This window comes from Bombina bombina, chromosome 3, assembly GCF_027579735.1.
Source record: "Bombina bombina isolate aBomBom1 chromosome 3, aBomBom1.pri, whole genome shotgun sequence".
Classification (NCBI taxonomy): domain Eukaryota; kingdom Metazoa; phylum Chordata; class Amphibia; order Anura; family Bombinatoridae; genus Bombina; species Bombina bombina.
Genome location: NC_069501.1, coordinates 115,938,845 through 116,083,023, shown reverse-complemented (window position 1 = coordinate 116,083,023; position 144,179 = coordinate 115,938,845). Strand labels below are relative to the sequence as shown.

At 39.0% G+C, this 144,179-nt stretch overlaps 1 protein-coding gene across 1 annotated transcript; it reads right to left on the bottom strand.

Annotated features, from left to right (window-relative positions):
• Positions 1-40,016: 40,016 nt before the first annotated feature.
• Positions 40,017-100,404, bottom strand: LOC128652957 (PAX3- and PAX7-binding protein 1). The gene is made up of 15 exons (XM_053705968.1): positions 100,091-100,404; positions 90,902-91,030; positions 84,938-85,111; positions 83,609-83,830; positions 82,016-82,119; positions 77,534-77,751; positions 75,817-76,006; positions 69,997-70,120; positions 67,119-67,221; positions 66,211-66,326; positions 65,829-66,028; positions 64,539-64,683; positions 63,663-63,784; positions 40,535-40,611; positions 40,017-40,163 (listed from the first exon to the last, which is right to left on the bottom strand). The coding sequence occupies exons 1-15, from the start codon at positions 100,344-100,346 to the stop codon at positions 40,070-40,072; spliced, it is 2,274 nt and encodes a 757-aa protein (XP_053561943.1). The 5' UTR covers positions 100,347-100,404; the 3' UTR covers positions 40,017-40,069.
• Positions 100,405-144,179: the final 43,775 nt, after the last annotated feature.

Sequence of the window (144,179 nt, the reverse complement as noted above, 5' to 3'; positions counted from 1 at the left end):
CTATTTTAAAATAACAAACTCTTGATTGAATAATAAAAACTACAGTTAAACACTAAAAAACTCTAAGCCATCTCCGTGGAGATGTTGCCTGTACAACGGCAAAGAGAATGACTGGGGTAGGCGGAGCCTAGGAGGGATCATGTGACCAGCTTTGCTGGGCTCTTTGCCATTTCCTGTTGGGGAAGAGAATATCCCACAAGTAAGGATGACGCCATGGACCGGACACACCTATGTTGGAGAAATTCTTCTAGGATTTTGTACAGATTGGGTAGGGAGATTAGTGGTCTAGTCAGTGTGAGCAAGATGTCGTCTGCAAATAGTGTTAGTTTATATTCCTGGTCCCCTATCGTTACTCCCGAGATATCTACTGTCTGTCTAATTTTGGCTGCCAACGGTTCTATGCACAATGCAAAAATGAGGGGCGACAGGGGGCAACCTTGTCTTGTACCATTTAGGATAGGGAAAGATTTTGATTTATAACCTGATATGGATACCTGGGCCGTTGGTGTAGAATAGATCTTTCTCAAAGCTGTAACAAAAGATCCCTGAAATCCCATCCGATGTAGAACTGCCATCATGAATCTCCAACAAAAGATATTTTTAAAGGAATTATTTTGCTAGAAAATATATAATTTTTATTGCAAAAAATAAGCTTCTTTGCAGTAAAAATACAGAAGTTTTGAAAGATGGAGAGCTGTGTAAAGAGTGTTTTACTCCTCTTCCACGCATGCTAAAAGACCGACTATAAAAATAGTTGGCTTTTCTTTTTTTAATAGCATTCCTCTACCATTTATTAATTTAATTTGTAACCACATTATCCAGGTGATCATGGGAATATAAATACAATATCAGTCCGTATTGTAAAAGGGAATGTAAAATTTCTCAGCTTGGCAATTACTGCGGTAACGCTGGTTACCACGGTGATCATTTAGCTATAATTCTTAAACCAATATTTATTTTTCAAAAATTATTTTTATAAAATGTATTTTGGGGGTCCATAGGCAATTTTGATCTTTATGTGCCTTTATATTTAGCACTTCCAATACTTTAAAGGGACAGTAAACATAAAATAATCTTATATAATTCTGCACATAGTGCAGAATTATATAACATCATATTAGTGCTAGAGTTATATAACCTAATATTGCCTGCAAAGTTTTATTAAAAAAATAGTGTTTTCCAGACCCGCTCTCTGTGCTCTTCTGAGCGGGTCTGGTTTTTACACAGAGCGCATCTGGCCAGCTGTCTAGTCACAGCCCGGCCCGACTGCGCCATTACACTCAGTGCAGCTTGCTCCCGCTGTCAGACAGAGCAGGAGCAGTAATGGAGTGTAATGGCGCGGTCGGGCTGTGACTAGACAGCTGGCCAGATGCGCTCTGTGTAAAAACCAGACCCGCTCAGAAGAGCACAGAGAGCGGGTCTGGAAAACACTCCCCTAGATTTAGAGTTCTGCGTTAGCCGTCAAAACCAGCGTTAGGGGGTCCTAACGCTGGTTTTGGCCGCCCGCTGGTATTTAGAGTCAGTCAGGAAAGGGTCTAACGCTCACTTTCCAGCCGCGACTTTTCCATACCGCAGATCCCCCTACGCCAATTGCGTATCCTATCTTTTCAATGGGATCTTTCTAACCCCGGTATTTAGAGTCTTGGCTGAAGTGAGCGTTAGAAATCTAACGATAAGACTCCAGCCGCAGAGAAAAGCCAGCAGTTAAGAGCTTTCTGGGCTAACGCCGGTTCATAAAGCTCTTAACTACTGTGCTCTAAAGTACACTAACACCCATAAAACTACCTATGTACCCCTAAACCGAGGGCCCCCCCCACATCGCCGCCACTCTAATACATTTTTTAACCCCTAATCTGCCGACCGCACACCGCCGCCACCTACATTATCCCCTATGTACCACTAATCTGCTGCCCTTAACACCGCCCGACCCCTACATAATATTTATTAACCCCTAATCTGCCCCCCCCCCCCACGTCGCCGCTACCTTACCTACAATTATTAACCCCTAATCTGCCAACCGGACCTCACCGCTACTCTAATAAATGTATTAACCCCTAAAGCCAAGTCTAACCCTAACACTAACACCCCCCTAAGTTAAATATAATTTTAATCTAACGAAATAAATTATTTATTATTAACTAAAGTTATCCTATTTAAAGCTAAATACTTACCTGTAAAATAAACCCTAATATAGCTACAATATAAATTATAATTATATTGTAGCTATTTTAGGAATAATATTTATTTTAGCGCGGCGGAATCTGTTTGCGCTCTACAAATACCTGTTAATAATAATAATAATAATTTTACAGGCAACTTTGTATTTATTTTAACCAGGTACAATAGCTATTAAATAGTTATTTACCATTTAATAGCTACCTAGTTAAAATAAATACAAAATTACCTGTAAAATAAATCCTAACCTAATTTACAATTAAACCTAACACTACACTATCAATAAATTAATTACATACAAATAAATACAATTAAATAAACTAACTAAAGTACAAAAAATAAAAAAAGAACTGTTACAAAAAATAAAAAAATAATTTACAAACATTATAAAAATATTACAATTTTAAGCTAATTACACCTACTCTAAGCCACCTAATAAAATAACAAAGCCCCCCAAAATAAAAAAATGCCCTACCCTATTCTAAAATAAAAATTGAAAAGCTCTTTTACCTTACCAGCCCTTAAAAGGGCCTTTTGCGGGGCATGCCCCAAAGAATTCTGCTCTTTTGCCTGTAAAAAAAACATACAATACCCCCCCCCCCCCCAACATTACAACCCACCACCCACATACCCCTAATCTAACCCAAACCCCCCTTAAATAAACCTAACACTAAGCCCCTGAAGATATTCCTACCTTGTCTTCACCACGCCGGGTATCACCGATCCGTCCTGAAGAGGATCCGAAGTCTTCCTCCTATCTGGGGCTGAAGAGGTCCATCATCCGGCTGAAGTCTTCCTCCTATCCGGGGCTGAAGAGGTCCATCATCCGGCTGAAGTCTTCATCCAAGCGGGGGCTGAAGAGGTCCATCATCCGGCTGAAGTCTTCTATCAAGCGGCATCTTCAATCTTCTTTCTTCCGGCTCCATCTTCATCCCGCCGACGCGGAACATCCATCCTGGCCGACGACTTCCCGACGAATGACTGTTCCTTTAAGGGACGTCAACCAAGATGGCGTCCCTCGAATTCCGATTGGCTGATAGGATTCTATCAGCCAATCGTAATTAAGGTAGGAAAATTCTGATTGGCTGATGGAATCAGCCACATTCAAGTTCAATCCGATTGGCTGATCCAATCAGATTGAGCTCGCATTCTATTGGCTGTTCCGATCAGCCAATAGAATGCAAGCTCAATCTGATTGGCTGATTGGATCAGCCAATCGGATTAAACTTGAATGTGGCTGATTCCATCAGCCAATCAGAATTTTCCTACCTTAATTCCGATTGGCTGATAGAATCCTATCAGCCAATCGGAATTCGAGGGACGCCATCTTGGATGACGTCCCTTAAAGGAACCGTCATTCGTCGGGAAGTCGTCTGCCAGGATGGATGTTTCGCGTCGGCGGGATGAAGATGGAGCCGGAAGAAAGAAGATTGAAGATGCCGCTTGATAGAAGACTTCAGCTGGATGATGGACCTCTTCAGCCCCCGCTTGGATGAAGACTTCAGCCGGATGATGGACCTCTTCAGCCCCGGATAGGAGGAAGACTTCAGCTGGATGATGGACCTCTTCACCCCCGGATAGCAGGAAGACTTCGGACCCTCTTCTGGACGGATCTGTGATACCCGGCGTGGTGAAGACAAGGTAGGAAGATCTTCAGGGGCTTAGTGTTAGGTTTATTTAAGGGGGGTTTGGGTTAGATTAGGGGTATGTGGGTGGTGGGTTGTAATGTTGGGGGGGGTATTGTATGTTTTTTTTACAGGCAAAAGAGCACAATTCTTTGGGGCATGCCCCGCAAAAGGCCCTTTTAAGGGCTGGTAAGGTAAAAGAGCTTTTCAATTTTTATTTTAGAATAGGGTAGGGCATTTTTTTATTTTGGGGGGCTTTTTTATTTTATTAGGGGGCTTAGAGTAGGTGTAATTAGCTTAAAACTTGTATTATTTTTATAATGTTTGTAAATTATTTTTTTATTTTTTGTAAGAGTTCTTTTTTTATTTTTTGTAACTTAGTTCTTTTTTTATTTTTTGTACTTTAGTTAGTGTATTTATTTGTAGGTATTTGTATTTAATTTATTTATTGATAGTGTAGTGTTAGGTTTAATTGTAGATAATTGTAGATAGTTTATTTAATTAATTTATTTATTGATAGTGTAGTGTTAGGTTTAATTGTAACTTATTTTACAGGTACTTTTGTAATTATTTTAACTAGGTAGCTATAAATAGTTATTAACTATTTAATAGCTATTGTACATGGTTAAAATAAATACAAAGTTGCCTGTAAAATAAATATTAATCCTAAAATAGCTACAATATAATTATTATTTATATTGTAGCTATATTAGGGTTTATTTTACAGGTAAGTATTTAGCTTTAAATAGGATTAATTTATTTAATAAGATTTATTTTATTTCGTTAGATAAAAATTATATTTAACTTAGGGGGGTGTTACAGTTAGACTTCGCTTTAGGGGTTAATACATTTATTAGAGTAACTGTGAGGTCCGGTCGGCAGATTAGGGGTTAATAATTGTAGGCAGGTAGCGGCGACGTGGGGGGGGCAGCAGATTAGGGGTTCATAGGGATAACGTAGGTTGCGGCGTGTACGGAGCGGCAAATTAGGGGTTAATAGTATAATGCAGGGGTCAGCGATAGCGGGGGCGGCAGATTAGGGGTTAATAAATGTAAGGTTAGGGGTGTTTAGACTCGGCGTTCATGTTAGGGTGTTAGGTGCAGACATAGGAAGTGTTTCCCCATCGGAAACAATGGGGCTGCGTTAGGAGCTGAACGCTGCTTTTTTGCAGGTGTTGGTTTTTTTTTCAGCTCAAACGGCCCCATTGTTTCCTATGGGGGAATCGTGCACGAGCACGTTTTTGAAGCTGGCCGCGTCCGTAAGCACCGCTGGTATTGAGAGTTGCAGTGGCGGTAAATATGCCTGTACGCTCCCTTTTTGGAGCCTAACGCAGCCCTTCTGTGAACTCTAAATACCAGTGGTATTTAAAAGGAGCGGGGGGAAAAAAAAAGCACGCGTAGCTAACGCACCCCTTTGGCCGCAGAACTCTAAATCTAGGCAACTATTTTTTAATAAAACTTTGCATGCAATATTAGGTTATATAACTCTAGCACTAATATAATGTTATATAATTCTGCACTATGTGCAGAATTCGATAACATTATTTTCTATGTTTACTGTCCTATAACACCAAAACATTGTGACACTTTCTTTCATGTCTAATCTAACCTTAAAAACAGAATTTTGCTGAAGAGGTGCAATGTTTGGTGTGGAGAAGAATCACACTTAAATTGATTAAACTTGGGACATTTATCTTTATGAACGGTTATGTAGATTCCTATGGGAATATAGGCTGAACCAATACCTGTACAGTCACCCATTTGGTTCTACTGTAGAGCACTTCCAGCATATTCCATGTTTTCAACATTCTCATATGAAAAGAAAGTGAAGAACTAAAATTTTCCTCTGAGTTTTTTTTCTTTAATTTTTTGTTTTAAACTAAAAGGGACATTCCAGACAAAATGGAAATTCACATGGATGCATTTCAGTTTTGAATGGAAGCATTTTGTATTATACAAATATTAGCAAAAATGCTTGAAAATAAAAGCTATTTCTGTTTCAAAAGTGTATTTAAGTATGCACCGTGCACCAGCATTTTAAACACAGCACTTGCTCAGAGTGTAAGGTGCTTGTACCATCTGGTAATTACTCAATTTGTTATTTGCGGACATAATACAAGCCTCACTAGCGCTCTGGGCAGCTGCAGTTTTTAAAATGCTGGTGCACTGAGAATATCTAGCTTCACACACACGTGCAGAGAAAAATGTTAACACTAAAACAGTGATAACTTTCACAAATACATAAATACACACACACACTTTAACATGTATATGTATGTATCTATGTTAATGTCCTTTGTCTTCCTTTTTTCTACTCTTTACTACAAGCATTTCTGCCAATACACACATATTGCAGATATGTTTCTATCTAAAGATGTTATTCATCTACGTGCATTTCAATTTTGACCAGAATCTCCCTGGTGCTGTAAAACTTGCTTTTCCTTAAAAGGGACAGTATACACCAGAATTTTTATTGTTTTAAAAAGATATATAATCCCTTTATTACCCATTCCCCAGTTTTGCATAACCAACACAGTTATATTTATATACTTTTTACCTCTGATTATCTTGTATCTAAGCCTCTGCAAACTGCCCCTTTATTTCAGTTCTTTTGATAGACTTGCAGTTTAGCCAATCAGTGCTAGCTCCCAGATAACACTGTGCTCATGCACGTGAAGTTATCTATAGGAAAAACATGAACTAAACCCTCTAGTGGTGAAAAACTGTTAAAATGCATTCTGAAAAGAGGTGGCCTTAAAGGTCTAATAAATTAGCATATGAACCTCCTAGGTTAAGCTTTCAACTAAGAATACCAAGAGAACAAAGCAAAATTGGTGATAAAAGTAAATTGGAAAATTGTTTAAAATTACATGCCCTATCTGAATCATGAAAGTGTATTTTCGACTAGACTGTCCCTTTAATGTTTTCAATTATTTGTTATACCAGCTGCAGAGTATAAAATGTATGATAAATTGCTCCTTTAGGTATATTTTTGTATATGAAATAGCTTTCTACTAACTGAAACCTCAACCGAATACAGTGGGCTGATCTTTTAGGGAGATGATACCTCATTATGTTATCTGTCATTATTTACACAAAGTCTTCATTATCTTTATTACGGTTTACTCAAAGGCCAGTACTAACAGAGAACATTGGAAAATTAACATTTTAGTACATCTCGTTACATCCCCCCCCCGTGGGAGCATTATTTTATCCCACCTTCTTATTTACAAGTTTTTTTGTAACCAGAACTTAAGTTCAGGATTGTTTAGTATAGGTAGGGATACAATAGGCAAAATCAGCTATTTAAAGTACGAAAATTAAAAAAAAGTTATTTCTAAAATATTTACAATTTACACTCAGTTGGTGAAATGGATAATTATTTACACATTTTAAAGTAGAAAATAAAGTACACTGTCCCTTTAAGTGGTAGTTCTATCAAAACCCTGCTTAAGATATATAGGACTTACTGTATATCGATTTAATCAGTACAAGAACATCTCTCTCTCATACATACCACACTTTCATGAATTGAACATTGCGTTTACCTTGCATTTCTTTTCTCCACGTCGGAACATCCAACGTTGTTTCTATAAATTGTACCAGCCAGATGAGTGAGATACCGAGCAAAGTTTTCTAATTGTGGAATTGTTTTGCCTTCTTTGAGATTTAAAAACCACTGCTTTGGAAAACATGCAATAACCTGGAACAGCAAACAAAAAAAAAAAAAGAGAAAATATTTAGTTCGCATTATGGAAAAAACAACTGATATACTGTTACCATGTTTGTACTTCCTATGTATCCTGTCATGCACTTCCTATTAATGCTCACTGGGTTATAGGTAAATTTTTTTATTTTTTTTTTACTAATGATCAGTTAACCTTAACAAGAAAGTACTCATCAACCAATGATATTAACAGGAAAAACATATCAACCAATGAGCATTAACAGAAGTACCTATGAGTATTAGTGGGAAGTGCCTGTAAGTCAATTAGATGGCAGTTAGTACACAACTGATACAGCTGTATTAGGTCCAAGTTAAATTTAAACTTTTACTTAATGTTTTCATGAAAAACATATTTGTTACCGGTTCATATATGCGAAAAGACATTTGAGGAGAGTGTCCCTTTAAGATGCAAGAGATGGAGTTAAAAGGACAGTCAATTGCAAAATTTGTTTTGTATAAAAAGATAGATAATCCCTTTATTACCCATTCTCCAGTTTTGCATAAACACTGTTGTATTAATATACTAAACTCTGATTTCCTTGTATCTAAGCCTCTTTTGACAGCCCCCCTAGTCATATGGCTATTTATTATCTATTGCCTTGCATTTTAGCCAATTACTGCAGTGTCATCCACAACTCCAGGGAAGTGAGCACAATAGTATCTATATGGCCCACATGAACTAGCAGTCTCCTGTTAAAAGCTAATAAAAAAAGCATATAATTAAGAAGCCGTCTGTAGTGGCTTGGAAACAGGAGGACATTTTCTAATTTCTACTATATCAATATAATGTTGGTTGTGCAAAGCTGGGGAATGGGTAGTAAAGGCGTTTATCTTTTTAAACAAAAGTTTATGGTGTTGACTGTCCCTTTAAACATGTCTGCACACACAATCTTTATTCCAGCCACATTATTAAGTGACTTGGAAGCCATCGATGAACAAAAATGTATCACTCTTGGGAACCTTCTAAATGTAGCTTTTATTTACTGTTTTGGAGTTACATTAGAAATACCTTTATAGTAACAGATTATATAGTAGCAGAGGTAGAATCCGAATTCCTTACTGCCCATGACTTTCTCTGTATGTCAGTAAAAATACAGTATTCTGCTGTGAGGTAAACCATACTGAACTAGGAAATCAGCTAAATATGTGGGCTAAAAAGGATAATGTCCTATGAAGTGGGAACGGATTTCACAATTTAATATATAACCATATATGTGCAACACTAGTCTGTCCTACAATTAAGTTGACTTACACTTTGGGCTTTTCTAATGCTGTCTTCTCCATTCTCATTGTTCTGAAATGCAATAAGGATATATCTGTTGAGAAGCCCATCTACTGCCAACTCCTGTAGTGTCTTGCTGGAAAGGATTCCATGCCACTTCAGAAAGTTTCCCAGTAACTAAACCAATCCAAAGAAGAGTTAGCATTAACAAAAGCAATGGTACGTATGACGTAAGACAGGTACATATATCAAACAGAAATTAAAGGATTAGCAAATCAATTAACTAATATGAAGACATTTGAATACAGATGAGCTGTATGGCTCAAGCAGTGAGCCATTTGAAAACAGATGAGCTGTATGGCTCAAGCCGTAAGACATTTGAAAACAGATTAGCTGTATGGCTCAAGCCGTAAGACATTTGAAAACAGATGAGCTGTATGGCTCAAGCCGTAAGACATTTGAATACAGATGAGCTGTATGGCACAAGCCGTAAGACATTTGAATACAGATGAGCTGTATGGCTCAAGCAGTGAGCCATTTGAATACAGATGAGCTGTATGGCTCAAGCAGTGAGACATTTGAATAATTTCTGTATAGTTCGGGAAAAGGTGCGACATGCTCTTTATATCTTCCCTGTTCTGTTTAAATAATTAAAATATTTGTGATTTAATACATTTCCTCTCACCCATATTTATGTAAAGAACCAGCCTCAATATGAATGGACAGAAAGTCAAGTCCAATACCCTGAACATTTATCTTGACCTGGCCTGCAGCTTTCCCTTTTTGTATTGCCATCAGATCCCATAAGTTTGTAAAAATAACTAGACATCCAAGAATGTGTGATGTATGCAAAGAGTTGTCTTTTTTTGTTTCTGTAACAAATAGATGTCTTAGCTTACCCAGTGACGCTGGTGATCTCAATGTTTAATAAGCTAAAATACATTAAAGCACTGGTTTCCAAATCTGTCCTCAGGCCTCCCTAACAGGCCAGATTTTGAGGATATCTGAACTAGAGCACAGGTGAAATCAGCCGATTAGTAAACATGGTTATTTTACCTGCTCTCACCCAAGGTAATCCTAAAAATCTGACCTCTTTAGGGCGCCTGAGGACAGGTTTAAAAAAACAGTATTAAAGTAACCCGTGACCTACAATCTTAAAGAGACATTAAACACAAAGTGTAAACTACATAATTATGAACCTTCATATATAAGAATAATTTTGCAATGAAAACTGAAGCTTCATTTTTTTGTTATAAGATGAGGAGAGTCCAAAGGTGTCCATAACATGTGAAATATATTTCTTGCCACTAGGAGGTGGTCAAGAACCCTCAGAAGAGCTTTAATCCCTCCCATGTTTGTTGATGGCCTCTGAAGACAGAGGTTGAGAGAAGGGCACAACAAGCAAGATTTTATTATTTTCTATTTAATTTATTGGGAGCTCAGACCTGACTTGAGCCCCAGTACCCTTCTTCCATATTTACACAGGGAATACTTTAGGATAATTTCTCCAAGATACTGAGTGAAGCAGGGGTAAAGGAATAACTAAATTATGGCATGTCAGTAATCTCACGGGTAAATCTCTCATCCATAATTGCCCCAGGCGTTGCGGGAACCATGTCTCAGCCTCACCCTGAGGGGTTGCTGGTATATACGCAAGTATCCTTTGCAGTATATTTACTTGCACTGGATGGGCTCTCTACTGGATCAACATTCTGTTAGGGAGAAAAGCCTCAGCAAGCTGATAAGATACAATGGAGAGGCACTGCAGTCCAGGTGACTCAGACACTAAACACAGCCCAGGAATTAACCCTAGTACTTTTCTTGTATAGGTACTACATGTTTGATGGTTCTCGGGCTTTACACATAGCACCTTACCTATGTGTTTAACACGAAAAATTACGGAATTCAGAGTTAGTTAAAATCCCTCCTTTTTCATTGCCTTATTACTTATATATATATATATATACTCACAGAAAGAAAGAAAAAAAACAGAATTTATGTTTACCTGATAAATTACTTTCTCCAACGGTGTGTCCGGTCCACGGCGTCATCCTTACTTGTGGGATATTCTCTTCCCCAACAGGAAATGGCAAAGAGCCCAGCAAAGCTGGTCACATGATCCCTCCTAGGCTCCGCCTACCCCAGTCATTCGACCGACGTTAAGGAGGAATATTTGCATAGGAGAAACCATATGATACCGTGGTGACTGTAGTTAAAGAAAATAAATTATCAGACCTGATTAAAAAACCAGGGCGGGCCGTGGACCGGACACACCGTTGGAGAAAGTAATTTATCAGGTAAACATAAATTCTGTTTTCTCCAACATAGGTGTGTCCGGTCCACGGCGTCATCCTTACTTGTGGGAACCAATACCAAAGCTTTAGGACACGGATGAAGGGAGGGAGCAAATCAGGTCACCTAAATGGAAGGCACCACGGCTTGCAAAACCTTTCTCCCAAAAATAGCCTCAGAAGAAGCAAAAGTATCAAACTTGTAAAATTTGGTAAAAGTGTGCAGTGAAGACCAAGTCGCTGCCCTACATATCTGATCAACAGAAGCCTCGTTCTTGAAGGCCCATGTGGAAGCCACAGCCCTAGTGGAATGAGCTGTGATTCTTTCGGGAGGCTGCCGTCCGGCAGTCTCGTAAGCCAATCTGATGATGCTTTTAATCCAAAAAGAGAGAGAGGTAGAAGTTGCTTTTTGACCTCTCCTTTTACCGGAATAAACAACAAACAAGGAAGATGTTTGTCTAAAATCCTTTGTAGCATCTAAATAGAATTTTAGAGCGCGAACAACATCCAAATTGTGCAACAAACGTTCCTTCTTTGAAACTGGTTTCGGACACAGAGAAGGTACGATAATCTCCTGGTTAATGTTTTTGTTAGAAACAACTTTTGGAAGAAAACCAGGTTTAGTACGTAAAACCACCTTATCTGCATGGAACACCAGATAAGGAGGAGAACACTGCAGAGCAGATAATTCTGAAACTCTTCTAGCAGAAGAAATTGCAACCAAAAACAAAACTTTCCAAGATAATAACTTAATATCAACGGAATGTAAGGGTTCAAACGGAACCCCCTGAAGAACTGAAAGAACTAAGTTGAGACTCCAAGGAGGAGTCAAAGGTTTGTAAACAGGCTTGATTCTAACCAGAGCCTGAACAAAGGCTTGAACATCTGGCACAGCTGCCAGCTTTTTGTGAAGTAACACAGACAAGGCAGAAATCTGTCCCTTCAGGGAACTTGCAGATAATCCTTTTTCCAATCCTTCTTGAAGGAAGGATAGAATCTTAGGAATCTTAACCTTGTCCCAAGGGAATCCTTTAGATTCACACCAACAGATATATTTTTTCCAAATTTTGTGGTAAATCTTTCTAGCCTGAACAAGAGTATCGATAACAGAATCTGAGAACCCTCGCTTCGATAAGATCAAGCGTTCAATCTCCAAGCAGTCAGCTGGAGTGAGACCAGATTCGGATGTTCGAACGGACCTTGAACAAGAAGGTCTCGTCTCAAAGGTAGCTTCCATGGTGGAGCCGATGACATATTCACCAGATCTGCATACCAAGTCCTGCGTGGCCACGCAGGAGCTATCAAGATCACCGACGCCCTTTCCTGATTGATCCTGGCTACCAGCCTGGGGATGAGAGGAAACGGCGGGAATACATAAGCTAGTTTGAAGGTCCAAGGTGCTACTAGTGCATCCACTAGAGCCGCCTTGGGATCCCTGGATCTGGACCCGTAGCAAGGAACTTTGAAGTTCTGACGAGAGGCCATCAGATCCATGTCTGGAATGCCCCACAGTTGAGTGACTTGGGCAAAGATTTCCGGATGGAGTTCCCACTCCCCCGGATGCAATGTCTGACGACTCAGAAAATCCGCTTCCCAATTTTCCACTCCTGGGATGTGGATAGCAGACAGGTGGCAGGAGTGAGACTCCGCCCATAGAATGATTTTGGTCACTTCTTCCATCGCCAGGGAACTCCTTGTTCCCCCCTGATGGTTGATGTACGCAACAGTTGTCATGTTGTCTGATTGAAACCGTATGAACTTGGCCCTCGCTAGCTGAGGCCAAGCCTTGAGAGCATTGAATATCGCTCTCAGTTCCAGAATATTTATCGGTAGAAGAGATTCTTCCCGAGACCAAAGACCCTGAGCTTTCAGGGATCCCCAGACCGCGCCCCAGCCCATCAGACTGGCGTCGGTCGTGACAATGACCCACTCTGGTCTGCGGAAGGTCATCCCTTGTGACAGGTTGTCCAGGGACAGCCACCAACGGAGTGAGTCTCTGGTCCTCTGATTTACTTGTATCCTCGGAGACAAGTTTGTATAGTCCCCATTCCACTGACTGAGCATGCACAGTTGTAATGGTCTTAGATGAATGCGCGCAAAAGGAACTATGTCCATTGCCGCTACCATCAAACCTATCACTTCCATGCACTGCGCTATGGAAGGAAGAGGAACGGAATGAAGTATCCGACAAGAGTCTAGAAGTTTTGTTTTTCTGGCCTCTGTCAGAAAAATCCTCATTTCTAAAGAGTCTATTATTGTTCCCAAGAAGGGAACCCTTGTTGACGGAGATAGAGAACTCTTTTCCACGTTCACTTTCCATCCGTGAGATCTGAGAAAGGCCAGGACGATGTCCGTGTGAGCCTTTGCTTGAGGAAGGGACGACGCTTGAATCAGAATGTCGTCCAAGTAAGGTACTACAGCAATGCCCCTTGGTCTTAGCACAGCTAGAAGGGACCCTAGTACCTTTGTGAAAATCCTTGGAGCAGTGGCTAATCCGAAAGGAAGCGCCACGAACTGGTAATGCTTGTCCAGGAATGCGAACCTTAGGAACCGATGATGTTCCTTGTGGATAGGAATATGTAGATACGCATCCTTTAAATCCACCGTGGTCATGAATTGACCTTCCTGGATGGAAGGAAGAATTGTTCGAATGGTTTCCATCTTGAACGATGGAACCTTGAGAAACTTGTTTAAGATCTTGAGATCTAAGATTGGTCTGAACGTTCCCTCTTTTTTGGGAACTATGAACAGATTGGAGTAGAACCCCATCCCTTGTTCTCCTAATGGAACAGGATGAATCACTCCCATTTTTAACAGGTCTTCTACACAACGTAAGAATGCCTGTCTTTTTATGTGGTCTGAAGACAACTGAGACCTGTGGAACCTCCCCCTTGGGGGAAGCCCCTTGAATTCCAGAAGATAACCTTGGGAGACTATTTCTAGCGCCCAAGGATCCAGAACATCTCTTGCCCAAGCCTGAGCGAAGAGAGAGAGTCTGCCCCCCACCAGATCCGATCCCGGATCGGGGGCCAACATTTCATGCTGTCTTGGTAGCAGTGGCAGGTTTATTGGCCTGCTTTCCCTTGTTCCAGCCTTGCATTGGTCTCCAAGCTGGCTTGGCTTGAGAAGTATTACCCTCTTGCTTAGAGGACGTAGCACTTTGGGCTGGTCCGTTTCTACGAAAGGGTCGAAAATTAGGTTTATTTTTGGCCTTGAAAGGCCGATCCTGAGGAAGGGCGTGGCCCTTACCCCCAGTGATATCAGAGATAATCTCTTTCAAGTCAGGGCCAAACAGCGTTTTCCCCTTGAAAGGAATGTTAAGTAGCTTGTTCTTGGAAGACGCATCAGCTGACCAAGATTTCAACCAAAGCGCTCTGCGCGCCACAATAGCAAACCCAGAATTCTTAGCCGCTAACCTAGCCAATTGCAAAGTGGCGTCTAGGGTGAAAGAATTAGCCAATTTGAGAGCATTGATTCTGTCCATAATCTCCTCATAAGGAGGAGAATCACTATCGACCGCCTTTACCAGCTCATCGAACCAGAAACACGCGGCTGTAGCGACAGGGACAATGCATGAAATTGGTTGTAGAAGGTAACCCTGCTGAACAAACATCTTTTTAAGTAAACCTTCTAATTTTTTATCCATAGGATCTTTGAAAGCACAACTATCTTCTATGGGTATAGTGGTGCGTTTGTTTAAAGTGGAAACCGCTCCCTCGACCTTGGGGACTGTCTGCCATAAGTCCTTTCTGGGGTCGACCATAGGAAACAATTTTTTAAATATGGGGGGAGGGACGAAAGGAATACCGGGCCTTTCCCATTCTTTATTTACAATGTCCGCCACCCGCTTGGGTATAGGAAAAGCTTCTGGGAGCCCCGGGACCTCTAGGAACTTGTCCATTTTACATAGTTTCTCTGGGATGACCAACTTGTCACAATCATCCAGAGTGGATAATACCTCCTTAAGCAGAATGCGGAGATGTTCCAACTTAAATATAAACATAATCACATCAGGTTCAGCTTGTTGAGAAATGTTCCCTGAATCAGTAATTTCTCCCTCAGACAAAACCTCCCTGGCCCCATCAGACTGGTTTAGGGGCCCTTCAGAACCATTATTATCAGCGTCGTCATGCTCTTCAGTATCTAAAACAGAGCAGTTGCGCTTACGCTGATAAGTGTGCATTTTGGCTAAAATGTTTTTGACAGAATTATCCATTACAGCCGTTAATTGTTGCATAGTAAGGAGTATTGGCGCGCTAGATGTACTAGGGGCCTCCTGAGTGGGCAAGACTCGTGTAGACGAAGGAGGGAATGATGCAGTACCATGCTTACTCCCCTCACTTGAGGAATCATCTTGGGCATCATTGTCATTGTCACATAAATCACATTTATTTAAATGAGAAGGAACTCTGGCTTCCCCACATTCAGAACACAGTCTATCTGGTAGTTCAGACATGTTAAACAGGCATAAACTTGATAACAAAGTACAAAAAACGTTTTAAAATAAAACCGTTACTGTCACTTTAAATTTTAAACTGAACACACTTTATTACTGCAATTGCGAAAAAATATGAAGGAATTGTTCAAAATTCACCAAAATTTCACCACAGTGTCTTAAAGCCTTAAAAGTATTGCACACCAAATTTGGAAGCTTTAACCCTTAAAATAACGGAACCGGAGCCGTTTTTAACTTTAACCCCTTTACAGTCCCTGGTATCTGCTTTGCTGAGACCCAACCAAGCCCAAAGGGGAATACGATACCAAATGACGCCTTCAGAAAGTCTTTTCTATGTATCAGAGCTCCTCACACATGCGACTGCATGTCATGCCTCTCAAAAACAAGTGCGCAACACCGGCGCGAAAATGAGGCTCTGCCTATGATTTGGGAAAGCCCCTAAAGAATAAGGTGTCTAAAACAGTGCCTGCCGATATAATCTTATCAAAATACCCAGATTAAATGATTCCTCAAGGCTAAATATGTGTTAATAATGAATCGATTTAGCCCAGAAAAAGTCTACAGTCTTAATAAGCCCTTGTGAAGCCCTTATTTACTATCTTAATAAACATGGCTTACCGGATCCCATAGGGAAAATGACAGCTTCCAGCATTACATCGTCTTGTTAGAATGTGTCATACCTCAAGCAGCAAGAGACTGCTCACTGTTCCCCCAACTGAAGTTAATTCCTCTCAACAGTCCTGTGTGGAACAGCCATGGATTTTAGTAACGGTTGCTAAAATCATTTTCCTCATACAAACAGAAATCTTCATCTCTTTTCTGTTTCTGAGTAAATAGTACATACCAGCACTATTTTAAAATAACAAACTCTTGATTGAATAATAAAAACTACAGTTAAACACTAAAAAACTCTAAGCCATCTCCGTGGAGATGTTGCCTGTACAACGGCAAAGAGAATGACTGGGGTAGGCGGAGCCTAGGAGGGATCATGTGACCAGCTTTGCTGGGCTCTTTGCCATTTCCTGTTGGGGAAGAGAATATCCCACAAGTAAGGATGACGCCGTGGACCGGACACACCTATGTTGGAGAAACAAGCTACATTGTCTCTTTAAGAAAACCACTATTTGCCTTATGCAGTTAGTGGTTCAGCTCATTATGGATGAGGTTAGGGTTGGGGACACAAAGGGATACAATATAATGTGTATGGTTTGTTTTAGTGTTTTTTTCCTCACAGGCCTTAGCCTGCAAATCTTTCCAGACTTAGGCTCTGCCCCTCCTTTAGCAGTCTCTCTCACAGGGGCCCTGATATTCAAAACCGCTCAGGTAATGTCCATATACAGTGGATATAAAAAGTCTACACACTCTGTTAAAATGGCAGGTTTCTGTGATGTAAAAAAATGAGACAAAGAAATCCTTTCAGAACTTTTTCCACCTCTAATGTGACCTATAAACTGTACAACTCAATTGAAAAATAAACTGAAATCTTTTAGGTAGAGGGAAGAAAAAATATAAAAATAAAATATGGTTGCATAAGTTTTGATTTTATTACAGCACTCAGTCTTTTTGGAGTATCAGCATGGCACATTTTGACTTGGCAAGATTTGCCCACTCTTCTTTGCAAAAACACTTCAAATCTGTCAGATTGCAAGGGCATCTCCTGTGCACAGCCCTCTTCAGATCACCCCACAGATTTTCAATCGGATTCAGGTCTAGGCTCTGGCTGGGCCATTCCAAAACTTCTTCTTCTGGTAAAGCCATTCCTTTGTTGATTTGGATGTATGCTTTGGGTCGTTGTCATGCTGAAAGATGAAGTTCCTCTTCATGTTCAGCTTTCTAGCAGAAGCCTGAAGGTTTTGTGCCAATATTGACTAGAATTTGGAACTGTTCATAATTCCCTCTAGCTTAACTAAGGCCCCAGTTCCAGCTGAAGAAAAACAGCCCCAAAGCATGATGCTGCTACCACCATATGCTTCACTGTGGGTATGGTGTTCTTTTGGTGATGTGCAGTGTTGTTTTTGCGCCAAACATATCTTTTGGAATTATGGCCAAAAAATTCAACCTTGGTTTCATCAGACCATAACACCTTTTCCCACTTGCTTTTGGGAGTCTTCAGATGTGTTTTTGCAAAATGTAGCCTGGCTTGGATGTTTTTCTTTGTAAGAAAAGGCTTCCGTCTTGCCACTCTACCCCATAGCCCAGACTTATGAAGAATACGGGAGATTGTTGTCACATGTACCACACAGCCAGTACTTGCCAGATATTCATGCAGCTCCTTTAATGTTGCTATAACCCTCTTGGTAGCCTCCCAGACCAGTTTTCTTCTCGTCTCCATCAATTTTGGAGGGACGTCCAGTTCTTGGTAATGTCACTGTTGTGCCATATTTTCTCCATGTGATGATGACTGTCACTGTGTTCCATGGTATATCTAATGCCTTGGAAATTCTTTTGTACCCTTCTCCTGACCGATATCTTTTAACAACGAGATCCCTCTGATGCTTTGGAAGTTCTCTGTGGACCATGACTTTTTCTGTGGGATGCGACTAAGAAAATTTCAGGAAAGACCAACTAGAGCAGCTGAACTTTATTTGGGGTTAATCAGAGGCACTTTAAATGATGGCAGGTGTATGCTGACTCCTATTTAACATGATTTTGAATGCGATTGCTTAATTCTGAACACAGCTACATCCCCAGTTATAACCATGTTATTTTAGTTTTTTTGTTTTCTTCCCTCCACCTAAAAGATTTCAGTTTGTTTTTCAATTGAGTTGTACAGTTTATGGGTCACATTAAAGGTGGAAAAAGTTCTGAAATGATTTATCTTTATAATTAAAAAGAGAGAAGTGCTCAACCTGGGAACGAACAATAGCATAATAGCTTGTTCTATGGCTAGTTACCACCCAAGAAGCAGCCTCTTTTTGCTCAACATGTGCCTTTCACAGAGAAGAACTTTCCTGAAGCATATCAGTCTGATCGTGACTTCACAGTACAGTCCAGCCCCGAAATACCAGGCAATCCCTCTCTAAATGGGAGAAAGAGCAAAACCCCAGACGTACGTTTCGGCCTATTGTGGGCCTCGTCAGTGAGGTGCAGCCATATCCCTCTAGGCACACTGAGCAACGGGTCCACGTCTGGATTCCCGCATCACACATAGGGAGACTTCCCTAAGTGTCATAATTTGCATAATTAAAAAGAGAGAAGCGCTCAACCTGGGAACGAACAATAGCATAATACGTACGTCTGGGGTTTTGCTGTTTCTCTTGTTCGGAGAGGGATTGCCTGGTATTTCGGGGCTGTACAGTACTGTGAAGTTAGGATCAGACTGATATGCTACAGGAAAGTTCTTCTCTGTGAAAGGCAAATATTGAGCAAAAAGAGGCTGCTTCTAGGGTGGCAACTAGCCATAGAACAAGCTATTATGCTGTTGTTTGTTCCCAGGTTGAGCGCTTCTCTCTTTTTATTTATGCAAATTATGACACTTAGGGAAGTCTCCCTATGTGTGATGCGGGAATCCAGACGTGGACCCGTTGCTCAGTGTGCCTAGAGGGATATGGCTGCACCTCACAGACGAGGCCCACAATAGGCCGAAACGTACGTCTGGGGTTTTGCTGTTTCTCTTGTTCGGAGAGGGATTGCCTGGTATTTCGGGGCTGGACTGTACTGTGAAGTCAGGATCAGACTGATATGCTACAGGAAAGTTCTTCTCTGTGAAACGCACATATTGAGCAAAAAGAGGCTGCTTCTAGGGTGGCAACTAGCCATAGAACAAGCTTTTATGCTGTTCGTTCCCAAGTTGAGCGCTTCTCTCTTTTTATTTATGATTTATCTTTATCTCATTTTTTTACATCACAGAAACCTGACATTTTAACAGGGGTGTGTAGACCTTTTATATTATATATATATATATAATTTAGAAAAGGGGGGTTAAAAGTGCTAGGCAGTCACTATCTTAGTTATACAATAATTAAACAGGTGGTATTTCCCCACAGCAGCTCTTACCTAGAAAGTATGATGTGTACATGCCCCCTATAGTACAATCAATACTGAAATTAAATAGTACAGTAAAGTAGTTTGTAGAGCGCTTGTTGGGAAAATCTCAATTCTCTTGTTTCGATAATATATGAATGTGTGATACACAAAACTGTGCAAATATTAATTTTATATCACCGTTAAGTGACACACAACAATATATAAAGTATTAAAAGCCTGTACATAAGTGAAAGTATAAATGTACCAATAAAAGTATTAATATACAAATTTAAGAATAAACAGTAAAATATCTTCACAGTCTTATTCAAATACAAGAGGAAACAAGAGGAGTTTGTTATCTTGATACATCTAATAAGGTTGGTAATAGTAACAGTTCCTCAAATTATTCCAGAGTAAGAGGGATAAGAATGGCCGACCCCGTCGGGGTTCCAACTTACATTCCTTACCCCCAATCTTATGAGGTAAGTGCCGCACAGTTAGGATGATCCGCGACTAGCCTCCAAAAAACCCTCTTCTAGCTACTAACCACCTCTAGCTTGGTTATCTACTTTTCAGGTACCAGAAAGGGTCAAAAGACTACAGCGGTGGCCTTAGCATCATGGCTAAAAAAAAAAAAAAAACATAATTTATGTAAGAACTTACCTGATAAATTCATTTCTTTCATATTAACAAGAGTCCATGAGCTAGTGACGTATGGGATATACATTCCTACCAGGAGGGGCAAAGTTTCCCAAACCTTAAAATGCCTATAAATACACCCCTCACCACACCCACAAATCAGTTTAACGAATAGCCAAGAAGTGGGGTGATAAGAAAAAGTGCGAAGCATATAAAATAAGGAATTGGAATAATTGTGCTTTATACAAAAAAATCATAACCACCACAAAAAAGGGTGGGCCTCATGGACTCTTGTTAATATGAAAGAAATGAATTTATCAGGTAAGTTCTTACATAAATTATGTTTTCTTTCATGTAATTAACAAGAGTCCATGAGCTAGTGACGTATGGGATAATGACTACCCAAGATGTGGATCTTTCCACACAAGAGTTACTAGAGAGGGAGGGATAAAATAAAGACAGCCAATTCCTGCTGAAAATAATCCACACCCAAAATAAAGTTTAACAAAAAACATAAGCAGAAGATTCAAACTGAAACCGCTGCCTGAAGAACTTTTCTACCAAAAACTGCTTCAGAAGAAGAAAATACATCAAAATGGTAGAATTTAGTAAAAGTATGCAAAGAAGACCAAGTTGCTGCTTTGCAGATCTGGTCAACCGAAGCTTCATTCCTAAACGCCCAGGAAGTAGATACTGACCTAGTAGAATGAGCTGTAATTCTCTGAGGCGGAGTTTTACCCGACTCAACATAGGCAAGATGAATTAAAGATTTCAACCAAGATGCCAAAGAAATGGCAGAAGCTTTCTGGCCTTTCCTAGAACCGGAAAAGATAACAAATAGACTAGAAGTCTTACGGAAAGATTTCGTAGCTTCAACATAATATTTCAAAGCTCTAACAACATCCAAAGAATGCAATGATTTCTCCTTAGAATTCTTAGGATTAGGACATAATGAAGGAACCACAATTTCTCTACTAATGTTGTTGGAATTCACAACTTTAGGTAAAAATTCAAAAGAAGTTCGCAACACCGCCTTATCTTGATGAAAAATCAGAAAAGGAGACTCACATGAAAGAGCAGATAATTCAGAAACTCTTCTAGCAGAAGAGATAGCCAAAAGGAACAAAACTTTCCAAGAAAGTAATTTAATGTCCAATGAATGCATAGGTTCAAACGGAGGAGCTTGAAGAGCTCCCAGAACCAAATTCAAACTCCAAGGAGGAGAAATTGACTTAATGACAGGTTTTATACGAACCAAAGCTTGTACAAAACAATGAATATCAGGAAGAATAGCAATCTTTCTGTGAAAAAGAACAGAAAGAGCAGAGATTTGTCCTTTCAAAGAACTTGCGGACAAACCCTTATCCAAACCATCCTGAAGAAATTGTAAAATTCTCGGTATTCTAAAAGAATGCCAAGAAAAATTGATGAGAAAGACACCAAGAAATATAAGTCTTCCAGACTCTATAATATATCTCTCGAGATACAGATTTACGAGCCTGTAACATAGTATTAATCACGGAGTCAGAGAAACCTCTATGACCAAGAATCAAGCGTTCAATCTCCATACCTTTAAATTTAAGGATTTCAGATCCGGATGGAAAAAAGGACCTTGTGACAGAAGGTCTGGTCTTAACGGAAGAGTCCATGGCTGGCAAGATGCCATCCGGACAAGATCCGCATACCAAAACCTGTGAGGCCATGCCGGAGCTATTAGCAGAACAAACGAGCATTCCCTCAGAATCTTGGAGATTACTCTTGGAAGAAGAACTAGAGGCGGAAAGATATAGGCAGGATGATACTTCCAAGGAAGTGATAATGCATCCACTGCCTCCGCCTGAGGATCCCGGGATCTGGACAGATACCTGGGAAGTTTCTTGTTTAGATGAGAGGCCATCAGATCTATCTCTGGGAGCCCCCACAATTGAACAATCTGAAGAAATACCTCTGGGTGAAGAGACCATTCGCCCGGATGCAACGTTTGGCGACTGAGATAATCCGCTTCCCAATTGTCTACACCTGGGATATGAACCGCAGAGATTAGACAGGAGCTGGATTCCGCCCAAACCAAAATTCGAGATACTTCTTTCATAGCCAGAGGACTGTGAGTCCCTCCTTGATGATTGATGTATGCCACAGTTGTGACATTGTCTGTCTGAAAACAAATGAACGATTCTCTCTTCAGAAGAGGCCAAAACTGAAGAGCTCTGAAAATTGCACGGAGTTCCAAAATATTGATCGGTAATCTCACCTCCTGAGATTCCCAAACTCCTTGTGCCGTCAGAGATCCCCACACAGCTCCCCAACCTGTGAGACTTGCATCTGTTGAAATTACAGTCCAGGTCGGAAGAACAAAAGAAGCCCCCTGAATTAAACGATGGTGATCTGTCCACCACGTTAGAGAGTGTCGAACAATCGGTTTTAAAGATATTAATTGAGATATCTTCGTGTAATCCCTGCACCATTGGTTCAGCATACAGAGCTGAAGAGGTCGCATGTGAAAACGAGCAAAGGGGATCGCGTCCGATGCAGCAGTCATAAGACCTAGAATTTCCATGCATAAGGCTACCGAAGGGAATGATTGTGACTGAAGGTTTCGACAAGCTGTAATCAATTTTAGACGTCTCTTGTCTGTTAAAGACAAAGTCATGGACACTGAATCTATCTGGAAACCCAGAAAGGTTACCCTTGTTTGAGGAATCAAAGAACTTTTTAGTAAATTGATCCTCCAACCATGATCTTGAAGAAACAACACAAGTCGATTCGTATGAGACTCTGCTAAATGTAAAGACGGAGCAAGTACCAAGATATCGTCCAAATAAGGAAATACCACAATACCCTGTTCTCTGATTACAGACAGAAGGGCACCGAGAATCTTTGTGAAAATTCTTGGAGCTGTAGCAAGGCCAAACGGTAGAGCCACAAATTGGTAATGCTTGTCTAGAAAAGAGAATCTCAGGAACTGATAATGATCTGGATGAATCGGAATATGCAGATATGCATCCTGTAAATCTATTGTGGACATATAATTCCCTTGCTGAACAAAAGGCAATATAGTCCTTACAGTTACCATCTTGAACGTTGGTATCCTTACATAGCGATTCAATAATTTTAGATCCAGAACTGGTCTGAAGGAATTCTCCTTCTTTGGTACAATGAAGAGATTTGAATAAAACCCCATCCCCTGTTCCGGAACTGGAACTGGCATAATTACTCCAGCCAACTCTAGATCTGAAACACAATTCAGAAATGCTTGAGCTTTCACTGGATTTACTGGGACATGGGAAAGAAAAAATCTCTTTGCAGGAGGTCTCATCTTGAAACCAATTCTGTACCCTTCTGAAACAATGTTCTGAATCCAAAGATTGTGAACAGAATTGATCCAAATTTCTTTGAAAAAACGTAACCTGCCCCCTACCAGCGGAACTGGAATGAGGGCCGTACCTTCATGTGAACTTAGAAGCAGGCTTTGCCTTTCTAGCAGGCTTGGATTTATTCCAGACTGGAGATGGTTTCCAAACTGAAACTGCTCCTGAGGACGAAGGATCAGGCTTTTGTTCTTTGTTGAAACGAAAGGATCGAAAACGATTGTTAGCCCTGTTTTTACCTTTAGACTTTTTATCCTGTGGTAAAAAAGTTCCTTTCCCACCAGTAACAGTTGAAATAATAGAATCCAACTGAGAACCAAATAATTTGTTTCCCTGGAAAGAAATGGAAAGTAGAGTTGATTTAGAAGCCATATCAGCATTCCAAGTCTTAAGCCATAAAGCTCTTCTGGCTAAGATAGCCAGAGACATAAATCTAACATCAACTCTAATAATATCAAAAATGGCATCACAGATGAAATTATTAGCATGCTGGAGAAGAATAATAATATCATGAGAATCACGATTTGTTACTTGTTGCGCTAGAGTTTCCAACCAAAAAGTTGAAGCTGCAGCAACATCAGCCAATGATATAGCAGGTCTAAGAAGATTACCTGAACATAGATAAGCTTTTCTTAGAAAAGATTCAATTTTTCTATCTAAAGGATCCTTAAACGAGGTACCATCTGATGTAGGAATGGTAGTACGTTTAGCAAGGGTAGAAATAGCCCCATCAACTTTAGGGATTTTGTCCCAAAATTCTAACCTGTCAGGCGGAACAGGATATAATTGCTTAAAACGTTTAGAAGGAGTAAATGAATTACCCAATCTATCCCATTCCTTAGCAATTACTGCAGAAATAGCATTAGGAACAGGAAAGACTTCTGGAATAACCGCAGGAGCTTTAAAAACCTTATCTAAACGTATAGAATTAGTATCAAGAGGACTAGAATCCTCTATTTCTAAAGCAATTAGTACTTCTTTAAGTAAAGAGCGAATAAATTCCATCTTAAATAAATATGAAGATTTATCAGCATCAATCTCTGAGACAGAATCCTCTGAACCAGAAGAGTCCAAAGAATCAGAATGATGGTGTTCATTTAAAAATTCATCTGTAGAAAGAGAAGATTTAAAAGACTTTTTACGTTTACTAGAAGGAGAAATAACAGACAAAGCCTTCTTTATGGATTCAGAAACAAAATCTCTTATGTTATCAGGAACATTCTGCACCTTAGATGTTGAGGGAACTGCAACAGGCAATGGTACATCACTAAAGGAAATATTATCTGCATTAACAAGTTTGTCATGACATTTAATACAAACAACAGCTGGAGGAATAGCTACCAAAAGTTTACAGCAGATACACTTAGCTTTGGTAGATCCAGCAGGCAGAGGTTTTCCTGTAGTATCTTCTGGCTCAGATGCAACGTGAGACATCTTGCAATATGTAAGAGAAAAAACAACATATAAAGCAAAATAGATCAAATTCCTTATAAGACAGTTTCAGGAATGGGAAAAAAATGCCAAACATCAAGCTTCTAGCAACCAGAAGCAAATGAAAAATGAGACTGAAATAATGTGGAGACAAAAGCGACGCCCATATTTTTTGGCGCCAAAAAAGACGCCCACATTATTTGGCGCCTAAATGCTTTTTGCGCCAAAAATGACGCAACATCCGGAACGCCGACATTTTTGGCGCAAAATAACGTCAAAAAATGACGCAACTTCCGGCGACACGTATGACGCCGGAAACGGAAATGAATTTTTGCGCCAAAAAAGTCCGCGCCAAAAATGACGCAATAAAATGAAGCATTTTCAGCCCCCGCGAGCCTAACAGCCCACAGGGAAAAAGTCAAATTTTTGAGGTAAGAAAAAAATATGATAATTAAAGCATAATCCCAAATATGAAACTGACTGTCTGGAAATAAGGAAAGTTGAACATTCTGAGTCAAGGCAAATAAATGTTTGAATACATATATTTAGAACTTTATAAATAAAGTGCCCAACCATAGCTTAGAGTGTCACAGAAAATAAGACTTACTTACCCCAGGACACTCATCTACATGTTTGTAGAAAGCCAAACCAGTACTGAAACGAGAATCAGTAGAGGAAATGGTAAATATAAGAGTATATCGTCGATCTGAAAAGGGAGGTAAGAGATGAATCTCTACGACCGATAACAGAGAACCTTATGAAATAGACCCCGTAGAAGGAGATCACTGCATTCAATAGGCAATACTCTCCTCACATCCCTCTGACATTCACTGCACGCTGAGAGGAAAACCGGGCTCCAACTTGCTGCGGAGCGCATATCAACGTAGAATCTAGCACAAACTTACTTCACCACCTCCCTTGGAGGCAAAGTTTGTAAAACTGATTTGTGGGTGTGGTGAGGGGTGTATTTATAGGCATTTTAAGGTTTGGGAAACTTTGCCCCTCCTGGTAGGAATGTATATCCCATACGTCACTAGCTCATGGACTCTTGTTAATTACATGAAAGAAAGACTATTCATAAGGCTTACTTGGTTGCAGGAAAACCACCTACAAAAAGAGTAACTGCTCATTTTACTAGATCTGCATCTACTAATTCGCCCTTCAAAAACGTTGCCTCCTTGGAACAGATTTCCAAGGCGGCAACTTTGTCTTCTCGTCATACAGTACCTTTTCTGAATTTTTTCTTTTTTTATATATTTATGCTTCTTCTGAAGCTGCTTTTGGCAGGAAAGTCCTTCAGGCCGCAGTGTTCAGCAAATAGGAAGTGCCATCATTGTGTCCCACTTGTTCTTAACATGGACTCTCAGCTTGGGTATTGTATCCCACATTTTATGGACACCTATCGACTCTCCTCATCTTACGAAAGAAAAACAAAATGTATGCTTACCTGATAAATTTCTTTCCGAGCATGGAGAGTCCACAACGTCATTCCAATTACTAGTGGGATATTCAACACATGACCAGCAGGAGGCGGCAAAGAGCACCCCAGCAAAGCTGTTAAGAGTAACTTCCCTTACACATAATCCCCAGTCATTCGGCCGATTGAAAATGGAAAAAGAAGAAACACAAGGGTGTAAAGGTGCCTGAGGTTTACTCAAAAAAACTGCAGAATTATAATTAAAAAAAGAGGGCGGGGTCATGGACGCTCCATGTCCAGAAAGGAAGAAATTTATCAGGTAAGCATAAATTTTGTTTTCTTTCCTATGGCATGAAGAGTCCATGTAGTCATTCCAATTACTAGTGGGAACCAATACCCAAGCTAGAGGACACGGAATGAACAGGGAGGGAGAACAAGGCAGGAAGACCTAAACAGAAGACACCACTGCTTGAAGAACCTTTCTCCCAAACGAGGCCTCAGCCGAGGCAAAAAGTATCAAATGTGTAGGACGACAAAAAGAAGGAACTACAATTTCCTGATTAAAGTTTCGATCTGACATCACCTTAGGGAGAAAACCCAATTTAGTACAAAGAACCACCTTATCTGCATGAAAAAATAAGGTATGGGGAATCAACAATAACAATTTTATTTCAACAACATGCATTGTCTCAAATGGAGCCTGCTGCAAAACTTTAAGAACTAGGTTAAGGCTCCAAGGAGGAGCAACAGGTTTAAACACAGACCTGATTCTGACCAGGGCCTGAAAAAAAGCTTGAACAGCTGGTAAATCTGCCAGACATTTGTGCAAAAGGATAGACAATGCAGAAATCTGACCTTTGAGTACTGACCGACAAACCATTCTCCAGGCCATCCTGAAGAAAAGATAAAATTCGGGGAATCCTCACCCGACTCCAGGAAAAACCTTTAGCCTTCACACCAAAAAAGGTATTTACGCCATATCTTATGGTAAATCCTACGAGTAACAGGTTTACGAGCCTGAAGCATAGTATCAATGACCACTTCCGAAAAACCACGTCTAGACAGGACTAGGCGTTCAATCTCCAAGCTGTCAACTTCAGAGAATCTAGATTTGGATGGAGGAATAGGCCCTGAATTAGAAAGTCCTTCCTCAGAGGTAACCTCCAAGGTGGAGGAGATGACATCTTCCCCAGATCCGCAAACCAGATCCTGCGAGGCCAGGCAGGAGCTATTAGAGTCACAGACGCTTTCTCCTGCTTGATACGAGCAATGACTCGTGGAAGGAGAGCAAACTGAGGAAACGGGTATGCTAGCCCGAAATCCCAGAGCATCAGGGCAGCCTGAGAATCTCGACCTTGAGCCGTACTTTGGAAGCTTGGCATTTTGACTAGACGCCATCAGAGCCAACTCCGGAACCCCCCACTTGAGGGTTATCCTGGAGAACACTTCCGGATGGAGAGCCCACTCCCCGGGATGAAAAAAAAGTCTATCTGCTCATAAAATCCGCCTCCCAATTGTCCACTCCTGGAATGTGGATGGCAGATAGTAGACAATCATGAGCTTCCGCCCACTACAGAATGCGATTCACCTCCTTCATGGCCAGAGTTCCTCCATGGTGGTTGATGTAAGCCACTGAGGTGATGTTGTCCAACTGGAATCTAATAAACCAGACTAAAAGATAATTGAGGCCAAGCTGTCAAGGCATTGAAGATTGCTCTCAACTCCAAGATGTTTATGGGAAGAGAAGACTCTTCCCGAGACCACAGGCCCTTAGCTTTCAGAGAACCCCAAACAGCTTCCCAGCCTGACATGCTGGAGTCATAAGTATCACATTCACCCAGGAAGCAATTCCCCCGAGACAGATGTTCCTGTGAAATCCACCACAAGAGAGAGTCTGTTAGGAGGTCCAGATTTATCCTCTGCGATAAATCTGAATGGTCTCCGTTCCATTGACTGAGCATGCAAAGTTGCAGCGGACGCAGATGAAACCGAGCAAAAGGAATGATTTCCATGGAAGCCACCATCAGACCAATCACCTCCATGCATTGGGCCACTTTTGGACGAAAGGCAGACTGGAGAGAAAGACAAGAAGCCTGGATTTTCTGCCGTCCGTCAGAAAAATCTTCATGTCCCTAGGAAACACACTCTTAGTTGGAACTAGAGAACCCTTTTCCAGATTCACTTTCCACCCGTGGGAACGTAAAAAAAAAAGACAACAACAACATCTCTGTATGAGATTTTGGTAGTTGAAAAGATTACGCTTGAACCAAGATGTCGTCTAGATAAGGCGCCACAGGAATTCCCTGGGATCTGATCACTGCCAATAGGGCTCCCAGAAACTTTGTGAATATTCTGGGAGATGTGGCAAGACCAAACGGAAGGGCAATAAACTGGAAATGCTTGTCCAGTAAGGCAAACCTTAGAAACGGGCAATGATCCCTGTGATTCGGAAAGTGTAAATACGCGTCCTTCAGGTATATGGTCGTCATGAACTAACCTTCCTGAACCAATAGAAGAATGGAAGGAATAGTTTCCATCTTGAAGGACGGAACCCTGAGGAATTTGTTGACACTTTAGATCTAGGATGGGACAGAAAGTTACCTCCTCTAGAGGGACTGGTACAACAACTCCCAGGGAGAATAGGTCCTTTACGCAATTTAAGAAGGCCTCCCCCTCTTTACCTGGTTTGAGGATAGTCTTGACAGGAGAAATCTGCCCCTTGGAGGGAAGACTTGAATCCTATTTTGTAACCCTGGGATACTATGTCCACAGCCCATGGATCTGGGACATCGCGTATGCAAGCCTGACGAAAAAGAGAAAGCCTGCCCATCACCTGATCCAAAAATTGGATCGGGGCAGATCCTTCATGCTGATTTAGAGTCAGTGGAAGGCTTTTTTTTTTTTTTTTTTTGTTTATTTCAGTTTATAACATACATAAATCAGAAATGGAATAGACAGTAACATATCTGAAAACATGGTTATTGTTCACATAGAAGATATAAAGTCCATTTACAGCATATAAGTCTGAGTCCATATGAAAATTCAAGAGAATACTGGTTTTAGGGCATCACCCTCCAGTAAGATTGTAAAGTCCCTTACGGTCTGGACCATCCATTTCCAGAAAAGAAAGGATTTCTCCTTTTACAATAAAGAAAACTAATAACAATAAAGAATGAACAAATATATTTTCCATGATTTTTTGGTCAAAAACTGAATATGTACACATAATTTTAGCTAAACAATATGTCTAATGTTCGCAAGGTATTGTCCCTTTTTTCTCTACCATCTTTTCCCTTCCTTTCTGTTCATCTTTCGTCGAAGAACATATAGCTACCAAGAATGCAGAGTACCAGCAATTACTTAGCAAATTTGGTATATTAATTGATTACTTAGAGTCTTCTATACAAACTCAAGTATACATAACATATGTTCCCAAAAAAAAAGTAAATATGTATTTAAAAAAGAAAAAGAGAAACAAAGAGATAAGGAAAAAGGATGGACAGGAAACCGCCACCAGAGAGTTGGTGAATATAGACTAGATAATAAACCTAATCTCCATTGATGCTCTGGCATACATGGAATTTTTCCTTTTCCCTTTCTGCTTATCTTACTATAGCCCCTTGTCTCTTTCTTCTCCAAAAAATTCTATGGTGAGTTCGCTAACTTAGGGGATAGAAAACTTGGAGAAAAAATCCGATCTGATATCTGGGTTGGCGACTTGTGGGAAGCGCGGGGAGGCCGGAGGGAGGAGAAAAAAAAAAAAAAAAAAAAGGAAAAACCGAATAGAAGGAAAAAAGGCAACTCCCCCTATTCGTTCCTAAACCACAATCTAGGAAATATTCCACGGTCTATCTGCTGTTGTACCCAACTGGATGATTGATGTTGGAGGACCGCCTGTCTCTGCATCTCAACGGGGAGAGCAAGAATATAGTTCTTCCATTTGTTATAGAATCTGATAATCTGTTTCGAATTAGTAGCTCTTAAATTACATTGTTCCATCACCATTTGATGTTGTATTTCTTTCAGAAAGTCTGTAAATTTGGGGGGATTCTGGTTTCTCCAATTTTTCAATATTAAATTCCGCCCTGTCAATATAAGCAAGTTAATGAATCTGTTGTTAGGACCAGCCACAGTATAATTACATAGGAAGAATATCTGATTTAGGGTCAGCTTGAACTTTACCCCCATTGTCTTGTTAGCCCAAAAGTTAATCTTCTGCCAAAATTGGGTTATTTTCGGGCAATCCCAAAAACAATGTGTTAAATCTGCCTTTTCCTTGGAACATTTAGGGCACTTACTTTTAGCCTGACTCCATTTGGCCAGCCTAGCTGGCGTAAGGTAAACCCTGTTTAATATTTTCAAATGCGATTCTTTCCATGCAGTCATACATGTGGCTCCAGTAACAAGTTTAATACTTTGCTTTAAAGTCTCACTATCTACCCTCAGATTTGCTTCAAGCCACTTATTCGTCAGAGCCTCGATATTCTCAATACCCAGAGACTTCATGATCATATCATAGAATTGGGAGATAGTGTTTACCCCCTCACGATAATGTGTTATGGCTTGCTTAACCTCGCTGTTGTTTATCTCAGGACCTGTTTCTTGTCTCAATTCCTCAAGCCAATGCCTGAGTTGCAAACATGCGTAAAAGCTTGACCTTGGGAGTCCAAACTGTTGAGAGATACTTTCAAACGAACGGAGCCTGAAATTATCATTTTCGCATAACTGTGATACATAAATCACTCCTCTTTCTGCCCATGCTCCAAATGTCGAAGGGATCAAGGCCGCTGGAAAACTTGGATTACCTAAAATTGGTAGAACTTCTGATTTCCGATAGTCTGTTGCCAACTCCTTACAAATATTCTGCCAAGCTTGTATAATAAATTTAAAGGTAATTAACTGTTTAATTTTGTCAGGTAGTTTGCTAGCTGTATGATGTATAATAGCCTTTAATGTGAAGGGTTTTATTAAACAGGATTCCATCTCATAAAATGAGACGAGGTTCTTTTCAGTGATCCAGTCTAGAGCGAACTTAGCTACTGCTGCATAGTTATAAAACTTCAGATTGGGACAGGCCATTCCTCCAAAAGCTTTTGGTAGGGTTAACTTAAGTAAGGACATCCGAGGTTTCTTACATTGCCAAATAAATTGGTTGAAAGACTGGTTGAGAAAGATCAAGTCTTTCTTGTATAAGAGCAGTGGGAGATTCTGCAAGAAATATAGGAGTTTGGGAAATAATACGACCTTAATAAGCATGATTCGTGCTGTGAGTGAGAGTGGAAGGTTATTCCAACTCTGTAATTTGGTAGCTAGGGCCTTGATGCATTGTTTGAAATTAAGCCCATACCAGAGATTAGGATCCCTAGCGAGTTTAATTCCTAAATAGGTGATCTGAGTGGATTCTATAAACGGGAAGTTGTTTGAACTTGTAGATTTACGTATCCATAGAATTTCTGATTTTGCATGGTTTATTTTGTACCCTGAAAATGAACTAAACAGGTTGCAAATATTTAATAATCGCGGGATAGATGTTGCCGTATTACTTAGAAATAATAGAAGGTCGTCAGCAAAAAGAGATAGAACTAACTTATGCCTTCCTAATTGAATGCCCTGCAATTCTTGCCTTAGGTAAATTGCTAATGGTTCAAGAGATAGATTAAAAAGAAAGGGCGACAAGGGACACCCTTGCCTGGTACCACGACCTAACGTTATCTTTTCGGTAGCTTCTCCATTAACTATAATTGAAGAAGATGGCTTATCATATAACTGTCTAATAAACTGATGGAAAGCGCCTGATATACCAAATTTACTCAATGCCGTGAGAAGATGGTCCCAAATAATGGAATCGAACGCTTTCTCAGCGTCGATTGTGAGAAGTGCAAGATCTGGCTTGGAAGAGTGTCTCTGTCTTTCAAAATTGTTCCAATAATAATCGAGGACCAACTGAACTTTCCTTAAATTTTTAACCGGATTTCTAGCCATCATGAACCCGGTTTGGTCAGGGTGCACCATATATCCTAGAGGGACTTTCAGTCTACTAGCCAAAATATATGTAAGAATTTTATAGTCCTGATTCAATAATGAAATAGGCCTATATGATAGAGGGAGTTCCAAGTCTTTGCCTTTCTTAGGTATCAAAACTACGTTAGATGCTGCGAATATGGGGGACTGGGACTTACTCCCAATAAAATATTCATTAAAAAAATTAACTAGAACTGTTGGAATCTGTTCAAGCAGAAGCTTATAGAACTCTGCGGGCAAGGAGTCTGGTCCAGGTGCTTTCCCCAGTTTTAGTCTTTTTATCGCATTGACAACTTCTTCCACTGAGATCGGTTCGTTAAGCCTACATAGATCTTTTGTCTGAATTTGGGGTAATGTCACCCCTTGCCAAAACTGTTGCTTCGAGGAGAGATTAATCTGCTTAGCTGCGTATAGTTCTTGATATGTCTGGAAAAAGGCCTCTCTTATTTCTAGGGGATCTGTTACTCTAGTATCTCGAAATTTGACTGCTGGAATATAATTTTTCTGCTTCCTAATCTTAACAATTCTAGCTAAATATTTAGCTGAGACCCCTTGTGCTCCTGAATAAAGGGCCTTCAGTTTGGTTTCTTCTGAAACTGAGTGTTGTTTTAAGAATGTGTCGTATACTGACTTACTGTCCTTGTAAATTTGCCATCGTTCGACCAAAGGGTTACTGAGATATCTCTTATAATTATTAGCTAAGGTATTAGAGAGCTGCTCCTCTCTTTTCCCCCAAATAACCCGCATTCTTGCCATATAGGCTTTAATTTCCCCTCTGAAAACTGCTTTGGCCGTTTCCCAGAAAATATCTGGTTTGTTTAAATGTTCCTTATTATCTGCTTTAAATTGAAACCATCTATTTTGGATCCATTTTTTGAAGTGAAGATTGTTAAAAAGATGTTGGGGGAAATGTAGTCTATGATTCCCTGTAGGGGTTCTATCGCTCAAACCTATCTCTAATGTAATCACTGCGTGATCCGAGATCACAATGTCACCAATACCTGCGCATACCTTCATCTTCAACATATGTTTAGCTATTAAGAAGTAATCAATTCTAGAAAAGGAAGAATACACGCGGGAAACGCATGTGTATTCCCGGCGGTCCGGATTATGTGCCCGCCATACATCTTGTAGTGCTAATTTCTTGCAAAATTTTTGGAGAATATCTGTTTCCCTAGCTTTCCTGGGTGCGTACCTAGGTCTTGACCTGTCTAGAACATATGAATAGGCCATATTGAAATCGCCAGCTACCACTAGATTATTCCCTGCATGAAGAAATAGTTTCAAACTAATATCTTCCCAAAATTTTTTATCTATCCGATTTGGTCCATAGATATTACAAAGTACAAAGTTAAAACCATTGATTTCAATCTCAAGAATTTGGTATCTCCCATTGAGGTCGTTATCAACTGTAATTATGTTGTAGCTCAGCTGCTTGCTAATCAAAATAGCCAGTCCTCTCTTAGCCTTATCATATGGGGTAAACACTACCTCCCCCACCCACTTACTTTTGAGTTTAGCGGCCTCTTTGGGTTTGAGATGAGTCTCCTGTATAAGTGCTACATCTGGTTTTTGAAGACCAAGATGTCTAATTATCTGCTTTCTTTTACTTGGGCATGATATCCCACCAATATTCCAGGAAAGAAATTTTAACTTAACCATTTAAACAAGGAGAAATTAAAACATGAGGTAATCCGACCATCATGAGAGAGGGAAAAGAAGAAGAAAGGAAAAAAAAAAAAAAAAAGAGAAAAAAAAAAAAGAGAAAAAAAAAAAAAAAGCTACTAAAAAACGGACCTCCCGACCCTTCGCCGCATATTCCCACTCCTCTACCTTTCCCTTTCAACAGATCGTATATTTCTTTAATTCTTTTCAGGAAGTAAAATGGGACTTTATTCTCTATCTTAGTTCCCAGTACCAAAGACAAAATAGTTTCTGCCATTTTAGAAAAAAAGATTTTTGAGATTATTTTTGAGGCTATTTTGCCAATTATTGTATATATTGTTAAAGGCCTAAACTGTGGCAATATGTCTTTATCTCCTCAAGCTTAGTAAAGCTATGAGATTCGCCATCTTTATCTAAAATTACCTTTGCCGGGTATACAAGTCTAGCCTTAAAATTGGCTTTTATTAATTGAGAGCAAAATGGGGCCATTTCCCTTCGCTTGTTTTGGGTCTCCATTGAAAAATCTTGAAAAAGAAGAATTCTATTTGATCCTATGGTAATGTTATTATTCTTACGATAGAGTCTGAGGATGTGAAATTTGTCTTGGAAATTAAGGAATTTAATGATTACTACTCTAGGCCTTGTGTGTCCATCTGGGTTTCTTCTAGGTGTTCCTAGTCTATGCGCTCTCTCTATTGGTATTCTTATGTTTTCAATGTTGCTCCCTACTAATTTCGGAAGTTGGATAGCTGCAAAACTTATCAAATCCTGAAACTCAGGAGTTTCTGGCAACCCAACAACTCTTAGGTTGTTGCGTCTGGATCTATCCTCCAACTCTTCTATTTTGGTTTGGAGCTGAGAAAGTTTATCTTCGTATGTATTACTCTTCTGCTCTTGTATTACTGCTCTATCTTCAACCTCTGAAACTCGAGATTCTATCTCATCCATACGAGACGAGAATTGTTTTATTTCATTAGTAACTGATGCCATTTCTTGTTTTAAAGCTTCAAATTGTGGCATGATAAGCTCTGAGATCTGTTGTATTAAAGTAGTGTTATCTGAAATGCTCGCACCGGATTCATTGTGAATCTGTGTTTCTTGGCTATTCTCATTAGGTTTGAGCTTTTTGTCCTTTGTTTTAGGTGGCATGTTGGGTGATGAAAGTCTAGAATGTGAGATATATCTTTCCATGTAGTTAATAAGAGAGTGAAAAAGTGAAAAGTGCGAACCCCTAAGTGAATGTTATGGAAAAATAAAAAAATAAAAAAATAAAAAAATAAAAATATCCGTTCACTGCTATTCTGTGTTTTAGATCAGCCCAATTGAAAAGTGATTGTTGCGAGGCCTTAAATAATGCCTCAAAATAAAGTTGTGTAGATAGACGCAACACAAACAAAAAAGAAGAAAAAATTAAGGTGAGAGGACCAGCTTTCTATATTGCTGGATTAGAGCTTAGTACGTGTAGCAAGATTAAGATGTATCAAATAGTCCACATAAGACAAAACAAAATATATAGTGAAAAACAAAACACTGTTTGCAATGTGTTAAGCCTAAATTCAAACTACCACAAACATAGTGAATAATAAAAAAAAGAAAAAATTTTTTTTACATACACACGCCACCTGAACAATGATACAGTGATCTCAGATTATTAACTTTTGAATAAGGAAAGAAAAAAAAAAAAAAAAAAGAAAACAAAGCCCGCTAAATACAGATGGCTTTATCTGCTTCCACCTAGAAAATAAAGTTAGAGTTTTAAACTAAAACCTCTGGCTTAAACCTTTTATGATCTTAACCCTTGTTCAGTCTTTCCTCTTCTACTCAAACTTTAAATTTGTTATCTAAGATAAAAAAAAGAGAAAAAAATATATCTAAGCAGACTAAACAGAAAATAGGGGACTCCCACACGTTAAGGTAACAGAGGTTATTCTGACCCAGTATGAGTAACAGTAAACTTTAATGGCCCCTCTAGGGGCAAAACTTAGGTCTAATTCCCTTTGTAAGGTTTAACTGAGTTGGGAGACCAAGCGGACAGTGTTAAGATTCTATAGCCCTTTTTAACCCAGATTTATATGACAGTGACCTGATAAAGGCTAAATGGCAAAAACTACATCCATATGCTTGTCAGTACTTTAGTCAAACTTTTAGGTAATTAGTTTGGTTTTTGTTCAAGAAAAAAGTTCTGGGTTGCCCATAATGTCTCTCAAGTTGATCAGAATACAAGTGCAAGTGTCTCTTAATTTCTCCCCAGCTTCTATTAGAAGGGTGTCAGAGTTATACTTGGATAAGGGCAATATCAAACCCACATATAATATGCAAGTCTAAGGTAAGCTTCGGCCCTTTTCCTTGGTGCCGCCAATTAAAATAAAAATTGTCATAGATTCCTTTATGCAGTGGGGTATCAACACTCGATCCCAAATTATGGGGAGAAGACAGCCTTACCAGCCAGGAACAATGTTACTCCTACCCCCAAGTCCAGCACAGCTCCGAGCCTCGCTCGCTCAGGCAAACAGATCCGTCGTTGTTTGGCGGTTCCGGGTCTGGAGTACACACTTCCTGTGTCGTGGAACACTGGGGACAGACTGTAAATCTTCTGAGCGGGAGCTATTCCAGCCGCGGTAAGTTGAGAGAGCGCCAATCCCGGACACCTCCGTGATCACCACCCTGAGCTACCGCAGCCCTGTCTCAGCTCCACTTCAGACTGTAGTTGGATAGGATTTGTCTAGCATTCAGAATGGGGTATATTTGTTTCAGAACGCCTTAGCGTAACGACTCAGCTCCAGAGTCAATCTGCATTGGGGGTACCGGTCTCTGCTGTGAAAAGCATCCAGGTCAGGGTAATACCTCACTGGCCAAGGATAAGCGCAGACGGGAGATGTATCTTGCCCTTCAAACTAGAGCTTGGTGCTAGCGTTCAGCATGCTGCTAGCTCCTCCCCTTCCGGTCGTCCAATTCGGCAGTGGAAGGCTTTTTGTTTAGCTTTCCCTTATTCCAATGCTGGCTGGATTTCCAAGTGGACCTGGATTGGTCTGGCTTGGAAGAAGAGGAGGAAGACTTCTGTCCTTTAAAGCTGCAAAAGGAACGAAAATTAGAAGTCTGTCGACCCTTAGGTCTATTCTTCCTGTCCTGAGGTAGAAAAGAACCCTTTCCTACCGTAATCTCTTAAATGATTTCCGCCAGACCAGGACCAAAGAGTTTTACCCTTATAAGGTAAAGCCAAAAGCTTGACCTTTGAAGATACATCAGCCGACCAAGATTTTAACCACAGAGCTCTGCAATCTAGAACAGTAAAGCTAGACATCTTAGCTCCCAGTCTAATTATCTGCATGTTGGCTTCACAGATAAAGATAGTGGCTAGTTTAAGAGCTTTGATCCTATCTTGGATCTGATCTATCGTAGTCTCTTCTGATATCAGATCAGACAGGGCATCACACCAATAAAGATGCTGCTCCCGCAATAGTGGCAATACTTGCCGCAGGTTGCCACTGTAATCCTTGATGGATGTACATCTTTAAGTAAGTAAGCCTCTAGCTTCTTATCCATCGGATCCTTAAAAGAACTATCCTCTATAGGAATGGTAGTTCTTTTAGCCAGAGTACGGATAGATCCCTCTACTTTAGGCCCAGTGCGCCATGAGTTCCGAATGGAGTCAGCAACATGGAACATCTTTTTAAAAACAGGGGAAGGGGAAAAAAGGAACCCCAGGCTTATCCCATTCCTGAGCGATAATTTCAGACATTATGTCTGGAACAGGAAAAACCATCCTCAGACGGAGAATCATAAGCTCTATCAAGTTTAGAGCACTTGTTGGGGTTGACAGCAACCGAAGGTTCGGAGATCTCACCTTCAGAAGCTACTGAGGTATCCTCTTTATCAGACATTTAAGAAAGGTTGACCAGAGCAGATTTAGAGGGATCACAAACCTTACTAGCAGACAAATGTTTAGATTTCCTATTACTCGTACCCGGAATAGGGAAAGCAGACAAAGCCGCAGATACTGCAGACGTTATCTGTGCGGCAAAATCCCCTGGTGAATAGACACCTCCAGGAGGTTGAGAGGAAACAGAAGGCACAGAATAAAACAATTAAAGCTTGAGACGTTTGAGGAGAAAGCGGAGGCATGTCATGCACAGCAGTATCCTGAGACACACTTGGCTCAAAAGGGAGTAACTTGTCTTACTGAATTTTAAAGTCTTAGCTAAGCATGAGGAACAAAATTGCATAGGCAAAACAATCTGCGCCTCTAAACAAACATTTATCCAGAGATGGACTAATCCTTTTCTGAGTGCATGGCTATCGTAATTAATCCCCACTAAAAAACAAAAAAACAATTAAAATGCGAATAAAAATTATGAGCAAAATTATATTAATTTGATCCCAAAAAATAAACAATATGTTCAAGGAATATGTGAAGACTTAACACAGAGTGCTAATAAAATTATTAGCCTCTAAGACCAAACCTCAGACAAGAGATCTATGCGTTTGTCTGAGGCACCTACCGTGACCGGAATCAGTATCCCACTAGTAAGATTTTCAAAGAAATCCTCTGCAGTAAGAGAACGATCCAATCAGCAAAGTCTGTGAAAGCCGGCATTTCTAAACACACAACGCTCCGCTCCAATACAGCAGAAATGTGAAAGTCATGTGAGCGGCCGAAAAAGAACTGCTAATAGGCGTGCGTTAATGAAAATGGCCCAAATAAAGTACCCCGCACATATACATTTTTCAAGAACCAATATCCTTCATTGAGCTAAAAAAGAAAGAAAAAAAAAAAATACCCTTGCCAAGTAAGGGAAAATGCAAGAAAGCTTCATTAACCCTTAAGTCTCTAACTGTCTCATTTATAAAGTGCCTGTAGATTGTACCAATAATGTTGCCCCTGAATGTACCCTTCACCATATAAGAATAGATATCCACTTGAGGGTAACCTCAAAAGTGCTGACCTTCAGTACAAAAGCACTTACCTGTGCATCCAGCTGCAGGGCAGATAACAGCTACTAAAGTGTGACCGGTACTCGACTCCCTGTCAGGGACCTGTAGTAAAAGAAAGAACAGAGTAACCAACCCTGGCTTTCTGCAAAGGAGTAGCAAAGACCACCTCACCATCCAACTGCTAATAGCCACCACTACTCTTACTAAAGAGATTGACATGGACACAGCTAGACCCCAATCCTGGCTTGCAGGGAAAAGTACCCATAAAAGGATTAAATATCTTCGCACATCCTCCATTGACAGAGGCAAAGGGAATGACTGGGGACTATGGGTAAGGGAAGTTAAACTTAACAACTTTGCTGGGGTGCTCTTTGCCTCCTCCTGCTGGCCAGTAGTTGTATCCCACTAGTAATTGGAATGCCATAGGAAACAGAATTTACATTTACCGATAAATTTCTTACTTTCGTGATGAGGAGAGTCCATAGGACCCGCCCGCATTTTCACTAGATGGGCAATAGTTCGTATTTACACCTCTTAACCCTGCTTTCCTACCTTTTCTATCTCTCTCCTCAGCTAAACGTAAACTGAGTGGGTAGAAGAGGGAGAGAGTAAAGATCTTGTGAGGGTTCTTGACCTCCTCCTAGTGGCAGGAAATAGAACCTTAAAGTGATGGTAAATCCTAAATTTTGTGAAACGCTAGGATTTACCATTGGAACAAATAAAGGGGACTTTCATTCATTTTTCATAAAATACTTCATGCCGAAAGCTCCTTTATTTGTTTGCAGCATTCGCCGCACTGAGCAGCTCAAGCAGCCCACAGAAGAATGCTATTTGGCTGAGAGGTGACGTTTTCACCTCTTAGCCAATAGCTGTGCGGGAAATCCGGCATGGTGAATTTGATTTGAATCATAAAAGTTTAAGGCTTTCACATCCCTTTGAGCACAATGCTTGACTAGTGTATTTTACCCTCTAAAGTAAGTTTCACAACAGTGTGCGTCAACCATTATTTCTTAAAAAGGAACATAAAATCCAAAATTATTCTTTTATGATTCAGATAGAACATACAAATTTTAAACAATTTTCCAATTTTCTTGTTATGAAAGAAATTTTGGGTTTCATAGCCACGTAAACTAAACTAAGCAGCTTTTTTAAGCTTTATTACCTTAACCGAAGACCAGAATTGGCGTTGGAAAAAGACACAGGGTCCAGAATTCCTGTTTTCTATAAGGCTTTAAAGAAAAAAACAACTGTTAATACTATATTATTGTACAAAATCATTAAAATAATTTTAAAATGTAAGCACAAAAAATATGCATATAAATCTTTTTCCCCTTTCCTAAATATATTTTATTATATTTAATAAAACTAAAAACTGTTTAGTCTAGATATGAACAATTTCAAAATTGCACTTTTTCTTTCTACTGTGCAAAATTGTATGCATTAAAATCATGCAGCATAAAGATTTACAACAGTTATGAAACTAAGATGTCATTTACAAAGTACAACTATAAGATTGTATGCACATAACAGATACATAAAATAGATTACACACACACATACACATAAATGAAAAGCCTCACATGGAACTATTTCCACTTACGGTTTGGGATATAATGGCATAAAAACATCGTCATCCAATGTTCTTCTCATTCTCGTCAAAATAGCCTTTAATAATGCCTGAAAAATATAACAATTCTAATGAAAATACTTTTAGACATTGAGAACCTACATGTATGTATAGCTAAATATAAAGAGCATTTTATAGTATGCACAATTACTGAGGGCAAATGTCAAAATATACAGTATGTAAGTGTATATAGTGTCACTTCTAAAAATTTGGAAGGGACAAACACTAGGGTGGCCTATGGTGACAATTTTTAAAGCTCAATAAATTGAGCAGAATTTAGAAGAATTTGGAGATATTTCCCAAAAAGGTTGAACAACTCCATGAACAAGCATAAAAAAATAAAATAAAAACTGTTTTTAGGCAACCTGTACAGTAGCAGTTTTTAATCTATGCTAACAAACTTTCCAGCAAACTATTTTCTCCTTAGAAAAAAATAAATATCAAAATGCATTGATACTATTAACTGTTAGATGATCAAAATTGTTAGATAATTGTTTCTTTTTTTATGGATTAGACCAAGTACACGTTGTGTAGTGTATCTGTTTTAATAAATATTTTTTAGCATACTAAAACAAAAGTATGAAAATATAAATTCTATTTAAATAAAAACATTTAAAACATTATAAAAATAAAGCAAATTTAGGGGTGTGTTTGGGCAGCGTTTATAGGACGACGCAATTCCTAAAGCTCTTGCAGGGATCCTAATAATCCGCCAGTTATTAGATTTGCAGCGCAGCATCTGATCCTGCACATTAAATATATCAGTGATTTATACTATAAAGATTTGTTCGAGGACATCTTAGCTCCGTTTATGACCTCAGGACGGAGGACCGGGCGGTTGTTGCCTGAGGAGGCAGCATCGCATACAGCAGCCCATAAATTGGCTGTCACCTTTTGTAAAGCTGACACCAACTGCTATATTTTTCATATTTAACCTCTTAAGGACATATGATGGAATTTTTCCGTCATAAAACAATTGAGCAAACTGAAAGCTGTGTCCTTAAAGGGTTAAAGACCAACTATATCTTATTTTTTAATTAGAAATACATTCTCTTAGAGGATCAAGATGGAGCTCAACTTAAATAACCAAGAAAACAAAAAAAAAATTTGATAACAGAAGTTAGAAAGTTGCTAAAAATTGCATGCCCTATCCAAATTATAAAAGAAAAAAAATGGGTTTAGTATCCCTTTTTGTAAATACTTCCTGAGACAGCTATTTATATAATTTGAAAGGATGTCTTTTTTTGACAATCAGCACGTATCTTGTAAGAGATATGAAAGGGGAGGTGAAGTTATCCACTAAAGCCTAGACGGATGGAGGTGACCAGTTCTACTAGAGTCACAGCCTAATCAGACCTGACTAGTGACCCCCTGATTATCTATACGGCAGCCGAGATTTCTCAAGTTTTTTGGTCTAACCTACTATTGATGCCTAATTACCCAGATAAGGTAAGACACTCCAGTTCTTTGATACTTTTTGCTGGCCGTTTATGTATCTAGGACACCATTTAATGGCTTGACACCTGCATTTGGTAAAAGACATACGACTTTTACCACACTCATGGCTCTTCAAATTCATATGTACTAGATGCCTTAAAAAGTCAGAGTAGGCTAATGAACTATTACTTTACTCATTACTGCTCAGTATAGGGGAAACGATAAACAGACTTATTTTTGTGTTTTTACTCTTGCTGGGGATAACACCCCTAGTAGACAATATATGTACCAAGAGACTGGTAATTTAGTTGGACACTGCTTTAAGTTTCTAAAGTGGGATATTCCATTTGGGTAAATTATATGCAGGTATTGAATTTGTGATATGCTTGCCCTATATTTAGCCTGTGGTTTGCTTTATGACCTACTGTGTTTTGGGGACTGTCATGTCATCCGCGTCAGGGACCATAGGGCAGCTGGGCCTTATAGTTCTTATCTGCCATCAAAATCTATTTTTGTAGTAAAGTTTTTTTTCTTTATAATGACACGGTGAGTCCACGGATCATTATCAATTACTGTTGGGAATATCACTCCTGGCTAGCAGGAGGAGGCAAAGAGCACCACAGCAAAGCTGTTAAGTATCACTTCCCTTCCCATAAACCCCAGTAATTCTCTTTGCCTGCAGTACATAGAAGAGGTGAAGTTTAGGTAACAAAGAAATTAACCCCAATGAAGAGGTGACACTTTGGGGAACACAAATGTGCCTCTTATGAGGTGTAGACGATGTGAGACGTGCAGGTAACTATCTGTGACCACACTCTAATATCAAGGTCCCCGCTTCTCCTTACTTATCCACAAAGGACTTACCCTCTCTTCACGGCCCTTTCTTATATTCCTCTCTCTCTCTTTGCACCTTGAGTGGAGAGCCGTTTTGGTAGAATTGTACTAGGTAGTTTGTAGGCATAGTTTCACATTTTTGAATGGCCCAAAGTATGTGTCACTTGGGAGAAATGAAGCAAAATAATGAATTGTTTGATGATTAATAAAGAATAAGTAACGTATTAAATTTTCCTTTGTAGAATGGGGTGGACATATTACTACCTCATCACTGCTAATAGTGTGTTAAGGATTACTGAAACATTATAAAATGACATTTGTACATAAGTCTGTTTCGTTTAGGGGACATTCATGGCAGTTATCTCTACTAAATGTAAATTCAATATAATGCAATCATTGTTTAAGTGTGACATGTAAATTGCTATCCATAAGTTTAGCTGAGTAGGAACATAGAATTGAGTAGTTAATCTACATATCAGCTAAACTGGACAGCAATGAAACAGTTAACTTTAAAACATGGAACCCTAGCGAATCAAATGTTTTTACACCTCTTAAATAGCCCATTAGTGAGAGGGTGGTCAGGAAGCTATCAGTACGGCACTCCAGCCGAAAAGCGTAAGCTTTGGACACTAAGGGCATGTTTTTTCTTGTACCTGCACATGTATCGCTTTTAATGGATTAATAAAGTGAAGAAAGTTTTAAACTGCAGCTCCGGACTTTGTGTTTTCTTCTAAGTATGAGCCTATTTCCTTTTGGAGCAGTTGCAGCTGGTGAATTCATGGGGGCTTAATTACCTGAGGAGGTGTAGTCTGATCATACGTCCTACCTGCTGTCCCAGATTGCCGTCAGGATCGTCTTGCCAGGCACTGCTTCCCCTCCTCCCTCGAAAGTCGGCCGCGTCTGTGTGACGTCATCTCACGGAGCCCCGGAGTGTTTGGACGGATGCCAGTGCAGCGTGTTTGCGGCTGCATGCTTGTGGGAGCGCACTCCAAGCAGGGATACGGCGTACCGCAGAGAGCCCAGGAGAGAGGTCTCCCAAACGGCTCTCCACTCAAGGTGCAAAGAGAAAGAGGAATATAAGAAAGGGCCGTGAAGAAAGGGTAAGTCCTTTGTGGATAAGTAAGGAGAAGCGGGGACCTTGATATTCGAGTGTGGTCACAGATAGAGTTACCTGCACGTCTCACATCGTCTACACCTCATAAGAGACACATTTGTGTTCCCCAAAGGGTCACCTCTTCATTGGGGTTAATTTCTTTGTTATGTTGGTGGTGTTTGGCTACACTAGACCCTGAGGCCGACAGTCCTGTCACGGGATTTTCGGAACTTTTACACAACAGTGATCTCTTTTTGCCCCATTTCGGATTCACTTGGACTTTAATTAATCAGCTATAAACATTAGATAATCGATTGCAATTATATTTGAATTTATTGTTCTACGGACTGTCTACACAGAGATCACTACAGTATATTTAACCTGATTGGCTCGGTTTCACTATTTGAACTACTCTTATTGTTTGACCAAGTCACTATACACTGACTGTTTCTTCATATGGACACACAATGATCATTTTGCTATAATCAAGATTTTTCTTTTTGATTTCATGTGCATATGTGTTTGCCAAATTGTTCACAATGATGTTTAATGTTCTATGTTGTGTGCGACTGTTTAGGCTAAATTTTGTACTCATTTTTGACATCAGAGAGACTATCTGTGCTGTACCATTAGGCCAGTTCAAGGAGTGAGATTATACTCATTAACTAAATCAAATATTTTTCTGATTTACAAGACATTTACCTTGTGGCTTTAGGGTACGGCACATTATAGTAAAGGATTTAAAATTCAGAATATTGATAGCTCTTTACGGACTATTTATAATCATTATTGGGTGGGATAATTGTTGACCTCTCAGACTCATTATTTGGGGTAACCATTTGTGGTTACTGATAGAAGGTTTTTTTCCCCTTGCCATAAGTATCTATTTTTTAGTGTCTATAATTGACATTTTTGATACATGCAATTAATTACATGGTCCACACTTTCCCCTATCATATTTTCCTTTGTGCATACTATTCGATGATATTTAATTAGGGTACCAGTAGTATCTCTCTCATTAAGAATCATTCTGGATATTTAAATACAACAGTGGCTAAAGGTTAGATTGAAGCACTTTTTTACTATATTCTGTAAGAACTAAGCAAGCTGGTATATAGATTGTACATTTGTCTGTAGGATAGTGAGTTACGAAATATACACACTTCCATTATGAAGGTGGAAACAGTAAATGAAGGAGAATTTTTTTCTTTAATTTCCTCTCATGAGAGAGGAAGTTGTGTACAGGATTTAGATGAAATCTTTTGTACAGATAGATCGAAATTCCCTCTAGCTAAATTATTTGAGGAGGTTGAGTTTCTACTCGTTAAGGAGAACAAGCTAAGGTGGGATATCATGACACTAAACAAATATCATGAATTGAAAATCATTCCCAGGGGCCTTAGGATAAACAAATTTCCCACGTTCCAGACAGATGATATAGAATTCATTAATGAATGGAATATTATCCTCTCAGATTGCTCCCTTCGTTTAATACTACTATTGGTTCATTTTAAAACAAAAGCCCTTAATACTGTAATCCAACAAATTTAATTATTACAAGTTGAGCTCAACCTAAGGAGGAGTGCCTTGGAGTTTGCCAAATATGATGGCATTTTGAAACAAACGATTGCGGAAACCAAGGCACTTTTGATAGAGGTTAAGCACAATAAGTATTTAAGGGACCAATCTGACTATGATAATCAGATTTTTGTTTGGAACAGAAAGGATAGATCTGAAGGCCGACGTGCCTACAATAGGACAAGAGGTAGAGGAAGGGGCAGAGGTAGAGGTAATAACAGTAATAAAAATAGGAGTGTTTCAAACATAGAATCTTTGGAAAATGACTATGGAAATAAGGTCACTTTTTCTGAAAGTGAGGCGGAGTCATATGATGAGAGTTCGGCTTCAGGTGGGGAGGATTCAGTTGGTAACTCCTTCCCATCTGCACAGAACATAGAGGGAGATCTAGTGGTAAAACCGAAGATGAAATCGAAGGAAAACATAATTTATATAAGAACCTGATAAATTCATTTCTTTCATATTAGCAAGAGTCCATGAGCTAGTGACGTATGGGATATACATTCCTACCAGGAGGGGCAAAGTTTCCCAAACCTTAAAATGCCTATAAATACACCCCTCACCACACCCACAATTCAGTTTAACGAATAGCCAAGAAGTGGGGTGATAAGAAAAAAGTGCGAAAGCATATAAAATAAGGAATTGGAATAATTGTGCTTTATACAAAAAAAATCATAACCACCACAAAAAAAGGGCGGGCCTCATGGACTCTTGCTAATATGAAAGAAATTAATTTATCAGGTAAGTTCTTACATAAATTATGTTTTCTTTCATGTAATTAGCAAGAGTCCATGAGCTAGTGACGTATGGGATAATGACTACCCAAGATGTGGATCTTTCCACGCAAGAGTCACTAGAGAGGGAGGGATAAAATAAAGACAGCCAATTCCTGCTGAAAATAATCCACACCCAAAATAAAGTTTAATGAAAAACAAACAGAAGATTCAAACTGAAACCGCTGCCTGAAGTACTTTTCTACCAAAAACTGCTTCAGAAGAAGAAAATACATCAAAATGGTAGAATTTAGTAAAAGTATGCAAAGAGGACCAAGTTGCTGCTTTGCAAATCTGATCAACCGAAGCTTCATTCCTAAACGCCCAGGAAGTAGAAACTGACCTAGTAGAATGAGCTGTAATCCTTTGCGGCGGAGTTTTACCCGACTCGACATAGGCATGATGAATTAAAGATTTCAACCAAGATGCCAAAGAAATGGCAGAAGCTTTCTGGCCTTTTCTAGAACCGGAAAAGATAACAAATAGACTAGAAGTCTTCCGGAAAGACTTAGTAGCTTCAACATAATATTTCAAAGCTCTAACAACATCCAAAGAATGCAACGATTTCTCCTTAGAATTCTTAGGATTAGGACATAATGAAGGAACCACAATTTCTCTACTAATGTTGTTGGAATTCACAACCTTAGGTAAAAATTCAAAAGAAGTTCGCAACACCGCCTTATCCTGATGAAAAATCAGAAAAGGAGACTCACAAGAAAGAGCAGATAATTCAGAGACTCTTCTGGCAGAAGAGATCGCCAAAAGGAACAAAACTTTCCAAGAAAGTAATTTAATGTCCAATGAATGCATAGGTTCAAACGGAGGAGCTTGAAGAGCCCCCAGAACCAAATTCAAACTCCAAGGAGGAGAAATTGACTTAATGACAGGTTTTATACGAACCAAAGCTTGTACAAAATAATGAATATCAGGAAGAGTAGCAATCTTTCTGTGAAAAAGAACAGAAAGAGCAGAGATTTGTCCTTTCAAAGAACTTGCGGATAAACCTTTATCTAAACCATCCTGAAGAAACTGTAAAATTCTCGGAATTCTAAAAGAATGCCAGGAAAAATGATGAGAAAGACACCAAGAAATATAAGTCTTCCAGACTCTATAATAACAGAATTTATGTTTACCTGATAAATTACTTTCTCCAACGGTGTGTCCGGTCCACGGCGTCATCCTTACTTGTGGGATATTCTCTTCCCCAACAGGAAATGGCAAAGAGCCCAGCAAAGCTGGTCACATGATCCCTCCTAGGCTCCGCCTACCCCAGTCATTCGACCGACGTTAAGGAGGAATATTTGCATAGGAGAAACCATATGGTACCGTGGTGACTGTAGTTAAAGAAAATAAATTATCAGACCTGATTAAAAAAACCAGGGCGGGCCGTGGACCGGACACACCGTTGGAGAAATTAATTTATCAGGTAAACATAAATTCTGTTTTCTCCAACATAGGTGTGTCCGGTCCACGGCGTCATCCTTACTTGTGGGAACCAATACCAAAGCTTTAGGACACGGATGAAGGGAGGGAGCAAATCAGGTCACCTAAATGGAAGGCACCACGGCTTGCAAAACCTTTCTCCCAAAAATAGCCTCAGAAGAAGCAAAAGTATCAAACTTGTAAAATTTGGTAAAAGTGTGCAGTGAAGACCAAGTCGCTGCCCTACATATCTGATCAACAGAAGCCTCGTTCTTGAAGGCCCATGTGGAAGCCACAGCCCTAGTGGAATGAGCTGTGATTCTTTCGGGAGGCTGCCGTCCGGCAGTCTCGTAAGCCAATCTGATGATGCTTTTAATCCAAAAAGAGAGAGAGGTAGAAGTTGCTTTTTGACCTCTCCTTTTACCGGAATAAACAACAAACAAGGAAGATGTTTGTCTAAAATCCTTTGTAGCATCTAAATAGAATTTTAGAGCGCGAACAACATCCAAATTGTGCAACAAACGTTCCTTCTTTGAAACTGGTTTCGGACACAGAGAAGGTACGATAATCTCCTGGTTAATGTTTTTGTTAGAAACAACTTTTGGAAGAAAACCAGGTTTAGTACGTAAAACCACCTTATCTGCATGGAACACCAGATAAGGAGGAGAACACTGCAGAGCAGATAATTCTGAAACTCTTCTAGCAGAAGAAATTGCAACTAAAAACAAAACTTTCCAAGATAATAACTTAATATCAACGGAATGCAAGGGTTCAAACGGAACCCCCTGAAGAACTGAAAGAACTAAATTGAGACTCCAAGGAGGAGTCAAAGGTTTGTAAACAGGCTTAATTCTAACCAGAGCCTGAACAAAGGCTTGAACATCTGGCACAGCGGCCAGCTTTTTGTGAAGTAACACAGACAAGGCAGAAATCTGTCCCTTCAGGGAACTTGCAGATAATCCTTTTTCCAATCCTTCTTGAAGGAAGGATAGAATCCTAGGAATCTTAACCTTGTCCCAAGGGAATCCTTTAGATTCACACCAACAGATATATTTTTTCCAAATTTTGTGGTAAATCTTTCTAGTTACAGGCTTTCTGGCCTGAACAAGAGTATCGATAACAGAATCTGAGAACCCTCGCTTCGATAAGATCAAGCGTTCAATCTCCAAGCAGTCAGCTGGAGTGAAACCAGATTCGGATGTTCGAACGGACCCTGAACAAGAAGGTCTCGTCTCAAAGGTAGCTTCCAAGGAGGAGCCGATGACATATTCACCAGATCTGCATACCAAGTCCTGCGTGGCCACGCAGGAGCTATCAAGATCACCGACGCCCTCTCCTGATTGATCCTGGCTACCAGCCTGGGGATGAGAGGAAACGGCGGGAACACATAAGCTAGTTTGAAGGTCCAAGGTGCTACTAGTGCATCCACTAGAGCCGCCTTGGGATCCCTGGATCTGGACCCGTAGCAAGGAACTTTGAAGTTCTGACGAGAGGCCATCAGATCCATGTCTGGAACGCCCCACAGCTGAGTGACTTGGGCAAAGATTTCCGGATGGAGTTCCCACTCCCCCGGATGCAATGTCTGACGACTCAGAAAATCCGCTTCCCAATTTTCCACTCCTGGGATGTGGATAGCAGACAGGTGGCAGGAGTGAGACTCCGCCCATAGAATGATTTTGGTCACTTCTTCCATCGCCAGGGAACTCCTTGTTCCCCCCTGATGGTTGATGTACGCAACAGTTGTCATGTTGTCTGATTGAAACCGTATGAACTTGGCCCTCGCTAGCTGAGGCCAAGCCTTGAGAGCATTGAATATCGCTCTCAGTTCCAGAATATTTATCGGTAGAAGAGATTCTTCCCGAGACCAAAGACCCTGAGCTTTCAGGGATCCCCAGACCGCGCCCCAGCCCATCAGACTGGCGTCGGTCGTGACAATGACCCACTCTGGTCTGCGGAATGTCATCCCTCGTGACAGGTTGTCCAGGGACAGCCACCAACGGAGTGAGTCTCTGGTCCTCTGATTTACTTGTATCTTCGGAGACAAGTCTGTATAGTCCCCATTCCACTGACTGAGCATGCACAGTTGTAATGGTCTTAGATGAATGCGTGCAAAAGGAACTATGTCCATTGCCGCTACCATCAACCCGATCACTTCCATGCACTGAGCTATGGAAGGAAGAGGAACGGAATGAAGTATCCGACAAGAGTCTAGAAGTTTTGTTTTTCTGTCAGAAAAATCCTCATTTCTAAGGAGTCTATTATTGTTCCCAAGAAGGGAACTCCCCACATTCAGAACACAGTCTATCTGGTAGTTCAGACATGTTAAACAGGCATAAACTTGATAACAAAGTACAAAAAACGTTTTAAAATAAAACCGTTACTGTCACTTTAAATTTTAAACTGAACACACTTTATTACTGCAAATGCGAAAAAACATGAAGGAATTGTTCAAAATTCACCAAATTTTCACCACAGTGTCTTAAAGCCTTAAAAGTATTGCACACCAAATTTGGAAGCTTTAACCCTTAAAATAACGGAACCGGAGCCGTTTTGAACTTTAACCCCTTTACAGTCCCTGGTATCTGCTTTGCTGAGACCCAACCAAGACCCAAGGGGAATACGATACCAAATGACGCCTTCAGAAAGTCTTTTCTAAGTATCAGAGCTCCTCTCACATGCGACTGCATGCCATGCCTCTCAAAAACAAGTGCGCAACACCGGCGCGAAAATGAGGCTCTGCCTATGCTTTGGGAAAGCCCCTAAAGAATAAGGTGTCTAAAACAGTGCCTGCCGATATTATTATATCAAAATACCCAGATAAAATGATTCCTCAAGGCTAAATATGTGTTAATAATCAATCGATTTAGCCCAAAAAAAGTCTACAGTCTTAATAAGCCCTTTTTGAAGCCCTTATTTACAATCGTAATAAACATGGCTTACCGGATCCCAGAGGGAAAATGACAGCTTCCAGCATTACATCGTCTTGTTAGAATGTGTCATACCTCAAGCAGCAAGAGACTGCTCACTGTTCCCCCAACTGAAGTTAATTGCTCTCAACAGTCCTGTGTGGAACAGCCATGGATTTTAGTGACGGTTGCTAAAATCATTTTCCTCATACAAACAGAAATCTTCATCTCTTTTCTGTTTCTGAGTAAATAGTACATACCAGCACTATTTCAAAATAACAAACTCTTGATTGAATAATAAAAACTACAGTTAAACACTAAAAAACTCTAAGCCATCTCCGTGGAGAAGTTGCCTGTACAACGGCAAAGAGAATGACTGGGGTAGGCGGAGCCTAGGAGGGATCATGTGACCAGCTTTGCTGGGCTCTTTGCCATTTCCTGTTGGGGAAGAGAATATCCCACAAGTAAGGATGACGCCGTGGACCGGACACACCTATGTTGGAGAAATATCTCTCTGGATACAGATTTACGAGCCTGTAACGTAGTATTAATCACAGAGTCAGAGAAACCTCTTTGACCAAGAATCAAGCGTTCAATCTCCATACCTTTAAATTTAAGGATTTGAGATCCTGATGGAAAAAAGGACCTTGCGACAGAAGGTCTGGTCTTAGCGGAAGAGTCCACGGATGGCAAGAGGCCATCCGGACAAGATCTGCATACCAAAACCTGTGAGGCCATGCCGGAGCTACCAGCAGAACAAACGAGCATTCCTTCAGAATCTTGGAGATTACTCTTGGAAGAAGAACTAGAGGCGGAAAGATATAGGCAGGATGATACTTCCAAGGAAGTGATAATGCATCCACTGCTTCCGCCTGAGGATCCCGGGATCTGGACAGATACCTGGGAAGTTTCTTGTTTAGATGAGACGCCATCAGATCTATTTCTGGAAGCTCCCACATTTGAACAATCTGAAGAAATACCTCTGGGTGAAGAGACCATTCGCCCGGATGCAACGTTTGGCGACTGAGATAATCCGCTTCCCAATTGTCTATACCTGGGATATGAACCGCAGAGATTAGACAGGAGCTGGATTCCGCCCAAACCAGAATTCGAGATACTTCTTTCATAGCCAGAGGACTGTGAGTCCCTCCTTGATGATTGATGTATGCCACAGTTGTGACATTGTCTGAAAACAAATGAACGATTCTCTCTTCAGAAGAGGCCAAGACTGAAGAGCTCTGAAAATTGCACGGAGTTCCAAAATATTGATCGGTAATCTCACCTCCTGAGATTCCCAAACTCCTTGTGCCGTCAGAGATCCCCACACAGCTCCCCAACCTGTGAGACTTGCATCTGTTGAAATTACAGTCCAGGTCGGAAGAACAAAAGAAGCCCCCTGAATTAAACGATGGTGATCTGTCCACCACGTTAGAGAGTGTCGTACAATCGGTTTTAAAGATATTTATTGAGATATCTTTGTGTAATCCCTGCACCATTGATTCAGCATACAGAGCTGAAGAGGTGACATGTGAAAACGAGCAAAGGGGATCACGTCCGATGCAGCAGTCATAAGACCTAGAATTTCCATGCATAAGGCTACCAAAGGGAATGATTGTGACTGAAGGTTTCGACAAGCTGAAATCAATTTTAGAAGTCTCTTGTCTGTCAAAGACAGAGTCATGGACACTGAATCTATCTGGAAACCCAGAAAGGTTACCCTGGTCTGAGGAATCAATGAACTTTTTAGTGAATTGATCCTCCAACCATGATCTTGAAGAAACAACACAAGTCGATTCGTATGAGATTCTGCTAAATGTAAAGACTGAGCAAGTACCAAGATATCGTCCAAATAAGGAAATACCACAATACCCTGTTCTCTGATTACAGACAGAAGGGCACCGAGAACCTTTGTAAAAATTCTTGGAGTTGTAGCTAGGCCAAACGGCAGAGCCACAAACTGGTAATGCTTGTCCAGAAAAGAGAATCTCAGGAACTGATAATGATCTGGATGAATCGGAATATGCAGATATGCATCCTGTAAATCTATTGTGGACATATAATGCCCTTGCTGAACAAAAGGCAAGATAGTCCTTACAGTTACCATTTTGAACGTTGGAATCCTTACATAACGATTCAATATTTTTAGATCCAGAACTGGTCTGAAGGAATTCTCCTTCTTTGGTACAATGAATAGATTTGTGTAAAACCCCATCCCCTGTTCCAGAACTGGAACTGGCATAATTACTCCAGCCAACTCTAGATCTGAAACACATTTCAGAAATGCTTGAGCTTTCACTGGATTTACTGGGACACGGGAAAGAAAAAATCTCTTTGCAGGAGGTCTTATCTTGAAACAATGTTCTGAATCCAAAGATTGTGAACAGAATTAATCCAAATTTCTTTGAAAAAACGTAACCTGCCCCCTACCAGCTGAGCTGGAATGAGGGCCGCACCTTCATGTGGACTTAGAAGCTGGCTTTGCTTTTCTAGAAGGCTTGGATTTATTCCAGACTGGAGATGGTTTCCAAACTGAAACTGCTCCTGAGGATGAAGGATCAGGCTTTTGTTCTTTGTTGAAACGAAAGGAACGAAAACGATTATTAGCCCTGTTTTTACCCTTAGATTTTTTATCCTGTGGTAAAAAAGTTCCTTTCCCACCAGTAACAGTTGAGATAATAGAATCCAACTGAGAACCAAATAATTTGTTACCCTGGAAAGAAATGGAAAGTAGAGTTGATTTAGAAGCCATATCAGCATTCCAAGTTTTAAGCCATAAAGCTCTTCTAGCTAAAATAGCTAGAGACATAAACCTGACATCAACTCTGATAATATCAAAAATGGCATCACAGATAAAATTATTAGCATGTTGAAGAAGAATAATAATATTATGAGAATCATGATCTGTTACTTGTTGCGCTAAAGTTTCCAACCAAAAAGTTGAAGCTGCAGCAACATCAGCCAATGATATAGCAGGTCTAAGAAGATTACCTGAACACAGATAAGCTTTTCTTAGAAAGGATTCAATTTTCCTATCTAAAGGATCCTTAAACGAAGTACCATCTGACGTTGGAATAGTAGTACGTTTAGCAAGGGTAGAAATAGCCCCATCAACTTTAGGGATTTTGTCCCAAAATTCTAATCTGTCAGACGGCACAGGATATAATTGCTTAAAACGTTTAGGAGGAGTAAATGAATTACCCAAATTATTCCATTCTCTGGAAATTACTTCAGAAATAGCACCAGGAACAGGAAAAACCTCTGGAATAACCACAGGAGATTTAAAGACCTTATCTAAACGTTTAGATTTAGTATCAAGAGGACCAGAATCCTCAATTTCTAAAGCAATTAGTACTTCTTTAAGTAAAGAACGAATAAATTCCATTTTAAATAAATATGAAGATTTATCAGCATCAATCTCTGAGACAGAATCCTCTGAACCAGAAGAGTCATTAGAATCAGAATGATGATGTTCATTTAAAAATTCATCTGTATAAAGAGAAGTTTTAAAATATTTTTTATGTTTACTAGAAGGAGGAATAACAGACATAGCCTTCTTGATGGATTCAGAAACAAAATCTCTTATGTTATCAGGAACATTCTGAACATTAGATGTTGATGGAACAGGTAATGGTACATTACTAAAGGAAATATTATCTGCATTAACAAGTTTGTCATGACAATTAATACAAACAACAGCTGGAGGAATAGCTACCAAAAGTTTACAGCAGATACACTTAGCTTTGGTAGTTCCAGCACCAGACAGCGATTTTCCTGTAGTATCTTCTGACTCAGATGCAACGTGAGACATCTTGCAATATGTAAGAGAAAAAACATATAAAGCAAAATTGATGAAATTCCTTAAATGACAGTTTCAGGAATGGGAAAAAATGCCAGTGAACAAGCTTCTAGCAACCAGAAGCAATAAATAATGAGACTTAAATAATGTGGAGACAAAAGCGACGCCCATATTTTTTTAGCGCCAAATAAGACGCCCACATTATTTGGCGCCAAAAATGACGCCACTTCCGGAACGCCGACATTTTTTTGGCGCAAAAGAACGTCAAAAATGACGCAACTTCCGGCGACACGTATGACGCCGGAAACAGAAAAGATTTTTTTTTGCGCCAAAAAAGTCCGCGCCAAGAATGACGCAAAAAAATGAAGCATTTTCAGCCCCCGCGAGCCTAACAGCCCACAGGGAAAAAAGTCAAATCTTTAAGGTAAGAAAAATATTTGATTCAAATGCATTATCCCAAATATGAAACTGACTGTCTGAAAATAAGGAATGTTGAACATCCTGAGTCAAGGCAAATAAATGTTTGAATACATATATTTAGAACTTTATTAAAAAAGTGCCCAACCATAGCTTAGAGTGTCACAGAAAATAAGACTTACTTACCCCAGGACACTCATCTACATGTTTGTAGAAAGCCAAACCAGTACTGAAACGAAAATCAGCAGAGGTAATGGTATATTTATAAGAGTATATCGTCGATCTGAAAAGGGAGGTAAGAGATGAATCTCTACGACCGATAACAGAGAACCTATGAAATAGACCCCGTAGAAGGAGATCATTGAATTCAAACAGGCAATACTCTCCTCACATCCCTCTGACATTCACTGCACGCTGAGAGGAAAACCGGGCTCCAACCTGCTGCGGAGCGCATATCAACGTAGAATCTAGCACAAACTTACTTCACCACCTCCATAGGAGGCAAAGTTTGTAAAACTGAATTGTGGGTGTGGTGAGGGGTGTATTTATAGGCATTTTAAGGTTTGGGAAACTTTGCCCCTCCTGGTAGGAATGTATATCCCATACGTCACTAGCTCATGGACTCTTGCTAATTACATGAAAGAAATCCAGCCTATTCTTAAAAAACAACAACAACAACAACAAAAAATAGGAGGATCTAAATATATACCTGTCAATGCACAAGAAAGACAGAGATATGCCCAGTATGAATCAGGAGTATAGGGTAGCTCTTGAACAGGTTTTTTCCTCCCCCAGACCAAACCAGAAGGAGGGGGTCGAGGGAGAGGAGGTTCAGAGGGCCATGGAGGTCAGAACAGATATCCAACTCGAAGAGGGAGATTCAGAAACAAGTACCAATAGAAAAACATAATTTATGTAAGAACTTACCTGATAAATTCATTTCTTTCATATTAGCAAGAGTCCATGAGCTAGTGACGTATGGGATATACATTCCTACCAGGAGGGGCAAAGTTTCCCAAACCTTAAAATGCCTATAAATACACCCCTCACCACACCCACAATTCAGTTTAACGAATAGCCAAGAAGTGGGGTGATAAGAAAAAAGTGCGAAAGCATATAAAATAAGGAATTGGAATAATTGTGCTTTATACAAAAAAATCATAACCACCACAAAAAGGGTGGGCCTCATGGACTCTTGCTAATATGAAAGAAATGAATTTATCAGGTAAGTTCTTACATAAATTATGTTTTCTTTCATGTAATTAGCAAGAGTCCATGAGCTAGTGACGTATGGGATAATGACTACCCAAGATGTGGATCTTTCCACGCAAGAGTCACTAGAGAGGGAGGGATAAAATAAAGACAGCCAATTCCTGCTGAAAATAATCCACACCCAAAATAAAGTTTAATAAAAACATAAGCAGAAGATTCAAACTGAAACCGCTGCCTGAAGTACTTTTCTACCAAAAACTGCTTCAGAAGAAGAAAACACATCAAAAATGGTAGAATTTAGTAAAAGAATGCAAAGAGGACCAAGTTGCTGCTTTGCAAAGCTGATCAACCGAAGCTTCATTCCTAAATGCCCAGGAAGTAGAAACTGACCTAGTAGAATGAGCTGTAATCCTATGAGGCAGAGTTTTACCTGACTCGACATAGGCATGATGAATTAAAAGATTTCAACCAAGATGCCAAAGAAATGGCAGAAGCTTTCTAACCTTTTCTAGAACCGGAAAAGATGACAAATAGACTAGAAGTCTTTCGGAAAGACTTAGTAGCTTCAACATAATATTTCAAAGCTCTAACAACATCCAAAGAAACTATTTCTCCTTAGAATTCTTAGGATTAGGACATAATGAAGGAACCACAATTTCTCTACTAATGTTGTTGGAATTCACAACCTTAGGTAAAAATTGAAAAGAAGTTCGCAACACCGCCCTATCCTGATGAAAAATCAGAAAAGGAGACTCACAAGAAAGAGCAGATAATTCAGAAACTCTTCTGGCAGAAGAGATCGCTAAAAGGAACAAAACTTTCCAAGAAAGTAATTTAATTGTCCAAAGAATGCATGGGTTCAAAAGGAGGAGCTCTAAGAGCCCCCAGAACCAAATTCAAACTCCAAGGAGGAGAAATTGACTTAACAGGTTTTATACGAACCAAAGCTTGTACAAAACAATGAATATCAGGAAGACTAGCAATCTTTCTGAGAAAAAGAACAGAAAGAGCAGAGATTTGTCCTTTCAAGGAACTTGCGGACAAACCCTTATCTAAACCATCCTGAAGAAACTGTAAAATTCTCGGTATTCTAAAAGAATGCCAAGAAAAATGATGAGAAAGACACCAAGAAATATAAGTCTTCCAGACTCTATAATATATCTCTCTAGATACAGATTTACGAGCCTGTAACATAATATTAATCACAGAGTCAGAGAAACCTCTTTGACCAAGAATCAAGCGTTCAATCTCCATACCTTTAAATTTAAGGATTGAGATCCTGATGGAAAAAAGGACCTTGTGACAGAAGGTCTGGTCTTAACGGAAGAGTCCACGGTTGGCAAGAGGCCATCCGGACAAGATCCGCATACCAAAACCTGTGAGGCCATGCCGGGGCTACCAGCAGAACAAACGAGCATTCCTTCAGAATCTTGGAGATTACTCTTGGAAGAAGAACTAGAGGCGGAAAGATATAGGCAGGATGATACTTCCAAGGAAGTGATAATGTATCCACTGCCTCCGCCTGAGGATCCCGGGATCTGGACAGATACCTGGGAAGTTTCTTGTTTAGATGAGACACCATAAGATCTATTTCTGGAAGTTCCCACATTTGAACAATCTGAAGAAATACCTCTGGGTGAAGAGACCATTCGCCCGGATGTAACGTTTGGCGGCTGAGATAATCCGCTTCCCAATTGTCTATACCTGGGATATGAACCGCAGAAATTAGACAGGAGCTGGATTCCGCCTAAACCAGAATCCGAGACACTTCTTCATAGCCAGAGGACTGTGAGTCCCTCCTTGATGATTGATGTATGCCACAGTTGTGACATTGTCTGTCTGAAAACAAATGAACGATTCTCTCTACAGAAGAGGTCAAGACTGAAGAGCTCTGAAAATTGCACGGAGTTCCAAAATATTGATCGGTAATCTCACCTCCTGAGATTCCCAAACTCCTTGTGCCTTCAGAGATCCCCATACAGCTCCCCAAACTGTAAGACTTGCATCTGTTGAAAATACAGTCCAGGTCGGAAGAAAAAAAGAAGCCCCCTGAATTAAACGATGGTGATCTGTCCACCACGTCAGAGAGTGTCGTACAATCGGTTTTAAAGATATTGATTGAGATATCTTTGTGTAATCCCAGCACTATTGGTTCAGCATACAGAGCTGGAAAGGTCGCATGTGAAAATGAGCAAAGGAGATCGCGTCCGATGCAGCAGACATAAGACCTAAAACTTCCATGCATAAGGCAACCAAAAGGAATGATTGTGACTAAAGGTTTTGACAAGCTGATATCAATGTTAGACGTCTCTTGTCCGAAAAAGACAGAGTCATGGACACCGAATCCATATGGAAACCTAAAGCGGTTACCCTTGTCTGAGGAATCAATGAACTTTTTGGTAAATTGATCCTTCAACCATGATCTTGAAGAAACAACACAAGTCGATTCGTATGAGATTCTGCTAAATGTGAAGACTGAGCAAGTACCAAGATATCGTCCAAATAAGGAAATACCAATACCCTGTTCTCTGAATACAGACAGAAGGGCACCGAGAACCTTTGTAAAAATTCTTGGAGCTGATGCTAGGCCAAATGGTAGAGCCACAAACTGATAATGCTTGTCTAGAAAAGAGAATCTCAAACTGATAGTGATCTGGATGAATCAGAATATGCAGATATGCATCCTGTAAATCTAATGCAGACATATAATGCCCTTGCTGAACAAAAGGCAGGATAGTCCTTACAGTTACTATCTTGAATGTTGGTATCCTTACATGATGATTCAATATTGACAGATCCGGAACTGGTCTGAAGGATTTGACCTTCTTTGGTACAATAAAGAGATTAAATAAAACCCCAGCCCCATGTTCCAGAACTGGAACTGGCATAATTACTCCAGCCAACTCTAGATCTGAAACACATTTCAGAAATGCATGAGCCTTTGCTGGGTTTACTGGGACACTGGAAAGAAAAAAATCTCTTGCAGGAGGCCTTAACTTGAAGCCAATTCTGTACCCTTCTGAAACAATGTTCCGAAAAACAGAGATTGTGAACGGAATTGATCCAAATTTCTTTGAAAAAAACATAATCTGCCCCGTACCAGCTGAGCTGGAATGAGGGCCGCACCTTCATGTGGACCTAGGAGCTGGCTTGGGTTTCTATAAGGCTTGGATATATTCCAAACTGGAGAAGGTTACCAAACTGATACTGCTCCTGAGGATGAAGGATCAGGCTATTGTTCCTTGTTGTGATGAAAGGAACGAAAACGATTATTAGACCTAAATTCACCTTTAGATTTTTTATCCTGTGGTAAAAAAGTTCCCTTCTCTCCAGTAACAGTTGAGATAAAAGAATCCAACTGATAATCGAATAATTTATTACCCTGGAAAGAAAGGGATAGCAAAGATGACTTAGAAGACATATCAGCATTCCAAGTTTTAAGCCATAAAGCTCTTCTAGCTAAAATAGCTAGAAACATATACCTGACATCAACTCTAATGATATCAAAAGATGGCATCACAAATAAAATAATTAGCATGTTATAGAAATGCAAATGATAATTATGATCTGTTATTTGTTGCGCTAAAGCTTCTAACCAAAAAAGTTGAAGCTGCAGTAACATCCGCTAAGGATATAGCAGGTCTAAGACGATTACCTGAACACAAGTAAGCTTTTCTTAGAAAGGATTCAATTTTCCGATCTAAAGGATCTTTAGCAGGAGTAGAGACAGCCCCATTAATCTTAGGGATTTTGTCCCAAAACTCTAATCTGTCAGATGGCACAGGATATAATTGCTTAAAAACGTTTTTAGGAGTAGTAAATGAATTACCCAAAATATTCCACTCCCTGGAAATTACTTCAGAAATAGCACCAGGGACAGGAAACACTTCTGGAATAACTACAGGAGATTTAGAAACCTTATTTAAACGTTTTAGATTTAGTATCAAGAGGACCAGAATCCTCAATTTCTAATACAATTAATACTTCTTTAAGTAAAGAACAAATTATTCCATCTTGAACAAATATGAAGATTTATCAGCATCAACCTCTGAGACAGAAACCTCTGAACCAGAAGAACCATTATCAGTATCAGAATGATGATGTTCATTTTAAAAATTCATCTGAAAAAAGAGAAGTTTTAAAAGACTTTTATGTATACTAGAAGGAAAAATAACAGACATAGCCTTCTTAATGGATTTAGAAATAAAACCTCTTATGTTATCAGGAACACTCTGAGTATTAGATGTTGACGAAACAGCAACAGGTAATGTAATAGTACTAAAGGAAATTTTATCTGCATTAACAAGTTTGTCATGACATTCAATACAAACAACAGCTGGAGGAACAGATACCAAAAGTTTATATCAGATACACTTAGCTTTGGTAGCTCCAGCACCGGGCAGCGATTTTCCTGAAGTATCTTCTGACTCAGTTGCAACGTGGAACATCTTGCAATATGTAATAGAAAAAAACAACATATAAAGCAAAATAGATCAAATTCCTTAAATGACAGTTTCAGGAATGGGAAAAAATGCCAGTGAACAAGCTTCTAGTAACCAGAAGCAAATAAATAAAGAGACTTAAATAATGTGGAGACAACGACGCCCATATTTTTTAGCGCAAAAAATGACGCCCACATTATTTGGCGCCTAAATGCTTTGGCGCAAAAAATGACGCCACATCCGGAACGCCGACACTTTTGGCACAAAAGAAAGTCAAAAAAATGACTCAACTTCCGGCGACACGCATGACGCCGGAAACAGAAAAATTTTTGCGCCAAAAAAGTCCGCGCCAAGAATGACGCAATAAAATGAAGCATTTTCAGCCCCCGCGAGCCTAACAGCCCACAGGAAAAGTCAAAAATTTTTAAGGTAAGAAAAAATGATTGATTCAAATGCATTATTCCAAATATGAAACTGACTGAAAATAAGGAATGTTGAACATCCTGAGTCAAGGCAAATAAATGTTTGAATAGCCAAACCAGTACTGAAACGAGAATCAGCAGAGGTAATGGTATGTATAAGAGTATATCGTCGATCTGAAAAGGGAGGTAAGAGATGAATCTCTACGACCGATAACAGAGAACCTATGAAATAGACTCCGTAGAAGGAAATCATTGCATTCAAATAGGCAATACTCTCCTCACATCCCTCTGACATTCACTGCACGCTGAGAGGAAAACCGGGCTCCAACCTGCTGCGGAGCGCATATCAACGTAGAATCTAGCACAAACTTACTTCACCACCTCCATAGGAGGCAAAGTTTGTAAAACTGAATTGTGGGTGTGGTGAGGGGTGTATTTATAGGCATTTTAAGGTTTGGGAAACTTTGCCCCTCCTGGTAGGAATGTATATCCCATACGTCACTAGCTCATGGACTCTTGCTAATTACATGAAAGAAATAATGTTATAAACCTGTAAAATTATACTCTTACTGAAATTGAATTTAAAGTGTTAAATCTGGGCTTGGGTTTTGTCCCCTCACAAAGTTTCAATCTTTTTAACACACTAATTGATATAAATAAACTCATTAGGGGACTAACTTTTGTGGATTGTGGATTGTTCAGTGGGCGGAAGCTTACGATTGCTGTCTGTCCCCCACTTTTCAGGGATGGACAATTGGCTTCTGAACAAACCGTTTATCCCGGGGAGTGGATCCTCTTCCAGGAAGCGTTTTCTAGGTAGACCCTCAGATTGGGGGTCCGAAGTTTGAGGGCTTTTCGACAGACCGCCAAGTTTCCAAGGTATGGTTCTTGGTCAAGTGATCCACTGTCCGCCCTGATAGATTCTGGCATCTCTCCACTTTGGAGACTGGTTTTGAGGAAGGACCTTCTGTGTAGGGTCCCTTCCTTCATCTAAATTTCGTTTCTCTGATGCTGCCTGCCTGGAGATTGAACTGGGTTTTCTGAGTCTGTCATTGAGACTATGACTCAGGCTTGCAGGCCAGTTTCTTGAAGTTTTGTCATCAATAATGGCGTAATTGTCCTTTTTGGTGGGAATCCAGGGGCTACCCATAGTGGAGTCAGGATTCTAAGATCTTGGTCCTGTCTTCAGGCTATCTGGAGAAGGGTATGTCAGTCAGTACCCTAAAGGGTCCGAATTCTGCATGGTCTATTTTTGCTACATAAGCATCTGGTAAACGTGCCAGATGCGCAATTTTTTTTTAAGGTCCTGCTTGGCATCAGACTTGTGTTTAAGTTGGTTGCTACTCCTTGGAGCCTAACTTTGTTCTTCAAGTTTTGTGGCTATCTCTGTTTGAGCCTTTTAATTCCATAGATATTGAATGGTTATCTTGGAAGACTGTCTCTTCTGCTCAGAGAGTCTTGGATTTCTCAGCTTGGCAGTGTGATTCGCCTTATCTTTCTTACCGATGAGGCGACTTTTTGTACTAACTTAGGTTCTTTCTCAATTGTTTTGAATGGGAAAATTATCAAGAAATTATAATTCCTTCTCTATGCCCTAGTCGCCCTCCTCATAAGGAATGTTGGGGGCACAACTTGGATGATGCATGTGCTCTTATTTTCTATCTACAGGCGAGTAAGGATTTTTGCCAGCCTTCTGTTTGTTTCTCTGGGAATTGTAAAGATCAGAAAACTTCTGCTTTTCTTTCTCTTGGTGAGAATAATTATTCGTTTAGGTTATGAGATTGCTGAACAGCAGCCCTGAGAGATTTGCAGATTATTCCATTAGGTCTATCTCGGTTTCTTGGGTTTTCAAGAATGAAGCTTCCGGAGAACAGACATGCAAGGCTGCAACTTGGTTCTTTTTGCGTGTAATGCTTTTGCCTCAGCCGAGGTTTCTTTTGGGAGAAGGGTTCTTCAGGCAGTGGTGCCTTCTGTTTAGGTTCCCTGTCATGTCCCTCCCTTATCTGTGTCCTCTAGCTTGGGTATTAATTCCCAACAGTAATTGATGATGATCCGTGGACTCACCGTGTCATTGGAAAGAAAACAAAATGTATGCTTACCTGATAAATTTATTTTTCTTTCTTGACACTGAGTCCACGGCCCGCCCTTTATTTTTCAGACAGTTTTTTCTTGTGTAAACCTCAGGCACCTCTGCACCTTGTGTTGCTTCCTTCCTCTCCTTTTCCATTGGTCGAATGACTGGGGATTATGGGAAGGGAAGAAATACTGAACAGCTTTGCTGTGGTGCTCTTTGCCTCCTTCTGCTGGCCAGGAGTGATATTTCCAACAGTAATTGATGATGATCCGTGGACTCACCGTGTCAAGAAATAAATAAAATTTATCAGGTAAGCATACATTTTGTTTTTTACCCATTGTCTATTGCCCAGTTCAGATTTTAGCAACATAAAAGTTAAACAGTAACTCCAGATTCCACATTTAAAAAAAATGAATAGGTTTATAGACTCAAGGCTCCATAAGATAAATGAGTAGTTAAAAGGGAACACAACTGTTCTTGTTTGGCCCATACCCTTACACTCACCTCTAAGCATTTCACCATTAAGGAGCACAAAGACCAAGAGGTATCAAAACATTTAAAGTGACAATGGTGAAAATACTCAACAGTTCAAACAAATTAAATCAGCCTTCCTTTTTTTACAGTCTAAGGGATTACTTAGCAGTTCCAATATATTGTTCTGTAATTGCAATACATGTTTAAATTATTACTCATACCTCAGTGTTTTTGTTTTCTGAATTTACAACTGTTGGGTATCCATTTATTAGTTTCTGCACAATGACCTTAAATCTGTTTGTCTGTGTTGACGAGAAAGGATCCCACATATTTTCAGCAATTCCTAATGGAAATAAACAGAATTAACATAATATCTATCACCGTAGCCTATAATTTAATATGAATACTATTTAACAATTAAACACTCCTCTTCAAAACATATCCATAAAATGTAATGGTTAAATAAAGTGCTCGATTTAACTGGGCCAGCTCCTAGATTTATATTTAGCAAACACTGGTTTATAGTATTTAAAGGGATTCAGTATTTAAGACTATTTAAAATAACCTTCTTAAAATCATAAATTTATGGAAATGTATTTTTGCCCACTATTTCAAACTTACAGCTGTCTCTGTGCATTCCACTGTCTATCAAAGCGTGCTCCTGTGTATTATTCTGGTATTGGCTTTTGATTGGCTGTGAATGCATTTGCAGCCACTGAAGAGCAGATACAGGAGTAAATTACAGGAGAGGGCAGTAGAAAGTGCTGCAAGAAGCCATAATGTCTCTTTGAAACAGATAAACTAATTTATATTTAAAAATGTATAACTGTTTAAAAAGAAGGCTAATAATAAAATAATTTGGTAAAACATGTAATAAACCTATAAAACTAGACACTGTTCATAATTTAAGTAAATTGCTTAATATTGAAGGGGAGTTATGATTTCATGACTTCTTTAAAAAATGTATATAATAAAATTTTTTAATGAATGCTGCCAAAATGTTCCATTTGCAAGAAATATTTAAAAAAGGAGTGAGCATGCCTATATGTATATATACACAAACACATTTACATTTTATAAACAATATATCTTATTACCTGTTAATTTGGGAAGAATCATTTTTTCTACAATAGATGGTAATAATGCTATGTCTGTATCTTCCTGGTCGTACTCTTTTTCCTCACAACCATAAAAGAGCAACGATTCAAACCACATCATACTTTCAAAGTCAGAAGATTTTGGCTAAAAATAAGAGTTGGGAAAATTAGAAACACAGGAATAGCATTTATCTCAGTTTAAATCACAATTTTCTTTTTTACATTTAACCAAGATATATACTTAAAAAGATTGGAAAATAATTTGATCTCAGAGAAAGAAGAAATGTTTAAGATAAAGTGATGATAAATCCTAGCGTTTCAAAAATGCTAGGATATACCAGTGCTATAAATAAAGGTGACTTTCTATCATGAAGTATAAAAAATGCAGACAGAATGTACCTTTATTTGGCCGCGAGGTTCTGCCTAAACTGAGTGGCTCTGGCTGCCCTCGACAATTTCAACAAAAGCCTTTTTTTCCAATGAGGCAATGTTTTCACCTCCTAACCAAAAGCTGTGCTAGCCATATGGCACTGTGCCGTATGGCTATCACGGCTATTGGCTAAGAGATAGAAATGTCACCTCACCGAAACAAATTACTTTGGCTGAGGGCAGCTGGATAAAAAGGTACTTTGCCTGCATTTTTTTTATACTTCACGATAGTCACCTTTATTTATAACACTGGTAAATCCTAGCGTTTCTGAAACGCTGCTAGGATTTACCATCATGTCAAGAATCAAGCTCATGAAAAATGAAGTTCTATTAACAAGCAAAATGTCTGAATAGGAAAAAGAAATATATGTGAAAATACAGTCAACATTTCTATTTCAAAAACAACCTTAAAAAAAAAAAAAAAGACTTCAGGTCTTTAATGGCTCCCAATTAAATCTATTACACAAAGTGTATTTTTATATCAAAGTTGCTTGTAAGATGCATCTAAAGTCTGCAGTTTGCATATCTGTCTCAGCAATTTCTGTATTTGTAACCATAAGTAAATGGCACAGCCAGCCAGAATCCATAACGTCTGTAGTGTTAGTGTAGGGATCCTGAGCTCTTGCTGAAAGCAGGTCTTCTATAAAGACCACTCAGCAAGAATTCAAGAACACTCTCACAAGCTATACTCTGTACGCAGAATATGCAGTTCCTTTATTTTTTTATTTTTTTTTTAACACCACATAGTATAGACATGTATATATTTCGTATTTGTTATCTGTGCAGGGTGTGACAATGTCATTTAGAACTGTTCACACCACACAATATTTATTGATCAAAATAACATAAGTGTTAACTTACCTCTAATGGATTCCAAGCTATAAGCTGTAGTCTTATTAAAGGATTTAAAAGCTTAGGCAAACACAGACCAATATATGCATCTTTATAGGTGCTATAATAGGTTGAACGCCAGGTCTCAAACTGATCTTTAATGCAGTCAATTGAGTGAAAACTTTCCAAAGTATCATCAAAAATGTTACTTGATTCTTTCAAAATCCGATCTAAAAAAAAAATACAAATAAATGATCACATTACAAAAACAAAACAAAAAAAAAAACTAAATTTCAGCATTTTTTTTTATAGGTGCAGCAGGGTTTTTGTTTTTAAAGGTTGTAGTTCCTTCTGAAATTAGGTTTAAGTTGATACAAAGCAAAAACAAACATATCCAAATAAAAATGATTACCTTTTTCCATGTTGAAATTTGTAATATCAGTGGATGTTTCTTCATCATCACTTGAAATGCCCTCAAGGTGCTCAGTCATCTTATCAGTAATCTCCCTGGCTTGCCTGCGACGTGCTCTGTAAAAAGGTACAACATTCAGAATACAGTAATGTTCTGGAAGAAATTGCATATGGACATAATGGGCTTGATTTATCAAGCAAGGGCGGACAGGAGTGTACATTTCCGCCCCAGCTCTACCATCTGGAAGGCAGCAATCCGCTGCCGGAATTTAAATATTGCACACAAGCAATATTTTGTGCTTGCGTACAATCCAGCCCCCCTGCACGCGCACAGCCAATCACGCACGGGCAGGAGCGGTCAATCTCCCCAGTCGGATGAGACCAGGGAGATTTAAATTCTTCACCTAAGAGGTGGAAACAAGGGTAGGGAAGCAGCAGTCCAATGACCGCTGCTTGATAAATCGTGACAGCAGGTTCTTTTGTGAGAACTTGCAGTCATAGGGAGGAGAAGGGCTTGATAAATCAAGCTCATTATGGCATGTATAGCAATCTCTCTAAGACTATATCAACAATAGCTTGGGAGAGCCAATTAAATCATGTATGAAATAAGACATTGGCTTCCTGGCAGGGCGGCAATGCAATCGATAAAATTGTCCTGCAGCTTACTATGGGAACCACGGAGCAGAAACCTACTTGGCTTGGGCCTTGTACTATACAGATAATGGGAATTTTACAGTATGTGGTCTCCGCTAGCTGCTACTGTTTAGATTACATTATTTGGCCTTTTTCATGTTGGACAAGAAGATCTATGTTCCAAAATACTATAGCTTAGACATTGCCAGTCAATTCATATTTGTCGATTTGTTTCCTGGATATTCTAAAGTATACAATTCATTTCATGCGCCCTACCTCCTTGCTTCTCTCTCTGCAATCCTCCTTTGTTTTGTGTGCTCTTGGTATTGTACTCTGTCTCTCCCAAAATTGTCTAGATTCGGTGCCATTACAGCTTTACCTGAAGATATATACAGTAAAACAGTAGTTAAGAATAGACCATTAGGACCTGAAAACTCTTATGCTAACATTTCTATAAACTGAAGCTGCTGTCAAACAATTTCCTGACCATACTGTAGGAAACTCACAATATGAGGGTAAACGAGGCTTGCATGACAAGATACTCTTATAGTTCAAACATTATGTCAGATATTACTAGTTTATCATTAAAAACATTTCCATAGTCCCTTTAGCCTCACCAATAGGCGCATACACACCATTATGTAGTAAGCAAGGAAATTCTCAGTCTATTACATTACCGTATGGATGAACATTAAGTTATTGAAAAAAAGCACAAAATGTGAAGCTTGATCTTTCTAAAATACTTTCATTGCAAGAAAATGATTGTGTAAAGATATATGGATTATATTTTAAACTGGAAATAGGAGAGTGCTGCTTTAAAGGGACATAAAACACCACATTTTTTCATTCATGATTCAGATAGAGATTTTAATCAATTTTAAACAACTTCCCATTTTACTTCTATTACTTAATTTGCTTCATTCTCTTGTTATACTTTGCTGAAAGGTTTATCTAGGAAAGCTCAGGAGCAGCAAAGAACCTAGGTTCTAGCTGCTGATTGGTGGCTAGATATATATATATATATATATATATATATATATATATATATATATATATACATATATATATATATACATATATATATATACACACACACACACACAGGTGGCCCTCGTTTTACAACGGTTCAATTTACACCGTTTCAGAATAACAACCTTTTTTTCCAGTCATGTGACTGCTATTGAAAAGCATTGAGAAGCAGTGCATTTATTAAAATAGCCAGTAGGTGGAGCTGTCCACTTATGTTGCAGCAAAGCCAAGCAAGCTGAAATTAATCAGTTTAACCACCAGACCTGAGCTATTGAGCAGATTTCAAAGGAACAAGATCTTCCTGTCTATAAATCAGTCCAGACTGGAATGCATAGAAAGAACTGTTTGCAGAAAAATGCAAGTGAAGTCTGTGTTGTGTGATTATTTTATTATGTTTATAATGCTGTTTAGCAAATATTTTTGTTCATTTAACTTAGTTTAATTATATATTCTGTGTTGTGTGATTATTTTATTAGGTTTATAATGCTGTTTAGCATTTAAAGTCTTCATTTCAAAGCTTTAAAAATAATGTATTAGGTGTTACTTATGACAATTTTGAGAGGGGCCTGGAATCTCCCTCACTTCCCATTGACTTACATTATAAACTGGGTTTTAATTTACAACGGTTTCGATTTACAACCATTCCTTCTGGAACCTAACCCCGGCGTAAACTGAGGGCTACATATATATATATATATATATATATATATATATATATATATATATATATATATATATATATATATATATATATATATATATATATATATATATATATATATATATACACACATATACATACACATATATATATATATATATATATATATATATATATATATACACATACATATACACACACACACTGATTTTCATTGGCTCACCCATTTGTTCAGTTAGAAACCAGTAGTGCAATGCTGTCCATTCAACAAAGCATACCAAAGGAGCAAAGGGCAATTAAAAATAGGAGTAAATTAGAAAGTTGCTTAAAATTGCATGCCTCTGAATCATGAAAGAAAATATTTGAGTTTCATATCCCTTTAAATAAAAAAGACAAACAAACAAATGTAACTTACAGCAATAAGATAGTAAAGCATTTTTTAAATACCCCTAGAAACTAATTATGCCTAAAGGATTAAATATAAAATTATTTGAATTAAAACATATTAAATTAAAGACAGACATAACTGGGACCTGCAAAAATATAAGGCTTAAACATCTAGTAGAATTTGTTAAGTTTTGATGTCTACACAAATGTAGATCTTAAAAAACATACTGTGTAGAAAAACGTTAATTCATCTAAATTCATTTATTTGACCAGTTCCAAATAATCACAGATAAACTCAAAATTTTAGTTTTTTGTATATAATGATGTGACCACATTCAGTGCAATTTTATGTTGTTAACAAATGTATTTGTATAGTAGACGTGCAGAGATTTGTATGAAATATTTTGTCCAAAATCTGTTGATTAACTAAACAAATACAAATTTATTTCACTTATTGTTGTACTTTATTAGAACAAATTATAGAAATAAAATGAATGAATTTTGTATTCAAACATTTAGCTAATGAACAAATTTTAAACAAAAAATTTCAAATACAGAAAAACATCCCCATGTCTATTGAACGCTATTAAAATGTGTTGATGAATTCATGGTTTGACTTAAAACCAAAACATCTAATAAAAATTAGACAATATTGTGGATGATAAAAGTATATAATGTAACATGAATCAAGGTCTGTGTTCCTCTCTGTACAAGAATTAATTTTCAAATTATATAATAAGCAGGAGAATTTTTTTTTTTTTTAAATCTGTGTACATTAGAATTTAAATAAAATATTTGTTAGATAACACCTTATCTAACTACAAATTGTTCTTCCGTTACCCAAAACTTGAGCTGTACAAAAATATTTATATGTAAATGAAAAGGTGGCGAACGCAGAATGTTACTGCCATTGCAATCATTTTAACATAACCATATGAAATGAGCAGTGGACATCAGTGAGGAAGATGGAACTGCTCGATTGACAACTGACATATACAGACATTAAGCATGTATATAATGCTCTATGAGCAAACAAGGGTGTTTAATGAATAATAAAAACCTTCAAGATGGACTGACTTGAATGGCTCGAAAACTCCGAAGATTCATCTTTAATATCATCTTGTCGTCTTTGGACAAGGCGGTCAGCTCGCTGTTTGTACAGCTGGTGCATAGCAGATTCAAGCTCGTTTATCAGAGGTACCTGCAAAAATACAACAAACTGCATAATACCCAAACCTGTGTGTAAATGTATTAGAGGGACAGGTTATCCATACACACAAAAAAACAAGATTCAATCTCGTTTTTTTAACGTTTCCTTTTACAAGAGCTGTTCAAAGTCAATGTCAGTCTTAGGATGGTAGCTTGTATTTTTAGAAGAAACTAGGAAAGAATTAAATGACATTTATTTTGCAGGGACAGCAGCATATTCATCGAGTTTGCAATCTAAATACTCTGAAGATAATGCCTTACAATGTATTTATTGGCTCTTAACTAGGACAACCTTGCACAGATCCACATTTCACATTGATCAATTAATCAGGGAAAGATTATTACTAGCTTTAGTTAGAAACATCAAACTGTCAGTACATACTAAATTCTCACCAAACTGAGGCAAAAATACTTACATGCACAAGATAAGAAAATAAAAAATAACACATTTGTATATTATTAAATTATTGAGGAGAAAAAAAAAAAGGAGTTAAAAAGGTAAATAAGAGTGAAACTGAAGTTAAAATATGAGCGATAACGTGTTTTAGAGAGTTTACAAGTACTTTCTACGGCCCTTCCAATATGCCACCCAAACTCCACGACATACTAAGGGTTAAAAGAACTTATAAAAGAAAAAAAGTAATAATGTCAAACCGTTCATGTTTCCAATATAGTTCAAGATCTACTGTAAGGCAGTAATCTATATTTAGTAAATATCCTGTAACCTGCACTTCCAATATGTAAAGTAAAATGGCAGTACTGCATTAGCGGCATAAACCCTTATGAGCAGATAACTGGGAGGGAGAGAGAGAGAGAGGAGAAAAAAAAATAGTCTATAGTGGCTTTTTACTCTTTAATAACAAATTCACAAATGCATTTTGTTTGAAATTTAGAAAACAATAATAAAAATATATATATATTTGTTTATGTATTTATGTATGTGTAAATATTTTAAAATAATGGTTTTAAACCATAATGGAGAGACTAACTGGTCTGTAGAAGCTTTTTGATGCAAATATGGTGGGTAATTAAACCACAATTCATGATTCCAATTAGAGAGAAATGCAGTAATGCAGAGCAGGATAAACTGTGAAAACAGACCTTGCTATACTCTCCATCAGACATATAGCCCCACTTAATTACGCTCCCTCATTCAATATAACGTAAAAATAAAGAAAACAGCAATCTGGCGTTTGTGCAGATTAAGTGTCGATTTATTCTAGTCAGTGCAGGTAGAACATTACAAAACTCCACATAGAGCAACAAAAGTCCTTACGCGTTTCGTGTGACCAAACGCACTTCGTCAGAGGTGTGGATTTGCAGCTGTGTGGTTCATTTATACACAAGGCTTTGATTAACCCTTTATGGGTATACACTTAATAAGTGGTACAATACAAAACATTAAAGTGCTGTGTGAACATTTAGAACCAATTATATCAAGTGAACAAAATTGTCAATTTTATATTTAACATGGTACATCAACATAGTATTAATCACGATAACAGAAATAAAACAAACTAAATATTAAATTTAAGAACCTGGATTAGTTTAGAAAATGATTAATGCAAACTAATAAATGAATATAATAAAATAAAGAAAATAATAAAGTAAACAAATTATTTTATATAATTTGACTTATGATACTAAATAAAAAATTTAATTCAACATCATTCAAGAGAAGCGGTAAACTTCAAAAAGTTTAAGATCATGTTTTTATAGGTAATCTTTAATTTAGAATCTGGGCATTGATAAAGTTGTTATATTTATATATAAAACTAAATGCATTATTTTATTATTGAAGATCGGACCTATTATTAGCATTCAAAGGAGCAGCTTTCAAGAACAATTACATTCATTATTTGTTTGTACAGTAGCTACACTATAATTATAATCATAATTAGTTACAAAAAATATTTTAATGAGTTTTAGTATTTAGGCTAACAGAACCAAATAGTTTATTCTGTGTATAATTCCACATCCCATACAGCATTTAAACCTTTAGGTTTCATGGTGTTTAAGGTGAAAATCCAATAGGCTTTTCTGTTTAGACCTTTGAGTCTATCTCCACCCTTCACTCTTTTAGGGAGTTGGTCTATTAAAGGGACCAATAAATGAGATAAAGGATTAGGATGTGAACAAAAATGTTTTCCTATAGGTGTGGTTGGGGAATCTTGTACAATGGACAGTATGTGTTCTCTGACTCTATCCTTAGCCATACGTGTAGACCTACAAACATACTGCATCCAACAAAACTTACAGGTTATTAAATAAACTATATATGTAGAGTTACAGTTCAAATATTGATTAATCTTGTAGGTTTTTGGAGTGAAAAGTTTGTGATACTTCTATATCTGTTCATGATTTACACGGTCTAGTATGACATTTATGACTACCATTTTTTGGTGTTAACCAATTTCTGCAATATGAAAGACTATTCTCCAAAGTGGTACTTTTTTTTTCTTTATTTCTTAGTACATTGTGTAACGTATCTCCACACAATATACCTAAATTGTTTTTAATGATTTTACAAACATATTACTTACTGTATGATGTTGAAAAAACTACCCCATTTGATTAGTAGTTTTTTTTACTTTTGTTTGATATTTAAACCTGTTCATTGACCGTTTAATTTTATTATATTTATAATATTTAAATTTCTCTTTTTATAGCCTCTAGCTATTTGTCTATTTTGTAAATCATTTGCATGTTTAAAATAAAGTTAATCAGTACTGCAATTTCTTTTAGTCCTTATAAACTGTCCTTTTGGAATTGCCTGTTTGACATGATTAGGATGACAAGAGCTCTGAGTATAATATTTCCTGAAGTGGGTTGGATCTGTAGATCTCAACTTGTACCTGTCTTTTAGCAATATCCCCATTAAGTTTTAAATCCAAAAAGGATATCTCCCCGATTTCTCATAGGTAAACATTACATTAACTTTAAACTTACTTAGTAAATATACTTATAAGAGGGAATCTGATGTTTCACACATTGCACTTTCATTATTAATAACAAAAAATATACATCATTTTTCATCGGGCATATGTTGGCTAGTGCACTTCATTAATAAAATGTCACATATTTTGTATTTATCGGACATATGCGTTTTAAAATCCCTGTTTTTTTCTAATGATTTAGTTCCATTACACAGAAACTTTATATTTAAATGAAGGGTTTTTTTTCTCTAACATTCAATGATATTTAACCAATTATGATTATAATTATAGTGTAGCTACTGTACAAACAATTAATTTAAAATTGTTCTTGAAAGCTGTTCCTTTGAATGTTAATCATAGGTCCGATCTTCAATAATAAAATAATGCATATAGTTTTATATATAAATATAACAAGTTTATCAATGCCCAAATCCTAAATTAAAGATAACCATTAAAAACATGATCTTAAACTTTTTAGAAGTTTACTGCTTCTCTTAAATGATGTTGAATTTAATGTTTGATTTAGTTTCTTAAGTCAAATTATATAAAATAATTTATTTGTTTACTTTATTATATTTTCTTTATTTTGTTTACTAGTTTGCATTCATCATTTTCTAAATTAATCCAGGTTCTTAAATTTAATAATTTGTAGTTTATGTTTTATGCCTGTTATCGTAATTAATACTAAGATATGTGGATGTAACATGTTAAGTATAAAATTGACAAATTTGTTCACTTGATATAATTGAATGGCTCTACATGTTTACACAGCACTTTAATGTTTTGTATTATATCACTTAAGCTTATACTCAAAGGGTTAATCAAATCCTTAGGTATAAATGAACTACAAACCTGCACATCCACACCTTGGACACACAAAATGCACAAGAGGACTTTTGATGCTCTATATGGAGTTTTGTAATGTTCTATCTGCACTGACCAGAATAAATCGACAAAATCTGCACAAACGCCGGATTGCTGTTTTCTTTCTTTCTTTTTACGTTGGTTTAAGTAGTGGCCTGGATCTACTTTAAAGCATCTTTGAACAAGGATTCCTAAGCCGTCAACTGCACGCCATTATGCTTGAGGAGTGGTTGTCTCTCTACGCGGTTTCATTCTCCCCACGCTGGTCCAGGACAAGTCATGCTATAGAAGGATCTGCACAATAAGGGGACACTATAGCGTCCTATGAGGATCAACTCTACTCCCTTTATTCAAGTCTAATATCGGACTCTCCCGGGAAATGCTGCATATTTTGTGCTCACGGAGGATATCAAATAACAACAACAGGTTAGATTGTACTAATTACTTACTGGATACGGCATTACTTTTTCCTTGTTCATTTACCGAGTATTGATACTTTTGGGACGCTATTACCCAGTATTTTGATACACTATATAGTATCAATTCCTTGCTTGAATATAAAACTCATTCAATATAACCCCAGTCCGTTGTTCTCACTCCCTCAGTGTAAGGGTCTCAGAACTACTTTACCTGCCAGTGTTTCAGAATAACACTGCTTTGATCTGGGAACACTATTCCTCTCTAAAAACTCCCTCACTGCCTAATATATGCACTATTTCAGCACTGACATTTGCAATAGTGCTATTAACAGGGTGGTGAGTGGCACAGAAAGTAGAATGTGTGAGGGTTCGGGACAAAAACCATTGCGTTTATACCCGCCTTTCAACCGTTAGAACAACTGCTAGTGCTGATCTGTGCTGCTCTAGCGAGTTTAACTGGCATGTGAGCAGGACTTAATTAAAATGTACAGGGCTCTAGGACCCCAAAGTTTAGGCACTAAGCCTTTTTTGGGGGTGCTTGGGAAAAATGAGTCATGGATTACTGTGTGTGCTTTCATGCTTTGGAGCAAGACAAACCGATTGCTGACACACAGAGCTGAGCTGATTCCATTCTAAGAGCTGTTTGAATACAGAGATTGTTAAATAGAAGAATCAATCTGTTACTCTGTGCATTATATTCTGGGATTGCCAGGAAGCATTGTTTTTTAACTTTACATACTGGAAGTGCAAACTACAGAAAAGGAAACTAAAAGATAGAGGTATTGACCTTAAGGATGAGAGAATTGTTGCCATGCCAATGCAAGCGATGATTTCCCTACATTTTCTTCTGGGTTTTGTGCTGCTGGAAGAGACCTCTACAAGGAAACCAGCAACTCAAAATTACATTTAAAATGTATTTATTTTCTTTTTGATATCAAAATGAACTAAAGTTGGAGCAACACTAGAAAATGCAAAGCACTCTTAAAAAAATTTGCAATTCCTCCGACACATAAAATGTATTAACTCATTATTTACATATTGCGCATATTTAATATTTACCATTATGTACCTATTTGGTAAATTTAGTATTTATCAAACAATACTATTACTACTATAAATATTATATTTTAAAAACAGAAAATGTTCACCTTAAGTACTAGCGTACTGAAAATAGCACTTAAAATACAGTACTGTTGCAAAGTGGGCAAACACAAAAGGGACATTAAAATGCTGTTGTACACCTAAATAGGGAAGCTACGAATTAGCACAGAACAGATTTAGGACATTTTTGCTTCCAACAAATATTGCAACAGATGAAACAGCATGCATACATAATAAAAAAGCAAACTCAAGTTACATATCCCTATAACTACATTTATTCAAAGCATCTGATGGCTCAAATGTATTTTAAAAATAAAATTCTTGTGGTTAAGCAACAGAAACGAGAAAAGTTATTTGATCATTCTTACCTTTTCACGGAAACACTCAAGCAAGTCTTGGACATACCCTCGCATTTCTTGTAAAAATTGGTAGCGTTCACCATTACCCTTAGAGGAGCCTTCCAATCGACTTATGGTATTTGTAGAGTCTTCTCTGCTTTGCTGGTGTTTCTCACATTGTTCAAGGTTGTTCTTGTGAGTTTCTTTCATTGCATCCAACCTAGGCATATGACAGATAAAGCAGTTAGAAACAGATCACTACTTAACATGTGGCCCCCACTTGGTACTGTAGTAATCCCAGAGTCATGCATTCAAGGGAACAGTTATAACAGCAAATAAAACTTCTGTTTATTTTCTGCTAAACTTCCCGCATAAAAGCAACAACATTATAAATCTAACCCGCGATCCTCCCACATCACGCTTAGATCATCACTCAATGTGCAAATGGGATGGGGTAGCTGATAAAAACAATATCATTATAAATGTTATCTACTATCAATTATCCATAAGCAATTTAGAAGTAAACTATCTTTTTATAAACGGCTTATTTATAGACAAATGGTCATTTAACAGATTTATTTAGCTGCCAGACGAGTATAAATCTGAATGTTCCAGTTGTGTGCCAGAAATAAGGAGGAGGCGTGGACAGATTTGATTAACCAAAACTTACTTCAGGGAGTTGTAATGGCACGGAACTGGCAACCGTTAAAAATGGTTATCGGACTAACTTTTGTATATGTATGAATATATCTAAATATAACTGTATATACCAATTGCTCACACTTGTGTAGCCTTTTTTAAATCTTAAGCATCAACACTGATTCACTTATGTGAGATTGAACCTTCAAATTACTAATATAAAACAAAAACAAACATTTTGGGCATAGGTTTCTTGCAAGATAGTATTGTAAAACATGACTTACAATTAAACGTATACAGTGAAGTTTCCCAAGAGAATTTCCTTAAGGAATGGGATGCATAAAGTGCATACAAATTATTTCTTTAACTCTCATCTCTCCCTCGCAAATAACACTCAGATTTAAAGCAATTCCCTTCCTCTCATATAAATATCTTACCCCAGGCTTTGCAAAACCCCTGAAAAATGCAATACATAGGGAGCCATGGAAGATTATAATTTATGAGATCCTTATGTTAAAGAGTGTTAATAACCTCACTGTGCTTTGCAAACTGGTTAGATAACCTACTGATAATATCTCAGCTGTTACTACTGCACTCTTTATTTAGGCCTTTAGATATTTTGGTGGCAATTTTTTTTAAGCATTGAAATCCAAACAAAAAAGCACAGAAAGACACTAACCATTAACAACCAAAACATTTTCCCTATGTTCAAATATGGTTCCAAATTCAACAATTTGGCAGTAAGTCAAATGGGGCATCTGTGTTTACACCTGTGTACCTGTGGTTTTACTCTTTGTGAAACTCCATATTTTATTGGCCTCAATGTGTAACTGTCCAGAATGTCGCACTAACACAGCCCTGTGCTTCTGGTAAAGAACGCAATCTCACACTTCACTAGGCTTTACAAGATCCCAAGGCATTGGTTCAATTCTTGATTCCATCCGTGTTCTTCATGGAGTCTTTATTTATTTATTTTTTATTTTTACTTTGTTCACTGCTGCTATATAGCAACTTTCCATTCCCAGCCCCATCACATTAAGGAGCCAGAGTGAACAGAAAGCTTGCAGATTGCTTTGGTACGCCCCAATAAAAAGTTAGTCTGCCCTACCTGTCTTTAAGCTGTTTCTTTACCAAATCAATAGAAACAGGAGTCATCTCATTACTGGGAGTTTTGAAAGGGACAGAATTATCTGTTTTTTGAGATTTTGTATCAGCAGATCCATAAGCAGCGTAATTGTAAGACACATATGAAGAGCCGTAAGGAATTCCCTGATAAGTAGTCTGGTAAAACATATTGTTTGCTTCTGGTGGAGGAGGAGCTTGAACCTGAAAGACAACATTGTACCAGTTATTTCAATCCAAACCCTTATCTGTCAAAAAAAGAGACGTTATATATTGCTTAACAAGTTGAAGCCTTTGACAGCCAAATGGTTAACAGACATTCAGCAAGTTGCACATGTCCCCACAAGCTTTAAAAGAAATGCAAGAAGTGATTGGTTTGAAATAATATTTCAAGTTTTAAATGAGATAAACTATATAAAGACATGGCGTCAAAACTAAACTGTAATATCCAGATACAGAATGCTATTAAGAAACTTGAATTCACTTCTGCTATCTAATTTGCTTTTTTCTCTTTGTATCATTTATTGAAAAGCATACCTAGACAGGCTCAGGAGCAGCAATGCACCGGTTGCCATGTACATACAGTTGTGCTCAAAACTTTGCATACCCTTGGAGAATTGGTAATATATGTACCATTTTTAAAGAAAACATGAGTGGGCAAGCAAAACATTTCTTTTATTTCTTATGGGATTCATATTCAGCTGTAGGTCATAACAGAATGGCACAATCATAAAACAAAACATGGCAACAAAAAAATAATAAATTACCCCTGTTCAAAAGTCTGCAAACCCTTAGTTCTTAATACTGTGTATTGCCCCCTTTAGCATCAATGACAGCGTGCAGTCTTTTGTAATAGTTGTCTATGAGGCCCCGAATTCTTGCAGGTGGTATAGCTGCCCATTCGTCTTGGCAAAATGCCTCCAGGCCATGCAGTCTTTGGTCTTTCATGAACCGCACGTTTGAGATCTCCCCAGAACCTTCACCATTTTTCTGCTGTAACCACTGGAGAGTTAACTTGGCCTTGTGCTTAGGGTCATTGTTGTGCTGGAAAGTCCAAGAACATCCCATGCGCACCTTTCGTGCAGAAGAATGCAAATGGTCTGCCAGTATTTTCTAATAAAATGCTGCATTCATCTTGCCATCAATTTTCACAACATTCCCTGTGCCTTTAGAGCTCTCCCCCCTCCCCCTCCAAAAAAACCCCCCATCAGTGAGCCACCACCATGCTTCACTGTGGGGATGGTAATCTTTACACTATAGGCCTTGCTGACCCCTCTCCAAACAAAGAGCTTATGGTTGTGACCATAAAGCTCTATTATGGTATTGTCAATCCAAATTACTTTGTGCCAGAAGCTGTGAGGCGTGTCAAGGTGTTGTCGGGCATATTGTAACCAGGCTTTTTGTGGCATTGGCGCAGTAATGGCTTCTTTCTGGCAACTAGACCATGCAGTTATTTTTGTTCAAGTATCGTATTATGCTCCTTGAAACAACCACACAGTCTTTTTCCAGAGCAGCCTGTATTTCTCCTGAGATTACCTGTGGGTTTTTCTTTGAATCTCGAACAAGTCTTCTGGCAGTTGTAGCTTAAATCTTTATCTTTCTTGGTCTACCTGACCTTGGCATCAAGAGATCCCCGAATTTTCCACTTCTTAATAAGTGATTGAACTGTACTGATTGGCAGTTTCATGGCTTTGGATATCTTTTTATATCCTTTTACATCTTTATAAAGTTCCATTAGCTTGTTACGCAGGTCTTTTGATAGTTCTTCTCTGCTCCCCATGGCTCAGTATCTAGCCTGCTCAGTGCATCCATGTGAGAGCTAACAAACTCATTGACTATTTATACACAAACACCAATTGCAATTTAAAAAGCCACATATGTGGGAAATTAACCCTTAATTGCCATTTTAACCTGGGTGTGTCACCTTGTGTGTCTGTAACAAGGCCAAACTGTAAACTTTTGATCAGGGACATTTGGGTTATTTCTGTTTTGATTTAAAAAGGAGCCAAAACAACTGTGTGATAATAAATGGCTTCATATGATCAATATCCTTAAAGATTTTTTGGCATGGTCATATTTTCAAAATCAATGCCAAAATTTTACGATTTCTGCCAGGGTAGCAAACTTTTAAGTACAACTGTATGCCTCTTGTCATTAGCTCACCGGATGCCTTAAAGGGACATCAAACCTATTTTTTTTCTTCTTCATGATTCAGAAAGAGCATGTAGTTTTAAACAACTTTCCAATTTACTTCTGTTATCTTGATGCAAATGTGTAGGTGAATGAGTGCCTCAGAATAGAGCCCTAAGTATACTAAAGTGATATTCCAAATAATTATTATTCATAGATCAAAACATTTTAATTGAAAGAAAATAGTACAATAAAATGTTGTGACTAGTACAGATGGATTGGATGCAATAATGTTAAATTAACTGAGTAAAGTAGCAAAAGTGGCTGAAATGTGAAACAGTCAGTGCTGATAGAATATGTAACAATATAGCAAAATGTAACAATAGTGTAGTAGTTTATAGTGGTAAGATATTGGCTTCAAATATATTATACACTATGAAGAACTGACTTGTATATAAGCAAGGATATTAAATAGAAGGTATTAGATAAAATATGACATTTAATAAAATAGTATTAATGAAACATAGATAATAAACTAATTAGAACAGGCACTGCTGAATTCATATAATGCAACCTGAGAAAAAGAAGATTGGCCAATCTTATAAAATAAATAGTTAATTGCACAGAGGAACTGTAAATATCCTAAAGAAAATGATAAAGAAAATATTAATACTATTTTATTAGATGTCATTTTATCTAATACCATCTAATACCTTCTATTTAATATCCTTGCTTATATACAAGTCAGTTCTTCATAGTGTATAATATATTTTAAGCCAATATCTTGCCACTATAAACTACTACACTATTGTTAGATATTCTATCAGCACTGACTGTTTCACATTTCAGCCACTTTTGCTACTTTACTCAGTTAATTTAACATTATTGCATCCAATCCATCTGTACTAGTCACATTTTATTCTACCATTTTCTTCCGCACTATTTTCTTTGAATTAAAATATGTTTTGATCTATTAATAGTATTTCTTTGGGATATCACATAACACTTTAGTATACTTAATCCTCTTTTCTGAAGTGCTCCTTCACATCATACTAACTAGAACGATTAGGTTAGGCAATCGTTCCTCCTTGAAGTGAGCTTGTACACTTTGCCATACTTTTGGTGCTATCCTCTATATACCATCTCCTTACTTCTGTTATCTATAGTGCTTTATTCTTTGTATATCCTTTGAAAAGCATATATAAATATGCTCAGTGGCTGTTGATTGGTGGTTGCACATAGATGCCTCGTGTTATTGGCTCACCCATGTGTATTGCTATTTCTTCAACAAAGGATATCAAAAGAATGAAGCAAATTAAACAAATTAAGTAAATTGGAAAGGGACAGTCTACACAAAAATTGTTATTGTTTAAAAAGATAGCCTTTAGTACCCATTCCCCAGCTTTGCACAACCAACATTGTTAAATTAATATACTTTATAACATCTAAATATCTGCCTGTTTCAAATGTTTTATTGACAGCCTCAATCACATGCTTTTGTATTTGCTTTTCACAACAGGAGACTGATAGTTCATGTGGGTCATATGTGTAAGCACAACAGTACTAAATACAAGTCAATAGATTTTAAATAGTCACAGTCATCAGGGGGCTGTCAGAAGATGCTTAGATACAAGGTAATCACAGAGGTAAAAAGTATATTAATATAACTGTGTTGGTTGTGCAAAACTGGGGAATGGGTCATAAAGGGATTATCTATTAAAACAAAAATTATATTGTATACTGTCCCATTAAGCTAGGCCCCAGTAGTGCATTGCTGCTGTGGAACTAACATTAAAGGGACAGTATACACCAATTTTCATATAACTGCAGGTAATACACTACTATAAAGAATAATATGCACAGATACGGATATAAAAATCCAGAATAAAACAGTTTAAAAACTTAGAAGCTTCCAGTATAGCTCTGTTTAAAAGGTTACTGGAACACCCACTGCAAGTGGGAAATATCAATCACTCCACCCTCCCCCTTCTTTTGCATATGAAAAGTCCCTTTACACAAACAGAAGCAAGCTGGAGTAGGTATATGTCTATATTCTCCTAAAACATTGGGGCTTGATTAGGAGTCTGGAAATCAGAGCAATGTTATTTAAAAAAAAAAAAAACTATCCATTTAAACAAAAAAAAAAAAAAAAACACAACTGTATGGGCTATATAAATGGATCATCTACAAAACATTTATGCAAAGAAAAATATAGTGTATAATGTCCCTTTAAACCCCAGAAAGGGGTTAACATCATTGTTATATGATAGAATAATGCAATGTCCCTTTAACTTTACGTTATGCATTAGGCTATACAAAGAATTTCTTTACTACATGCCTGTGGTATACTAATGCCTTTTCTTATCTGTTCTTGTTCCCATCGGCTGATCTCTTCATCTTGTTCCCCTGTTCCTAAAGCCTCATCATCGCTATTTTCAATACCTATATAGAAGAAAAAAAGAGATATTGCAGGAATCCATATTTTTCCAATAAAGTAAATGTTTTAGGAACAACTGCAGATCAAATACATTATATACATGCAATATCCATTTAATAGGGTGGGGGTCTAGATAAGCACATATATCTCACCTATTTAAAGTGATGGACATTTACACTTGTCCTGGACGAGCAAGGAGTTCCAGAGTACAAAGTAATAAACTTTACTTTTTCCTATATTTAACAGAGTGGACTATTAACACTTTCCCTCTGGGTTAGTAACTTAACCCTGACATTTTCCCACCCCTGCATATACGTATTTACAAATCTACATTCTAACTACTGCAAAAAGATTAAATACAAAGTCAATGTTCTGCTGATGTGCCACTCTAGACCAGGATGGTGCCAATGAGGAAATGTAAAGCAGGAATACTTGTGTATGCTCCATTAACTGGAGTGTTTTTCAAGAATCAGGGGCAAAATTACCATTGGTGCAGCAAGCGCAGTGGTACCAGGGTCCAAGTGTTGGGGGGGGGGGGGGCATAACATCTAGTGTATACCATAGGCATGTGCAGAATGTGTACAACCCTAGTGCAGAAGGGCCTTTTATTAGTGCAGGTTCAGCCTGTTGATTTAAAATCATTATACCGAGCAGCATCTATATTATAACTATTGCTTACATTTGGGGGGCCCAAAATAATTTTGCACCAGGACCCTCTTGAGTAGGTCAGCTTCTGCCAGGAATGCAACTATGACTACATGTTTAACCATTTTTAAGGAGTTAAAGTAAAAGAAGTATTTTATCTGCACATTCATTTTCCCGTCATTGGTGCAAAACAGGGATGGCCAACTGTTGGTCCAAGGACCATATGTGGCTCTCTGCACTAGTTCTTACGGCCGCTGGGAAAAAGAACATAAAAAGGAGGAACAATGTGTGCTTTGCAGTGGCCATAATTATAAAAAAAAAAAAATACAGGAGTACCCTTCAACCTTACCTAAATTTTGCCCTGGATATTGCTAGGAAATTATATATATATTTTGTTTTTGTTTAACCCCTAGACGTAATTAGGACGTTCCCTGCCATCCTAAAGCACTAGGGATAAAAACCTTTAGGACAGCATGGAATGTCCTACCATTTTACCATCCTGCTCCACCATGATCTGATCCTAGCGTTGAAATGACATGATCGCATTGACAATCGAGTGATTTACTTTTTCAAGCAAATCTTTACATTGGAACGTCATTTTGATGTTTAATATTTTCCCCTGGCATGAAGGGTTAAAAGGCATACAGTTATATGCGGCACTTAAGGCTTTTAAAATATTTAAAATATTGATAAGCGGTCTCCACATGTTAGGAAGTTGGCCATCACTGGTGTAAAGCACCACTTGAATTACAGATTCCATATCAAAGCAGGGAGAATACCTGACACTAAAATACATCACCACAATATGTAGCATACAATATATGGCTTCATAAATGTCCTAAAACCTACCAATTTCTTCAGCTATCTTTTGTCTCTGTGATTTCTCTCTAACTGAAAAGACTATACGTCTCTTTTCATCGTCGTCGTCATCATCACTGGCATCATTTTCATCTTCCCGAACCAATCGGCTTTTACCTCCCTCTGCTTCAGAACCCGGGAGGTCTCCAAGTTCACGGGCCATTTGTCTCTTTTTACGTGCTGCATGGATGAAGGCTGCATCTGGGATCTCTCCTGTAGAAAAAAATAATAAGATTGCCAGTGGATACTGATAACAGCAACATTATTAGACCATTGTATTAAAAATAAATATGAACAGGTTTAAGAGGGGTAAACCCCTCCCACTTATTTAACAATAATCATTTGTAAATTATTTAGAATAGAATGTATTGCCTTCTCTCTTGCAAATGATACGGTTTTAGATCATTAAGTCTTCCCTTTACAACTCATTTTATATCCATCTATCTATATGGCACAAGCACATTTAAAAGAGGTATTTAAATATCATAAATAATAATAATACTAATAATAATAATAATAATAATAATAATAGGTATAATAATATATTGCCTCACATCTTGCAAATGGTTTGATCTAAAAATAATGCAACAAATATTTCCCTTGGGTAGAGCCAGCACACTGGTCTTAATTAAAGGGACAGTATACACTCATTTTCATATAACTGCATGTAATAGACACTACTATAAAGAATAAGATGCACAGATACTGATATAAAAATCCAGTATAAAATGGTTTAAAAACGTACTTAGAAGCTTTCAGTTTAGCTCTGTTGAAAAGGTAGCTGGAAAGCCCACTGCAAGTGGGAAATAAGACCCTCCCCCCCTCCCCCTTCTTTTGCATATGAAAAGACCCTTTACACAAACAGGAGCAAGCTGGAGAAGGTAGCTGACAGTATTCAAATAAAACTTCGGGGCTTGGTTAGGAGTCTGAAAATCAGAGCAATGTTATTTAAAAATAAGCAAAACTATACATTTATTTAAAAAAAAAAAAAAAACTTTATGGGCTTTATAAATAGATCATCTACAAAACATTTATGCAAAGAAAAAATGTGGATAATGGCCCTTTAACCAGTCTTTTTTCCTGCCCTTCATGTTAAAAGGTCCAGAATAGTCAAAAAGTAGATGCTCTAATTTGTTACATCCTGATATTTTAAGGCTATTGACTATTGTATGTTTATCTCCCGCAATTGGCAGCGCTCATTGTGTAACCCCCGCAATGACAGAGTAGCGTAGGGTCTATAGTCTTAAAATGATACGCACTAATGATTATTAGCGTATGTAATGTTTCAGCTATTATGGACCTTTAATAACAGTTTAGTACCTGGACGGAGAACATTTAATGAGGACAGAGAATTTGTAAAGGAGGCAGCCTTGGGCTTCTCCTCTTCTTTTTCACTTTCCACTTCCATCTCTGCTTCACCATGGTCACTGTTATTTGTGTTCTCCTCAGGAAACTCATCTTTGATGGTGAGCAGTTTGCTAGAAAAGTTGTCCCCTGAAAAAATAATTTTTTCCCCTTTAGTGTGAGTAGAATAAAGTGCAACATATTAAAACAAATTGCACAATAAAGGCAGGCACTTATATATACACAAATAATAAATACATTAGGAAACACCTACTGTACTAATTGTAAGAGTATAGAACTGCATACAGCATTGCTACATGTGCTGTTACTTGCTGCAAGGCTCTACCACCGTTTAAAGGGAAGTAAATACATGCTAGACATAATGATGTATTCAAAGCAAAGATTTGCCTAAGAATAATATGTAGATGCATTTTATTTCCAATTATATAAGTTATTTAGATACTGAAAATATAAGTGTAAAGGTTTAGTTTCTATAAAGCACTGGTTTTTCAAATCTGTCCTCGGGCCTCCCCAACAGGCCAGGTTTTTGGGATTACCTTGGGTGAGAGCAGGTAAAATAACCATGTTTACTAATCGGCTGATTATTTCATCTGTGCTCTAGTTCACATATCCTCAAAATGTGGCCTGATAGGGAGGTCTGAGGACAGGTTTGAAAAGCAGTGCTATAAAGTAATGGGCACCACCATGTTTGAACTAGTTTTCTATTTATCTCTGTTTCTGCAAACAACGCTGTGTGGAATCCCTTTGAGATGATCCTATGTTCCACAAGTCTTGTTTGGACAGTCTGTCTGTCTGTTTTATATCTGTGTCTTCAGCAGGGTAAACAGACAAGGGACTACTTAAAAGGGATATGAAACCCAATTATTTTCTTTCATGATTCAGATACAGCATGCGATTTTAAGCAACTTTCTAATTTACTCCTATTATCAATTTTTCATCGCTCTTAGTATATTTATTTTTAAAGCAGGAATGTAAAGCTTAGGAGCCGGCCCATTTTTGGTTGAGCAGCTGGGTAGTGCTTGCCGATTGGTAGCTAAATGTAGTAACTGACTTGTGTCCTTTTAATTCATCAATTTATTTATATATGCATTAAGCTCTATATTGAAACAATCTGCATACAGATGAAAACCATTTAATAGTATAGAGATTTGATATTGCATAGCAGTTCAATGACACATCTCTTGAAAAGCCTAGTGGAGCTCATGTCTCTGGTCTTCATAGTTGTGTGAAATGAGGATTATATCTGGATAACTATAGCACACACTATAAAGGGATATACCTAGATAGGCTCAGAAGCAGCAATGCAGTGCTGGGATGTAGCTGGTGGCTGAACATATACTCCTCTTGTCATTGGCTCACCAGATGTGTTCAGTTAGCTCCCGCTAGTACAGTGCTGCTCTGAATCCTACTCTTCAACAAAGGATACAAATAGAACACTGGTTTTCAAACCTGTCCTCAGACCTCCCTAACAGACCATATCTTGAGGTCATCTGAACTAGAGCACAGGTGAAATAATCAGCTGATTAGTAAACGGTTATTTTACCTGCTCTCATCCAAGGTTATCCAGAAAACCTGGCCTGTTGGGGAGGCCTGAGGACAGGTTTAAAATCCAGTGAAATAAAACAAAGCAATTTTGATAATAGAAGTAAAATTGAAAGTTGTTAAAAATTGCATGCTCTATCTGAATCCTGAAAGTTTAAAGGGACAGTAACATCAAAATTAAAGGGACACAGTTTGCAACAAATTGCTAAAGGACTCCTTTTTAAATGGAAAAAGAGTAATAAACAAAAAACTTAAGCCTGATCTTGGAATGAATCCTAAACTTGACATATGCAAAACGCAAATATCTGGGGAATAAATGCAGAATTATAAGTCTATAAAAAAACCTTGAGTCTGATCTTGAAGCCTAGACAGACATTGATTGGGGCATTTATACCATGCACTCTCTTGCCAGTCCGTTATATAGGACGGCATACACACCAATCAGTGGCTCCCTATGCTCTGAGACTGGCGGCTGGTGTGTATAACTAATACTGATCTGTGTTTAACCTTTTCTTTAAAAAGGAACACTAAAGCCACAATTATACTTTCATGATTTAGATAGACCATGCAGTTTTAAGCAACTTTACAATTTATTTCAATTGCCTGCAATAGTCCGATGGCTGTCCCAATACAGGGAGACATCAAATTGAAGTAAATTTGTCAGAAAAAAAAAAAATAAAATATATATATAAAAATGTACTGCTCATTTAAATTCGTTATTGCATTTTTATTATGCACTTGTTGATTTTGCAATTCTACTGTATTTAATGGTGCTTTCTGTAATCAATTTTTCTTTTGGTGCTGTATATTGCAAAATATGTTACAATAGTATACTGGGCTGGAATGTTTGCCCATACAATTTTTTTTTCTCTCTCTCGTAAAAGGCCAGGTGTGTTTGCCCGAAGCGGTCATGCGCAGAAGAAACTGCGCAAGGACAAACAACTGGTACCTGATCAGCGATACTGTGAGCGAGACAGTGGCGCGTGTGATCAATCAGTAGCGCAGGGCTGGTAGGGCCGCTGCACTGCAGAAAATTACTTGTGTACAGTGATGGATAGAGCAGCTACACTACACTACACTATTGCTTCAGCAAAAAAAAAAAAAAAAAAAAAAAAGACAGGGAGGGATGGGGCAGCTACACTACAGAAAAGGGGTTGCTACAGGGGGAACAAAAAAAAAGGGAAAAGGGACAGGGAGGGAGAGCAGCTACACTACAGAAAAGGGGTTGCTACAGAAAAAAAAGGGACAATGGGGCAGCTACATTACAGAGAAGGGGTTGCTACAGGGGGAAACAAAAACAAAAAAGGGACAGGGAGGGAGAGCAGCTACACTACAGAAAAGGGGTTGCTTCAGAAAAAAAAAGAGACAGGGAGGGATGGGGCAGCTACACTACAGAAAAGGGGTTGCTAAAGGGGAAAAAAAAAAAAAGGGACAGGGAGGGAGAGCAGCTACACTACAGAAAAGGGGTTGCTTCAGAAAAAAAAAGAGACAGGGAGGGATGGGGCAGCTACACTACAGAAAAGGGGTTGCTACAGGGGGGAAAAAAAAAAGGGACAGGGAGGGAGAGCAGCTACACTACAGAAAAGGGGTTGCTACAGAAAAAAAAGGGACAATGGGGCAGCTACACTACAGAGAAGGGGTTGCTACAGGGGGAAACAAAAAAGGGACAGGGAGGGAGAGCAGCTACACTACAGAAAAGGGGTTGCTACAGAAAAAAAAAAAAAAAAAAAAAAAAAAAGGGACAGGGAAGGATGGGGCAGCTACACTAAAGAGAAGGGGACACTACAGAAAAAAAAAAAAAGACAGGGAGGGATCGGGCAGCTACACTACAGAGAGGGGATTGCTACTAGGGATGCACCGATACCGATACTAGTATCTGTATCGATACCAAGTATTTGCATGAGTACTCGTGCAAATGCACCGATACTTAAACCGATACCTCAACTTCCTACCCATATGCTATCTTGTGGCGTTTTTTCAAACTGCATGTTCCCATTTCATTTTAAACTGGAGTGGAGACTAAACAAAAAATTGTTTACTACTGTTCTGCCAATACAAATTGCTGTTATTTGTATTATTGTAGGAGAAATCATTGTACCTGATTCAGACAAACCCCTGAAGGACTGGGCAGTTAATAAACAGATTTCCAGCTCTGGCTAAAATGGCCCAAAAATATCTTTCTGCCCCATGCAGTATGGTGGAAAGTGAAAGACTGTTCAACTGAGAGCCGAACCTCCATACAAATGTCAGCTTGATGTTATATAACAGCCCTACAACCCAATTGCATCACCCCTTTAAATTTAATATTTTCTTGTAATATTTTTTATTTATAAACATGTTCAGTCAACTTTTTTATTATTTCATAATGTCTTTTGAATTACAGTCCTTTATAATTATAAAGAAGGAATCTTAAATAATTAGTCTGTATTGTGCTTGGTAAACTGTCTCATGACATAAAAAAAAGTATCGGTAATTGGTATCGGCGAGTATTTGAAAACAAGTATCGGTACTTGTACTCCGTCATAAAAAAATGGTATCGGTGCAACCCTAATTGCTACAGAAAAAAAAAGGGACAGCGAGGGATGGGGCAACTACACTACAGAAAAGGGGTTTGGGGGTGGTGTGACCACTACACAAAAATACATAAATTAAATAAAAAAGGGGTTTTGAGGTACTGGCAGACAGTTGCAAATACCTAAGATGACGACAATAGTTAGAGGGGGAGGGTTAGAGTGCTGTCTGGGGGGAATGAGGGAGATCCTACACTGCAGAAAAATAAAGATAGAGGGATAGAGGTAAATGGATAGGTATACTTATTTCCTTAAAGGGCCACTGTAAGTAAATATTTTCTATGCCTGTTACTAACTAACTACCCCAAATACGCTTTTTATCAATAGCATTTCATTAACATATCTCTACCGTATATCAGAAATCTTGTCTGCAAATTTAATAGTTTTCCAAACCCACTCCGTGGGTATCCTTTGCTCTGTACCAATACGTTTACAATACCTAGGTTTCAAAATGGCGCTTTAAACACAAAGTTATTGGTTTAAGTATTTTGAACACTCAGTGCTGAAAATAGTGGGCAGGATAACGTGACATCATCGGCGAATAAAAGATATAACTTTTAGAACGTTATGAAACTTTGTTTTGGAGAAAATATAGGTCAGTAGGTTTTAATTAATGTTTATTAACTTTAATATGTTAGTTGTTTAGCCTAAAAATTATAACAAAGTAATCCTTTAAACATTTTGGCCTGTGTACACAGGCTTTAAAACACACACACTATATATAATATATATATATATATATATATATATATATATATATATATATATATATATATATATATATATATATACATACATACATACATACACACACATACACACACACATATATATATATATATATATATATATACACACACACAAACAAATAATAGGTGCATTAACAGTCTACATAGCTCTGCTATGTTCCAGTGTTTGGGAAAAAGAAGCAAATGGCAATCAGTTACTCAAAACATCTTTGAGCTTAAAGGGACAGTCTACTCCAGAAGTTTTATTTTTTAAAAAGATAGATAATCCCTTTATTACCCATTCCCCAGTTTTGCATAACCAACACTGTTATATTAACCCCTTAATGACCACAATGTACCCTGTATGTCACTGGTCGTTAAGGGTTTTTTCAGGACATAATAGCACAAGTCTAGCAAGAACACGCTATTAATGCCATCCCTCCAGCAGGCTTTGTGGAATACAGCAGTCTCAACGCTGGTGGCAAAACCGCGCTATAAACCAATCAAGTCCCAAAAAAAGGCCAGCGACATACAGGGTACGTCGCTGGTCCTTAAGGGGTTAATATACTTTTTAAGTCTGTGATTACCTTGCACCTAAGCCTCTGCAGACTGCCCCCTTATCAGAGTTCTTTTGACAGACTTATCGCTGACTAAAATAACTCCATGGGAGTGAGCACAATGTTTATCTATGTGGCACACATGAACTAGTGCTGTCTAGCTGTGAAAAACTGTCAAAATGCAGCCTTCAAGGGCTTAGAATTAGCATATGAACCTACCTAGGTTTAGCTTTCCAACAAAGAATACCAAGTAGCAGAGTTACTCACTGGAATACCAAGAAAGAAAGCAAATGGAAAGTTGTTTAATAGTGCATGCACTATCTGAATCATAAACGTTTAATTTTGACTAGATTTTCCCTTTAACGTTCGTTCAAATGAAATGGCAAGATCAGGCGGTTTTGCCTTTTTTTGTAAAAACTTCCTTTTTTTCCCTATCACAATAAACAGTCATACAGTTGAAAAACTAATGCCCAGCCCTTGCCTAGACTTTAAATAAAGCTCCCCATGCAGCATTGCACTTACCATCTAACCCAGGAATGGCATCAAACAGTGGCTTTGTTTTTTCCAGATCTTCTTTATACTCCTTTTTAAGAAGTTTAACTATTTTTTTACTGTAACTGGATTTCTTTACTTTAAAAACTTCTTCTTCTTCTGTGGAAAGAAAGTAAAAACCATTAGCCCATGTATTCATCTTATTAGAGATTAAGATACAAATCCTATTAAAGGATTTCAGTTGTGTATGACCATATATACTGGACTATTTAGAACTTTTAAAAAAAACTGAGCATAGAATATATATATCTGAATCATGAAAGAAAATGGGTTTCATTTAACTACTCACTACATTATTGCATTTCTTCCTGCAGCTCTTTTGAAATCCGTTCTCCTGCTTTATTTGCTTAAAGGTACCAGATACTGAAGCTCCGCCTCTCTGTACTGGGGGCTGCCATCTTGCAGCTCAGGAATTCTCACAGTCTAGGGCTGCGTTCAGCAGCGCTCAGGAGCTAGTGGAGGCACTTTTACTCCAGCGATGACGTGGCACTAGGCGACGTCACAAGAAAGGGAGCTTAGAAAAAACGTTTGCATGTGCAAAGGGATCTGCTGCACAATAATTGACTTTGTGCATGCGAACGTTTAAGCTCCCTTGTAGTATTATACAGCCCCCCCCCCCTTGCACACGTCAAGGGTAACATTATATATATATATATATATATATATATAAATAAAACAAGCTACACATATGCTCAACCCTCTGCAGCCCATTGGCTATTTATTAGCACTATTTATTACTAAATAGGGCTAATAAATAGCCAATGGGCTGCAGAGGGTTGAGCATGTGTCTAGCTTGTTTACAACATTATATATATATATATATATATATATATATATATATATATATATATATATATATATATATATATATATATATATATATATATATATATATACACACATATATATTACACATACACACATTACACATACACAGTGGATATAAAAAGTCTACACATCCCTGTTAAAATGGCAGGTTTCTGTGATGTAAAAAAATGAGACAAAGATAAATCATTTCAGAACTTTATCCACCTCTAATGTGACCTATAAACTATGCAACTCAATTGAAAAACAGACTGAAATATTTTAGGTGAAGGGAAGTAAAAATAAAAAAAATAAAGTAATATGGTTGCATAAGTGTGCACACCCTTAAACTAATACTTTGTTGGAGCACCTTTTGATTTTATTACAGCACTCAGTCTTTTTGGGTATGAGTATCAGCATGGCACATCTTGACTTGGCAAGATTTGCCCACTCTCCTTTGCAAAAACACTCCAAATCTGTTAGATTGCAAGGGAATCTCCTGTGCACAGCCCTCTTCAGATCACCCCACAGATTTTTGATTGGATTCAGGTCTGGGCTCTGGCTGGGCCATTCCAAAACTTTAATCTTCTTCTGGTAAAGCCATTCCTTTGTTGATTTGGATGTATGCTTTGGGTCGTTATGCTGAAAGATGAAGTTCCTCTTCATGTTCAGCTTTCTAGCAGAAGCCTGAAGGTTTTGTGCCAATATTGACTGGGATTTGGAACTGTTCATAATTCCCTCTACCTTGAATAAGGCCTCAGTTTCAGCTGAAGAAAAACAAACAGACCCAACGCATGATGCTACAACCACCATGCTTCACTGTGGGTATGGTGTTCTTTTGGTGATGTGCAGTGTTGTTTTTGCGCCAAACATATCTTTTGGAATTATTGCCAAAAAGTTCAACCTTGGTTTCATCAGACCATAACACCTTTTCTCACATGCTTTTGGAAAACTTCAGATGTGTTTTTGCTAAATTTAGCTGGGCTTGAACGTTTTTATTCGTATAAAAGGCTTCCGTCTTGCCGTCTACCCCAAAGCATAAACATATGAAGAATACGGGAGATTGTTGTCGCATGTACCACACAGCCAGTACTTGCCAGATATTCCTGTAGCTTCTTTAATGTTGCTGTAGGCCTCTTGGTAGCCTCCCAGACCAGTTTTCTTCTCGTCTTTTCATCAATTTTGGAGGGACATCCAGTTCTTGGTGATGTCATTGTTGTGCCATATATTCTCCACTTGATAGTATATCTAATGCCTTGGAAATTCTTTTGTACCCTTCTCCTGACTGATACATTTTAACAATGAGATCCCTCTGATGCTTTGGAAGTTCTCTGCGGACCATGGCTTTTGTGTAGGACGCGACTAAGAAAATGTAAGGAAAGACCTACTAGAACAGCTGAACTTTATTCAGGGTTAATCAGAGGCACTTTAAATTATGGCAGGTGTGTGATGACTTATTTATGATGGTTTTGAATGTGATTGCTTAATTCTGAACACAGCTACATCCCCACTTATGCAACCACATTATTTTAGTTTTTTCTTCTTCTTTACCTCCCTCCACCTTAAATATTTCAGTTTATTTTTCAATTGAGTTGTGTAGTTTATAGGTCACATTAAAGGTGGAAAAAGTTCTGAAATGATTTATCTATGTCTAATTTTTTTACATCACAGAAACCTGACATTTTAACAGGAGTGTGTAGACACATTATATATATATATATATATATATATATATATATATATATATATATATATATATATATATATATATATATATATATACACACACACACATACATACATACACACACATATATATATATATATACATACTGTGAGTGTATATATGAGTGTATATATATAAGTATATATATATATATATATATATATATACACACACACATATATATACAAATATTTTATATATATATATATATATATATATATATATATATATATATATATATATATATATATATATATATATATATATATACATATATATATATATATATATATATATATATACATACATATACATACATAACATATATACATACATACACATATACACACACAACAGCAATTAAAATTATGGGAAGACGAAAAGTGAGTTTAAAATCCTCCAGTAAATACAAAATGTAGAGAAAATAACTCATTGTGTAAACTATTTACAAATCTAGACAAGTCAGAAGACTTGCTTTTCCCCCACAGAAACTGATAACATTGTTTCCAATGCAGCAAAGGATTCTGGGTGAGATATGCAAACAAGGTTCACGACTCACTTTTAGCCTGCTTTAAAAGCAGACTTCCCTTTACTAAGGCTGACTTCCCTCAAACGAAACAGGCTTGTCTAGTGAGTGATTTCTGGTTTGCTGCCATAATCCTGTTAAAAAGGATCGCTGTGTCAAAACAGTATTTTTGAAGCAAAAAAACTGAGAATTTGCATATCTTACCCACAATTCTCTTGTGCATTGGAAACATTGTATATTAAGAATTTCTGAGGGAAAGCAAGAGGGGATACTTGCCTAGATGTACTAATTTCCTATGCAAATATTTACATTGAATATATATATATATATATATATATATACACACTTACACACACACACATACATATTATATATATATATATATATATATATATATATATATATATAGCCATCTACAACGAAAATAAACATTTTTATCTCTGACGTATTTATAATTTTTTGGATTGAAAAATGTAGAGAGAAAAAATGGATATAACAGAGCACTCAAGTGGAACTATTAAGGATAATTCTCTATAGGAGTGGATGTGCAGGACTAGGGTATATCTAATAAAACATAACTTTTAATAATTATAAAGTAAAAATATGTATAATAATAGTGACAAACATTCACTCAATGAGGTGTATATAAAACCAGTTAAAATAATTGATGAATGCTGAAGTGCCAAGTATTGGCCATACGGAGTATGTAAAGTGGTAAATCAAATAAGAAAGCACCTTGGAGTGCTAGTAAATTGCACAAATACTGATCTGAGAAGGAAGATAGACTTCCGCAAAATTATCTAATATGTGCAATGCTTGAACGATGTTAGCATTTGTCAAAGTCACTCACTATATATCATAGCACAAAATTAAGTTAAACAATCATACCTATCTATGTACAGGTCTGTGAAATGAGCCAATATAAAGACTCAGAAGTCAGACAAGGAAGCACCATAACACGCTCGCGGATTGCACAAAAAACTAATCTGAAAAAGAGGATTGACCTCACACGAGAATTATCTAGCTAGTGCAATACTGGAGCGGTACATTCACTTGTCAGAGTCCCATACAATATAGTACACATTAGAGTTAGACAATGATTACCGTAATAAAAAGGTCTAATGTAAGAGCCAAATGAAAGGCTTAATAGCCTGGTAGGAGTACTGAATTATTAGCGTCTATTAAGCAAATGTGTAAAGTTATAGCGGTTTAGCACACACACACACAATTAAACTGTCAGCATTCATCTAGAGCGCCTGATGCGCATTTCGCCACGTCCGTGGCTTTCTCACGGACGTGGCGAAATGCGCATCAGGCGCTCTAGATGAATGCTGACAGTTTAATTGTGTGTATGTGCTAAACCGCTATAACTTTACACATTTACTTAATAGACGCTAATAATTGTGCTGGGACTTACGTCAGCAGAGCGCTCAAAAAACACCCAGCCTCTCACTTGCAAGTATTAAGAAAACGCTCCAAGCGAGTCCCAGTTCACTTGGAGTGCTGCCCGAATGCGGCCTATGACAGAAGCAGTGCAAACTCACTGATCAGTAATAGTCTCCACTTATTTTTACAGCTGTATAAAATGCACGATACATTGTGTATGCTTTACATTGTTTTTTTATTTTGTTTTTTTTAGTTTTACAGTTACACAAAAAAACATGTAAAAACAAATCACTCAACAATAATGTACATTATTGCAGGCACAGCAGAAACGTATAGCTTGTTTTATATTGTGCATCTTAAAGGGCCACTATCCTTATCTGAAGAAAAAGCAATGCACATGGGTGAGCCAATCACATGAGGCTTCTATGTGCAGCAACCAACCAGCAGCTGCTGAGCATATCTAGATATGCTTTTCAGCAAAGAATATCAAGAGAATAACACAAATTAGATAATAGAAGTAATTTAGAAAGACGTTTAAAAATGCATTCTCTTTCTAAATCATGAAAGAAAAAAATGTGGGTGTCATGCCCCTTTAACCTTAAAGGGACATTAAACCCAAAAAAATTCTTTCATGACTCAGATAGAAAATACAATTTAAAACAACATTCCAATTTACATCTATTATCTAATTTGCTTCATTCTATAGATATCTTTTGATAAACAAATAGCAGTGCACATGGGTGAGCCAATCACATGAGGCATCTATGTGCAGCCACCAATCAGAAGCTACTGAGCCTATCTAGATATGCTTTTCAGGAAAGAATATCAAGAGAATGAAGCAATTAAAATGGTATTCTCCATCTGAATCATGGAAGAAAAAAATTGGGTTTAATGTCCCTTGAAGCACATTACACAAAAAAGATCTGGGAGTGTGCACCGCTTTGGTCACAGACTATGAGAATACATGCGCTCCAAGATGGCAGCCCCTAGTACAGAGAGGCAGAGCTTCAGTATCGAGTACCTTCAAGATATTGATACAGTAGAGCGGATTTGAAGAGAGCTGCAGGAACAGGATGAAATGCAATAACATAGTGAATATTAACCATTCTAGGGTAGTTGTGCCAGGCAGTTTAATTTCCCTTTAAATAAGTTGTAAAGAATCTTGTTCTGCCATAAAGTTTATTTTGTTGTTTCTTCTAAACACAAACAAATGATTTTAGAGATGAACTTCATGAGAGCCCTATACAATATCTCAGATAGAATTAAAAAAAAAATATTCAGAACGGAATTAGACTGTCTACATCTGGGTTGATACTGATTAACCCCTTTGTGGTGGAATAATAGTGTTCACATCACAGCCCCCCCCCCCCCCCCCCCCGGCTGATCCTTGCCTAGGTCAATGGGGGAAAGCTGCAGGATGCTGTAGACAGTTGGACATGCCATGCCTTTTAAAACGGCGTTAAAGCCCAGCGCAGTTAGGACGGAATGGAAGTCCTAATGGCATAACAGGGTTAAGTGGAATATACATAAACCAAAAGCGAGGATTACAAGAAACTTGTTTTTTATTGGCCTCCATCTCCATATGTTGTGTGCACCACTTGCTTGATATTGTATTTATTTTTAAATATAACATTCAAAATCCCCATAAAATACTTAATTATGTGAGAAAAATACTTTGCAGTATATATTCATTTATTTTGCCCCTTTACTGTAATATAAACACAAAATCATGTTTTTTCCCACTGCTCCCAGGGAAGCTGGAGTATATCCTATTAATGTGTGTGTGATATACATACACATATATGGTTGCAAATGTCCATTAGTCAACTAGTCCCTGATAAGCAAGTCATTTCCATGGACAAGTGAAAAATTTGGCTTTTTTTTCCTTTTTAACACTAAGCAAGCGGACAAGTACATTTTCCTCTTTAGACTAATAAATTTTCTACCCAACTAGTAAACTATGGTTATATTTTTTCAAGTATGTATATATATATATATATATATATATATATATATATATATATATATATATATATATATATATATATATATATATATATATATATATATATATATATATATATATATATATATATTTGAAATGTAAATCTATTAACTGATATGCAGTGTTCATATGTGGTATATATCAGAAGTGCAGAATTTGATATCTGCAGTATTTTGTATATTTAATGATATCGCAGAAAATGCAACCACGAAAGAAAATCTACTTTAACATACACATTGCTTCCCCCCACCTTTTTTTTTTTTATTTGCACTCCAGCCTGATGGGAGTGGAAAGTCCACACTTTCCATGATTAAATTGTGGATTTAGGTATGCATAATTTCACATTTTATAGGGAATTCAATTTTCAGTTTAATATCCCTTTAATGTGATTCTACAGGACAAAAAAGGGTATTTTTAATTTTTTTTTAAGAAATGTAAAAAAACTAAACAAAAAAAACAAACAAACAACTTTCAAAACAGGTGGGCACGATCCCCCAACACCTTTCCAGACAGGAGGGCACGATCAGAGGAGTAACTAGAAACCACAGGGCCCAGGTGCAAGAATCTAAGAAGTGCCCCCCACCGCCCCCTCCAAAAAATGTGAATACATATTTTTTTTTTTTTTACATTTAACACAGAAAAAAATTGTGAGATTCATCAGATTACATGTCTGCAAAAGGAGGTACCCTGTGCCCACGGTCTGTAAGATGGTCTGACCCCCTATTACTGTGTATATATATATATATATATATATATATATATATATATATATATATATATATATATATATATATATATATATATATACATACACACACATACACACTATTTAACCCCCAGTACTGTATATAGTAAGTTAGTGAAACAGTCTGTAATCTGCCGGTGAGATGGCTGGCCTGACCCTACCCGCCCAGTACTTTATAAAGTGACCATAGAAGTCAGAGACATGGTCCACCCCCCATACTGTATATAGTGGTACTGTATAGTGACACTGTTTACCCCCTGCCCCCCCATGCTGTAGTAACAAGGTCTGTAATTTGCTGGTTCCACAAACATACACACATACATGCATAAATACACACAAACACACACAGTCACATACATACAAACACACACACAAACACCAATGTAAAACAGAAACACTAACCCCTGTAGTTATGTCACACTCACATGATATCAGTGCAGGCAGTGATATGTTAATGTTTTTTTATAAAAGAATATATATATATATATATATATATATATATATATATATATATATATATATATATATATATATATATATACACACATACACATACACACACACTGTACATATACAAAAAAATTTTTTATTTTTTTTTATCTGGGCCCCCACCCTCAGGGGCCCAGTCGCACCTGCGAACTCTGCACCCCCTGTAGTTTTGCCCCTGGGCACGATCCCCCAACACCTTTCCAGACAGGTGGGCACAATCCCCCAACACCTTTCCAGACAGGTGGGCACGATCCCCCAACACTTTTCCAGACAGGTGGGCACAATCCCCCAACACTTTTCCAGACAGGTGGGCACAATCCCCCAACACTTTTCCAGACAGGTGGGCACAATCCCCCAACACTTTTCCAGACAGGTGGGCACAATCCCCCAACACCTTTCCAGACAGGTGGGCACAATCCCCCAACACCTTTCCAGACAGGTGGGCACAATCCCCCAACACCTTTCCAGACAGGTGGGCACAATCCCCCAACACCTTTCCAGACAGGTGGGCACAATCCCCCAACACTTTTCCAGACAGGTGGGCACAATCCCCCAACACTTTTCCAGACAAGTGGGCACGATCCCCCCAAACACCTTTACAGACAGGTGGGCACGATCCCCCCAAACACCTTTACAGACAGGTGGGCACGATCCCCCCCTAACACCTTTACAGACAGGTGGGCACGATCCCCCCCTAACACCTTTACAGACAGGTAGGCACGATCCCCCCCAAACACCTTTACAGATAGGTGGACACAATCCCCCCCAAACACCTTTACAGATAGGTGGACACAATCCCCCCCAAACACCTTTACAGATAGGTGGACACAATCCCCCCCAAACACCTTTACAGATAGGTGGACACAATCCCCCCCAAACACCTTTACAGATAGGTGGACACAATCCCCCCCAAACACCTTTACAGATAGGTGGACACAATCCCCCCCAAACACCTTTACAGATAGGTGGACACAATCCCCCCCAAACACCTTTACAGATAGGTGGACACAATCCCCCCCAAACACCTTTACAGATAGGTGGACACAATCCCCCCCAAACACCTTTCAAGATAGGTGGGCACGCCTTCAAGACAAGCAGGCAGGCATTCATCCCCTCCACCATTCCAGACAGGCTGGCACTCAAGTCCTACGTCCATGTAGGAAGGCTTTAAAGACTGGCAGTTTCTCATCCTCCACCACCACTTAGTTCGGCTATACTGGTACCAGTTCTATCCCTCCAGGCAAGCAGAAAAGTGGGCATGCTGGCAATATCTCCACAAAAGCATGCTGGCATCCCCCACTTTTAAGAGAAAGGTGACACGGTACACCCATCCCTGCATAAACAGGCTGGCACTGAACTCCATCGGACACAAAGCGGCACTGATTGCACACTACCACCAGGAAACTCACAAACACCTCTAGACCCCGGCAAGATAGACCCCCATCCAAAGCACCAACCCCCCCACCCACAGTAATTACCTTCCTCCTCGTCTTGGAAGCTGAGCAGACTGGCCTTGGGCACAATCGGTTTATTCTCTCGATTAATTTTCGTTGCTGGATACGGAATCTGCCCATTATCGAGTTGCGAAAGGCCCAAGGATTCGAAGTATTGTTCCGGGGACTCTGGTAGGAAAAGCTCAGCCTCCGCCGCAGACATCATATGTTCGACGTCCCGTTCTTCATCCTCGGAATCATTGCGTTTCCTCACATTAACCCGCCGTACCTTACGAAACATAACGAGTCAGCGACTTAGACACCGGCGACACAACGAGCTCAGGGCTAGAGATGCAGACACAGAGACTATAGTGGCGGAACACAGACAACTAGTGAACAGAACAGCAGCAGCGGCCTCTGGCGGCAGGAGGAGTAAATAGATACAATCAAAGATGCGCAGAAATAAACTAGTGACACCTAGCGGATAGAAATAAAACTAATAACGACGCCCAGCTAATAAGAAATTAATCTTCTATGCGCTAATAAATACATTTGGAAATGTCGATGTGTAGAGGAGAGATCAAAATAGGTACAACTACAGCTGGCAGAGAGGCAACTGGAAGACAAACAATAGCAAGAGGAGGGAAGACAACTGAAAATATGAGAAATTATTTTGTAAGTTTATTATGAAGAAAAAACAGGCAGCTTATTCTCTTAGAAGTAAACATTTTGCTAGGCACATATGTGCATTGCTCATTTACGGCTAGATTTAGAGTTTTGTCGGTAACGACCCGCGTAGCTAACGCTGGCTTTTTTCTGGCCGCACCTTTTAAATAACTCTGGTATTGAGAGTCCACAGAATGGCTGCGTTAGGCTCCAAAAAAGGAGCGTAGAGCATATTTAACGCCACTGCAACTCTCGATACCAGAGTTGCTTACGGAAGCGGCCAGCTTAAAAAACGTGCTCGTGCACGATTCCCCCATAGAAAACAATGGGGCTGTTTGGGCTGAAAAAAAATCTAACACCTGCAAAAAAGCTGCGTTCAGCTCCTAACGCAGCCCCATTGTTTGCTATGGGGAAACACTTCCTACGTCTGCACCTAACACTCTAACATGTACCCCGAGTCTAAACACCCCTAACCTTACACTTATTAACCCCTAATCTGCCGCCCCCGCTATCGCTGACCCCTGCATATTATTATTAACCCCTAATCTGCCGCTCCGTAAACCGCCGCTACTTACATTATCCCTATGTACCCCTAATCTGCTGCCCTAACATCGCCGACCCCTATATTATATTTATTAACCCCTAATCTGCCGCCCACAACGTCGTCTCCACCTGCCTACACTATTAACCCCTAATCTGCCGAGCGGACCGCACCGCTATTATAATAAAGTTATTAACCCCTAATCCGCCTCACTAACCCTATAATAAATAGTATTAACCCCTAATCTGCCCTCCCTAACATCGCCGACACCTAACTTCAAACATTAACCCCTAATCTGCCGACTGGAGCTCACCGCTATTCTAATAAATGTATTAACCCCTAAAGCTAAGTCTAACCCTAATACTAACACCCCCTAAATTAAATATAATTTAAATCTAACGAAATAAATTAACTCTTATTAAATAAATTATTCCTATTTAAAGCTAAATACTTACCTGTAAAATAAATTCTAATATAGCTACAATATAAATTATATTTATATTATAGCTATTTTAGGATTTATATTTATTTTACAGGTAACTTTGTATTTATTTTAACCAGGTACAATAGCTAAAATAGTTAAAACAATTACAAAATTACCTGTAAAATAAATCCTAACCTAAGTTACAATTAAACCTAACACTACACTATCAATAAATTAATTAAATAAAATACCTACAATTACCTACAATTAAACCTAACACTACACTATCAATAAATTAATTAAATACAATATCTACAAATAAATACAATGAAATAAACTAACTAAAGTACAAAAAATAAAAAAGAACTAAGTTACAAAAAATAAAAAAATATTTACAAACATCAGAAAAATATTACAACAATTTTAAACTAATTACACCTACTCTAAGCCCCCTAATAAAATAACAAAGACCCCCAAAATAAAAAAATGCCCTATCCTATTCTAAATTACTAAAGTTCAAAGCTCTTTTACCTTACCAGCCCTGAACAGGGCCCTTTGCGGGGCATGCCCCAAAGAATTCAGCTCTTTTGCCTGTAAAAAAAACACATACAATACCCCCCCAACATTGCAACCCACCACCCACATACCCCTAATCTAACCCAAACCCCCCTTAAATAAACCTAACACTAAGCCCCTGAAGATCTTCCTACCTTATCTTCACCATACCAGGTTCACCGATCGATCCAGAAGAGCTCCTCCTATGTCCTGATCCAAGCCCAAGCGGGGGGCTGAAGATGTCCATGATCCGGCTGAAGTCATCATCCAAGCGGGAGCTGAAGAGGTCCATGATCCGGCTGAAGTCATCATCCAAGCGGGAGCTGAAGAGGTCCATGATCTGGCTGAAGTCTTCTATCAATGGCATCTTCAATCTTCTTTCTTCCGGATCCATCTTGCAGACCTCCGACGCGGAACATCCTGCTGGCCCGACGGACTACCGACGAATGAAGGCTCCTTTAAGGGACGTCATCCAAGATGGCGTCCCTCGAATTCCGATTGGCTGATAGGATTCTATCAGCCAATCGGAATTAAGGTAGGAAAATTCTGATTGGCTGATGGAATCAGCCAATCAGAATCAAGTTCAATCCGATTGGCTGATCCGATCAGCCAATCAGATTGAGCTTGCATTCTATTGGCTGTTCCGATCAGCCAATAGAATGCGAGCTCAATCTGATTGGCTGATCAGATCAGCCAATCGGATTGAACTTGATTCTGATTGGCTGATGGAATCATGGACCTCTTCAGCTCCTGCTTGGATGATGACTTCAGCCGGATCATGGACATCTTCAGCCCCCCGCTTGGGCTTGGATCAGGACATAGGAGGAGCTCTTCTGGATCGATCGGTGAACCTGGTATGGTGAAGATAAGGTAGGAAGATCTTCAGGGGCTTAGTGTTAGGTTTATTTAAGGGGGGTTTGGGTTAGATTAGGGGTATGTGGGTGGTGGGTTGTAATGTTGGGGGGGGTATTGTATGTGTTTTTTTTACAGGCAAAAGAGCTGAATTCTTTGGGGCATGCCCCGCAAAGGGCCCTGTTCAGGGCTGGTAAGGTAAAAGAGCTTTGAACTTTAGTAATTTAGAATAGGATAGGGCATTTTTTTATTTTGGGGGTCTTTGTTATTTTATTAGGGGGCTTAGAGTAGGTGTAATTAGTTTAAAATTGTTGTAATATTTTCTGATGTTTGTAAATATTTTTTTATTTTTTGTAACTTAGTTCTTTTTTATTTTTTGTACTTTAGTTAGTTTATTTCATTGTATTTATTTGTAGATATTGTATTTAATTAATTTATTTATAGTGTAGTGTTAGGTTTAATTGTAGGTAATTGTAGGTATTTTATTTAATTAATTTATTGATAGTGTAGTGTTAGGTTTAATTGTAACTTAGGTTAGGATTTATTTTACAGGTAATTTTGTAATTATTTTAACTATTTTAGCTATTGTACCTGGTTAAAATAAATACAAAGTTACCTGTAAAATAAATATAAATCCTAAAATAGCTATAATATAAATATAATTTATATTGTAGCTATATTAGGATTTATTTTACAGGTAAGTATTTAGCTTTAAATAGGAATAATTTATTTAATAAGAGTTAATTTATTTCGTTAGATTTAAATTATATTTAACTTAGGGGGTGTTAGTGTTAGGGTTAGACTTAGCTTTAGGGGTTAATACATTTATTAGAATAGCGGTGAGCTCCAGTCGGCAGATTAGGGGTTAATGTTTGAAGTTAGGTGTCGGCGATGTTAGGGAGGGCAGATTAGGGGTTAATACTATTTATTATAGGGTTAGTGAGGCGGATTAGGGGTTAATAACTTTATTATAATAGCGGTGCGGTCCGCTCGGCAGATTAGGGGTTAATAAGTGTAGGCAGGTGGAGGCGACGTTGTGGGGGGCAGATTTGGGGTTAATAAATATAATATAGGGGTCGGCGGTGTTAGGGGCAGCAGATTAGGGGTACATAAGGATAACGTAAGTAGCGGCGCTTTGCGGTCGGCAGATTAGGGGTTAATTATTGTAGGTAGCTGGCGGCGACATTGTGGAGGGTAGGTTAGGGGTTAATAAATATAATACAGGGGTCGGCGGTGTTAGGGGCAGCAGATTAGGGGTACATAAGGATAACGCAGGTGGCGGTCGGCAGATTAGGGGTTAAAAAAATTTAATCGAGTGGCGGCGATGTGGGGGGACCTCGGTTTAGGGGTACATAGGTAGTTTATGGGTGTTAGTGTACTTTAGAGCACAGTAGTTAAGAGCTTTATGAACCGGCGTTAGCCCAGAAAGCTCTTAACTACTGACTTTTTTCTGCGGCTGGAGTTTTGTCGTTAGAATTCTAACGCTCACTTCAGACACGACTCTAAATACCGGAGTTAGGAAGATCCCATTGAAAAGATAGGATACGCAATTGACGTAAGGGGATCTGCGGTATGGAAAAGTTGCGGCTGAAAAGTGAGCGTTAGACCCTTTCCTGACTGACTCCAAATACCGGCGGTAGCCTAAAACCAGCGTTAGGAGCCTCTAACGCTGGTTTTCACGGCTACCGCCAAACTCCAAATCTAGGCCTTAGAATTTATAATGTACAGTCCTTACGTAGATGTGGTGCATTGGTCTTTGGACAAATAGGTATTCATCCGAATTTTGAGCTGACTAATGAAAATGGGACCGAAATGGGCGAATAACGAAAATTTTCATATTTATTATTCACATTTGTTTAGTTTTTGTTCGCCCTATTAGCACAAATAAAAGAGGTGGCAGATATCAGCTCATTAATTTGCAGTGATGTACAGGTGGTCTGACCATTTATGAGTACAACTCCCCTGTCCAATCCCGACAGAGCATTACTCTATGAGACTGATGTGAGGGCCAGCAAGTCAAGCATTAAAGGGGCAGTAAACTTACAAACTAATGTTATATAATTCTGCACTATGTGCAGAATTATATAACATTAGCTTACCGGCAGCTTTATACATTAAATTATTGCAAAGAGCGTGTCTGGTTTTTCCACAGCGCATCCGGCAACACTGTCTAGTCACAGTGTGCCCGGTCGCGACATTAAAATGAATGTAGCTCGCTCCTGCTACTAGACCAGAGCGGGAGCGAACTACATTAATTTTAATGGCGCGACCGGGCACGCTGTGGAAAAACCAGACCCGCTCAGTAGAGTAAAGAGCCGCGTTTTGGTAAAAGTTGCTTTTACATATAGTTTCTTTGCAATAATTTAATGTATAAAGCTGCACTATGTGCAGAATTATATAACATTAGTTTGTAAGTTTACTGCCCCTTTAAATGTCAAAGAGGTTTGTCCAATCCACTTTTTCACCTAGGATAGGGATGTGGCAGTCAAAGTGAACATCAGCCATTTTTTGTTGTTGGAAAAAACCCTATGGCCCAGAGAAAAAGGGATGTGGCCTAGCAGTGCCGGCGAGCACTTTTTTAAATAGAAGTCAATGGGAGCGTGACATCACCACCTGCATCATTGCTGCAGCGGGGGGGGTCTCTGTTTGAAGTGTGCCTACATGGCTACATGTCTACATGTAGGCACTCTCTAAATATTGCCTGCGGGACCTAAGTTGTATTACACCTACACTAACTACCTCAGGCAATTAGATAAACATGGCCACTATTCTCCTCGTTTCCTGCACTTCACTAATTCAAACATATCGCACTGGTGTCGATATGTTCAAAGTAAAGTGCAGCCTACTCCCACTAGCACGCCTTGCTAACTCCCTCTGAAGCCTATACCTACGTCACATCTAACCTACACTCCCCCTGCACCGCCTCACTACCTCCCACCTACTGCCTGCACCTACGTCAGATATAACATTCACTCCGCCTGCACCTATCAGCTAACTCCCCCTGACCACCTACACCTACGTCACACCTAACCTACACACCCCTGGAATGCCCAGCTAAATCTCTAATACTGCCTACTGTCTGAAAAATACCTGACTATAATAAACTATACTAAATAGTAAACCTCCCCATCATAACTATCGGAGCTATGTCACTAAAATTATAAACAATGTTTCAATTATGTGTCACAGAGATGCACTAAATGCCATCGGCCGACCGTTGAAGGGCCGGGAAAACCTTCCGGGAAATGAGAGCCGGACCAGAATTGAGCTCCAGTCCGGCGCTTCTTAAAAGGAGTGTCAATCGAGCAGATTGTTTAAAGTATTGTATATATCTATAGAGTAAAAGGTATTTAATACTTGCTAATATTTTAAACATAAATATATATTTTCAAATATACATTTTTGTTTGAAATAATAAATACAGCAAGCAACAATAAATCCCTTTTAAGATATCTACAATACTTTAAGTAATCTACATTGTGCATGACTGCATATTTTGTCAAGGAGATGTAGTAAACGCTGTAGGGCTGGCAAAACCTCGCCAAGCTCCTGGAACTGAACACTGGACCAGAATTGAGCCCCAGTCCAGTGCTTCTTAAAATGTTTGCCGATCTAGTAGGTTGCAGGATATCAAGTCGCCCTTTAAGTATGTTGTCAACAAGTTGATGAGGCACCTGGGGATACCACTTGTTTGGGGGTGCTACCTTCTGGGAGGAATGAGGGACTGGAATTGAAGGTGATTAAGGCCTACTAAATGCTATAAATTAATGTCAAGGTATCTGTGAATGTCAGTAGATAATACATATATATATATATATATATATATATATATATATATATATATATATAATAAGATAAAATAAGTATACAATCTATCAAATATTATATTTGAAAATGCTTATTTTATTACTGGACACATTCTGTGTATTGCAATTCTGAGGTCATGAGGCATTAGATGCCTGGCTGACTATACATCAAAATTCAATCCTCCCCCACTCGATATGCAAAATTACACAGGAGAGAACAAAGGATTTAGACAGTTGTATAAATAAGGCAAGTGGGCCACTTCAAAGTAAATGTTAACATATGGAGCCCTGAGATATATATATAAATTGGTTTCCTGCCCAGGACGAATAATAAAACTCACAGGTCCCATGTAAGGAACAGACGGTCCGTCTATAAGAATAATGGAATATACAACCATTCTCAAAATATGTAGCTCATCTCTTCTAGGTGTTAAATTGTCCCTGCTGAGTTAAAATATACATTCTCATCCCAGACGAGCTGGCGTTTCAAGTCTCTGCATGACATGGGAAACTAGATCTCAGATAAAGGAATTATGCCTAATTTTCATGTAGTTTAAGATACTCAAATTAATATATATATATATATATATATATATATATATATATATATATATATATATATTCAGACAACATATTAAATATGAACACATGAATCTGGGAGATTGTCTATGCCTAAGAAGGGTAATATGGGAAGCTGAAAACCTAAGAATCAAGATTTCAACATGTCTTAACCTATGTATTTTTGAAAACATAGAAATCTTAAGGATTTGAAGTTTGGACAAATCATATATATAGTTTTCAAACATTAAATATGTGCCTCAGAGCATTAAATAGTAGGTTCGAATAAATGGATATGAAATTGTCTGTTTGTATAATATTAAATGTGAATGTCTGCTAAATGAAAAATATAAATAATATCATGTTTTATACACTCAGCAAGAGATATACAGATGCTGATCTCAAGGTATGTATGTGATATTAAGCTGATAACTGAGAAAGTATTTGAGTCCATGGTGAAGGTATTACAATCCTTTTAAATCTTTTCATAGAAAGTATGGTTTTTAAACGCATTTTTAAGATATTATAAGTGGAATATATCATATCTAGTCTTGAAATACTCAGGATAAATAACATATGACTTATTAATAGTAGAAAATATAGTATATTGAATACAAATATATATGAACTGTATTTAAAGGGATAATCTAGTCAGAAATAAACTTTTATGATTCAGATAGAGCATACAATTTTAAGCACATTTCTAATTTACTCATATTATCAATTTTCTTTGTTCTCTTGGTATCTTTATTTAAAAGAGCTGGAAAGTAATTTTAGGAGCCAGCCCATTTTTAGCTCAGCACCAGGGTAGTGCTTGCTGATTGGATGGCTACAAATAGCAACCAATCAGCAAGTGCTACCCAGGTTCTGAACCAAAAATTGGCCAGCTTCTAATCTTAGATTCCTGCTTTTTTAAATGAAGATACCAAGAGAATGAAGAAAAATTTACAACAGGAGTAAATTAGAAATGTGCTTAAAATTGCATGCTCTATCTGAATCACAAAAGTTTATTTTTGACTATACTATTCCTTTAACGTTAGCAGTTTAAAAATGAAACTGTTTGTCTTTGTCTGCTGCCCCCGATGGCCTAAATCCAGTATTACAGCCAAAAGGCATTTGGCTGTTGAAAATTAAATTTCCCAGTAGCCAATCAGAGAAAAGAGCGTATCCAAATCTATCGAATGATTAAGAAGCGAGGAGGAGTTTTGTCTCAGACAAAAACTCCCTGCACAGAGAGAGAAAAAGTTTGGTGGAAAAATTTTGGATGGTAACTGTTGCAATCCTGCTTGCTGCGATTTTTGCTTATAAGAGAGACCAGTGTGCGAACACAGTTTTCTGTAAGACAAATACGTTGGGACACTCTTTGTGGATAAGAGGCTATCAAGATTAATTATCTTACAAATGTGCATTATTCCTCTAAGACATATGACGATAGACATATTTGGATATTAACTGAATTCTCAAACTGGTGAACTGGTAAAGTATAAGAAATTGTATATTTAATATTTTAATTAAAGACATTCATTATTGCTACAGTCTAATTGAAGCTGGTAAACTTAAAGAGCACAATTGGTATTTTAAGAGTATGTTCATAGTCCTGTGTAGTTTAACTAGTCATTATTGCTAAATAATTTATTTGCTAGATAAAGATCCTTTGTATTTCATATTTCTAAGTCAGGCCTATTATTGTAAGTAAATCTCTCTGGTGTGCATTAAGTTATTTGCAACTATTATTTTAGAATTTGCCTTAATTGTAGCTAAAACAAGAGTTTATTTCAGTTCAGATAAATTGGCTGTTAAAGCATCTTGTTATATGTCTATGACTACAGCCTGTTAGGCTGAAACCGGTCAGACCTTTCTCACTCCCTATGTTTATTGGAGTCTGCCTATTTTTGTTTCGTTTTTAATTTGTCCTAATAAAGCACATTTTTATTCTTCTATAACTCTCTTGTCTGCTGGAACACATTCTTGGATTTATTTGTTATTATTTTACTTGGAGTACTAGGACTCCAATCCTACTTCACCGTTCACAGCAACAATGGACTGCCCAGCCGGGTGACGTCACGACCGGAGGAGGAGTTGAGCAGCGTGTCAGCGTGGAGACCAGCTGAGCAGAGATGGAGCCGGGAATACTACACTACCACGGAGTGTCAGACTGAGACGGCAAAAGGATTTTTGCAGACGGAGGTCACGCTAAGGGTAGTGAGTAATCATTTATTGCATCTTATCAAGGCTTGTGGCTTATTTCACGTATAACAGGCAGCTTAACCACAAAGGAGCCCTTTTATGTTATTCTGTTTGAGTATTCCCCAGCCTATATCTGATCCCTACCCTATCGTATGGACTTTTTCTAATGCCTGCTTGCTACGCTTATACATCCATTATACATGTTTGCCACTGCATCTGCAGCACTTACTATTAACAAGTGAGCGACTGGATTGATGGTTATGACCCATTTTTGAAAGAGGATTATATGTTCCACATTTTTTCAGCCTATGCATGTATACTAGGTCATACGGACTGATTGGTTGATTACATCTGAGTACTAACGCAAGCATCTGAATATGCAGGACCTGGCTTTCCTGACACACACAGCTTGATTAACCACTCATTTGCCATTATATCCTTTGTTTGCTCTATCTTCTTGCTTGGCAGTGACTGCATACTATTACATAACACATGTTTTGGATATTTGGATTGTGATACAAGTACTAATATGATATTATCCCTCAAGAATCTTACTAACTCTGCATGTTGCGATAGTAACAGCGGTCTCCACTAACGCTTGCTCATTCATTGTCTGCATCATTTGTTTGTTCTCTGTTCTCTTATCTTGTTATATTGTCTAACTAAGCATTGCTAAGTTAATGGTCCATACTCTGGTATTTTATTGGGGTATTTTAATGTGATTCATTGTGAATAAGGTAAATTGTAAAGGTATAATTACATTTTGATTGGGGGTTTGTTTTTAAGAATAATTATTAAATAAATTATATTATAACCCTGCTATATACTGACATTAACAATCACCTAATCAAACCCCATACAGGTATGGGGGGGGGGGGTAGGTGATTAAGGCCTGAAACACCACCTTTCAACGCAAACTAGATCTACACTAACACCTAACACCCCTAAACTAAACCCCCTAAGATCTACACTAACACCTAACACCCCTAAACTAAACCCCCCGCGTGCAATTTCTGTTCGAGGACTGGATTTTTATTTGATGATGATTTGAAGAAGAAGGCAGCTACGTAACGGTGGGGGGAGTCCGGCTGCCATATTTACCCGGTATTACACAAGTTACCGAAAGTGATTACTACAGAAGCAAGGCGGCATGGCAGGAGGGATATACTGCAGGCGGATCTTCGGTTCTTATATTTCTAGCGCAAATAATGTTAAGGGAAGTGTTGAATGTCCCTTTAAGTGTGTTGGCTTTATTTACACTAACAATAATTGATATTAACTTATGGTTTTTGTTGACAGGTGCTTGAGATCCCACAAATGTTGTTGCTGCAGGTGGTTACAAATATAGTAACCGCTTATGCTATCTTTAGCAATACACTTAGCGTTGTATTAATAATATCTTTATAGTGTAACTCATACTAATTGCTGCAATTATATGGACTACACAGTACAAACGATACTCAGTGTTTACTCAATTCTATACAATTCTTTACGTATTAGGTAAATGTTTCCACTTTGTAAATTAAGTCAAAATGGCTGAAATGTGTTGACAATACTGCTGGAATTCAGCTGTGACACCTTCCCAATAAAATATGGATGCTGCTACTCAGATAGCATAGCGGTTTAGTACATGTAGATTGGACATTTGTAGTGTCTCAAATTATTTATACTCATGGGTAAACAAAACCCAGAGAGGGTCAATATCTTCTGTGTCCTGACTGCAAGCAACTGTTGTTGATATGTTAGTTTTACTTGTACTGTCAGTAACTGGTATTAGCTTTCGATTACAAGTACTTAGAATCCCATATCTAATGTTGCTGTAAGTATTTACAAATAATATGTTAACCACATAAGTTATCTATAGCAGTACACTTAATGGTATATTTAAAATATCATTATAACATCACTCCTACTCATTGCTGCAACTATATAGGTTGCACAGTGCAAACGATACTGAGTGTTAACTCTATTCTATACCTTCCTTTAAATATAGGGTAGATCTTTCCACCTTTAAATTAAGTTGCGATAGCTGAAAATATTGACAATTGCGCTAAAGTTCAACTCTCACACATTCCTAATGGAAATGTAAAATGCTGCTAATCAAATGGCTTAACGGTTAAGTACATTTGGATTGCTGGCCACTAATAATTTGACACTAAATTGTGAGGCTATATGACTCCGTCTATAGTGGAGCAGTCCATATATTATTTAAATAAACCTTGCACATATGGCATCCTGTTTCACCCTGCTATTAAAAAAAAAAGGAAAAAAGCATTAAGGGCTGGCTTTCCCTGACATGTGGCTTTTTCAAAGGTACGGCGCGGCGTGGTTATTTAAAGGGACCCTAAACACCTTTTGTTTTCATTTAATTATTATTTTTTTTAATCATTTAGTTTTAGTTTTAAACATTATTTGTTTCTCCATATTTGTATCTTGCTTCTGCTCAATTATCTTTTATTTTGAATTTTATCACTAAACCACCGCCTACTGAATGCGGTGGTAGCCGCCATGGGATAATATGCAGACTCAATGTGCACTCCCTTCTTTACTTCCGTGCATGCGCATACAAAGAAAGCAAAGTCTTAGCCGCTTCTATGAAGCTCGTTCTCATTAACTTTGTGAACGAGCTTCATAGATTTAGTTGTCAAAGGCAGCTGTTTTCAGTGAATGACAGCTGTGTTACTCTATTTTGCAATAATCCTTGTACTACGAGTGAAAGAGGGATCGCCCAACACACTGCTCAGGGAGACAGCTGCTGTCTCATAAATATACTCTGTTTTCTTTTACCCCTCTGTTATCTCTCCAAGCTCCCGGAGTCCCGCTCAAGCTTTACCTTTTCTGAGTTTATTCCAAATCTTATGCAGCTCACGCTCTCTATGTGATGTGACAGCATCAGTGGTTTGTTTATTTAGTAGGCATTCCGAAGATCCTAAAAGATAGCGTAGTGAATGCTTTATTTGTTTTTTTTTTATGAGTATGGAGCGGTCAGCCATAGGGGGGTAAGTTATCAAGCCGTCAACCTCAAATACGCTGGAATTCTGCAGCGTATTTGTGGCGAGGCTGATTCGCCTTAGTTATCAAGCCCTAGATACCGACAAAAGTAGAATTTTGTGAGGTAAGCTTCGATCCGCCGGACTCAGTCCGACACAGATCGATTCTTACGTCACTCCAGATGTTCCGCACACAAGTGCGGCACAATCTGACTACTTTTGCTAGTTATCAAAAAACTAGCAGGTACGCTCGGCACTTTTCCGGCCCAGCGTACCTGGTTTTCAATCCGCCGCCCTGGAGGTGGCGGATCCCATAGGAATCAATGGGAGTCTGACCATAGCGAAAGTTCATGTTCACTGCTGCCAGATATCCCATTGATTCCTATGGGAGATGTCTGCACCTAACACCCTAACATGTACCCCGAGTCTAAACACCCCTAATCTGTCCCCCCTACACCGCCGCAACTAAATAACTGTATTACCCCCTAAACCGCCGCTCCCGGAGCCCACTGCCACTATAATAAACATGTTAACCCCTAAACCGCCGCTCCCTGACCCCGCCGCAACTATAATATATGTATTAACCCCTTAACCGCCCCGCTCCCAGACCCCGCCGCCACCTACATGATACCTATTAACCCCTATCCTGCCCCCCCTATACCGCCGCCCTCTATAATAAAGTTATTAACCCCTATCCTGCCGATCCCGGACCTCGCCGCAACTAAATAAATAGTTTAACCCCTAAACCGCCGCTCCCGGACCCCGCCGCAACCTATATTAAACTTATTAACCCCTAATCTGCCCCCCCTACACCGTCGCCACCTATATTAAATTTATTAACCCCTATCCTGCCCCCCCTACACAGCCGCCACTGTAATAAAATTATTAACCCCTAAACCTAAGTCTAACACTAACCCTAACACCCCCCTAACTTAAATATTAATTAAATAAATCTAAATAATATTTCTATTATTAACTAAATTAATCCTAGGAAAAATCTGATTGGCTGATTGAATCAGCCAATCAGATTGAGCTCGCATTCTATTGGCTGATCGGAACAGCCAATAGAATGCGAGCTCAATTTGATTGGCTGATTGGATCAGCCAATCGGATTGAACTTCAATCTGATTGGCTGATTCAATCAGCCAATCAGATTTTTCCTACCTTAATTCCGATTGGCTGATAGAATCCTATCAGCCAATCGGAATTGAAGGGACGCCATCTTGGATAACGTCCCTTAAAGGAGCCTTCATTCGTCGGTCCGTCGGAGAAGAAGGATGTTCCGCGTCGGCGGGATGAAGATGGATCCTGAAGAAGAAGATTGAAGACCCCGCTTGGAAGATGACATTGCCCGGATGGAAGACTTCTTCAGTGCCGCTTGGAAGATGACATCGCCCGGATGGAAGACTTCCTCAGCGCCGCCTGGATGATGACTTCATCGGATGGAAGACTTCTTCAGCGCCCCTTGGAGGATCACTTCTGCCGCTCCGGATCTCCTCTTCAGTTCCATCGGTGGGTCGGCTGGCTGAAGACAACTCAAGGTAGGATGATCTTCAGGGGGGTAGTGGTAGCTTTATTTAAGGGGGGTTTGGGTTAGATTAGGGGTATGTGGGTGGTGTTTTTTTTTTTTTTTTTTTATTAAATAGTTTTTATTGAGGTAAATCACATGGCATACAGCTTATGTATTACAACAAAGTGAACAACAGTATAACACAGTACATAAACTTCATAGCATGAGGCGTATTACCGCCTCAATTGGTACACGTACCTCGTTTTTACAGAGGCCGTCAATTAGGGTCTTGCTAAACAATATGGAGCCTAGTGGCTCTTTTTTAGTGAATATACAACTAGGACGGCTTTTGGATTAGCATATAGGATTGTTAGGACTATGCAGTAGGGGAATATTGCAGGCACAGTGAGGATGTACATGTATGGGGGTTTAGTTCATTGCACCACGTATCTTGTGGGGGTCAAGAGAGGCTATAGTAATGCCGTCACTAGCTCCCTTGAATGTCCCGTGTCCGGCTTCCTCGTATAGCAGAATGTGGGGGAATGGCTGCAAGGGTATGGTGGTAGTGTCAGATGTCAGATAGTCTAGTTATGCACATTATGGGACATAAGAGTGTCCCATGGTTCCCAATTAAGGCAGAAGTCAGTCAGTGTCTTGCGTTCTCCGTATACATAATTTTCCATACTTCTAATGTAATTCATACAGTCTACTACTCCCTGCCATCTGGGGGGTTGACTTTTCTTCCAGTTTCTGGCTACAAGTAGTTTGGTGGAGATGAGGATGTATATTAGTAGGTTTCGTTTAGCTCTAGGGAGCAGGTCCACTCCCAAATGTAGAATCGCCAAGGCCGGGCTGACTGTTTCCACCAGCTCAAGGTCCTTACATAGGGCTTCCACCCTTTTCCAGAGACCTGACAATTTTGGGCATGACCACCAAATGTGGGTCGGGGTGCCCCACTCTCCACACTCTCGCCAGCACATGGGAGAGTGATCGGGGTAGAGTCTCTGCAGTTTAGTAGGTACTAAATGCCATCTTGTAATTATCTTAAAATAAAGCTCATACAGGGTGACACAATGGGTGGCCTTTTTAGTGATACAAATTGCTTCCTCCCAAGCCTCCAGTGGGTAGTTAAGTTGTAGATCTCTCTCCCAGGCCTCCATATGGATAGTTTTGGAAGGAACAGGGTCTCCCAGTAGGCACTGATGGGTGGTGGGTTTTAATGTTGGGGGGGTTGTATTTTTCTTTTACAGGCAAAAGAGCAGTTTTCTTTGGGGCATGCCCCGCAAAAGGCCCTTTTAAGAGCTGGTAAGGTAAAAGAGCTTTGAACTTTTTAAATTTAGAATAGGGTAGGGCATTTTTTTATTTTGGGGGGCTTTGTTATTTTATTAGGGGGCTTAGATTAGGTGTAAGTAGCTTAAAATTGTTGTAATATTTTTTAAATGTTTGTAACTTATTTTTTTTATTTTTTGTAACTTAGCTTTTTTTATTTTTTGTACTTTAGTTAGTTTATGTAATTGTATTTAATTGTAGTTATTTGTAGTTAATTTATTTAATTAATTTAATGATATTGTAGTGTTAGGTTTAATTGTAACTTAGGTTAGGATTTATTTTACAGGTAATTTTGTATTTCTTTTAGCTAGGTAGTTATTAAATAGTTAATAACTATTTAATAACTATTCTAACTAGCTAAAATAAATACAAAGTTACCTGTAAAATAAATATAAATCCTAAAATAGCTACAATGTAATTATTAATTACATTGTAGCTATCTTAGGGTTTATTTTACAGGTAAGTATTTAGTTTTAAATAGGAATAATTTATTAAAGTATAGTGTAGTGATAGGTGTAATTGTAACTTAGGTTAGGATTTATTTTACAGGTAAATTTCTCTTTATTTTAGCTAGGTAGCTATTAAATAGTTAATAACTATTTAATAGCTATTGTACCTAGTTAAAATAAATTGAAATTTGCCTGTAAAATAAAAATAAATCCTAAGATAGCTACAATATAATTATTATTTATATTGTAGCTATATTAGGGTTTATTTTATAGGTAAGTATTTAGTTTTAAATAGGATTAATTTAGTTAATAATAGAAATATTATTTAGATTTATTTAATTAATATTTAAGTTAGGGGGGTGTTAGGGTTAGTGTTAGACTTAGGTTTAGGGGTTAATAATTTTATTATAGTGGCGGCGGTGTAGGGGGGGCAGGATAGGGGTTAATAAATTTAATATAGGTGGCAACGGTGTAGGGGGGGCAGATTAGGGGTTAATAAGTTTAATATAGGTTGCGGCGGGGTCCGGGAGCGGCGGTTTAGGGGTTAAACTATTTATTTAGTTGCGGCGAGGTCCGGGATTGGCAGGATAGGGGTTAATAACTTTATTATAGAGGGCGGCGGTATAGGGGGGGCAGGATAGGGGTTAATAGGTATCATGTAGGTGGCGGCGGGGTCTGGGGGCGGCGGTTTAGGGGTGAACATGTTTATTATAGTGGCGGTGGGCTCCGGGAGCGGCGGTTTAGGGGGTAATACAGTTATTTAGTTGCGGCGGTGTAGGGGGGACAGATTAGGGGTGTTTAGACTCGGGGTACATGTTAGGGTGTTAGGTGCAGACATCTCCCATAGGAATCAATGCGATATCTGGCAGCAGCGAACATGAACTTTCGCTATGGTCAGACTCCCATTGATTCCTATGGGATCCGCCACCTCCAGGGCGGCGGATTGAAAACCAGGTACGCTGGGCCAGAATAGTGCCTAGCGTACCTGCTAGTTTTTTGATAACTAGCAAAAGTAGTCAGATTGTGCTGCACTTGTGTGCGGAACATCTGGAGTGACGTAAGAACCGATCTGTGTCCGGCGGATTGAAGCTTGCGTCACAAGATTCTACTTTTGCCGGTATCTAGGGCTTGATAACTAAGGCGAATCAGCCTCGCCACAAATACGCTGCGGAATTCCAGCGTATTTGAGGTTGACGGCTTGATAACTACCCCCCTATGGCTGACCGCTCCATACTCGTAAAAAAAACAAATAAAGCATTCACTACGCTATCTTTTAGGATCTTCGGAATGCCTACTAAATAAACAAACCACTGATGCTGTCACATCACATAGAGAGCGTGAGCTGCATAAGATTTGCAATAAACTCAGAAAAGGTAAAGCTTGAGCGGGACTCCGGGAGCTTGGAGAGATAACAGAGGGGTAAAAGAAAACAGAGTATATTTATGAGACAGCAGCTGTCTCCCTGAGCAGTGTGTTGGGCGATCCCTCTTTCACTCGTAGTACAAGGATTATTGCAAAATAGAGTTAATTATTTTTTAAAAAAAAATTATAATAAATTATTAGCCTACAAGGGTGTTAGCTATAGATGAGGCCAGTTCAAAGCGGATATTATTTAGGGAAAAAACTAAGATAATCGCTGCAAACTTTATAGCAGCAGTAGTTTTAGTTATCCTGTGCTGTCTAGTGTCTACATGCGTGCGCGCTCACAGCAATAAGCAGAGACTTCCGGGTTTCTCAACATAACTTTCAGCCATGTCGGCACAGAGCGGTCAGAAAGTGAAGTAAATTTAAAAAAATAAAAAAATAAATAAACCTATAATAAAAAGAAATAGCGATTTGCATTTAAAAAAATAAAGAAACATTATGAATAAAAAACAAACAAAACACTAATGACAAGTGTTTAAAGTCCCTTTAACAGTTCGTTCTACTCCGCCTCTGATGACATCACTGACTTATCGTGACTTCTTTTTCTTTGGGCCAATCACACGCTGGCTGTCATCAGAGATACTTCTGTCTAGATTGTCATTGGCGCTTAATCTGTGTGTTGGCTGTTCATTCTATCCGACTAGAAATATTGTCACTTATGCGTCTGAGAATTAATTTTGTACCACAGCATGTAATGTATATTAGATCTTATAAATTTAAATGTTATTTGCTCGTTGGAAGACTGTAATTTATATCGATCTAAATTAGTGTGTTATGTCATTAAGGAAATAAGGAGACCCAATATTCATATTAATAAAGATAATGCTACATTGATGTTGATAATATGTAGATAATAATAATGAGGATAAAGATAATGATGACATTTAGATAATAGTACTAACAATAATTACGTATAATGATGCAAGGGACTAAAAAATACTAAATAATAAATTGGGATAAAGAATATAATAATAGTAAATCAAACTAGAGAATGAAGAGTGGGATAAGGAGTGAAGGAAAAATATGTGAATGAATGATAATGATGCAAAAATGGTAAAGATAGGTATGTGTGTCTGATACATTGAGTCTAAATTCTATATAAAACATGGTTGTGCATGTGATGTGCTGAATGTTTAATAAAAGTGGAACATCAATAAACTACAAAACTGTGACACAATAAAATTGCAGATTAATCATGGTGGGTGAATGTATAAACGTAATTAATTATAAGGATTGAAATTCTAAATGTGTGGTGGGAATATACATAAAGTGAGATAGTTGTAACGGTACCAACCGGATACCAAGGGTTAACACCAGGGAACAATGTCCTACATAGGGAATCGGCAGTTCACAACCCAGCCAGTTGTCAGGTTTAAACAGAATGAATTTTATTAAGGCTCATATGCCCAGTATTTATGCAGGTCTGACCCCCCCCAGAAGGGGGGTTGAAAGAATGTTGTACATTGAATGGAGGGAACACGCCCTTTTACATGATACAATAGAATACCTTGCTCAAGCTGATAACAATTTAAACACAGACACACACTTGGCTTTCCTTATCATCTAGGGTCTGCTCTCTGAGGTTGATTAAACAATGGACTGTGTATCAATAACATTAATGACAGTGCACAATAGCTGAGGCTAAAGCTGAACACAGTTAACTCTTTCAGTGCTGACAGAAGGGTCTGTCACATCTACATAGCACAATATACAGCCTATAGACAACCTTTCTTATGTTATAGTCCAGAAGTGGCTAGGTTTGCCACAATGCTCCCCCAGAACCAAGCCGGCATACACAGTCTGATCCCAACGGATCGGCTTGGGGATGTCCGGGGCAACAACTTTCGGCTCAAGTAAGCTACGGGGTGTTCTCCGCCATCTGCTCCAACTTGGCTCAGTACTGCCCCCACCCCAAACATGGAAGCGTCTCTTCCCGGAGGGACTGGGATTGGGTAGTCACAGGGTTAACATCAGCGGGATCCATGGGAGCATAGGCAGAAACAAGGGGGGCCAAGTCATTTCCAAGGAGAACATCAGCAGGTAAGTCCTTCTTGACCCCCACATTCACAAGTCTAGCGCCCACTCCCCAATCCAAATGTACCCTGGCAACAGGTAGGCGGAACACAGTGCCCCCTGCTACCCTCACAGCCACAGTGTCTCCAGTGTGCTGTTTCTCAGGCACCAAGTTCTCTTGAAGCAAGGTCATGGTAGCACCAGTATCCCGTAGACAACTGACCTCCTTCCCATTCACTTTAACCCGTTGCCGGTTATTCCGGTGGGCAGCTTGCACGGGGTCTGCTTCATGTAGGCTGCCCCAGCATTCTGGCGCCTCTACGTAGCGGGCCACAGGCTGAGGATTATGTGGGATTCCGCCAGCGGGTCTTCTCCAGGACTGTGCTTGATTCGCTGCGTTTAGGGGACACTCTGGTCTTTTGTGCCCTAGTTGCTTACATCCAAAGCACCGAATAGGTTGTGAGTAGCCCCGCGAATTGAACCGGGCTCTCTGAGGGTAGTTCGTGGCCGGAGGCCGTGTGGTATAGCGGTGCGCCGGGGGTTGGTAACTGGCAGCTGCTGGGGTGACTGGGGGTCTGTACTCCACTCTAGCAGTGGGCAATCGGTATACTGCTCCCCCTGCCCCTCGTACTGCCACGGATCCGCCAGTGGGTGCTGTATCCGGCACCAAATGGGGAGCTATCAGGGTTAAAGTAGCTCCCGAATCCCGAAGTCCCTGGACCGACATCACCTCATGCAGAATTCCCAGGGGTTCCTCGGCTTGGGTGCTCAACACCTCATGAGCGGCTGGCTCCGTTTGGTAATGGTGAGCAGCCGCCCTTGGGGCCAGGTTCTGTCTGACCTGGTTCCAAGCTTGTCTGCTCCGATTTTGGGTGCACTCACGTGCCATATGTCCCCACTGCTTGCAGGTGTGGCATTGTATATTAGCCCGTCCGTTGTTAGGCTGTAGTCCATGGTGCCTCCTGGCATCAAAATGCTGGTCTGCTAATCTGGCTGCTTCGGTTAAGGTGAGGGGTTTTCGATCTCTCACCCATTCTTGGGCTTCTGGGGACAAGCCGTTAAAGAATTGCTCCAACAGCATCAGTTGTCGCAATTCTTCCATGGTGGTAGCTTGGCTGGCCTGTATCCACCCCTGAGATGCTTGATCCAGCTTGTGGGCCCACTCTGCATGGGAATCTCTTTCTGGCTTGCGCAGGCCTCTAAACTTGCGCCGGTATGCCTCTGAGGTAATGGCATATCTTTCCAAGATCGCTCTCTTCACTTTAGCGTAATCCTTGCTGTCCTCCCTGGGTACAGTGCGATACGCTTCCGCTGCCCTACCGGCTAGCTTGCCTGCTAGCACCGGCACCCATACGGACTGCTCCAAATCATGTAACTCGCACAGTCTCTCAAAATCCTGTAAATACCCATCAATCTCATCCTTCTCCTCACAAAACATTTTAAATGCATGGTATGGGATTTTGGGTCTTACTGGGTTGCTGAGTGCGTCCAAAATGGATTCTGCTCGGGAGGATGCATTCCGCGGACTGTGTGCCATCACGTACTCCTGCACATCTGCCATTACCACGGATAGCATATCCCGTGGTACAGGTTGGGGTAAAAATTCCAGTCTGGTCCTCATTTCCCTCTGGTATAGGGTCTCCTCCATGGCTGCTGGAGGCGTAGCGCTGCGAGCTCTGTCTCCCTCCATCAGCTCAGCAATTAATATAGCCTTGGGTTTGCTGCTGCCTATCTTTCCCCTGGCTTCTAGCAGTTCCTTTTACGTTTGTCTCTTTAGCTTAGAATAATCCATCTCCATTCACTTCGGTCCCTGGTACTCCTTCCATCTTAGTCAGTATTGTAGTAATCCCCCTCTTCCTGAGGTTACTGGCTTGTGTAGTTGCTCTTCTGGGCGATAAGGTTCATTCCGTCGCTTGCCACCAATTGTAACGGTACCAACCGGATACCAAGGGTTAACACCAGGGAACAATGTCCTACATAGGGAATCGGCAGTTCACAACCCAGCCAGTTGTCAGGTTTAAACAGAATGAATTTTATTAAGGCTCATATGCCCAGTATTTATGCAGGTCTGACCCCCCCCAGAAGGGGGGTTGAAAGAATGTTGTACATTGAATGGAGGGAACACGCCCTTTTACATGATACAATAGAATACCTTGCTCAAGCTGATAACAATTTAAACACAGACACACACTTGGCTTTCCTTATCATCTAGGGTCTGCTCTCTGAGGTTGATTAAACAATGGACTGTGTATCAATAACATTAATGACAGTGCACAATAGCTGAGGCTAAAGCTGAACACAGTTAACTCTTTCAGTGCTGACAGAAGGGTCTGTCACATCTACATAGCACAATATACAGCCTATAGACAACCTTTCTTATGTTATAGTCCAGAAGTGGCTAGGTTTGCCACAATAGTGAATAAATGTGATTGAAACGTTTCTATTTACTATTCCATAGTTAAGGAAGTTCAATGAAAATAGAGTGAAAGAACATAAAATTGATATAAATTATAATATTTCATCTAACTTTATAATGGCACTTCATCTCTTTTACTCAGCTTATATACCTATTATTATTAGAGCTTACATTATCTTCACTTTAAATTATATATGAATATTTATAAGTATGCTTTAATTACTTTATCTATATGCTGATAACCTTCTCATAATGTACTTAGACCACTTTATTTGGGGGTTGAATATATTGTCTCAAGTATTTTGACATCACATAGACCTTAGTGATCCATAGTTGATTCCTAATTGGCGTTTTTAGAGATATGAGAGATAATTGTTGTGTTCATTTAATCCATTTGCTTGGATGGTATTTAGTAAATAAATCCATCTACTTTCATATTGTAACAGAATTTTCTCTTTATCTCCTCCTCTTATGCCCAGATTAATTTTTTGTATTCCGTAGCATTGTAGTCCATCAGTCTTTGCTTGATGATATCTGTAGAAATGATGTGCTACGGAAGTAATTGTTTTCTTTTTTTGTATGTCTTTAGTCGCATTTTTAATATTACGCAGATGTTCCTGTAGCCTTGTGCGTAATTTACGTTTCGTCATTCCAACATAGCTCTTAAGGCACTTACAGCGTAAGACAGATATCACACCTGTGGTATTACAGTTAATGAATGATCTAATTGGATGTATCTTATTAAATCTATCTTTGACTGATACTGTCTTTTTTTAAAATGTACAGCTTATACATGAACCACACGGATATGATCCATGGGGTATGGTGCTGTTATTGGTCTTTTTATTTTTACGGATATAATGGCTAGGACTCAATAGATCTTTCAAGTTCCTCGTTCGTCGGTAACTCACCTCTGTTTTAGGTCCAATTATTTGTCCAAGTATATTATCTGATTGTAGAATATGCCAATGTTTATTTATTATTTTAATTGTATCCTGGCTTTGTGCATTGTATGTCAGCACAAGTCGTGTCTTTCCATCATTTTGTTGTGACTTTGGTTTTAATAAGTTCTGTCGCTTAGTTTTCTTGGCCCTCTGTTTGGCTTTTTTGATGGAAGATTTACTGTACCCTCTCTGGCTTAATCGATTAGCTACCTCTGAAGCTCTTTTTTGATATAACTCATCTTCAGAACAGTTCCTCTTAGTTCTTAGAAATTCTCCTATGGGGAGGGACTTAATTGTGCATGGTGCGTGAGCACTGGTACTATACAGAGTCATGTTGGTGGCAGTTTCTTTTCTAAATAGGTCTGTTCCTATCATGCCATTTTCTTTCTTAAATAATATCAAATCCAAAAAGTAGATCTCAGTTTGACTACATTCGTATGTCAATTTTATATTTAGATTATTCTTATTGAGTATGTGAAGGAACTGATCCAATTTTTGTTTGGGCCCCTCCCATATCATTAGGAAATCGTCGATATATCTTAGCCAGAGAGGGATATGTTGGGTAAATTCATCATTTTGTTCTGTAAAGACTGTATTGTGTTCCCACCAACCTAAAAATAGGTTGGCGTAAGTCGGTGCACAAGCTGTGCCCATGGCTGTCCCTCTAGTTTGCAGGTAGAATTGGTTATCAAAGACAAAATAATTATTTTTAAGTACAAATTCAAGTAATTTAATAATAAAATTATTATGATTTTCATCTTCATCAGTTGCCATATTCAGGTAATATTGTACCGCTTCAAGTCCCAATTCATGCCTTATGCTGGTATAGAGGGCTTCTACATCAGCAGTGACGAGCCACATATTGGGTTCGAGCTTGATATCTTGAAGTTGCTGTAGAGTCTCCATAGTGTCTTTTATATAGGAAGGTATTTCTGTCAAAAACTCTCTCAGTCTTGTATCTATGTACTTACTCGCTTTTTCTGTGAGGTTTTCATTACCGGACACTATGGGACATCCTGGTGGATTTTTCAGATTTTTATGGACCTTGGGAATCAAATAGAAGGTGGCTACTTTAGGATTGTTGACTGTGAGAAATCTTTTCTCTTTTTCTGAAATGATGTTATTTATTTTAGCATTTGCTATCAGATCCTTATACTGAGTAAAAAATTGTTCAATCAGGTTACTCCACAATTTTTTATAACAATGCTGATTGGTTAGCTGTTTATCAGCTTCTTTGAGGTACTGTCAGGGTTTTTTCCCTGTTGTGTTTGCCATGTGCTGCTGGCAGCCACTTTACTCACCTCTCTTCCTGACTATGGTGCATTGTGGGGGATGCTGCTCACTTCCTGCACTTCATTTTATGGCCAGACTGGTGTGCATCATCCATGTTAGACAGGATGCAGTCTCAGAATTGTGATGTCATCACTTATTATTTAAAGGGCCTCAGTTCAGTATGCTTTGCCTTTGCGTTGTCTCAGACCTGTTTGTGAGAGTTCCTGTGTATTGCCTGGCTGCCTGACGTCCTTCCTGGTTCCTGATCCCTGGCTTGTTCCTGACACTGCTGTTTTCCTTGTTCCTGATTCCGGCTCGTCTGACTATTCGCTTTGGCTCCTGACTCGGCTCGTCTGACTACCAGCTCTGGTTTTGACTCCTGGCTTGTTATTTGACTTGTGGACTTTTTATTATTTTTTGTTATTAATAAAGGTGTGATTATTTTTGCACTTCTTGTCTCAGTCTGATTCCTGGCACCCTGACATTACGCAAAGGCCATGAATCCTGATGGTGCTAATAATCCACCTTTACCTGCCATCATTTCCAGGATGGATGAACAGGATCACCGCTTGGATCAATTTGCACTAGCCCTGCAAACCCTGCTGACTCGCACTGCACATTTGGACCAAAGTGTTCCGCAAGTTATGGCTGCTCCTGTTTCCGCTGCTGCACCTATGCCTACCAGGAGCATGTCCGGTTCTGCACCTCTACCTCAGCAATATGGAGGCGATCCTATTCAGTGCAGAGGGTTTTTGAACCAGGTGGGCATTTACTTTGAGATGTTACCTCAGGCGTTTCCCTCTGACAGAGCTAAGGTGGGATTTCTCATCTCATTACTCTCTGACACAGCTCTTGCCTGGGCTAATCCCTTGTGGGAGACTAATAAACCTGTGATTTCAAATTACCCTGAATTTTTGGCTTCCTTTCGAAGGGTATTTGATGTTCCGGCTCGCTCCTCCTCTGCTGCTTAATGACTCATGTCCATTCAGCAAGGTACAAGATCTGTTGCTCAGTATGCTATTGAGTTCCGTACGCTTGCTGCAGAGGTAGGTTGGAACAATGAAGCCCTTGTTGTCGCCTTCTTTCATGGGCTCTCTGATGCGAATAAAGACGAAGTTGCTGCCAAAGATTTACCAGAGGATCTCGAGGCATTGGTGTCTTTTTTGATCCTAATTGACATCAGACTCAGAGAGATGCCCTCTTTCAAGGAGCGCTTGCGGAAGCCTCCTGTTCCGTTGTCTCCTACGTGTTCGTTCCCACCCATGCCCCCTCTCCTCTCATGCCTCCTGGTCCCGAGTCACCAGGTACTGTTGAGCCGATACAGCTAGGATTCAAGCGTCTCTCCACGGTGGAGAGGGCCTTTAGGAGGAGGGAGGGGCTCTGCCTCTATTGTGGGTTACAGGGTCACCTTTTGAAGTCTTGTCCTACACGGTCGGGAAACGCTCACACCTAAGGTCCTGTCGGGGGCAGACCTTGGGTGGTTTATCCTCGTCCCCGGAACCGCTTAAGGAGAAACCTTTGGTCACGGTTGTCCTTTCCTGGGTGGACTCCTCCACAGTCACTCAGGCTCTTGTTGACTCCGGTGCTGCAGACTATTTCATTGACAGTGCTTTTGTATCAAAGCACTCCATTCCTGTTTTGCCTTGGTCCGTACCGCTTGCTGTTGAGGCCATTGATGGCAGGCCCCTTCAGCCCGCACTCGATACTCACGAAACTGCTCCGTTGTCCATGGCTGTTGGGGCTCTCCATTTTGAAACCCTCTAGTTCCAGGTGATAAACTCTCCGCATTTTCCGTTTGTTCTGGGTTATCCCTGGCTCCAAAAGCACAATCTCAGTCCCGACTGGCGCAGGTCTGAAATTTTGTCGTGGTCCCCGCAATGTATTTCCACTTGTCTTCGGAAACCAGTTAAAGTCTTTTGCCCTTCTTCGGTATCTCAATTGCCAGAGGAGTACCGAGAATTCCTAGACGTGTTTGACAAGGTGCGTGCCGGTACGTTGCCTCCTCACCAGTCTTACGATTGTGCCATAGACCTGCAACCCGGAGCCATTCCTCCTCGGGGTCGGGTGTACCCTCTGTCTGTTGCGGAGAATTGTGCTATGGAGGAGTATGTTGCCGATGCTCTGTCGTGGGGGATCATCCGCAAATCCTGCTCTCCTGCAGGGGCTGGCTTCTTCTTTGTGAAGAAAAAGGGTGGCGAGTTAAGACCATGTATTGATTATAGGGTTCTTAATCGTCTTACCATTAAGAATGCTTACCCTATTCCGCTTATTACGGAACTCTTTAACCGCCTCAAGGGAGCTACGGTCTTTACTAAACTTGATTTGAGAGGAGCGTACAATCTCGTTAGGATTAAGGAGGGCCACGAATGGAAAACAGCATTTAACACCAGGAGCGGGCATTATGAGTATCATGTAATGCGCTTTGGCCTATGTAATGCTCCTGCTGTTTTTCAGGAATTTATTAATGATGTCCTACGAGATATGTTGCAACAGTGTGTTGTGGTGTACTTAGACGACATCCTCATACACTCACCCACACTTGAGGCTCATCTTTCTGATGTTACACGGGTTCTTCAGAGACTACGTGAGAACGGCCTGTTTCGTAAACTCGAGAAATGTGAGTTCCACCAGACTCAAGTAACCTTCCTAGGTTATGTTATCTCCGTTGCAGGGTTCTCCATGGATCCTGACAAGTTATCTGCAGTTCTGCAGTGGCCTCGCCCAGTTGGTCTTCGGTCTATTCAATGTTTTTTGGGGTTCGCCAATTACTATAGAAAGTTTATTAAAAACTTTTCTTCCTTGGTCAAACCTATCACAGACATGACCGTAAAGAGAATGATCCACTCCATTGGTCACCTACTGCCATTAAGGCCTTTGATAGTCTTAAGACTGCCTTTGCTGCCGCTCCAGTTCTGGCTCATCCTAACCCTGTCCTGCCTTTTGTTCTTGAGGTCGATGCGTCTGAGACTGGAGTAGGTGCCCTCTTGTCTCAACGTCCCACGCCTGACGGTTCCTTGCATTCGTGTGGTTTCTTCTCTAAGAAATTGTCTCCAGCAGAGTGCAATTATGAAATTGGCGACAGGGAATTACTGGCCATAATTTTGGCACTTAAGGAATGGAGGCATCTTCTCGAGGGTACTAGCGTGCCAGTGCTCATTCTTACTGACCACAAGAATTTAACTTATCTATCTGAAGCAAAACGTTTGTCCCCCCGACAGGCCAGATGGGCGCTATTTTTGTCTTGGTTTAATTATGTGGTCTCCTACCTGCCTGGCAGTAAGAATGTTAGGGCTGATGCCCTCTCTCGACAATTTTCACCTCTGTCCAAGGAGGAGTCTTTACCTACTCCTGTTATACCTCCTGACCATATTTTGGCTACCATACATACTAATTTGACTTCTCCCTTGGGGGAGGAGATCCTGGCTGTACAAACCAATGCACCTCCTGAGAAACCTAGTGGTAAGTGTTTTGTTCCTGAGAATCTTCAAACTAAACTTTTGCACACTTACCACTATCCTAAAGCCGCAGGTCACCCAGGCAAGAACCAAATGATTTGGTCTGTCACTCGACAATTCTGGTGGCCAGGTCTTCGTTCTGATGTTGCTGCGTATGTTGCCTCCTGCTCAGTTTGTGCACAGAATAAGACTCCTCGACGTCTTCCTGTGGGTCTTCTTCAACCTATTGCTAATGGTGAGCGTCCTTGGACACATCTTTCCATGGACTTCATTGTCGAACTCCCTGTTTCCAATGGCAATACTGTTATCCTTATGGTAGTTGACCGTTTTTCTAAAATGTCACATTGCATTCACTTGATGAAGCTGCCTACCGCTCAGGAGCTTGCTTCAATTTTTGCCCGGGAGGTCTTCCATTTACATGGGTTACCCAAGGAGATAGTGTCGGACCGGGGTAGCCAGTTTGTCTCCAGATTTTGGCGTTCCTTTTGTGCTCAAATGGGGATCCAGCTTTCCTTCTCCTCAGCATATCACCCTCAATCCAATGGGGCTGCGGAACGGTCTAATCAAGCTCTGGAACAGTTCCTCCGTTGCTATGTCTCAGATCACCACAATAATTGGTCTGAACTGTTACCTTGGGCAGAGTTTGCTCGTAATAGTGCTATTAATGCTTCCTCCAAGTTATCCCCGTTCATGGCGAATTATCCTTGTTGCCCGATTCATTCATGTCTCAAGGTATTCCGGCTTTGGAAGAGCATCTCCGGCAACTCCGTTCCCCGTGGGTACAAGTACTCATGCAAATACTTGGTATCGGCACCGATACCGATACTAGTATCGGGTTCGGTGCAACCCTAGTTGCCGCCTTTATCAGCTTTACGAATGATGATATCTTCCCAATTTTGAATTTCTAATAAAGCCTGCTTCTCCTGTCTGGTTAGGTTATTTATTGGTGTCTTAGTCTGTAGATCAGATATTTCTTTACATACAATATTAATAAAAATCTGTTAAAATTTCATATTTCTAAGTCAGGCCTAATTTTGTAAGTAAATCTCTCTGGTGTGCATTAAGTTATTTGCAACTATATATATTTTAGAATTCGCCTTAATTGTAGCTAAAAAAGAGAGTTTATTTCGGTTCAGATAAATTAGCTGTTAAAGCATCTTGTTATATTGTCTAACTAAGCATTGTTACGTTAAAGGTCCATACTCTGGTATTTTATTGGGGTATTTTAATGTGATTCATTGTGAATAAGGTAAATTGTAAAGGTATAATTACATTTTAATTGGGGGTTTGTTTTTAAGAATAATTATTAAATAAATTATATTATAACCCTGCTATATATATATATACTGACATTAATAATCACCTAATCAAACCCCATACAGGTATGGGGGGGGGGGGGGGGGTAGGTGATTAAGGCCTAAACCACCACCTCCCAACGCAAACTAGATCTACACTAACTAACACCTAACACCCCCTAAACTAAACCCCCTAAGTTACATGAACATAAAAAAAATTAAGTTACAATAAAATAAAATAAAAAATAATTTAAAACAAATAATAAAAAACTATCCAAAATAAAAAACACCATTATACCTAACACTAATCTACATGCCCCATGCAGACTTCAGCAGCCTCTTCCACTGCCTCCGCTCCGCATCTTCTTTCTTCTAATCTTCAGCTCTCTTCCTAGAGCCCTTCATGTGGTTTCCAGATATGTGGAACCTCTTTATACAGGGGTATTGCTTCATTCCTATTCCTGTTTTTTAATTAGCCAATAGCAAGAAAGTATTTTATTTTAAATTCTAATCATCCAATAGAAAATGGAAATGCAGGCAAAGGGCTTTAACGTAACGATACATACATATACAGGGAGTGCAGAATTATTAGGCAAATGAGTATTTTGACCACATCATTCTCTTTATGCATGTTGTCTTACTCCAAGCTGTATAGGCTCGAAAGCCTACTACCAATTAAGCATATTAGGTGATGTGCATCTCTGTAATGAGAAGGGGTGTGGTCTAATGACATCAACACCCTATATCAGGTGTGCATAATTATTAGGCAACTTCCTTTCCTTTGGCAAAATGGGTCAAAAGAAGGACTTGACAGGCTCAGAAAAGTCAAAAATAGTGAGATATCTTGCAGAGGGATGCAGCACTCTTAAAATTGCAAAGCTTCTGAAGCGTGATCATCGAACAATCAAGCGTTTCATTCAAAATAGTCAACAGGGTCGCAAGAAGCGTGTGGAAAAACCAAGGCGCAAAATAACTGCCCATGAACTGAGAAAAGTCAAGCGTGCAGCTGCCAAGATGCCACTTGCCACCAGTTTGGCCATATTTCAGAGCTGCAACATCACTGGAGTGCCCAAAAGCACAAGGTGTGCAATACTCAGAGACATGGCCAAGGTAAGAAAGGCTGAAAGACGACCACCACTGAACAAGACACACAAGCTGAAACGTCAAGACTGGGCCAAGAAATATCTCAAGACTGATTTTTCTAAGGTTTTATGGACTGATGAAATGAGAGTGAGTCTTGATGGGCCAGATGGATGGGCCCGTGGCTGGATTGGTAAAGGGCAGAGAGCTCCAGTCTGACTCAGACGCCAGCAAGGTGGAGGTGGAGTACTGGTTTGGGCTGGTATCATCAAAGATGAGCTTGTGGGGCCTTTTCGGGTTGAGGATGGAGTCAAGCTCAACTCCCAGTCCTACTGCCAGTTTCTGGAAGACACCTTCTTCAAGCAGTGGTACAGCAAGAAGTCTGCATCCTTCAAGAAAAACATGATTTTCATGCAGGACAATGCTCCATCACACGCGTCCAAGTACTCCACAGCGTGGCTGGCAAGAAAGGGTATAAAAGAAGAAAATCTAATGACATGGCCTCCTTGTTCACCTGATCTGAACCCCATTGAGAACCTGTGGTCCATCATCAAATGTGAGATTTACAAGGAGGGAAAACAGTACACCTCTCTGAACAGTGTCTGGGAGGCTGTGGTTGCTGCTGCACGCAATGTTGATGGTGAACAGATCAAAACACTGACAGAATCCATGGATGGCAGGCTTTTGAGTGTCCTTGCAAAGAAAGGTGGCTATATTGGTCACTGATTTGTTTTTGTTTTGTTTTTGAATGTCAGAAATGTATATTTGTGAATGTTGAGATGTTATATTGGTTTCACTGGTAAAAATAAATAATTGAAATGGGTATATATTTGTTTTTTGTTAAGTTGCCTAATAATTATGCACAGTAATAGTCACCTGCACACACAGATATCCCCCTAAAATAGCTAAAACTAAAAACAAACTAAAAACTACTTCCAAAAATATTCAGCTTTGATATTAATGAGTTTTTTGGGTTCATTGAGAACATGGTTGTTGTTCAATAATAAAATTAATCCTCAAAAATACAACTTGCCTAATAATTCTGCACTCCCTGTACATGTCGAAAGATGTATATGAATGTATATATATATATATATATATATATATATATATATATATATTTGTCTATATGTGTGTACTTTTTTTACAGACATATATGTACACATATATAGACATATATTGAAGTGCATTGGAGCCTCTTGCTGTTAAGGAGATGAAAACATGAAAAAGCATATTTATGCAATATTCATATTTATTAATGTGTTATAGTGTGTATTAACTGTAAATATTCACATTCCGATGTTTTGCACATAGCAGAATATGTTCTATGTATTTCTAAATAGATATTATTATATATATCTGTATATATCTATACCTATATATAATATAATATAGATATATAGGTATAGCTATATATTACCAAACTACCAAAAGATATATGTAGAAATATGTATTTAAGAATAAATAGAACATATTCTTCTATGTGAAGAACATTGGAATGTGAAATATTCATATTTCTTCTGTTATGTGTGATCAGTCCACGGGTCATCATTACTTCTGGGATATAACTCCTCCCCAACAGGAAATGCAAGAGGATTCACCCAGCAGAGCTGCATATAGCTCCTCCCCTCTACGTCAGTCCCAGTCATTCTCTTGCACCCAACGACTAGATAGGATGTGTGAGAGGACTATGGTGATTATACTTAGTTTTTATGACTTCAATCAAAAGTTTGTTATTTTACAATAGCACCGGAGCGTGATATTACTTCTCTGGCAGAGTTTGAGGAAGAATCTACCAGAGTTTTTTTACTATGATTTTAACCGGAGTAGTTAAGATCATATTGCTGTTCTCGGCCATCTGAGGGAGGTAAAGGCTTCAGATCAGGGGACAGCGGGCAGATGAATCTGCATTGAGGTATGTAGCAGTTTTTATTTTCTGAATGGAATTGATGAGAAAATCCTGCCATACCGTTATAATGACATGTATGTATACACTTCAGTATTCTGGGGATGGTATTTCACCGGAACTACTCTGTTAAAAGTCACTAATCCTTTTAATAAGTATTTATCATGTTAAACGTTTTTGCTGGAATGTAGAATCGTTTACATTTCTGAGGTACTGAGTGAATAAATATTTGGGCATTATTTTCCACTTGGCAGTTGTTTGGTTTTAATTGTGACAGTTTCGTTTCTCTTCACTGCTGTGTGTGAGGGGGAGGGGCCGTTTTTGGCGCTCTTTGCTACGCATCAAAAAATTCCAGTCAGTTACTCTTATATTTCCTGCATGATCCGGTTCATCTCTGACAGATCTCAGGGGTCTTCAAACTTCTTTGGAGGGAGGTAGATTCTCTCAGCAGAGCTGTGAGAATTTTATATTGACTGTGAATAAAAACGTTGCTCTGTAATTTTTATGTCAAATTTAATTATTGTTATTTTTCTAATGGGAACAAACCTTTGCTAAAAGTTGTGTTGTTTTAAAGTTTGATGCTATAATTGTTTTTTTCAGTTCATTATTTCAACTGTCATTTAATCATTTAATCGTTTAGTACCTCTTTGAGGCACAGTACGTTTTTGCTAAAAAAGATTATAACCAAGTTGCAAGTTTATTGCTAGTGTGTTAAACATGTCTGACTCAGAGGAAGATATCTGTGTCATTTGTTCCAATGCCAAGGTGGAGCCCAATAGAAATTTATGTACTAACTGTATTGATGCTACTTTAAATAAAAGTCAATCTGTACAATTTGAACAAATTTCACCAAACAGCGAGGGGAGAGTTATGCCGACTAACTCGCCTCACGCGGCAGTACCTGCATCTCCCGCCCGGGAGGTGCGTGATATTATGGCGCCTAGTACATCTGGGCGGCCATTACAGATAACATTACAAGATATGGCTACTGTTATGACTGAAGTTTTGTCTAAATTACCAGAACTAAGAGGCAAGCGTGATCACTCTGGGGTGAGAACAGAGTGCGCTGACAATACTAGGGCCATGTCTGATACTGCGTCACAGCTTGCAGAGCATGAGGACGGAGAGCTTCATTCTGTAGGTGACGGTTCTGATCCAAACAGATTGGATTCAGATATTTCAAATTTTAAATTTAAATTGGAGAACCTCCGTGTATTACTAGGGGAGGTCTTAGCAGCTCTCAATGATTGTAACACCGTTGCAATACCAGAGAAACTGTGTAGGTTGGATAAATACTTTGCGGTACCGGCGAGTACTGACGTTTTTCCTATACCTAAGAGACTAACTGAAATTGTTACTAAGGAGTGGGATAGACCCGGTGTGCCGTTCTCACCCCCTCCAATATTTAGAAAGATGTTTCCAATAGACACCACCACTCGGGACTTATGGCAAACGGTCCCTAAGGTGGAGGGAGCAGTTTCTACTTTAGCTAAGCGTACCACTATCCCGGTGGAGGATAGCTGTGCTTTTTCAGATCCAATGGATAAAAAATTAGAGGGTTACCTTAAGAAAATGTTTGTTCAACAAGGTTTTATATTGCAACCCCTTGCATGTATCGCGCCGATTACGGCTGCGGCAGCATTTTGGATTGAGTCTCTGGAAGAGAACCTTAGTTCATCTACGCTAGACGACATTACGGACAGGCTTAGAGTCCTTAAACTAGCTAATTCATTCATTTCGGAGGCCGTAGTACATTTAACCAAACTTACGGCTAAGAACTCAGGATTCGCCATACAGGCACGTAGGGCGCTGTGGCTAAAATCCTGGTCAGCTGATGTTACTTCTAAGTCCAAATTACTTAATATACCTTTCAAGGGGCAGTCTTTATTTGGGCCCGGTTTGAAAGAAATTATCGCTGACATTACAGGAGGTAAGGGCCACGCCCTACCTCAAGACAAAGCCAAAGCCAAGGCTAGACAGTCTAATTTTCGTCCCTTTCGGAATTTCAAAACAGGAGCAGCATCAACCTCCGCTGCACCAAAACAGGAGGGAGCTGTTGCTCGTTACAGGCAAGGCTGGAAGCCTAACCAGTCCTGGAACAAGAGCAAGCAGGCCAGGAAACCTGCTGCTGCCCCAAAGACAGCATGAACCGAGAGCCCCCGATCCGGGACCGGATCTAGTGGGGGGCAGACTTTCTCTCTTCGCCCAGGCCTGGGCAAGAGATGTTCAGGATCCCTGGGCGCTAGAGATCATATCTCAGGGATACCTTCTAGACTTCAAATTATCTCCCCCAAGAGGGAGATTTCATCTGTCAAGGTTGTCAACAAACCAGATAAAGAAAGAAGCGTTTCTACGCTGTGTTCAAGATCTGTTATTAATGGGAGTGATCCATCCGGTTCCGCGGTCGGAACAAGGACAAGGGTTCTACTCAAACCTGTTTGTGGTTCCCAAAAAAGAGGGAACTTTCAGGCCAATCTTAGATTTAAAGATTCTAAACAAATTCCTAAGAGTTCCATCGTTCAAAATGGAAACTATTCGGACAATCTTACCCATGATCCAAAAGGGTCAGTACATGACCACAGTGGATTTAAAAGATGCTTACCTTCACATACCGATTCACAAAGATCATCACCGGTATCTAAGGTTTGCCTTCTTAGACAGGCACTACCAGTTTGTAGCTCTTCCATTCGGATTGGCTACGGCTCCAAGAATCTTCACAAAGGTTCTGGGTGCCCTTCTGGCGGTACTAAGACCGCGAGGGATTTCGGTAGCTCCGTACCTAGACGACATTCTAATACAAGCTTCAAGCTTTCAAACTGCCAAGTCTCATACAGAGTTAGTTCTGGCATTTCTAAGGTCGCATGGATGGAAAGTGAACGAAAAGAAGAGTTCTCTTTTTCCTCTCACAAGAGTTCCATTCTTGGGGACTCTTATAGATTCTGTAGAAATGAAGATTTACCTGACAGAAGACAGGTTAACAAAGCTTCAAAATGCATGCCGTGTCCTTCATTCCATTCAACACCCGTCAGTAGCTCAATGCATGGAGGTGATCGGCTTAATGGTAGCGGCAATGGACATAGTACCTTTTGCACGCCTACACCTCAGACCGCTGCAATTGTGCATGCTAAGTCAGTGGAATGGGGATTACTCAGATTTGTCCCCTACTCTGAATCTGAATCTAGAGACCAGAAATTCTCTTCTATGGTGGCTTTATCGGCCACACCTGTCCAGGGGGATGCCATTCAGCAGGCCAGACTGGACAATTGTAACAACAGACGCCAGCCTACTAGGTTGGGGCGCTGTCTGGAATTCTCGGAAGGCTCAGGGACTATGGAATCAGGAGGAGAGTCTCCTTCCAATAAACATCCTGGAATTGAGAGCAGTTCTCAATGCCCTTCTGGCTTGGCCCCAATTAACAACTCGGGGGTTCATCAGGTTTCAGTCGGACAACATCACGACTGTAGCTTACATCAACCATCAGGGAGGGACAAGAAGCTCCCTAGCAATGATGGAAGTATCAAAGATAATTCGCTGGGCAGAGTCTCACTCTTGCCACCTGTCAGCAATCCACATCCCGGGAGTAGAGAACTGGGAGGCGGATTTCTTGAGTCGCCAGACTTTTCATCCGGGGGAGTGGGAACTTCATCCGGAGGTCTTTGCCCAAATACTTCGACGTTGGGGCAAACCAGAGATAGATCTCATGGCGTCTCGCCAGAACGCCAAACTTCCTCTCTACGGGTCCAGATCCAGGGATCCGGGAGCGGTTCTGATAGATGCTTTGACAGCACCTTGGAACTTCGGGATGGCTTATGTGTTTCCACCCTTCCCGCTGCTTCCTCGATTGATTGCCAAAATCAAACAGGAGAGAGCATCAGTGATTCTAATAGCGCCTGCATGGCCACGCAGGACTTGGTATGCAGATCTAGTGGACATGTCATCCTGTCCGCCTTGGTCTCTACCTCTAAGACAGGACCTTCTGATACAGGGTCCATTCAAACATCAAAATCTAACTTCTCTGAAGCTGACTGCTTGGAAATTGAACGCTTGATTTTATCAAAACGTGGTTTTTCTGAGTCGGTTATTGATACCCTGATACAGGCTAGGAAGCCTGTTACCAGAAGGATTTACCATAAAATATGGCGTAAATACCTATACTGGTGCGAATCCAAAGGTTACTCCTGGAGTAAGGTTAGGATCGCTAGGATATTGTCCTTTCTACAAGAAGGTTTAGAAAAGGGTTTATCAGCTAGTTCATTAAAGGGACAGATTTCAGCTCTGTCCATCTTGTTACACAGGCGTCTGTCAGAAAATCCAGACGTCCAGGCCTTTTGTCAGGCTTTAGCTAGGATCAAGCCTGTGTTTAAAGCTGTTGCTCCGCCATGGAGTTTAAACTTAGTTCTTAACGTTTTACAGGGTGTTCCGTTTGAACCCCTTCATTCCATTGATATAAAATTGTTATCTTGGAAAGTTCTGTTTTTAATGGCTATTTCCTCGGCTCGAAGAGTCTCTGAGTTATCAGCCTTACATTGTGATTCTCCTTATCTGATTTTTCACTCAGACAAGGTAGTTCTGCGTACTAAACCTGGGTTCTTACCTAAGGTAGTCACTAACAGGAATATCAATCAAGAGATTGTTGTTCCATCCTTGTGTCCAAATCCTTCTTCAAAGAAGGAACGTCTTCTACACAATCTGGATGTAGTTCGTGCCCTCAAGTTCTACTTGCAGGCAACTAAAGATTTTCGCCAAACTTCTTCCCTGTTTGTCGTTTATTCTGGACAGAGGAGAGGTCAAAAAGCTTCTGCTACCTCTCTCTCTTTTTGGCTTCGTAGCATAATACGTTTAGCCTATGAGACTGCTGGACAGCAGCCTCCTGAAAGAATTACAGCTCACTCCACTAGAGCTGTGGCTTCCACTTGGGCCTTTAAGAATGAGGCCTCTGTTGAACAGATTTGCAAGGCTGCAACTTGGTCTTCGCTTCATACTTTTTCCAAATTTTACAAATTTGACACTTTTGCTTCTTCGGAGGCTATTTTTGGGAGAAAGGTTCTTCAGGCAGTGGTTCCTTCTGTATAATGAGCCTGCCTATCCCTCCCGTCATCCGTGTACTTTTGCTTTGGTATTGGTATCCCAGAAGTAATGATGACCCGTGGACTGATCACACATAACAGAAGAAAACATAATTTATGCTTACCTGATAAATTCCTTTCTTCTGTTGTGTGATCAGTCCACGGCCCGCCCTGTTTTAAGGCAGGTAAATATCTTTTAAATTATACTCCAGTCACCACTTCACCCTTGGTTACTCCTTTCTCGTTGATTCTTGGTCGAATGACTGGGACTGACGTAGAGGGGAGGAGCTATATGCAGCTCTGCTGGGTGAATCCTCTTGCATTTCCTGTTGGGGAGGAGTTATATCCCAGAAGTAATGATGACCCGTGGACTGATCACACAACAGAAGAAAGGAATTTATCAGGTAAGCATAAATTATGTTTTTTATGTCAGGTTAGCGCATTTGAGAATAAATGTTTGGGTTAGCGCGCATGTACGGTGTTAGGTTCCCCCCTCCCCTTTTTTTTGCTCCATTGACTTCTATAGGGGAATAGGTTATGGCACGCGCTATATTTAAACTTTGTCTTTTTGCGCTCGTGATAACTTTTTACTTTTAACTTGTAATACGAGCACAACCCAATGCGTGCAGTTAGAGTGCGAGCGAAAGAGCTAAATAGCGTTCTACTCCTAATCGGGCCCTTTGTTGGGGAAAGTTTTAATTTTACACTTTGTGTGCAGAATCATTTTTTTTTCTTGCAGTTAGTGCATCACACTGGCTGCACATTTAAATTGCACCGGGGCTTGCTGGAACTGGTAAGTCTCCTGCCTTTGTTGGGGAAAAAAAAGTTTATGGCTATAATAATGGAATTACCCTTCTGGTTGCAAGCTTTTACTGAAAAACGTTTTCTGTAGACGCTCCGCGTGCTATCTTTTATCTACTCCTTCAGCTTCCTGACAAGTGCTGCTAATTCACCACTTAGTATGCCACAAGGAACCACTACACAATTGTCGAGGAAGGCATCCACCTTGCTTAAGAGATGACTGAACAAGGCTATGGGGTATATTTATCAAGCAGCGGATGCTGCAATCTACCCCCAATGTTTTCAGATCGCTGGAAACAAGAGTAAAGAAGCAGCCTCTGAGGTGGCGGACTGCAATCATCCTGATCAGATACGATCCGGATGATTGACACCCCCTGCTGTGCAGGGGTTAACATTGTGCAACGTTAAATGCGACAACATATGCTGTTGGCATTTAGCGATGTCGGGCGGACAGATCATGTCCATCCGACATTTAATAAATATACCCCTATGACTTGACTCATTGTGCTTTGGCTCAAGTTTTCTGTGATATACCTAAAATGCTGTAGGACTGTTACTAATTGACCAATCATGGTCCAGTCATTTCTGCCTAATGGGCTCCTAATCCTAATGAATTGATAGGAAGACATAGCATGGAGAATAGCCCTCTGCTGCTCCAATGTTCTACCATCTCCAAAGTCGTTATCCACCTACTAGTGATGTTGTCTTGCTTAAGACGGTGCTGGGGAGGACCTTCCATCTCCTGTTCCTAGATAGAGCATTCAATTTTAAGCTACTTTCTTTTCTCAGTTATTTTTCTTCTTTTTATTAAAGGTTTTAGGGTAAATATACAAACACCAAAAAGCAAAAACACAACCGTACAGCAAAGTCATCATCAGGTATTTGTTTTAAGAAATAAATAAAAAATAAATAAAGAAACCTCAAATTTTTCTATTTTGCAAAAGGTCATTGGGCCCCTTATGGACCCTTGAAAATGTTGTATTTATAGATAAATAACCTGAATTATGAGAGCTGTATTTACATATTCAAACAAAATACATTTCAATATTGTATAATGCTATTACATATTTTCAAGTGCATATTACATAGGTATGATAAATCAAAATATAAGAACCGTTCTGCTTCTATTGAGCAGCAAATCAATAATATAAAACCTAGCTATATCCTCCGCAAATGTTATATCAAGTGTGCGCTTTCTCTTTTTATCTAGTAATACCACAATTATTAGAAACCAAACATATTCCATACTGTGTATGCTGACATTCTAGATTATTGCTACTGAATTTTAAGCAACTTTCTAATTTACTCCTATTACACATTTTTCTTCTTTCTTTTGGTATCTTTATTTGAAAAGCAGGCATGTAAGCTTAGGAGCCGGCCCATTTTTGGTTCAGCACCTGGGTAGCACTTGCTGATTGGTGGCTAAATTTTAAACACCTTTCCAATTTAATTCTGTTATCAAATTTGCTTCAATCACATGATATCCTTTGTTGAAGGAACAGCAATGCACTACTGTGAGCTGGCTGAATACATTGGGTGAGTCAGTAACATGAGGCATATATGTGCAGCCATTAATCAGCAGCTATCTTTCCCTAGTGCATTGCAGCTCCTGAGCCTACCTAGGTATGCTTTTCAACACAGGATACCAAGAGAATGAAGTAAATAGAAGTAAATGAGAATGTTGTTTACATGCTCTATCAGAATCACAAAAGTTTAATTTTGAATTTACCATCCCTTAACGTCACTTAGTACACAGACCTTTAGGTAAAACGCACACATTTTTTTGTCAGTACTACAAACATTTGATATAATTTATTCAATATGCCTAAAAAATGCCTAAACATCAATTGACTCAAAACTTTGTCCAAGCTAAGGTTACCACTACCCATGTCTATAGGGTTGCCAGCTGCCCTTCCAAAAAATACTGCACAGCCAAACAGATTGGGGGGGGGGGGGGGTTTATATCGGTGTAAAGCAACAGTAAAAGAAACAATTTTTGTTTTTGGACTACTTTAGAGATTATGTAACTGCACATATATATATATATATATATATATATATATATATATATATATATATATATATATATATATATATATATATATATATATATATATATATCACATAAAAAAATCAGAACTAAACCAGGGTTTTCATCAAATACAATAGTCAAATTTATTAACGTTTCGGAGAATTGTCTCCCCTTCTTCAGAACTATAATAACACATACAAACAGTGCAAACAAAAAGTGGTACCTCTCCCTTCCTGTGAAAAAAAGCGACAACCTACATTATTTCCAGTAAATGTTAGCCATTATGACCCTGGAAGTTTACAACAACTACTTCCGGGTAGTGTTCATTGCATTCATTCATAGCTCATCAAAAATAATCCCAGAAGTCAACTCAAACAACTTCTGGGTGACGTGTGACAAAAATAAACATAGGCGTTTTTTCGCCATAACAAAACATACCATCAACTAACCTCAGAACAAATTCTAGTGACCAACATATCTTGTGTGTCTCATATCGTAACCGCTCACTTACAATACCAAAAGGACACAGTGTGTGGTAATGTACGTCCGCATCCAACTTACACCGGAAGTTACGTCACTTCCGGTTACAGGTGTGCCCGAACAACATCATCATGATGTTGGGTGAAACCTCAAGTATAACGGACGCACATTATAACAATGTGTTAAACCTAGTATCCAGATGTGTAAAACAAACGAATGTCTGTGATACATAGTCATAATTACCTAATGATGTGGTAGGTATCTAAACATTACAATAGTTACACCAGTAAAGAAAACATTCGGTGAGTAAACAGTGAACAATAAAGATCAAACGGAATAGCAGCAATATTGTACTACCAAAAAATTATACTACATACTAGAGGATATCCAACTAACAAACGGCTAGATTACGAGTTGTGCGTTAAGGTAAAAAAGCAGCGTTAACAGGTCCTAACGCTGCTTTTTTACGCCCGCTGATATTATGAGTCTTGCAGGTATAGGTGTACCGCATACTTTTTTGGCTTTAACGCAAAGCAACTTACGTAAATTTTGTAAAGGCTTTTTTCTATGGGACTTCCATAGTGCCGGTATTACGAGTCTGCCTGGGAGGCCAAAAAGTGAGCGGTACACCCTCTTCTGCCAAGATTCCTAATGCATTCTAAAGTCAGTAGTTTATTAACCCCTAATCTGCCGCTCCGGACATCGCCACCACTATAATAAACATTAACCCCTAAACCGCCGTACTCTCGCCTCGCAAACACTAGTTAATTATTATTAACCCCTAATCTGCCACCCCTAACATCGCCGCCACCTACCTACATTTATTAACCCCTAATCTGCCACCCCCAACGTTGCCACCACTATATTATATTTATTAACCCCTAAATCTAATTAATACCCCCTAACTTAAATATAATTAAAATTATTATTTTTATATTACAGGCAATTTTGTATTTATTTTAACTAGGTAGAATAGTTACTAAATAGTTATTAACTATTTAATAACTACCTAGCTAAATTAAATACAAATTGACCTGTAAAATAAAGCCTAACCTAAGTTACACTAACACCTAACACTACACTACAATTAAATAAATTCCCTACATTAAAAACAATTAAATAAATTAAATAAAATTAGCTAAATTACAAAAAAACAAAACACTAAATTACAGAAAATAAAAAACAAATTACAAGATCTTTAAACTAATTACATCTAATCTAATAGCCCTATCAAAATAAAAAAAGCCCCCCCAAAATAAAAAAACCCCTAGCCTAAACTAAACTACCAATAGCCCTGATTGGAACAGCCAATAGAATGTGAGCTCAATCCTATTGGCTGATTGTATCAGCCAATAGGATTGAAGTTCAATCCTATTGGCTGATTGTATCATGCCAATAGTATTTTTTAAACCTTAATTCCGATTGGCAGATAGAATTCTATCAGCCAATCGGAATCTAAGGGACACCATCTTGGATGATGTCACTTAAAGGTACCGTCATTCCAGAAGAAGACGTCAGAAGAAGAGGATGCTCCGCGCCGGATGTCTTGAAGATGGAGCTGCTCCGCGCCGTCTGGATGAAGACTTCTGCCCGTCTGGAGGACCACTTCTGCCTGTCTCGAGAACCACTTCTGCCGGCTTCGTTGAGGACATCTTGCCGCTTGGATGAAGACTTCTCCCGGTAAGTGAATCTTCGGGGGTTAGTGTTAGGATTTTTTTAAGGGTGTATTGGGTGGGTTTTATTTTTAGGTTAGGGCTTTGGGCAGCAATAGAACTAAATGCCCTTTTAAGGGCAATGCTCATCCAAATGCCCTTTTCAGGGCAATGAGGAGCTTAGGTTTTTTTAGTTAGGCTTTTATTTGGGGGGTTGGTTGTGTGAGTGGTGGGTTTTACTGTTGGGGGGGTTGTTTGTATTTTGTTTTACAGGTAAAAGAGCTGTTTTTTGGGGGCAATGCCCCGCAAAAGGCCCTTTTAAGGGCTATTGATAGTTTAGTTTAGGCTAGGGTTTTTTTTTATTTGGGGGGGCTTTTTATTTTGATAGGGCTATTAGATTAGGTGTAATTAGTTTAAAGATCTTGTAATTTGTTTTTTCTTTTCTGTAATTTAGTGTTTGTTTTTTTGTAATTTAGCTAATTTATTTAATTGTATTTAATGTAGAGAATTTATTTAATTGTAGTGTAGTGTTAGGTGTTAGTGTAACTTAGGTTAGGTTTTATTTTACAGGTCAATTTGTATTTATTTTAGTTAGGTAGTTATTAAATAGTTAATAACTATTTAGTAACTATTCTACCTAGTTAAAATAAATACAAACTTGCCTGTAAATAAAAATAAACCCTAAGATAGCTACAATGTAACTATCAGTTATATTGTAGCTAGCTTAGGGTTTATTTTATAGGTAAGTATTTAGTTTTAAATAGGAATTATTTAGTTAATGATAGGAATTTTATTTAGATTTATTTAAATTATATTTAAGTTAGGGGGTGTTAGGGTTAGGGTTAGACTTAGATTTAGGGCGACGTTGGGGGTGGCAGATTAGGGGTTAATAAATGTAGGTAGGTGGCGGCGATGTTAGGGGCGGCAGATTAGGGGTTAATAAATATGATGTAGGTGTTGGCGATGTTGGGGGCAGCAGATTAGAGGTTCATAAGTATAATGTAGGTGGCGACGATGTCCGGAGCGGCAGATTAGGGGTTAATAAGTATAATGTAGGTGTCGGCGATGTCGGGGGCGACAGATTAGGGGTTAATAAGTGTAAGATTAGGGGTGTTTAGACTCGGGGTTCATGTTAGGGTGTTAGGTGTAAACATAAAATGTGTTTCCCCATAGGAATAAATGGGGCTGCGTTACTGAGCTTTACGCTGCTTTGTTGCAGGTGTTTTTCTCAGCCGGCTCTCCCCATTGATGTCTATGGGGAAATCGTGCACGAGCACGTTTAACCATCTCACTGCTCACTTAAGCAGCGCTGGTATTGGAGTGCAGTGTGGAGCGCAATCTTGCTCTACGCTCACTTCTTGCCTGTTAATGCCGGGTTGATAAAAACCCATAATACCAGCATTGCAGGGAAGTGAGCGGTGAGAATAAACTGCAAGTTAGCAACACACAGCTCATAACGCACAACTCGTAATCTAGCCGAAAATATACTAGCACATTGATCTACTTGGTATACGGATCTTGCTTGGGGGTTTATTACACAATTTCACATATTCAAAATTTCATATTTCATAACGGCACGGCATTATAGAAATCACAAACTTTTGGGACTACAATTTCTTCATATGTTATATCGATATACTCTATCAATCCACTTGGTTATAACTGGAGTGTAATGTGTCCTTCCCGGGGAGATAGGCTATTCAATCTGGTCTAGGGGGTATACATGCGAACACGCAAACTAAAAATAATCTGCCTGCACCCATGTGAACACCTCTGACAGTCATCAAAAGTATACCACCAGTCCATAGGCTGGAGGTTACCTCGATACCTTCCCCATCCACAGCCATGCTCACTCCCTACCCGAACTGTAACACATTCCCCATACTCCTTATGTTAAAGAGCCAAAAATCGGGCAAAAAGTTAAGTCCCTTTGGGTGTATAGTGTCCAGCCTGAACATCCACTCTGCCTCTCTTTTTAGAAGTAGGCTGTTTCTATCACTGCCTCGTTGTGGCCTAGGAATATGATCGATTAAAATCACTCTGACCAAGGATACAGGATGTTTCACCTCCATCCAATGGTGGGCCACCGGTTGCTCTGATTCACTCTTCTTTAAGGCCTGCCTTATTGCCATTCGATGGTTGGCCACTCGTTCTCGAATAGTCCCCTGGGTCTTCCCTACATAGTGTAGGCCACATGGGCAAATCAACATATACACCACATGTGTGGTAGTGCACCTTATTGAGTGATTGATGGTATATCTTTGGCCACTATGGGGATGGGTGGCAATCAGCCCATTGCATATAGAGCAATTTGGGCATCTAAAACAACCTTTTTGTGTTCCCCTTGAATCCTCATTCGTGTAACATCTGATCGGATCCGAAATAAACAAAAGATCTCTGAGGTTGGTATTGCGTCTAAATCCTACAATA

Coding starts and splice junctions, on each gene's coding strand:
- LOC128652957 (XM_053705968.1), bottom strand. CDS start 100,346: ATGTTTCGTAAGGTACGGCGGGTTAATGTGAGGAAACGCAATGATTCC. Junction 66,029..66,210: donor AAATTTCAACATGGAAAAAG/GTAATCATTTTT, acceptor TTTTTTTTTTAG/ATCGGATTTTGAAAGAATCA. Junction 63,785..64,538: donor GATTCTTCCCAAATTAACAG/GTAATAAGATAT, acceptor TATTTCCATTAG/GAATTGCTGAAAATATGTGG.